The 103,727-nt window shown below is 39.2% G+C and overlaps 2 protein-coding genes across 8 annotated transcripts; one reads left to right on the forward strand and one right to left on the reverse strand.

Moving 5' to 3' along the window:
• The first annotated feature begins 1,248 nt into the window (after positions 1 to 1,248).
• Positions 1,249 to 10,580, forward strand: PRKAB1 (protein kinase AMP-activated non-catalytic subunit beta 1). Of its 2 annotated transcripts, none has more exons than XM_049806174.1 (8): positions 1,249 to 1,301; positions 2,598 to 2,772; positions 3,663 to 3,829; positions 5,598 to 5,691; positions 6,716 to 6,830; positions 8,119 to 8,252; positions 8,765 to 8,833; positions 8,916 to 10,580. In XM_049806174.1, exons 2-8 carry the CDS (start codon positions 2,608 to 2,610, stop codon positions 8,991 to 8,993), a joined length of 822 nt encoding a protein of 273 aa, XP_049662131.1. In that variant the 5' UTR covers positions 1,249 to 1,301; positions 2,598 to 2,607; the 3' UTR covers positions 8,994 to 10,580. The 2 variants fall into 2 exon arrangements, with proteins under 2 accessions (XP_049662131.1, XP_049662130.1); XM_049806173.1 differs by having other exon boundaries at positions 1,252 to 1,294.
• Positions 10,581 to 12,890: 2,310 nt separating this feature from the next.
• On the reverse strand, positions 12,891 to 87,916 carry CIT (citron rho-interacting serine/threonine kinase). Of its 6 annotated transcripts, none has more exons than XM_049805643.1 (48): positions 87,878 to 87,916; positions 87,375 to 87,500; positions 86,460 to 86,601; positions 85,004 to 85,179; positions 83,551 to 83,652; positions 83,194 to 83,336; positions 82,165 to 82,258; positions 80,601 to 80,804; positions 79,225 to 79,378; positions 71,694 to 71,874; positions 64,286 to 64,391; positions 63,275 to 63,418; positions 61,811 to 61,930; positions 58,085 to 58,255; positions 57,752 to 57,805; positions 57,132 to 57,185; positions 55,821 to 55,961; positions 55,321 to 55,446; positions 52,326 to 52,421; positions 50,452 to 50,568; positions 49,901 to 50,010; positions 46,781 to 46,955; positions 45,159 to 45,356; positions 42,880 to 42,933; positions 34,801 to 34,998; positions 34,137 to 34,330; positions 33,493 to 33,628; positions 32,972 to 33,076; positions 31,421 to 31,561; positions 31,116 to 31,223; positions 30,252 to 30,369; positions 29,840 to 30,004; positions 28,413 to 28,550; positions 27,953 to 28,133; positions 27,653 to 27,744; positions 27,251 to 27,355; positions 26,204 to 26,373; positions 25,121 to 25,201; positions 24,781 to 24,916; positions 23,359 to 23,498; positions 22,390 to 22,482; positions 20,317 to 20,425; positions 20,062 to 20,190; positions 19,139 to 19,219; positions 18,395 to 18,473; positions 18,092 to 18,274; positions 16,879 to 17,182; positions 12,891 to 16,359 (listed from the first exon to the last, which is right to left on the reverse strand). In XM_049805643.1, exons 2-48 carry the CDS (start codon positions 87,468 to 87,470, stop codon positions 16,336 to 16,338), a joined length of 6,168 nt encoding a protein of 2,055 aa, XP_049661600.1. In that variant the 5' UTR covers positions 87,471 to 87,500; positions 87,878 to 87,916; the 3' UTR covers positions 12,891 to 16,335. The 6 variants fall into 6 exon arrangements, with proteins under 6 accessions (XP_049661600.1, XP_049661598.1, XP_049661596.1 ...); XM_049805641.1 differs by having other exon boundaries at positions 30,252 to 30,414; XM_049805639.1 differs by having other exon boundaries at positions 16,879 to 17,212; positions 30,252 to 30,414.
• Positions 87,917 to 103,727: the final 15,811 nt, after the last annotated feature.

Genomic DNA, 103,727 nt, shown 5'->3' on the forward strand with positions numbered 1-103,727 from the left:
TCTGGCTGGCTGTTGTGCAGATCATCACAATGGTCCTACTAGGCAAGTGGTGGACACGACACGGTAGCATGTGTCTCCAGCCTACGCCGCAGACAGTTCTGCAGACATAACCAGCACACACAGAGGCATGTGCATTGGTGCTGGCCAAAAAAGAACTGGGGAGAAGAAAACAATCGGGTTTGGAGACAAAGAATTTAGGAGCGCTAAGCTGTGTGAAATATCAAAATAACAGCAGCTGCATTTTATAGCAGGGTAACTGTTCTGCAGGGGCTGGGGGAAGAGCTGCCCACACACATTCCCCTCACACCCCCTCTGGCAGGCTGTCCTGTGCCAAGGTATTCTACCCATGAAAGACAAACTAGGAGCAGCTGTTCTTCAAAACATACTGTGGGAGCCAGCCGTGCACTCGCGATTAGGCACGGTGAATCTGTCTACCCTGGCAGAATTCTTCCCACAACATGACAGCACGCCACAAGGATACGCTTCGATTTGGTAGGAATCCTTTTGTCTGTTTGCAGGTTGCTTTGACTGGTTAAGGAAAACCCAACAATTTCCTTGTAAAGAGAACTGCCAACCCAGGAACCTGCAATCCTCCCAACTTCATGCCTGTTAGAAAAAGTGGAAGAAAGACAGCAACAGCTGATGAAGAGCAAAGGGTAAAATGAGATAGTGTAATTGGAAATGCTTAGAGAAATATGTTAGAGAAATACACGAGTGTAATTTAATTTGGGAAACACTTATCAGTTGAGGACTTAGATTTCCACCTCTGCTTCCTCAGAGCAAAGAGAGCCACGTGCTGGTGGCTTCACAGCCTGCTTCGACCACCCAACGGTCAGCGTCCGCTCAGCTGGCTCTTGCTCCCGTTTCGCGAAGAGGGGAAATGCATTTATTGCCTAGCTCCCGCGCCCCCGTGCTCGCTCGTCTGCAACCCTCCTGCAGATCCAAAACCTCCTTGCGGTGATGATTTGGAGAGAGGCAGCTAAAGAGCCACCACGCTTCCCCCCCGGCCTCACACCTAAGGCACCAGTTGAGCACTCCTATTCAGCGGGTATGGGATAGCCCTGGCGGGACAGCCAGCATCGAGCCTGGCCTCAGCGGCCCGGCGGACCCGGGAGCGGCCGCTGACGGCTGCGGGCTGCTGCAGGCCCCGCGGGCCGCCCGCCTGGGGCCGGGGTCGGCGCCGGAACCTGCGCGCCGGGCTCGGGTTCTTCCCCGGGGCGGCAGCGCGGGCACACGGCCGGACGGAAGCGGAAGCGCCGGGGCGGCGGTGGAGGGACGGCGGTGGGCTCGGAAGGTGGGAGGTGGGTTCCCTCGGCCGGGCACGGCCGGCGGGCCCAGCCCCGGCGGCCTTTGTAACCGCCCTGCTGGGCGCTTGCGGGGTGAACCGGGCCGGGGAGAGGTGGGTGGCGGAGGCGGTGACCGCCCGCCTCGGGGCCTGAGGCGGCCCGGCAGGTACGAGCACGGAGGTGTGTCTGCTGATGAGACCCGGAGGGGCTGTGGGATTTCACCGGGGCCTTCTCAACAGTCCGCCTCGCAGAATCAGCGAGTCGCTGTTTAAAGCAGATACGGAATGGATGCGCAAAGCCGTTGAAATTTCACGTAGATGTTTAACGTTTGCATTTATGCTTAATTCTTGTCGTTGAATTGTCTGTTTAGTTGTTTATTTACTTCAGCCACGCGTGCCGAGACTGGTTTCGGGTTGTAGCTGAGATCTGTACAGTTGAATGTTGGGCAGTGTCCATAATCTGAGCTTACAGGGGACAGAACGATATCCCATACGTGTACTTGTATCCTGCGGGGTGCTCTGCAACGGTCTGTTTGTACGGTTCCAAGGGCCTGTTTGTATGGGTCCAGGCGGTGCCCTTGGCTGCCCCTAAGTTGCTGCTCTTCGCCTGTAAGTAGTCTTTCAGATAAGATATGGCATGTGCATCCAGTCTCATCCCTTCTGCCTCTGGATGTGGCCACATGGGCTGTGGAGCGGGAAGAAGTGTTGCGTTTCTTGCGTAGCAGGCCCCTGCCTCTCCCAGAGAAAAGCAGAGACCGAAGGAAGTCTCCAGCGGAGCACCAGCAGGACTATGCTGTTTGCGCTTCAGAGCCGCAGCCGGCCCCTATAAGGATCCTCAGCAGGCTGCCTCCTCAGCTAACTTTTTATTTCCTAGTGAAGTCACATTTCTAGTAGGCTGTTTTTGAAGCATCCTGACAGAAAGTTCTGCTGATGTTTCTGTTGATGTGGTAGAACATTCTATGTGTAGGTATTCAGAAGAGAGAAGAACAAGCACTTAGCTTGGGAAGACAGGATACCAGTGTGCTGCAGTGACAGATATCAGCTTGGTCAACTTTTAGAGTGGCTGAGTCTTGCAGAGATGCTAGGATATTGAACTGTAGCAGATTATCAAGAGTAGCTAAAAGTTGTCATTTAGTGTCTTTGTTCTGAGAATGTTATAATTTTAAGATGCTAGCATTTGGGGTTACTCAAGTTTCTTAGACTCTTCAACTCAGAAACGGAGCCCAGGTCTACTGATAAGCCTGCTTTCCTGCCTACTGGCATTCTGGCTTCAAAAGTATGTGTGCTAATCTGTCTTTTCCTGCTCTTTTAGGCCATTAAAAATGGGGAACACAAGCAGCGAGCGAGCTGGACTAGAGCGTCATGGCCATAAGGCATCCCGAGGTGACAGCTCAGGAGGAGCCATCAGTACAAAAGAGGGTGATAGACCAAAAATTCTAATGGACAGTCCTGAAGATGCAGACTTGTTCCATTCAGAGGAAATGAAGGTATTGCTGGTTTGTTCTTGTCTTCTAACTTTTCTAGCTTGGGAATGCTGTCCAGTTGTGGTGCTCTTAACATTCTTTAGTAGTTCTGTCACTGAGTTTACACACAAAACTGAGTATCATCTCCCTTGTTTCCCACGCTAAGGAGAGGTATTGCATTGGTGTTCAGGCAGATATAATGAGCATAATGTCATGGTTTGCAGCAAGAATTAACTGTAGAAAAACTAAAACGTAGCTGGCTCAAAGCTCTTCCCCAGTTCTAGGTACAGTGCCCCAGCTTCCCTCAGATCCTTAATGCTCTTGCGGTCATCCAGTGATGTTTTACCTGTCTGTTATTTTCCTTATTAAAAGATCAGTTACCTGGATTTTTGCGCAGTATTAGATGGATTGTTAGAAATGCCTTGCTGTGTATCGTGTTTCCTAAGAATATCTAACAGAACATTACGCTTAGATTTTGACTGCTGGACAGAGCTGTTTCCTACAGACAATTCATAATCTTTCTGCCAACTACAAATTTTGTGCCTATGGTATTTGTGCTTAAGTGTATTTCTTCTTAATTATTTTTCTCCCTCTTCTTTTATCTGTGTATTTTTGAAAACTCTTGTGAGCTCAAGTAATTTCTTTTTAGCCTAATTTAGGCTGGAGGGCAGGGGATTATTTTGCCTTCCACTCTTTCTGCAAATTTGGAAGGCTTTGACATCTTTGCAGAATTTGTGCAAATGAATTTGTGAACAGTATCTAGAAATGCTGTTTCTAATCTCCATCTGACAAAAACTTCTTGTAGACTTGTACCTTAGAGAATCGTGCCTGAGCGCAAAAATGCTGTCAGTAAAATACAGGTTGTCTAAGTCTGCCAGAAAAGAATCCTTTTGATTAAGACATTGTGCTTGTAGGCTCCATTGGAGAAAGAAGAATTCCTAGCTTGGCAACAAGATCTGGAAGTGAATGATAAAACTCCCACTCAAGCTCGACCAACAGTCTTTCGCTGGACTGGAGGAGGGAAAGAAGTTTATTTATCTGGGTCCTTCAACAACTGGAGTAAAATTCCTCTGACAAGGAGGTAATAAACTGCTGCTGCTGTATTGGTGATATTCCCCATGGGCTGGGAATGCTTAGTGCAGTGAGAAAGGTGGTCAGTTGATAGATTGGTATTGTGCTTGGATTTACTACTGTCTGCTTCTCAGGCTTTTGATGAGAGTCTGACTTTTTGATTCTTGGATGGCACAGGATGAAAGTTGAGGTGGGTGTCAATTTTGGAGTGATTTGTTCACTAGGCACCATGCGTGAATGACTTGAAACAATCCTTGTTGTGCAGTCTGCTACCTGGGGTGGAGCTGGAGTATGTAAGATGAAGTTGGTTTCAAGCATAGTGTCTTTGATGGCACATGTACTTTCTTGCCATATCATTGGCTTTTGCCCAGCTCAAAGGGTCCAGATTCTGCTTAGGAAACTGAACCTGCGATACCTGCTGGTAAACTACATGAACGAGAGAACAAATCTGTGTTAAAGTACCAAGTGCTTTTTCCTCCCAGAGAGCTCTGGAGCTCTGCTTAATTCAGTACCTGAGTAAGTATTTTATTTAAACCAGTGTTTTCTCAAAAATTTAAAACTTAATGGGTGGTGGGGAGTCCGAATTTAGCTGTTGATCTGAGACCTGTTGTCTGTCAACGATGACATATTCATGAAAGATTCATCTCCTGCTAATTTCTGGTGTTTCTTATCTCAGTGAGTGACTACCTGCATTGTCATTGTTGCAGAAGTGTCTTAATTTCTTAGGAGACTTGAGGGAGGAGCATAGTGGCCTGATAAAATGGTATGGGAGGATTGTTCTGTGCGTGAACAATGTGAAATAAATTATCAAGACAGGAGCTGGAAAAAAGGCCAGTGGAACATCAGTATTACCGTCATACGCTTAAGTAGAAAGCCTGGGAGACGGGAAATGGTGAAATGAATCTGGAAGAAGGACAAAAATATCTCTTTACAAAAAAAAAAAAAACCCAGACAGGTTTACCTCTTGTCAGATTAGGTATTCTGGGAAAGGAGATATTTGGACCTCCTTAGAGGCTAGATAAAATCATGTTACTGAATCAGATATGCTCAGGCAGAAGAGTTTGTTATTCCAAACTGAAATTTCAAATCCAGCTTTGTGGCGGTATGCTTGTGCTCCTTATCTGAGAAGAAGAAGTAAAGAGAGGTACTGGCATTGTGTGGCCTGTTTGAATTGTTCACATAGCATCAACTGTTTCTCAGCTTCTTTGAGATGCTGGTAAAGACTTCTGAAGAATCAGGAAGTTCACAGCACAGGAGTATCAAAATTACAAAGCAGCAGCTATTCAGACCCAAAGTAACTCAGAAGTATTGAGTTGCTGCTTTCATCTTCTAGTCATTGTTCATTTATTTCATAGGTATTTGTGAAATGCAATTTATGATGGTAAATACTGAAAGGCAAGGAAATACAAGTAAGCTGATCTTGTTCCATCAACAGGAGTATCGCAGATAAAATAAGGTCTCGTGTACTAACAAGTAATGTGAAGATGTGCAGATGACTTTACAAAAGCTCAGTGCCAATTACTTGATGCCAGGAATGTGGATACTAATTTTGAATGTGTAGGGGCTTACTGTCACAGAGGAAATTATCATTAACATTAACCTTAATTTGATTCTTTACCTTTAGATTGCATCAGAGATTCTCTTAAATGTGGCACTGCCTTTTTAAGTTTTTGCACGCTAAGGAGGCTTGTATTCTGTGTTACAGTGTTTGTCACAGTTTATAGATTGATGTACTTTTCAGAATATTTCAGGGCTGATTTGTTTGTCTTAAATTCCAGCCACAATAACTTTGTGGCAATTCTGGACCTGCCAGAAGGAGAGCACCAATACAAGTTCTTTGTGGATGGGCAGTGGACGCATGATCCTTCAGAGGTATTGTTTTCTTTGATTCTCTGTATTTATTCATTGAGGCATTGGAAGATGAGAAACTGGCTGGTTTTTCTACCAATAGCTGGCTTTTTCAGAGAGAAGGTATTGGTTAACAACAGAAATTGACTGTTTAAGCTGGTGATAAAGATATTTCTGCTCCCAGCTGGCCTAGGTGGCAGCATCAGACTGACAGTCTCAAAGGACAGGAGATTTTTGTAACAAATGGGTCACAAGATCTCTTGGGTATTGGTTTATAAGATACGGTAAGCTTTTCTTGTCTAGTGCCAAACTGTCTTTTAAAGCACTGTAGCATTGCTGACAGCCCAAATCTCTCTGTGCTGTACTTGCTATTTGTGCCAGAATGTTCTTATTGCTGCTCTGGATCTTTTCATAGTCCAGTAATTGTGCCAAAATCTACCAGGCCTTTTCGTCCTCCTCTGCTATAAAATGAGCTTTAACCTTGGCCTGCCTAACCATCCCTACCTGCCTCAGAACTAATCATTCACAGCTGCTGGTTCCAGTCGTCTTCTTGTCGTGGCAAACCTTGCAGAACCTCACGGAATTCACCTTGCAGTAAATTTAGCTCTTTGAAACCTCTGCTTCGGTCTCCAGTCTTAGCTTTGGTAGTAACCAGCAATACCAAGCGTACTCGTGTGCTACATCAGGCCATGCAGATCTCAGCCTGGCTCTGAAGCCTCTGTAGAAGCTAGAAGTAAAGGTTAGCTTCTTGTGTTGTCACTGTTAACTTTAGCCCAAACCTGATCCTAGCCTTACGTATAGCTCAAGAATTTATCGAGTGCTGTGGACCTAGCAGGTTCAACTGACATGCATCCCCCTCAGTCCTAAATCCTGTACTTGCTCTTAAACTAACACTAACTAGAGCAATAGTGAGCTCTTTTCATATGTGGTACTAGCATATTTTAAAAGCAATATATCTCATTCTTGGTAATGCTGATTGTGTAGTTTTGAGAATCTGATAGTCCTGCAAGCTTTTTTATTCTGACTTTTGTATCTTGTTTCTTCCCAGCCAGTAGTAACCAGCCAGCTAGGTACCGTCAACAATATCATACAGGTGAAGAAAACTGACTTTGAAGTATTTGATGCTTTGATGGTGGACTCCCAGAAATGTTCAGACATGTCTGGTATGAGCTTACTGGTAATTTTATATTACACTTTATAGAGCTGTTAAAAATTCCATCTTCCTTTTCATCTGGAGTTAAAGCTCCAGTATACATTAATCTACACGTTTGTCAGGCCCTGTGGACGTGTGCAGGAGTCACAAGTGCACAAGGGAATAATGTGGAACGCATAAAGGAGGAAGCCTCTGACAGAGCAACGCAGGTTACCGTAGATCTGATTAGGAGGAAGTCTTGGGTGCTTAATAGCTGTTTGTTTGCCTGTGCGATGTCAAATGGCTGGTTTGGGTGCACTCAGTGGTGGATCAGTCTCTACCTTGCAATATCAAGCCAATGTTGACAGCCTACGCTGCTCCTAATACAGTCTTTCTCTGCTAAGGAGATGGGTTGAGGAGGTCAGAAATTGCATATTAAGAGGTAGAATTTAGATGCATCTTAGTGCTAATACAGGTTCAGGAATATGTCGTATCCTCTCAGCTTAGTATAAATTATCTGAATCTTAGAATAGTATAAAAATTATATTTTTGCCTCAAGTTTCATATTCTAGTGTAACAGAAGAGAGGGAAGATTTAGCTTGAGTCATCTCTGAGGTCAGCCTTGCCACCTGTTCTTTATAGACCTTTGTAGGGATGGGGACCATGGTTGAAATAGTACCTTAAATCCTCCTTCAAAAGACCTGTCCTTTGAATCTGAGGCAGAAGGTGCGTTTGGTTGGTTTTTGCTCTATGCTACTTTCCCCTGGAGAAAGCCTTTTTGGAGAAAGGGTGTGATTTGTGAGACTTGGATGCTGCAAGAAGCCAGGAGGAGATTCTAGTAAATGCTTCCCCGCCACAAGATGTAACAACTTTTCATTATATTGCTTTACACTCTGACGAGCCCTTTCTATTACCCTCTCCCTGTACAGGATTAATACATGCTTTTTACATGTGTGTACCATGTTTTTAGCGCTTCCCTTGGAGGTAACATTGTAGAGCAATGTTTACCATTAAGTGTTTACTGGAGAAGTGCTGGGCAGTGAAGTTCTGGAGTGCAGTAGGGCCCTTGGCCTCCCACATCTTCACAGCTAGTCTCAAGTCAGACAGACTTTGGACATCTTAAATCACTTCTTGGGCAGTGACTGATCCTCTGGCACTGCATCAGCTGCTGCAGTTGTTGTACTACATGCTATTGATTTCTTTTGGCCACATGTTTTTGGATGTGAAAAGCGACTTAGAGTAGTGGTAAAAAGGTGCCTATAAAGAGCAGATACTCTTACAGACTATTTAAGAATAAATATTTAACATCTCTCTGGCAGAGTTGTCAAGTTCACCTCCAGGACCGTACCACCAGGAGCCCTATGTTTGTAAGGCAGAGGAGCGCTTTAAATCGCCACCTATTCTTCCCCCCCACCTGTTGCAGGTCATCCTGAATAAGGACACAGGCATTTCTGTGAGTACATTATTTTGTTTTGCTGAATAATGGCTTTGAGGTTGTGAACAGGTGGGGAAAAACCTGGGTACAGACAGGGGACAGGCAAGGAAAAACGTTAGAATAGTTGCCATGTTCATAAATTCCTTATTGTATACGTCCAGGTGGATCCATCTGAAGTAAATTTATTTTTCTACTTGACTCTCTTCAAAATTGAAAAGAGGACTAGATTGCTGTTTTACTCCCAGAAACCCTAATCTTCCCGCTGCAACACTATTAAAATGTCAGAAGCACATAAGAAATAATTGAGGTCTGTTTTATGGTTGCAGTGAGGATGCAGAGGGTTTCACCCTGGAGGGATCTTGGATTGTTCTGAAACTTTGTCTACGTTTGTTGATGAACTCGGTGTAAGAAGCGGTGTGATGTATTTGAGGATATGGCTAGTTACAGACGGTGTTTATCACTCAACAGCCGTGATGAGTAAACTGTGAGTTCTGTTATTTTCACACTGTCTCGCTTTCTCTTTTTTCCAGTGTGATCCTGCTCTGCTCCCTGAACCCAACCATGTCATGTTGAACCACCTCTACGCACTTTCTATCAAGGTGAGAGACCAGTGCACGTTCTTCACACTTGCAGCTTTTAGACAACCATGTAATATGCTCACTTGTTTTCCATCTCCTGTAGGATGGAGTGATGGTGCTTAGTGCTACACATCGTTACAAGAAGAAATATGTGACTACTTTGCTGTACAAGCCAATATGAGCATCACAGTAGTTTGTGACCAATTGTTCTGGGCTAGTGCAGTCTCGGGGGAAAAAAATTCTTCTCTTAACCAAATTTATTCCTGCTCTGTGCTGTAGCAAATGAACTCTGATTTCATATTGTTTCTGAGACTTCCAAGTTCTCCTATATTTGCCTTATTTTCCCAGTCCCACCTTGGAAGTTCTTGGAGATGGCAGCTTCATGACAACTGGACAGATGGCAAAGGTGTCAGTGCCCGTTGTCAGCTCAGTTAAAAACCCAGCAATTTAATTAGGCTGAAAAGTGTGAGGGCAGCAACAGATTAAAGACCTTTAGCAGTGAGGCAGACTGTAAGTAATAAACAAGCCAGCCCAAAGTCTAGAAAGTTCAGGATTCTTGTGGAATCTTACTTGAGCTCAACACTCAGCAAAAGCAAGCCCATTACTGCTTTCATAACTCATCAAACACGCAATTATTTCAGTAGCAAGTTCCAAACTTGTATGGCTGAAATAAGTGTGAATATTGATGATCTTTTTGTAGCAGCCTTTGCTAGGCAAAATCAGCGACACAATCACCGACAAGTTCATTTTTATTTTACGGTAGACTGGAGTGCACTGTTTCTGCTGTGAATAGCTCTGTAGTTTTTCTCTTCATGAGAACTGAAATACAAGTTTTCCCCTGTGGAATTTTGGTAAAGACAATTGTTTTTAACGGCTGAATTTTTCTGTAAATCATAAATGTGTCTTGCAGTAATCTGCTTTTTGAAACTAGTTTCTCTTGCTGTCACTGATAAGGACTTCCTTAAGCTGGGATAGGTAGCCGTAAGGAAACCGATGTATTCAGTTTGGGGATTAGTTCTTCAGTAACAGCCTGAAGGGGACTGTGAGTCACCCGTCTCCCAGTGGCCAAACTTGCCCCTTGGTGTAAGCAGTTGCAGCACGCTGGATACAGCAGCACTGCATCCTTCTGTGCCCAGGGCTGGAGCTGGGCCTCTGCTCCAGGTTGCAGCATTGACCACGGGTATAACATCCCTGGTGCTTCTGCAGCCAAGTCTGTGGGGATCTCTGCAACTTTTTATTCTGTTTATATTTTCTAAGAGATTATAGTAACACCAGGTTGCCCGTACTTGGTACTCGCAGCCTGTTTTATCCCAAAACAAATGCAACATTAATGCAAAACTGCCTGCCAGTGTGCCTCGGGCCTGCCCTGGAGGAACCAGCTCAGGAGGTGACCTGCTGGGTCCTTCCCTCTGTTTGTTTTTGGTACCTTCGAGTGCCAGCGACTGTGCCAATGATAACCAGCCCCTGTCCGACTGTGGGGAAGAGCACATTGCACAAATCGGTAAGGACTCTGAGTGGGGACAAAAGCTGCAGCAGCCAGCATTCAGTGGAACCAGCCACAGTGGATGGGTGGTTTGCCATCCTCGGATCTGCTCACTAGTCTTGTTGCAATATCCTGAGTAGCTGAGTAGATCTGGGTCTTAGTGCAATGGTTTTCTCTGAAAACTCTTTCTTCGTTCTGTGCTATGGATAGTATTTGGTATTCTGAAATATGGAATTGCTTTTGGTTTCAGCCTCTTTAGAAACAAATAAAACATTTTCAAGAAAAGTGGGTGACTTGCTTTGTTATTATCCTTCCCATCTTTGGTAACCTCAGCTTCCTTTAGTTGTTACTCTTTTATAACCCATGAGTGCTTGACTGCAGTTTTATGCCTTGGTGGATTGTGCAACTTTTCATAGATGCAGCTTGAAACACCTTGTTCGCTTGCAGTTAATCAGTAAAGAAGATGAGGGAGGTGTTAGTGTGTCTTTGTGATATAAAGCTTACAGGAAGAACAATTGCGGAAAAGCTCCAGCAATCAGTTCTTTAGGGCTGAAAAGCTTGGTATTGGTCTTAACCCTCCCGTTGGCTTCTCTCTGTTCCAGCCAGCCACCCTTCAAGCAGACGTTTTTCCCAAGCCTTTCTTCTTGACAGCGTGCGATTGCAGGTTGGATATGGTTTGTGGTGTCACAGGCAGGTGTATGGCGCTGGAGTAGGCTGTGCACCCTCTGTAATATTTATTGGCACCAGAAAATGCTGACTGACTTGTGAGGAGGTCACGGAAGAGGCTGTGGGATCAGGGCTAGTAGCTGCAGAGCGGTACATGCTGCAGGGAGGCTTGTGGGCTTTGCTGGGGCCTGGGGAAGGTAGAGGTTTCTTTTAGCTTGAGCTGGTTGCGTCAGGGCAGTAAACAAAGGTGCATCAATAGCAGAGAAGGAAGAGCAGGTTAGAACAGTTCCAGTTAACTAATTTAACAGGATTGCCTTTTGTTGAAGTGTAAACTCACTCAGTCAAAACACCTGGATGTTCAAATGTAGAAGTGTGTGCTGGCAGATCAATGGGTGACCACTGCCATTCTTTGTCAGTTCCTTGCCTGATGATGCTGTCATTAAATAATGGCCTCTCCTTCCGTAATGGCGCACTAGCGCCCGATGTCTTGTGTAGCACAAGGGAGCTGTTGCACGGAGGCGGCGTGTTGGGGTCTCTAGTGGCAGGCTCTGCTGTCAGCGTAATCGGAGCGGTCACGGTGCGTTGCCTGGCGAACTGGAGGAGGGCTGGCAGCCTGTGCTCATGCCTTTGCTTGGTGGATACGGCGCAGCCAAGGGGTGGGCGCAGTGGGCTGGGAGCGCTTGGCCGGGCACCGTGGGCCAAGGCACTAGCGGTGAGTGAGTGCTCTGGGATCTCGTGAAGGGGCTGAGCTGGGCGCTGCAGGATGCCAAATGCAGGTGCCATGCTATGGAAGCAAACTCAGTGAAGGCGTTTGTGCAGAACGGAGTCTGTTTGGTAGACTAAGCATCAGCAGCGGAGAGGCAAGTGTTGGAAGGAATTTTTTTCAGCTGCGTTCAAAGAAAAGTAGATGTGAGAGTGTATTGGCAGACAGAAGTCATGCAGTGAGTCCTCTTTAATGCTTTTACTGCCAGCAGGGAAATGATACCACAAATTTCTCATTTGAATGACCTAGAATTAATTTTTTTTTTATTATTATTTTTTTTTGCTAGAAGGAAAGAGGATTCTTAGCTACTTACAGGTAGCTTAGTAAGTTTGGTTTGTGGTTTGTTTGTTTTTTCCTTCAGTTGCAAAACAAATTTTTCACAGGTCAAACACTAAAGCCGAAATGTTGCGAAATGGAGAACAGAAAGGAAGGCGAGACTATGCAAGACTGACTTAACAGTATTTATGGACTCTGTCTCATTAGTTCTCGCTAAGCTTTGTGGATTTTTTTCCAATTACATATATGCATGACTCACTCCAGGCTTTTCATCAGTGCTGGTATGGTGGAACCACAGGACAGAACCAATTATTTTATAGAAAGCTTTTTTTTTTTTTTTTTTTTTTTTTTTTTAAATTTGCAGGCTATAGCCATGTCTCAGATGGTAGAGCACTTGGTACCTGGTCTGTAGCCGGTGCTGCACCATTAGCTTTTGCAGCCCCAAAAAAGCTTTGCTTCTTTGCCTCAGAAACCAGGGCGAAGCGGCCCAGGCTTTGTGACCGGCAAGCAGCCCGGCACACCACCTGAGGGCTTGCAAGAGTAATCCTGCTGTGATCACCTCCACCTTCCTCTGCTCGTTTGGGTGAGTGAGCACAGCTGCCCTCAGGCCCAAGGACCTCTCCCAGACAGGGGCAGGGCAAGGTGATGGAGGTGTGGTGTTCCCCAGCACCTGTGGCCTCAAGGAACATCTCCCGGGAGCCGCAGCCTTCCTCCAGGTAAGCTGCAGCAGCCCCCCAACTCCCTTTCTCTTCAGCAGGAGCATCTGCGGGAGGGCTGGCTCCTGCCAGGGCAGGGGGCTGATGAAGGAAGAGGTAGGCTGGTTGGTTTGGTTTTTTGCTGTGGGGTGGGTTTTGGGGTGTGTCAGGGGGTCTTTGGGGTTTGGGGTTTTTTTGCTAGGTTGTTTTCTGCTTGACAGGTGAATGAATTACATTAATCACAGTGTTCCCTTATTGCAATGGGATGAATCAGATCCCTCCAAAGGCAAAAGCTGGATCAAGAGTTGGATTTATTAGCTCACTTACATTCCCCGCCCACAGCTCCCAGTCTGTGCTGTTACGTTTATTCTTGGCTGTTGCTAGGAGAGCACATTTTTTTAAGGTAGATGCAGAGACTTTTGTTATAGTCATTTTTGGGACTCTTGAGTAAGCCGTTACGTTCTGTGTCTACAGCAGAAATAACAAGAGTTCCCTGCCCTCCCCGACCCCCTGAATTTCAGCACAGTGTGTGGCGGTCATGCTGACCATGGATTTGTGCAGGGTTCTTGGTAATCAAAAGGCTCAATAAATAATTTTTTTTTACTCCACCAGTTTCTGGATTATTTTAGTTTTGTTACAATTCTGATCATGCATCATAGGACTGCAACAATGAGCTTTAAATAAGTATTCTTTGTGCACAGTAAAATAGAAATAAAGGAACATTTAACAAGTTAGCATTTCATCATATACATCAGATAGTAGGCACAATAGATAAATCAAGCAGCTTGGGTTTTATGTAGCGCATTTTCATGAAGAATGTCATGTAGACCAAAATGTAAGAGGAGCTATTAGTAACCCACCCCCACACCCTCCAACAAACCTTTTATTGGGGGTAAGGAGGTGGGTATGTGCACAGAACCAAAAACACTGAACAGTAGGAGGACAAATTAAGTTACTGTAGGCAGCAGTGTGAATATTAAAAACCTCTTCCTGTGAAAGAATACTTCAGACCCTGTAAAAACTGGTTCAGTTAAAAATAGATGTATTTACATTTAAGTCTGATCTAGCAAGTTTTCCCAGCAGGTGTATGTTAAGATGTACAGTAACTCTGCAGGTTGTACTCAATCTGACTTGATTTGTGAATTATTTTTTTTTTTTAAAGTTGCAGCTATTAGGCCTTAAAGCACCAGCATATTACAGCAGTGGGATGAGTAATTGTCTCCGTCTGCTTTGCTACCAGTACACTGCTGGGATAAATCCCAAACCTGTCATTAGATCACACTGTAGTTGATTAAGATGGTTTTTTCCAGCTCAAGATGTGTGGGTCATTTACCAGGGCAAGATTGTTTTCCCAGATACTCACACGTGTCTCACCTCTGCCCGTATCACTAGGGCGGAATTTAGCTGTAGGTGTTTGCAGCTGACTGCTGCTCTAGTAAAATATTTGGACAAATCCACCTGTTTTAGTTCACATGAACATGCTTTGTTTTTGTGAAGCCACTTACTTACGCTACTTGTTCAGGGAATAATGACTATTAAAATGCTAAATATTTGTCAAGGTTAGCTCTTTGGTAAGCTTTGACACCTATAGATTACACAGCCTCTAATGCTGGGTGCAATGGTAGGATGGCTCAGTGTTACTCTATATAGAAGGAAGCGTTCATTTCACCATGCCAGTCAAGATAGTTATTTGTTTTATTTGGTTATTGTTCAACAACAAAGTTCAATACTTTCCAGGTGGAGCTTTGAACTGTCCCTCTGGTTCCCTCCCTTGTCAATAATAAAAAGGTAATGAAGAAAAATCCTGTACTTTTAGAGACCTAAAACCTCATTTATGCTAACAAGCTTCAATTGCAATTTAATGTTACAATATTTCTTCATGGGAGCGAGGAGGACTAAGCTGAGGCCCCTCCAGTGTCTGAAGATGGCTGTCCACAACCACCATTAAAACAAAAAGCTAGTGTTGAAAAACGCACAGTTTACAATAAAAAAGTAGAAACCAATTCAATTCCCTTTTGTTACGAATATAAAGTTTCTTGTAAATATGTACAGTCCTTTGAGCTATTTCTATAGCAGGAAGCATTTCACGAACAAGACAAGATATACACTTTCAGGACTCAACAAGCCCATTTCTGAGGTCTTGAAGATCTTCCATGAGATGCAAAGATTTAAAGACTGATCTCAGTGACCTTTCAAAATATTCAGACCAGGAGACAAAAACTTTCAGCAAGTTTCCTGCCAAATCATCTGACCTAAAATAACCTAACAGACAAGAGAACGGAATACAATATTCATGAAACTCGCCAAAGGACACTGACAAGGCATTTGAAATGTTATGGGTTTCTAGAACAGGTTAGCACAGGCTTGCGAGGGACTAGCAGAAGTTTAAGAGTGTGGCCAAGGGAAGACTGGATGCAGTTTTGCTCTTTCCAGTTGTAAAGAACATGGTTGTTCACTTAGAATGTTGCTATTGCAGATTGAATGGTCAAAACCTGCTTTGAAAATCATTTGCTCTCTGCTTCATGTTCACAGCAAAAGAGAATAGAAAGCAATAAGTGGCTCAAGGTTAGATACGCAGAAGCAAAGGCGAAGGTGTGTTCAGTAACCGCTAAAGCTGTTCATTGTGAGTATCCTCTTGTGCCATGACATTTGGCTCTTATTGTACGACAAGTTACAGATCACGGGAAGAGCCAGGCCTGGGCTGCTCTTCTCTCTGGGGGCTGCGAGACTGTCGGGACTACGGTGTCATTTCCAAAGGGACCGTGTTCAACACTGAGAGGAGAACACAAGCGTGACTGTAATTCTTGTCATAGAATAAGGCTTGTTAACTCTTCGTTGCCAAATTTCCAGAGTAATTAACGGTTCTTTTGCAGCGTAATCTAAAGGTTTCAGTTAATTTACAAGTGAGGTACAATACACTACTCAGCAAAGCAACCTAAAAGGAGAGAGCAGCCAGTGATGGTGCAGCAGCATGCAGTGAACTGTCATGCAGAAGACCTGGATAAAGTCTTACACCCCAGTAGCTTATAGGTAATGCACTTTGTCTCAGGGCCGGGCACATGGGATCGTTTAAAGCAGGGTTCTTCCCTCCCCATCAGAGCTGCTCTAGAGCAATTTTAGTGAGAACAAAGTAACTTTCAGAAGTGGCAGGTGAACAGACTAATCAGAAGTAATTTTTCTTGTGTTCTGTAGAGAATATCCAATCACACCTTCTATTGAAAGACTCACTCACCTTGGCCCTTCTGGTTCCGGGCCATCGGGAATTCCCAGCGTGTCTCAGAACTATCATCAATTATCTGGTAAGGGGTGCTAACCACAGTATAGACCTGGGGTGGGACTCTAGTCCCATTTAATTTCCTTGATGAACTACTAGGGACTAAAGTGAATACAAAAAGTTCATGAACTGCTTGAAAGAGTAACAGTAGTACAAAGTGCAAAAACAGGAGTGCAGGAAAGTGCAGAGAAATTAACTGAGATGCGAACAATCTTCAAAAGCGTCACGTCTCCCGATGCGGAGTGAGCTTTGGCCCAGAAATGCTGTTTTGGTAACTGGGCAGCAGACATATGGAGTGCATATACTCAGTGTATTTCCTCTTTTTTTTCCTGCAGGTCAAGATGAGTAACTTTGTCTAGCTGAGACTTACACTGAAGACTGGTCCCAGACCTGGCAGGGAAAAAAAATGACAGTTACAAGTCGCACATATTTTTTTCTCGCATACGCACAGGTGCCAGCAGCCGTACATCACCTAACTACTGCTGCTACCACTGAGTGCTGTACGCTTGCTTGCTTCTAGGTGGCATAATTCTTAAACCACTGACAAAGGCAAGCACTGCCAGCATCGCTCTGAACACAGCAGGCTCCCACGTTCCTTCCTTCCAGACATTGTCCCCCTTCGAGTTCTCAGCAACTTGACTTCTGTTGGTAAATGCACCTTTGCTTTCAGATCTGGAGGACTTTAGCCTGTTCTGGAGTCAAGCTGCTTTTGCAGTTACAGAACTAGCACAAGGGAAGGTGTTCACAGGGCCAGTGAGTTACACCATACGTGCTCTGTTTCAATAGAAGTTGAGGGGCCAGGAGGAGAGGTTTGATTTGCTCTTGTACTTTACAGTACCACCAGCCCTTCTGCAGTACATGCCTTTTCCTGAGAACAGAAAAGTTCTCCAAGCTCCTGACTTGACTTACCTTATTGACTTGAGCAAGAGGAGTTCTGGCACCACTCACAGGCATTCGTCCTCGGCTGCTCTCTTCGAACAGTCTTCCAGGGGACCTTTCTCTGCGGGTGCTCAGAAGCCGGCCTGGAGATTTCTCCCTCTCCAGCGGTCGCCCAGGTGACTTGTCCCTCCGCAGCTCTGTCCTTCCCTCGCGGTACCGATGTGGTGTGCTTGGTTCTCGAGGGTGGCTTGGACCTTCCGGTGGTCCTGGGCTTGATGCTACCCGCTTGGTTATGTGCTCGTTGTATGTGGGCGGACCTCTCTTGTTAGGGCTGCTGTCATTCAAAAATAATGGACGCGAACAGCTGAGCGACAAAAACCTCACGTTACATTTTCTTTTAGCAAAAATGTAACTTTCCCCAAACACCCAGCAGTGTTTAGGTGAAAAAGCGTCAGACCTCCCTGAGCCAAGATGAAAAGTGCAAAGGTATTTTGATAGCTGAGTATTCATTACATTTGCCACACTAGTAAAGTGCCTTGATAAACTGCTAATGATGCAAGTCACGTCTCTGTAATGGGCCACAGAAGTACACATTTCCATATACTTCAGCAGTATACTTTTCCATATAAAAGAAGTACGCTAGCAGTTGATATATGCCTTTTCATATACAAAATTTTCAGTAGCTCCAGGATGTTCAGGCCAGGCTGGGATGAGCTACAAGCCTCAATTTCTCAGTTTCCAGTGCACAGTGGCACTATCAACCGCAGTATTTATTCACCTGTCTGAAGTATTGCTGTTCTGCTGAACAGAACAAGATTGTATTGCAGCTTCCCAACACCATCTCCCTAAGGCCTACTCATTATTTAAGAGGAAGGGGCTCTAGCTTTAGAGATTGTTACAGTCAATTGATGTTTAGTGTCATATCAATAGCATCTAAGCTCATCAAGCTTTGAAGTCACAGCTATAATGCAACATAAAAGTAAACCAGCTGAAGATCACAAAGCATTTGTGGAGATTACCCACAAATTCCTATGGATTTAATGTTTCTTTGCCGTCTGGATTTTAAAACATCAGTGACTCTACTCCTTGTTTCACTGCAGCATTACAGTAACTGGCTAAGGCCAGCCTCTATCTCTACGTATAGAACAAGGGCATTCCACCACTACTTGGGGGGGAAAAGCCATCTGGAGCAAAGTTTGCGTACGAGATGCACAAGGACCGTAACATACTGACTTCATCATACCTGCGTGTAGCAGAAGATCCTCTGTGGTGCTGCTCGTTGTTGGTCTCCTTCACTAGATTGCCCTTACAGCAAATCACCCTTAATTTGTCTTGGTAGGAGGAGGCCAAGTAGATAGCTCCAGAAGAAATTGCAGGCCCTAGATACCGCGGATTTGGTATCTCCAAGTGGGCTCGTGCAGGGGTTCTGGGTAAAAATTGCAGGAAAAAGTCTTTACAATGATGACACTGTACCTTTTCCTGGCAAGTACACAGATTCTTGCAGCACATGCTGTTCAAAGTAATGGAAAGAGAACAACTAACTTACCCTAGAGAAGCTCGCGCCTGAATCTCAATCACTTCAAGGGAATTGAAGTGGGTCACAAACAGATAGGGCTCCCTGTAGGCTGAAGGAGCACCGCAAAGGCAGGAAAAACATAAAATAAAATTCTCTGTTAAAAACTTCTAAAAAGCATCAGTGAGCACAACAGAGCCTCACAGCCCCTGGGGAAAACTAAGGAAATATATTTTCTGTAATAAGACATAGACACTATTACTAAGCAGGGAGATGGAGCTTAAAGAATTGTTGCTTTGAAGCTATCTGTATCTCAAGAATTTTACTAACCAAAGTATCATGAAAAAGGCATTAAAAACACACTATTAACGGAACAAAATCCCATTAGGTAGTTCAAAAGGCCTGAGGGAACCACACTGACATTATATATTCTTGACTATTTCAGAAACTTGCAAGCATCATCAAAAATTCCACTAGCCAGTTCAATCACTGCCAGACTAAGAACATTAAGGAAATACAACTTTGGTTTAGTTTTCCTCAAATTGTTTATACTTCAGAAGGTTTGACATTTGGATTTATAATAATCTTAGATCATGGGAAAATCTCCACAGTTTCTGGGAGAATTGGGAGGGGGAAGAGGAAACAGAAGCACTGAGTGAAGAATACCTGTCCCACAAGGATGCTTCCTTTATATTTTTCAATATATGAAAATAATTTTCATATTCCATAATGTTTCAATAATTTCCGTAATCCAAGTGAACGTCCCTCAACACCTACCAAAAGCTAAGGGCAAGCGATTCCATTTCAGGTCATCTGTCCTACTGCGTCTTCCATAGGAATCCACAAAGACACCAAACTCTGCCAAGAAAAGTAATGTCATGTCATGAGCACCCGCCTGAATTTTATTCATTTATTTTTGAAGGGACAAAGGCAATTGACCCTCAGCTTTTTAGCAGGGACAGGGTGCTTAACTATCTTGCAAATCCTAGTGTGCCGTGAATTACTCTAATTGACATTGAATTGGCTAGATGTACTTTCAGTACCAAAAGGTACTCTCTATACCAATTAAGGCAAGGTTGTTATTTAATCTACAGTTGGGAAGACTATGAGACTCCCACTGTTTGTTACTCACCCAAAATTACAGCTAGTGGGCTTTTGAAGACTTCCTGTGCATTTCCACGACACTATCCTAGAGGGCCAACAAAAGCAGCTATACAAGAAAATAACACCCTCTTATTTCCTCACAAGAAGACTAAAAAGTCTCATTTGTCTGTATGGAAACCAGACAAGAAAGCCGTAGTTTGAAAACCCCTTAAGGTTTCATCAGGATAATCAAACACCTGTTTGCACTTAACATTGACTACAACCCCTTCCCTTCAGGCACACAAGCCTACGCATGGCAACTGATCCACAGGGACGGAGAACTTATAAGCCAGAAGCAAGCTGACCAAACACACCTCAGCAGACTGGATCAGTGCTATTTTAGTGCCAGTGCCCTGTGCATCTTAGTGTTTAAACCACCAGCCACAACTCTTCCACGGCTTTTAGATTCACAGACTTCAACAACTCTTCATTGCCAGGTACTAGAAAGTCAACTCTGTTCAGCTTTCATTTACAACTGTACTTGGGTACCTACTGACCGTTCACATACCAAAGAGCAGTTGTAGTGCAACAACTGTACAACCATGCCACACACTTACCATGGAAACACAGCAGATACTCCTCCCTCTGCCCTGTTGGGTTCACTTGGATGATACTGACTGGAAAACTGTTGGTAGAAGCAGCAAACACGGCAGAGGCCAAAGTGTGGTCATTTTTATCCAGGAACTCTGCAAAGAGAATGGAGAAAAGCAGCTTGATCACTACCAACTTTTTTTCCTAAACTGCTTTAGAAAAAGTCCTACCAAAAGAATCTGTGGAGCGACTTGGTGCATTCCTCAGGAAATGTCTCCTACCTTCCAGCGTATACTGCTTCATCTCAATTTCATAGAACTTGTTGGTTCCAATGATGATGCTGTAAGTGGTCAAATGGATGCAGCTGCAAGGCTCAGAGGTTTCAATCTCCTGGAAAAGAGGGAAGTATGGACCAATATTAGTTCCCTGTAACAGTTTACAGATTTTGCTTATTCTGGAACATTGTATATTGCCACATTTATCTTTATAAAAGGGAGAGATGGCAACCTCAAAGTTACTAACAGTCTCTCAAAAGCATATGGAAAAGTACTCTTACTAGAAGAAGTAGTTTTGTCTTGTTGGAGGTAACACTTGAATATAGACTTGCATACCAACTCAACTCCAGGTGCTAACCCCAATAATAACCTCTTCCTTTTGGAAGAATATGCTATTCTGGAAGATACTCTTCTGCGCTGTAGCTCAGTTGTCTGGAGCAGTAGGGAGTGGCTCCCTACTTACAATAGGTCACAGCCATGCCAATGACTGCATTTCTGAACAGTGTCTGGAGATGACATAAGACCAGGACTGAGCAGTTAGGGTTGAATGACAGATTTGTCACTAGGAAGTCTATCAGTCAAAAATCACCTCAGCTCCAGAGTAGCTGTGCTAGAACAATCACTTCCAAGCCTGGAAGTCACCAGGAATCAGGGCAGCTGCTAGAAAGGCAGACAGAAGATCCTAAGACAACTGCAGCAGGATTGACCCCAGTCAAGTCCCAAACTCTTTATAACCTACGGAGTAGGCTTATCCATCACTCTGATTCTCCCAACAGAAAGAATCAGCTCGCTAAAGCATCTCTGCTGTTAACACTTAAGAAATTATGTTGATGGCTCCTTAAGCAAAAGGAAGACAAACATACACAATCTCCCATCCTTCTTGGTACAATGTAATACAGATATGTCCACCAAGATTTGCATTGTGATCGAACAGCTAGGATAGCTCTGCAGGTTAGCCTGACACAACACGCAGATTCCCAGATCTTCTGAGGACAAGATTCCTTGCATCATTCCTAGTTTATCTGGAAATTTAGTTGGCAGAACAGAAGAGCATATTCTGGGCTTGCTGCCATCTTGTTAGGATCTAAATTCAGTTGTCTGGATTAGTGAAGATAAGGAAAACCTGCCTTCTAAATCACGCCTTTGCATGTTTTGTACGTGAGCCCTTGTCAAGGCACTTGGGACTATGGAGGTGAATGGCAGCACGAACAGAGGATGGTGACTGTACATCTTTTCAGTGTTTCCTGCCGGCTGCTGCTCCATTCTGAGCAAGAGTTGATATCAGCTGAAATGCTTGTAGATGTTCCAGGTTTGCTGGCATCCACATTGTTTGTGCCAAGATCTTCTCCATCAAACATGTCTTTACTTCCAGGGAGGCTAGCATCTGAATTACTGTGCTGACTCTGCTTCCTCACAGCGGTGCCAGTGTAGCACTCAGTGGGGATAAAAGCCTCAGTCAAGCTGTAAATTGAACTGGTGCCTTCAAAGTAATCTGCAGAAGCTCGCAGGGATATGTAGTTTGACCTGAACATCCCTTAATTTGTGAATTGGAAAGGACATGAGTTTCTGGGTACCAGCCCATTTTAAGGAGGGCAGTGTTTAAACTCTGTTCTGAGGAGAGATCCCTATTATTTGGGTTTTTTTCTGGATCTGTATGATATAAATACCCTTTGGTTTTCACTGGTACAGTAAACAAATTCAGATACCCATTGCTTCCTTAATTGCAAAGAAGAGAGAAGTCATTTGTTATGGATTTCTGCAAAGACAACAGAGGTGAGGGAATACTGCTGGATAATAAAGAAGAAAGCCTTTTTTGGGCAAATAAGTGAGGATATGCTTACAGCTGAGTCCAGTTTCTCAAAAAAATCATAGTTCTGTTCTGCATCTCTCCAGATATGCCAATTCTTATTAAAGGAAATTGCTGCCTACTCCAAGTTTAGTCAGTGCACATTGTTATCATTTTAGCTGGCAAACAAATGTTCTTATGCGTGCAAAAATGTTTAAGATGTTTGCTCCAAAGCAAAGTCTTAGTGCAATACGTGAATTACCTTAGCTACGGACAGGAATTACTAAGCTTACCTTTCTGATACAAAACTTGCTCAAGCTCTCATTGTATCGCAGAACAACCACTTTATTCGGCATGGCTGCACAGATGCAAAGACCATTCTCAACCTGTGAGGAAGATTACAAGCATAGTTCAAGATGCTAATACAGAGTAAATTCTAATGCTGAGCGTGTGAAACGGATCTGAGTACCTCTTGCCACAGAAATAACTTTGCAGAGATAAGCAAGTACATTTCTAATAGGGTAGTTATTGTGAATTAGTGAAATAATGAAAAGCCTCTTCACATTCTCAGAAAAGAATGTGAATTTGAACTGCTTGTATGATTTCTTTTATACTTCAAAGACGTTAATAAAAAAATCAGGTTTTCCACAGAAAAACGTTTCATTGAAAGGGATAAGAAATTCAAATAGGTTAGGTCTAAATTTTAACCCCTGAAATGTTATCTTAAAAATCACTTTGAAATGAATGACGTTCACCTTGTTATCAAAGTAGTCCGTAGAAGTAATTGTTAATGAGAATTTTTGCTGTGGCTAAATGTTCCATACTAAACCTGGGAATTAATGTAAATATCAAGAGTTACCAAGTGACGCAAACACCTAAGTAAATTTGCTAGCCTGGAAACTGTTACATGACATTCAAGAACAAACAGTGGACGGAATTCACTAATTATAAATCTCAAAATGGAAGTCAACTGTGAGGAGGCAGTTACACTATGCTATGCTGTATTTCTTATTATGTACCAGTTTAGGCTATAACATCATGTCATCCTGACTGAATTATTCATATTAGTAGTAGATCTTTGATACTGTCTCCAGCTCAGCCTCCCTTCAGCCCCTATACTCCTCTTCTTTGAAGAAAAAGATTTAAAACAAGAATGTAGACCTTGGATTTGTTGCCAGTGAAATAAAGATGCTGATTTGATTAATATTGAACTCGGTGCAGTCTAAAGGGTGGTCTGGGTGCACAAGGGAGCTGTATCCTACCTTGCCAGCAGCAAAAAGGTGACATCCTTTGACAGCCTCAAAGACGTTTGGTGAGATATCAGGCTGGGCTGGGAGGTGAGACTGGGCTAGAGATTGCTTCACCTTCTTTACATCAACAAGACACAGAGCCCTTTCTTCTCCTGGAAACAAAAATGGTTATGTTTCATCAAAGGAAAACTCCCTATTCTCTACAAAAGTCTGTTCTGTTACCTAAGCAGCAGCTTGTCACTACAGGCTGTTACTGTGGTAACAGTCACAATGTATCACATAGAATTCATTCCATTATTATTCCTATTAAAAGTGAAATGGAAAACTTTATGAAAACCCAACCGTACAACAGGCAGTAAATCAACTGGAAGAACAACCATTCTCTCCATGGATTATTAGTGTTGCTAAATTCTAGTAGATCACAGTAACAGTGGCCTCATTAAGACACTGTTGAAAATTAGCCAGGAAGTTTTATTTTACCCTTCAGAACTTCTTAAAGTAAAAGGTGCTTTAGCCTCTCTGTGCCAACAGAACCGGCAATGGATTTACAAGAAGTGCCCTAATAAATTGCATTATAGACCAAGCCCAATTCCTCTCAGAAGTCTAGCAATACAGTAACATAGCCTTCTCCTCATTTTGTGCGAGATTTCCTTTTTCCAATTGCTTTTTTCTCTACCACCCTGAAACAAATAAAGCATGGACAGCTTAGATATTCACAAGGGGAAAAATGCAGAACAAACAGAACAAGAGAGAGAATGTGTTTTTCATTCCCTACAAATGTCACATAGACACTTGATAATTTGGGCTTTCAGGTGAAGATATGCCCTAACGTTCAGCATGCCTGCATCGGTGTAGGAAAGATTATCTCTGGAAAACCACAGATGAAGAGATTAAAGCTGGTGTTCCTTTCATAAGGGAATCTTAAACAAACCATAAAAGAAGTCCCAATTTTGTTACATGGATTAGCATTTAGAGCAAGAGAGGTTAAGAGTTGTTGGCCCTAGGCCACAGTGATCACATTGTGGTCCTCAAATGGTTAACTACATTAAAAAGAAAGGTTATATAGTGATTAGAAAGAGACGTGCTCACTGATCAGCTCAACACTTTTTAAATTGAACTTAAAATGACGACTAACCCCTAAGCTGGAAATGTTTTGTCTCTGGTTCCTCTCTCCCTCGGCTTTGGAAACTGAGAAATCAATGTCTCTTGAAGGTTTAACTGAGCCTTCGTTCACATATTCATTTACAAGAAAGCCTCAGACAATACTGTGTTAACCACAGTAAATGATTCCTGATAAATATAGGGATAAAAAAAAAAAAAGTCTGTAATGAACCTAAATGAAAACCCAACCCTTTGGCACTGCAGCACTCCTAGCAGTACAAAGCAATTACCATATATTTACTGCAGGACAAATGGTAACATATAGCCCCCTACCTGCTATCATGAGTAGCTTCTCCAGATCCTTGATGAGATGAATTTGGAAGACAGCACCCATTCCTGGGATGTGCGTTAAGGAATTCTTCAGTACATTCAGGGCATAGAGACCTTCTTCTGCACCCACCAGTACTACCTACAGTGACCACAGGAAAAAAAAATAGCACCACAAGGAGAACAAGGAATGCTCTGAGAGCAAACTTGGATGATACTGTTTACCAGTGAAGAGAAAAAACAAAACAACAAACAAGTATATAATTACACATATTGCTGTTAAGATACCATTTCCATGAATAAAACGTCCGATACTCAGAAAGGCCCAACTGAACATGATCATTACCTGGTCACTGAAGGGCATTGTGCAATTTATATCCAAACGGTCTTCACCCTCTAGCTTCAGCAGGGAGTTTCCGAGCAATTTCTGCAAATGACAAAAAGATATTATTTTTTTGTTGTTGAGTTAATCTTTATCTCTTTCTCTACTAGTATTTTAACAATCTAAGGTCATAATTTCAGACAGACAAAAAGATTGGCACAGACTTCTTTTTTCTCAGAAAACTGAAAGCTGCAGGGATACCTCCTACAAAAGAATTAGTAAACTTTTATCTACCTGAAACACAGTTAGGCAAACCAATCACAATTAACCTAAACTCAGACAGAACCTCTTGTTGTCCCTGCCCTTTCCATTTCCCCTATCTCCTGCAATGGAGCAGTGAATTTTCCTAGGGGAAGGATTACAAAAACGTCCAGATGTTGGTGGGAGCATGTATTTTTCTCAGAGACAAACGGAATGCTAGCATGAAAAAAGAGATGATTTCCTGCTAGTCAGATATTCCCTACCTCCAGACCTAACACTCTAATATGCAATGCCATAGAATCAAACCTCCCTTTATCAGAAAATAGTTATCTGTGCAACAACGATGAAAAAGGCTATCCAAAACCAAAACAAATCCATTTAACCTCTTATTCTTATCAGGAATAAAACTTAAACTAAAAACCATACACACACACCCCTCTCCCCCCCCAAGAAACAAAAAAAAACCCCAGCTCTGTAAGAATGGCACAGGAGGGAGCTTTTTGCTTGTTTCTGTCTTTTAAAGTTTGCTCATTCCATGTGGTACATTATGAGGTTGGATTTAAACCATGTCCTAACCGCTCTTTCTTCTTTTCTGTTTGCTGGAATTGCAGAGATATAATTTTGGGATCCTCTTACTTACACTCCCCAAGTCTAAAGGAGGGTTCTGCAACATAAAGCATCAGTCTTGCAATGAACTAGTTCCTGGTACTCATCTTGTACATCACGAGGCAGAAGTAACAACTTACCTTCAGTTAAACCTCAGTATGTCAAATACCGAAAAAATATTTTTCAAAACTCTGCTCCCTCCCAGAATATTTTATGATTAAATGAAACTTTTATACTCACAGCATCAGCCTCAGCTTTTTCTCTGGAAACTCTCCCACCTGCCACTATTGATTCCAGTGCTGTGACCCAGCGCTGTTTGTCAGGGAAGCTGGGTGCTAACAGGTAGAGTGTTCTACCAGGCCAGCAAGTGGTGTGTGGATGAGACTCCAATTTTAGGATATATGGCACATCTGAGATGTTATATAGATAGAATAAGACTTAGATTAGTTTTTGGAATATTGTCAGTGGACTTAAAATCAACACCTTTCAGCCTCATCGGAGAGAAGTTGTATTTATCATGACGTGTTACCATGGCAATTTATACATAGATTTCTCCTTTACAGGTCCTGCACAGGCTAGCTACTTAAAGCTAAATATTAGCTGGATGTATGCAATCCATACATACAATGCTGTCTTTACTAAATAAAAATAATTTCTTGCCTTTTATTCAAAAGAGAAAGGAATTCCATTGTGAAAAAAAGCACAAAAACAGCCACTTGACTAAAGTTTTCCCTGTACTGTTCAAGAAAAATCTGTAAAAATTGGTTATGGAAACCTTTGTTTTTAACAATCTGTATCCTTTAATGTTAAAGTCAACACATACATAATCTTTTCATCAGTTCTATTCAGTACATACAAATCAAAACATCAACATTTTTTTCATAATAAGAGACTGTATACACCCCACAGTATTTCTAAGTTAACGACTTTCTAGTTAGAGCACAATGGTGGCATGAAATATGACACTTCACACTTGAGAGAGCATTGAGAGAAGAAATTTAAATAAACCAAGTGCTTTTAAATATGTTACAAAACTCTTAAAATTTACTTCCATTTGGCTTGATGATTATATTATTCACAGTTCAACTATCACGACAGAAGCAACAGCCTATGTGTTACTAAATCTAGATGACTGACTTATTCATGTAATTCAAATAGAGGTAACCTCCAAATTACACAGTTACAGGATGAAAGTTAAAGGGAGAAAATCCTGCTCAGCCAAACAGAATGCCAACTGATGGCAAGCCAGATGAAATCCATTTGACCTCATCTACATAAGATTCTCACCTGTCTTTGCTGTATTGGTAAGTTCAGTAGCTCCTACAGCTCCATGAACAGTTACATCACCGTCAGGAAGGCAGAGCTCAAATTCCTCCAGAGGCCTCTGTCCAGCTGCAGGGAGAATGAGCAGACAGATTAAGAAAGACCAAACTAGTAAATAGCAAGAAAATAATTGCGATAGCAAAGTGAAGTGGATACACACTGGATGTTTCACAGCTGGGTTGTTATGACATGCCAGCTAATAAAACTGTTAAGGATCTAGAAAAACAACAGTATTGCCTTATTACAGAAAATTTAGCTAAATTAGGTATGGCCACAGCAAACGGTAACAACCTTTAAGCCTCTCAACTCGCCAAACAGTATCTGAAGATTAAAAAAAATAAGTTCTTCCTAGACATGCTAAGTTACCTTCTCTTGCTTCTGCATCATAAATGAGCACTTTCGTTCCTTCCAGGACAATATACTTCCTGTCCCAGCCCTGTTGCCCACGTTTATTATTCCTGAAGAAAATAAGCACAAAGCCATGTTGGATTTTCTGCTTGGATTCTGAATAAAACAAGCATGCAACTCCTAGAAAGACAAATGTCAGTGGTAGTAAGTAATTATAATGGACATGTACCGATTATCACATTGTAAGAGCCAGGATAATATAAGGAACTGTTCCAAATATTTCAGCACCTGATATGGCACCAAGATTCATGTTTATACCTTGGCACTTTCATCCATCCTTCAAGACGTAGACTGCTGCTTGGCTCCTTCAGCTGCAGACCGGGAGAATTCATTTTATCCCGGCAGAATGCCTCAGAGAAGTGCGTGGCATATTCTGCTGGCAGTCCACAAGTAGCTGGCAAGCAAGTTGAGCATTTTGGGTGACACATCACCTGGCATTCTGACAAAAGGACAGAGAAAAACTTCTGTTAAATGACAAAAAAAAAATCATGACACAGCTGCCTCAACTTCTAACGCACAAGCCCCAGCTTCTCCAAGAATCTCCTTCTACTCTAAACCATCAGGTGTTTTCTAATGTAGAATGTTTGCGCCAACTAGTTTCCAAGTCTTCATACTTGGTCCTTTCTTCAGCTTTCACTGAAAATCTGTTCTAGGCGGCTGATGCTTTTTCATTCTACTGTCCAGTTACACTTTGTTTATGTACACACTGTGCTCTTACCAAGACATTTAGATGCTTGCCGTCCAAAGTGCACAGTATCCAGACACACCGCACATTTTGTTGCTCTCATATTTAGCCCCACGTTAAAACGATGTGGGATATTATGATGCATTCGCTCTTTCAGGCGTCGGCTGTACTCTGAAAGGTACAAAATTTATTATCGGGATGAAAACTGATAGGGGTGAAAATTATAGTAGGTTTTGGCATTTTAAGTCCCAGGTAATAAAAAGCGACTACACCTCTATCAAAGCCCTCCTGAATGTAGACACTATTTTCCTTTGCAATCTGCAAATCTTAAACTACATTATCACCTCAGTAATTACCTTATACAGATGCACAGAATGTGCCGCTTCAGAACAGACTGTAGAACTGAAGTGGCTAATGTTTGGTGTAGCAAGATTATGTCAATCAAACCATCTAAATTTCAAGTCTGCACTGAGCTCCAATTCTTACAATGTGCTAAACTAATCTCTCAATTTTGCTTGTAGCTAACAAACCTTTCAACACCTATACTGTTGCAATCAATACACAGCAGGCCTTCTTCATACAGCCTTCATGCTAACCATCAGTGCCAGCATATCTTAAAGCATACCCAAAATCCCTGTCAGTGGATCTATATTGAGCAAAGTTTATCCTTCAAGGCATGGTCTTTTACTGATGAACATGAATCTCTTCCCTGCCCATGATCTGCCTCTGAGGACATCTTCCTATGCCAATGCTACCCATCCTCATAGCATCCCACCTGTAATGGCTGGACCAGTTTGTAGGTTCTGGCTTTTGCCAGCTAAAGGCTGGAGGTTTAACTCAAAGTCTCAGTGTTCAACACTTACCCTGGAATACTGGTCAACTAAGAATAAATGAGCAGAGCCCTCAATCCTTTGATTTTTTCTTTCTGATGATCCTCTCCCCTCCATTCTCAAGGATACGGAAGGGGAGAGGATCACCCACTAGAACTTTTCCAGTTAATAGGATATTAATGTCATCTTTGACCTGGTATCTTCCTTTTATGCCTAACCGAAGTCTCTTCCCTTTACCAAAAGTCTTTATAGAATCTTTCTGCTGAGCAGAACAAATCTGCCGTTTAGACAAGTAAAAACATTAACTCCTAAGGAAACAGCCATAAATCCTTCTGATCAATGCAGAGACTAGTACAGAAAACATACTCCTTTGAAAAAAACCATGCTTTTAAAACAATTCATGTTAATAATTACTTCATTGCTGAAGTTTTCAGAAATAAATGATATAATCCACATAGAGAATTTTAAACCAAAAACAAAAGCAAAACTTACCATCTAATATCCCTATCATGAAAAAAATCTGGTTTTGAAATTTAAAAAAAAAAAAAAAAAAAAAAAAAAAAAAAGAGGGAGATGGCATTGAAATGCTAGACAGAAAAATAGTAACAGAAAAGGTCACCAAGAACCTACCCTCTGGTGTGGAAGACTCCTTCCTGCGACTGGAGGGTGGAGCTAGCAAACTGATCGGAGTCGGCTGATGCTCTGGTGAGCGGACTATGGCAGACATGATGATCTGCTGCCTGGCTGTGGCTGGAGTAGATGGATGAGGGTGGTCTGATATTTTCCGATGAGCAGCTATAGATGAGATAAATGCCACTCATTAACACAACCAATATGAAACACTAGTTCATAGCAGTGGTTCTGTGTAACCACTCAGTGGTTACAACCCGCAGAAAAAAAGTGTAGCCTTATTGCACCTTCACAGCAGTAGGTAAGAATTAAACAACATATGTTACTGCTATAGTGGCACACAATTAAAGGCACGTTTTCAGACCAAAAACGTGTGTCTCCTTCCAGATTCACCTTTTCTGTTAACCCCTACCTTCTTCACGAGCAGATCTGAGTTCAATGCGTGTTTTCTGTAGAGCCTCCTCCAGCTCAGCAGAACGAGCCTTCTCCTTCTCCAGTGCCACTTTCAGCTCATTGTATTGCAGGGGAACCTGTGTGGGTAAAGAAGGGTCCTCTTTCCGCCGACTAAACAGGCCCTAGCAACAGAAACACACAGACAACTCCTAACTCCTAGTAAGAGATGGCTTAAACTAGGCAAAGTGAAACTAGCTAGTGGCAGTCCGGCCAGAGGGCCTAATGGTAATTCTGATATGTGTAAGGATGGATTTTTAGTTCATATTGGCACTGGAGAGAAAATGTTGAGATATGGATTAATTTAAAGAGGGATGTACATTACCTGTTATAGTACTCACACCTTGAGTTTCCGAAAGCATCTAAACAGAGGATCTCAAAATACGTGATTAAAATTAAATTACTTAATTCAAAATGAAAGAATGGCTTATGACAAAGATGTGACAGAAGTCACATCACCTGACTAAGCAATCCTATGCTGTAACTACAAGACGACCACTCTAGATACACAATATGTTCATATACACATACATACTTACCATTAAAAAAAAAAAAGCACGGTTAAAGTTCTGTATTCATACAACCTCACTGAGGTGTAGCTACTGGGTTGTAACCTAAGCATTCTAGGAATAACAAAATAATGGAAAAGCCACAAAGAACACATTCTGACTAGTAAAGTTTGTGTTCAGCAGCTCAGAATGCTCTTAAATGAGGACACATTTGTGTTACACAAAGAAAGATAAAACAGAATATTTAGAATACACAGCACAGAACTAATCACAAAACCATCATTTAATTCCATGCCTCTCAAACCTTTTTCACCCACCTTTTTCTTTTTCGCTGGTTGGTCCATCTTTGCCTGCAGGAAATCAATGAGTTTGGTTTGCTGAGAAATAGTACCCTCCATTTTCACTTTTTCGTGGGAATAGAGAACCTGTGAACCACACACACATATAAGAAATTTCATCTTAATAGAAGAAACAAACAGATAACTCAATAGCAGAACAGAGATAAAAAATAGCATAAGGAAAGTGTCACACAGAAACAGTAGATCGCATCCTAAAACCCCACAGGGAGTGGGGTTTTAGAATGGGGAACACAGAGTCCTGCCTGCTGTTTCCTCACTCTCACCTGAATGTTTTCCAGCTGATATTCCAGGTCACTTCTTTCAGTCTTCAGAAGATCTGCTCGATCTAGAGCCTCTTGCAGACCTTGAGTTAGGCGGAAGATGTGGTTCTTTTGCAGATCCATTTGCTGCTGCAGTTTTGCCTGCTGTTAACAGGAAAACAAAGGCCAGTGTTTTGGTGGTTTTGTTTGCTTGTTTTTAAATAAAAGCTATTAAATGTTATCACTCCTTGTAAAACAAGCATCATTGCAGAATTTAAAAGTAAACAGACAATTCTTTAAGAGCTGGAAAATTACAATATTCTAGAAGTTTTCCTTCCTTTCAGAATGCATCATGACTAAACCATCATTTCTATGTAGTGTATTTATGTTAATCTGTAGCAACACCATTTCTTTCAAATCCATGTTCAAGTTATTTACTATTTTAAGCATTTCAAATCTTGCAATTATTAATAAGACTGCACATACATGAAGACTTTCCAGATGTCATTTTCTCAAGCTCTCTATACAATCACCAGAAGCCACCTCAGTACTTTGTAATTAAAAAAAAAAAAAAGAAAAAAGAAAAAAGTCTTTCTTATACACCAGGATAAACTCCTTCGTCTATAGTCATATGAGATAAAGAAAATTATGTCCAATTGTTTAAATCTTTGTCTCCAACTAACAACAGAAAAGGGCATATAACAAACTAATCCGAATTCTTTCAGGTTTTATACTTCTTGATGAGAAAGTCCCTGAATATGAAAACCATTAATGCTCGTATGTTATGAAGTAAGAGCCAGAAATCTTTCACTGTGATGCATAATGAAATTCTTAACTCTGGGATAACTTGTCAGTACCCCAAGTGCACCAAAAGGCCCTACTTTGCCCTGTCTAATTGCCTGTAACCAGCCCTCCCCTGAAATCCTCTTCCCCCATTACCCAGGTCTGGCTGCCAGCATTCAATGTCTCACTGATACGGTGCAGGTGTGTAACCTTGGGTCAGACTTCTATGAAACAAGCTAAATTATGAAAAAAGAGCTGTGGGAAGCCTCACCTGTGGCGTCCACCCATGCACCCTCAGCACATGGGCTTAGGGCTGGTTTTAAGCTACGGTCCTTGCACTTGGTCTGGTCAAAGCTATGGTGTAAGAATGCTGTGCCTGAGCATGCACTTTGCCTTGCAGCCCCGACCTAGGATGTGCCTCATCACTACAGGCTTCTGTAAATGATCACTGGGCCGCTGGCTGAACTTGATTACCTTCACCAAACCTGCTCTGCTCTTCTTGTTCAGGTACTGTGAGACTCTGCTCACTGGCTGTAAGGTCTCTGTCCTTGCTTGACTTGCTGTCACCCCTGGCTCCCAGCTCACCTCCCCTTGAGGAGCAGTTCACTTTCACTGCTCCCTGACATAGCCGCACACTTTGCAAAGTTTTAAGAAAAACAACCCCCCCAACATTTTTAATCTCCCTAGTTATATAGAAGAAGGATGGATGTGTAACGCTGCTATTCACACAACCACCCCCCCTCAAGATGTGGAACCTTCTTCTGAAGTTATAACGTGAATTTCGAAGGTTACCTCCTCCAGAAGTCTCTGCTTGAGCTCCCTTTCTGTCTCAAGCTTCTGTTGTAAACTGCGTGCATTCATCTCCAACATAGCATGCTTCTTCTCCAGGTCATTGAGCTAGGCAGGTGGGATAGATGGTCAGAATAACATTGAACACTAATAAACACAGCGTTCCACAATCTTAAAATGAAACTTCACCAAGCACACACTAAAGAAAAATGATACAATTATCCTTTACTTACTATAAGGTGGAAACCAACCAAACAACATTTTGGTACGCCATTGCTCAAATGCAGATATCAAGTTATTGAAGGACTTCACTCCAGGCATCAATAGGCTGCTTTCTGCTTTAGTCCATTTCAAAAGGAAATCCAAGGGTTTTGGCTTGAAGATAGAATTCTATTCTATGACCTCCAGTCTTTTTAATTTGCTCTAACACTTTGAAAAAGCTGCTCAAGACCACATTTCTACAAGCAATATCTCTAGAAAGTACCTCATCTAATTATGAAAGTCTAGGGTTGAAAGTTACTTACCTTATCAGAAAGGCTCTCAGCTTTGAGTTTTTGTTCCTTTAGTGCTTGCTGGAGGGCTAGAATCTCTGCCTTGTGTTCTTTGACAGCTAGTTCTACCACCTGGCGAGATTCAGTAATACGCTGATCTGCTCTCACTCTGTATTAAAATGGAAAATAATGTTACCTAACTCCTTTCTGGGCTTGACCTCTTCCTAGCATGCAGTGGCATCAATAACTCTTTCAAGGGGTTGCCTCAAATTCAGGATGTTACTTTATAAAGCCAGACTGTTTGCTGCAACACTTTTATATTATATAATCCTGTTCCTGCCCCTGCTAGAACTACAGCCTGAAAATCTCAAGACCCCACAGGAACAGTTAGGAGCAAAGGCTATTTTTCCATATAATAAAGTAGAAGATAATAAATCAAGACATTTCATAAATTACAATGATAAATACCACTCCCCACGAATTGCTCACTTGCAAAGGAACAAAGGAACAATATCACTAGTGAATGACTATTAACTAATAAACCATTTTTAGAACTACCTCACAAGATTTTATATTTAGTTCCAACTCCCATATCCTATTCTAAATATAGTTTTTGTACTAGCTTCTATAGAGCATTTTCACAAAAGTTAATAAAAGGGGGAGGAGGGGAGAGAGACCTGCTCTGTTTCTCAGTATCCAGCATCCTCTGCAACTCTCTAACTCGACATTCAAACTGGGACTTCTCATCCCCTAGAACACTTCTCCATGCTTCCCACTGACGCTCTTTCTCCAAGAGTTCATCATTCAGGGCCTCCAAGTCCATTACTTGCTCTTCCAGCATTGTACATGTTGTCTTCAAGGCCTCCATAGTCTAAAAATAAATCCTCCTATCAATTCTCACATCCCACATCAAGCGTGCACTTTAAGCTTCAGCCTTACCATTTAAATTACAGTACATGCAATTTGGCAGCAAACATAAGCTGGTAAGTCACAACCCATTTATTTCAAGGCTTCCATCCCTTCACTTGCAATTGCCATTAATGTCAGTTCTATCTCATTATGAAAATTTTGTAATTTCCAGGGTCACAAAATTAAAATGAATAATTCTAAATTACAGTGTCTTCAGAGTGCAAGATTTCTAAATAAAATTGCATAAAAATACAATAGGAAATACAAAAAATTTCTATTCACTCAACTGCTCTGGGAAGGAAGGCTTAAACGCCATTGCCCCAGAAGCATATTTATTTCTTATAGGTTTCCAGATTTAAAAGAATTTTTTGCCTTTCAGATAATTAGGTATCTGTCATGAAGAGATTGTGATCCAGACTAATAAAGCCTTACTTGTTTCTGACTGGTAAGCTGCATCTCTCTCTCAGTGATCTCTCGACGGAGATGATCCACTTCACTTCGCAACTGGACAACCTCATCACTGGCCCCCGAGGCCTCATCAAGTTGTTTGGACAGGAAGAAATTCTGATTGTTCAGTTCTGCATTGTCTTCACTGAGCTGGTTCAGCTGCTCTTCCAAATCCGTAATCACCTAGAAAGAAAAACAAATTAGATTACATGTCAGCGGGTACAGTCTTTTGAAAAAGTGTTCTCCTCTCAAAGAACCATTTATTGCCAAGCAAGGAGAGAACCTGGCTTTTAATTTTTTTTTTTTCAAATGTAAACAAAAGCAGTATTTTAATGGTAGACTTTATGCACTGCAGTGTACTTTGATTAGGAATAGAGTTTTGTTTCTTACAGAAAATAGCTTGAGTTTTTAAAATTTGATTTAGAGTATAAATATGCTGCACAGCAATTTTTATTTGAGAGAGAACTGTCACATCTAAAGCACCAGATTGGGAGTCAGGAGTTGTGGCTGTATTCTCAGATCTGCTGCTGACCTATGGTGTGCCTTTGCCAAAGCACTTTACCTTTTTTTGCCTCCTTTGTTTCCCCTTAAGTGAAATGAGGGTAATACCTCTCAGGGAGGCTTTCGAAGCGTGATATTTAAGAAAACTGAAGAAGAGGTGCAATGGAGGCAGCACAATCTGATGAATCTCCCCAGCAATTGCTTATATTACTATATGTAACACTGCATGTAACCAGGAAAAGCAGAAAAAAATTTAAAAATATATTCTATCAAAGTAACAGCATTACAGATGGCAGCACAGGATATATGAAGAAAGAAAAAAGTGGCAATGCAACAGACTAAGAGAAAAATCAGTGAAAAGCAAAAACTCAGCAAGGACAATAGCCTTGCCTTTAATGAAGTGGAAGTATCCATTTGTTTAATCAGAATAGCATTATACTATACACTTTAAACCACATTCCCCTTCAATTTAAAGAAAAATATGAACAACGGTGGGCCATTTTCACAATCTCGTTTGATTTTTATGAATGAAAGGCCATGAACACTGGATGGATGAATACCTGTAGCTCCTCCTAACTCAAAAGCAATGTCATCACAACAGAAGAGAAAGAAACCTCAGTATAATCTTGAAATCAGCTTAATAAAAAGAATTTCAGAAACTGGTAAACTCTATGCAATTCACATTCAACTCTTACAAATATGTTCTAAAGGCATTTTTTTTGCCTAGATCAAAGAAAAGTGAATAAGATACTTCTTTAAACACAAAGAATTAAAATCCCAGAGCACAGTTGGCCACACGTTCAAATTTAAATGTTCCAATTTCCTACACAAGCCAAGGACTTAAATATCTAAAGCAGTAGAGCATAGAGCATACAGCTCTTCTCAGCTATCTGGAAAGATGACAACCATCTCTTTTTGAAGAATATGTAACGCATATATTGGCAGCCTTTTACCATGCCTCTCCTAGATCTAAATTAACAGTATTTGATTTTTAAACTGTCAGCAGAAAAAGACCAACTGACATTACTCCCTGCTGGGTGAAGGGGAGTTCCTGCTACCCATATGTTCAGGGTCAAATCAAAATGATTCATACTTTAAAACACAACATTTCTAATGAAAATCCGATCATGTGGTTGTTTCCTGAGCACTCTTACTGCCCTGTTCAAAATATAGATTTTATTCTGGATTGCATACATCAAGTTCTCAAAGAACGCAGGCTGTGTCATAAGGATGTGTTAGTGTCTATGTTGCTGTAAGGATAGGAACTTAGAAATGTATTTATACAAACAAAAAGGAACAAAAGAACACTTGTTTTTACAGTGTTTTACCTACCATTCTTACAAGTAACATCTGAGATTTCTATGAACTGCCAGGTAAGATTGTATCTGTTTTTCTTCTACTTGTTCTTATTTTTATGTTTAACCACACCACCTATCTAGGCAGTTTTAAGATATTTTATACATCCATGGTTTATTCCACATGTATTTTATATATTAATACAAGTACTTTCTATAAAAATTATTAAACTAGTTTTGAAATACAAAAAAAGCAGAGATGGGGGAAACACAAAATGGATAAGGTGACATGCAGAGTTAGTGTGCCAAACTACTTAATTTTTTAAAACTGGCTGTATTTCAAGTTGATTTTATCCCTTAAGGGCTGGAAGTTAAGCTCCCATTCACCTTTATTCTATGTTCTGAGATTTTGACTTCTTTCCCTGAATATAACTAAAATGAAACCAGACCATTTTATATCTCACTGTTATATTTTATCTAGGAGGATATTTCCAGAAAACTTAAGACAAGTTACAAAGCAGTTAAGAAAGAAGGGTTCCAGTAGAAGCGACGTGATCTCCTTTCTTGAATGTTTTCCTAACAGTATATTTATTGACCATTTCAAAATGGCTTGGCTAAAATTCCAAATATATTATAACCTATATAATGTAATCTATAGCAATTGATAGATTTTATATTTTTTTAAAAAAGAGAAAATTTGGTCTTGTCAGTACAATTTTCCTTTTTTCATGGGGAAAGGGGAAATCTGTTAACAAATCCAATTTTTAAAAGCTACCTCCAGCTATGTATAACCCAACAGGCTTACAGAGCTTATAAATACTATGAAGCCCAAATAGTCATAGGTAATACTGACACAGGAAAATGGGGCATGGTGTGATATAAATGCCTGTGCTGGAAACCAAGAAGAAAGAAAACACAGATCAAAAAACCACATGTAATAGGAAATGCTGTCTTCGGCATACATACATACAACCTATGCCAGAATCCTGTACCTGAAAAGAGTCAATAGCTTTAGGTATTTTTCTTTTCAGTTAAGGAAATCCCCAGGCAAAAAAACACGAATCAACCAACCAACCAAGCCTGAGCTATTCTGGAGTTAAATCTGAAGTATATTAAAGGAAAGTCTGTAAGAAAACACTATTTTGTCCTTTAGAAACCCATAATACAATTACAAAAATCTTCAAATTTGAAGTTTATAAAACAACCAAACACTTGAAAGCTTGGAAAAGCAATTCTAGACAATCTAGGCAGCCACTGTATCTGTGCCACTGTATCATCACTCGCAGAGCAACTGAAATTTTGTCTTCAATCTATGCACATCTTCATCACAACTAATCCATAAAATAGATATTATCCAACCACACCATGCTAATCTTGGCAGATTGTTCACAACATACCACATCTAAGCGCACAACTTATCTTTATACTGATACAGAAGACTGTATCTCATTTTTAAATATTACAGAGTAACCCAAGCATAACAGCTCTTCAGCAAAAGTGACCACATTCAGCACAATTCCCTCCCCATTGCATGGTTTCAGAAAAGCAAAGTGTTTCCCCATTGTGAGATTGCACAGATTCACAGCTATTATGCCTGGCCCTACAAACTACTCCAGACATGGATCACAAATTAAATATTATAGCAACAAACCACTCAGGGCCATGATGATTAGGTTTGCATATCAGACACAATGTATAAAATTTAATCCATATGCTCCACCTATCAAAACCACAGGCAAAATAATGAGGGAAAGGAGAAAAGGAAGCCGTTTTAGAATACTACTAACTGCAGCTTGCTAGCTTCTCCATAACCTTATTCCTTCATGAAGACGTCTCGGTTCTCAGATGCCACCAACAAACATGCAGGAAAATGCTAGGAGACAGCAAGGTTAACTGTTCCAGGACGCTATCAGCAGCATGTTATTTGGAATTTAATGCAATTTTTTGTACCCCCTTAATTCAGAACTTCCAGACCAGCGCTTAGTTTTACTCTATCCATTTCCACTCCTCCCCACCCCTACTAATCTTTACTGGAAAGCTAGCTGTCAGATGTAAATAGGAAAAAAGAAAAAGGTATCTCTCAGCCCCAAGTTATTGTGAGGAGGAAGCAAGAACAGGCATCAGACTCACTTCGTCTTAACCTATTCACATTTGGATCCGAGAGACAAAGCTTTTCTAGCAGAGAAATACCAAGCATTGTGATGGAGCAGAATACCAAGCCTCTTAATGAACACAGCTGCAGAGAGATACCAGTCTTATATCTCTACCTGTTTGATCAATATATAACAATGAACTCCTCACTTTCTTCCCCTTTCCATAGTCAGGCAACATCTGTGACTTGAAACATACCTTGCACAGAGATCTCAGTCTCCAAAAACTCATCATGGCTTAGCTTGAGGTACATTGCTCTCATTAGTAGCTGCAGAGTAGTAGGACACTGCACAGTCTGCATTCCTCTTCTTCCCACACCAACCCATTATTAAAACATACAGTCTCCTGTACTCCTCTATCCCAGTTCCCAGAAGATGAGCTACCTCTACCAACCATGAAACTCGTCCTCAAATGGTGATGATGCCGTCGTCCACAGTGAAGGTCCCATTAACCTCTTTCACAGCAACACCTCATCAACACCCTAGAAGTCTCCGACTTTTTGTCAGGCTACAAAAACTACAAAGCTCCATTTCTGTCCATAACTGGCATCTGCCATCGCATCTTCTACAAAATGAGAATCGGGGATAATCCCTCCCACTCAACAGCCAATTTTTTTTAAGTTGTTTTTTTGTTGTTGTTGTTTTTTTTGTTTTTTTGTGGTTTTTTTTTTTAACAAATTAAACAAAGCCATATAAAAGTTTTTGCCTGGGTATTAGCCTTGTTACAGTGGGCAAGATCCCTTTACTCTGAAACATGACTTAGCATCAGAGTATATAACATCTTTAGACATAATTTTGGAAGTTCTCAAGAACACAGATTATTCTTGTATGCCAACTCAGTGAGCCAATGTGGAATCAGGATCGTAGACCAAAGTCAGGAGAACTTTATGCATAACTAAAATTATACATGTGCTAACAGGCTTGCAGATTTAATGCCTCAATATCCAATCTCATAGACAAGTGCAGAATCAAGCCTGTTAATACTTAAGATAGGAACACAAGATGATAACAAAAGAACCTCAAGGAGGGAAGATAAACCTTGTTTTATTGGAGAAATCTTGAATAAATGGAAATGCACTATCCAATTAGTATAAAGAAATGCCATTCTCCTTGCTAAAGTAAAAGCAACAGCCTGTACCTGAAAAAAACCTAGAAGATTCAGATGCTGCTTCCCTGGAATAGCAATAGTATTTTACTAAGCTGAGTGTAAATGCTTCATAGGATTCTTTTCTTCTAAATATTTATAGACTTTACGGCCAGCTTACTAAATGTTTTCTTTTTTAAACAATTCTACTACTATTTAGACAATGTGGTTGTATTTTTAACTTAAAATGTGTCAATGATCCAACAACAAGCCATAATTAAGAGGCAGTTGGAAACAATTGACAAATATGTAAATTTTCCTATTTAAGAAAATGCCTTTTATTTCTAGATCTTTTTCTGATTGCCTGGGAAATACTTTTAACACTCAAATGGACCATATTTCTGATAGAATAATTCTTTAAATGAGGGAGAAGGACTAGTTCCCTACAACAGATTCGCTGGATGATCTATCATTGTGAAAAGATTATGCGTGTGCCCACATGCATCTGTGTCTCTGTGTGTGTGTGTACAGCAGGTACTACAGTTTACAATTTTTATTGTAATTATGTATCCTATTATTTCTTGCACAACTGAGAGACAGAGAAAGCAAATGCTAGCATTTTCTTTTTGACCCCCAATAGTGAGAGAGATGTCACAAGATGAAACAACGCAGAGCTATCAGAACAACTAAATAGAGATTCACAAACAAGGCAGAAATTACGACCAACAACATAGCAATGGTCTCTATGTATGCACCCCAAAACACAGCAAATTTAAAATGAACAAATAGAAAAACCTGAAAAACATCTACATGGTCAGAGACCTCAGCAAAAGGAAGAACAAGAGTGCAGCGAGGGTACAAGGAAAGCAGACACACATTTGAGGTGTAAACCTTCTCTACAGTCAGAAGCTGTGACCTTTGTGAAGCTAGAGAAACAGGAGAAATACCATATCTTTTGAATACTATGAAAGTACTGAAGTAATTCAATCTTTCAAAATTTTTTTCCCTGTCTAATCTTATTTTCATAATTCTTGCGCTGTTTCAGGCTTCTCAATAAGATTAAATAAAAAATAATTCCATACCAAAGTTTGCCAGACTAGTTCAAGGAGTTTGTTTCAGCTTAAAAAGGATATCTTTTGAAAACTTGCTAAAAGAATAAACCCACTCATTATCATGCTGCGTAAGTAGCAGCATATTACAACTATTCCCTTGAAGTGTTATTTTAAAAGGAGTATACATTCTAATCGCCTTCAAGTAGAATCACATGGTCACCAAAAAGCAAAGCCTGCGTCATACCGGTCACAATCAGATAAAAATGAGGTTGAAATATCTGGTGAAGGCACTGTAATAAACATTCCCTGCTCCCTCACTGTCAGTAGATTGTCCTGTATTTTCTCTCAGTGCTCCCCAGTAGACAGGATGGACAGCTAGAACTACTCATAACACAGAACAAGAAAGTTTCTATCCATGGTCAATTAAATTATACATGCATTCTCTTGGGCTGGAAAGAGAATGTATGATGAGCATGTATTATTCATTTAGGAACTATTTAATTGATTTCTTATTGATGAGGATGTCTGATCCCACTCATCCCACTGAAGGGCCTTACAATGCACAACACTTTTAGAAATCTTTTTATGCAGAATCTTTGAAGCTCTCAACATTCTTGAAATGTTATGGGTCAGTCTTCACTGCTGGAGATCGTTCACACTTACAGAGCCCAAGTGTTACTAGATAATGAGTTACAACCTCTGAAAGGGAGCCTACCATGCAGTGAAAAGAAGCTACAGATTTTCTACAACTGGTTTTTGCCTGCATCAAGATCACAAAAGCATTTTCATAGAAAGCTGTCGTTCTGTATGAAGGGCAAGACAGAACAAAAGAAGATCAGCTGTGGATGCAAGAGAAATGATAGCACATATGGAGCTAGAGGATCAATCTAAGTAAATGAAGAAGGGAACAAAAAGTAAAGTTTCTTGTGCAGAATTTCTTTTAGACAGAGGTTAACACACTTTGGTAAGTTCTACTTCCTCATTTCTTCGTATCAGTGTATTCTAAGAACAGACTAGAAGAATCCTCTTGCTTAATGCTGAAGAGCAAATGAGGAAAACAGAATAACTCATCCTGAAAAGATATTTTTGAAAGATGAAAACTTGCATGTTAGATACTCAGTCCTACAGCATGAAAAATTAAGTTTGAGGAAATCACTGGAAGTAGGGAAAAAATCAAGATTTAAAACCCAGCAATTAAGCCCTGTTTACAGGGTGGGGTAAAGAGAAAAAGCCTAGAAGGATTGGCAATCAATGCTGACCCAGAGGACTGTGGTCCTTATTCAACACTTTTGTAATTCATGTCATTGGAAGACAGATGCTCTCCGTCAACCATCATAAAGAAGTTTGAAGATAGCGTTACTCTGCAAGAATCCCTATTGACAGACAAACCCTTGGACATCTGTCCTGAACTGATGAAATGAATCTAAAACCGTGTCAAAAGATCTCAAGCAGTAGAAGGTGCAAATTAAGATCCTAGAGTCCTCTCTGCTCTTTGAACAGATGACTACATGTCAGTGTATTACTTGGAACCACAACATTTCTTGCCTCTTCAAACAGTGTTAAAGTCCTCCTTAAAACCCAGAGTAGCATGAAGGCTCTTCCACTCTGGCCTAGATCTACAATGCAGCTCAGGATTTGAACAGGTAGATCTTTTCTTCTTGTGAGCAGAAAAGATCTTCTCCTACAATCATTTTTTGCAGCTGCTACACCATTCTTATTAGCTGCACTGCAATGAGATATTTTAATTTACTTTCTTCTCCAAAAAGAAGAATAGCATCAATTTCATGATCAGACTAAAACCTCAAAGTTGAGGTTTACCTGAAACCTAAAAGAAATCAAATCCAATCGGTCTAGCTCCTGCTAACACCTTGAAGCCAGAAGTCCACATTAGGAACTAGTGTCATCAAGGATTAAATAAGAAAATTGTTTGTTTCCTTATCCTTAATTTCAAAATAATTCAATGATCTGTATTTAATACTCACTGTGCAGCTATTACGAAGGGCTTCAAATTTACGCTGGATTTCATCTCTATGTGCCTAAAGGAGGTAAGAAGTTAATCATCAATTTTTCATACATTAGAATTCGAATCCAACAGCTGTTGCTAAACAAACTGCAGAACAATCTACCAGCAAGCAAAGTTTGGAAGGCAGATGCTGCAGGCTATGAAAGCACTCTGTAGTGGCAAAGAACTGATTAGCAAAAGTCACATCCTACTTAATCAAAATATACTTATGCTCCCAATTCTGAACTACTTTAGAAAAATGTACAAACTCAAGAACTGAATTATGTAAAAGGTTCCATCTGAAATGGTCATCAGAAGACATGTCGATTCCATATTAAGTTTGTACATTCTTGACATTTAAATTTGAGTTGGTTTTACTTCCATATCCAGATTGGTATTTCATATAAAATAAATACTGCATACAATTTAACGCTTGCAAAGAAAAACTATAATGAAGTATTATGCAAGCTATCCCAAACAGCTCTGCCAATCTACCTGAATCCTACCATAAAGTACCGTTTAGTCCTGAGCCTCTCTAAAAAGCAGTGATGAAACATAATAATCAATTCTTTGGAAGACAGCATCCAAAGTATGGAAAAGTGCAAAAACTTATTTTAAAGAGTTCAGTATTGCATGCACCATTTTACCTCCTAATTTACAAGCAAAGCATGACAAAGCAAAAGTTCTTGTTTCAGCCTCATGGCCTCTCTCAAAATTCATCAAACTGATTTAACAAGTGTCTAATGTCATATGCTATCTGAAAACTTAACAAATGAAAGGTTAGTGCACTAGCACATCCAGCCACCTTTCTTCATTCAGAACATTTTCCTTAGAGCCAAGAGACTAAACAGGAAAAACTGTTCAGCAGAAGTCAAATATGAGAGCTAAAAAGCTATCTTACCACAACAGGCAATGTGAAAAACAGAAGTGGTATATTAAAAAAAAAAACCCCACATAACAGAAATACTCCCAAGCCCACCAAACTGGACTATCTTACAACAGCTGGTCCAAAAGCACTACCATTTTGCCAAATTAACTGAAGCAATAACTGAGTAAACACAGGTCGTAAAAATTCATCTGTTTCACCGGTGGTGTAGGGTAAAGATATTAAGCACATCACCATCCCACTGGCAGCAATATTAGTTGTTATGCAAAGCTTTCAGCTGGGAGGGGACCGCCTCAGTTTTGAGCAAAAAAGAAACTGATGCCATGTTCTATTCAGTTTTTCTTAAGTCTTGATGTTGTTACTGTACTTTTCCAGTATGTAGCCACTTTAGAACAACTCTGAGTGAACAGTTCTCCCGTTCATCTACCCAAAGCATCAACATAATACAAACATCTATCTCAGCTGAGCCCACCATCCCTTCCGAAAAATAGCAATGGCAGAAATATTCAGAACAGTTCTTCGATCAAATGCCACTGGAGCAAGAGGATGCCCATTTTCAACACTTCAAAATAACTGGATTTGAAGGTCATTAAAGACTGCTACTCAGTGGGGGTTACCTGATAGCAGGTCATATACTTCTCCACTCTCTCCCCCCACAGCCCTGGGAATCTTTTATGATGGAAATATTTCTTAGAATCAAGCTGTTTGAAAGCATCTTTTTGTATTCAAAGGACAGCAAGCAGCAGCATATAATTTAGAATTCCATTTACTGGGGGGAGAAATTGAACGTTTTTTTTTTCCTTTATATCATTCACACACCTCACCAGAGACTGCAAGACACACGTGACAATTTTTAATGGAGTAAGCACTGGAATAAAATTATGAGCTAACAACACTATTTCCCTAGGAATTTGTTGTTTGGGTTTGGTTTTTTTTCCCCTGCATAAGTATCCTCAAAGCAGGGTAACTGATAGAAAAAAGAAAAAATAATCAAAACATTTATGATCCTGAAATACTTTCAAACTCATGAGGTATTTTTTAAATAAGTAAATCACAGAGTAAAACTCCTAACAATAACAATTTCATATGCAACTTTCATCTCACCACAAAAGTAATAATGCTCTTACAAACAATCAATCAGTTTTGGCAGCAATGAACCACTACTAGGGAGTATTCATATGGTTAAAGATAATAAGACAGACAAAATTTGACATTTTAGCCATTCCTGCCTCTATCAACACAAGGCATAATTCATATCCTCTTCTGAAAATTAAAAATTAAATAGTATAAATTCATTTAAATCTCCTTATGAAACATGCACCTACGTAATTTTATCTGTGTATACAGCTCGTAGTACAAATTTTAGGGCTCACCGTGAGAGCTTGAATCTCTTCCTCTGCCTCAGCTGTAGTCTCCTCTAGTTCAGTTTTGGCTTCGCGGAGCTGATTCTCCAGGGCTGTCCGTGCAGCCTGCAGCCCAGTAATTTGAGATTCCCTCTCCTGGAGTGTCAGCTGCAATTCTGTCAACTGCCTTTTGAGTTCCAGCTTTTGTTCTTCATGCTCTAGACCAACCTGACAAAAGAAAAAGTAGCATCCAAATATAAGTTACTAACAAAGAAAATATGGGCAATGTAATCTCATTTCAGACCTCACTTTAAGATGCCATTGCCATGTCTATCCCAAAAATCACATCTTGACAGATTGCTCAAGTCACTGAGAAGTCAAGGACGCAGCTTTGTCTACTACCTAAAAACTATGGTTTGCTTTGAAAAAGGTTAAAAGCAACCTGACATTTTGAAACAACAAGGGCACAAGAATAGTTCCAGCTGTGACTCAACTATCACATAACAACAAATGTTGATACAAAAAAGTTGAAGTAGTTTGTGATGAACTGTCTTCACTGAAATTGAGAATCTTTAAGAATCTTTATTTGAGAAACTTTAGGCATAAACATCAATACTAATCTTTACGTGTATGTAAATATTACATACATTTTGCAATTGACTTTCATATTTCATTTTCCCTTCAGATTCTTTTTAAAGAAACCAACCAGATCATCGTTTTAGGTTTATTTGAATGGCTTCTGTTGAAGGTTTTCTTGAGGCATACTCAGGGATAAACATGTCATTTCCAGAAATGGATAAGAAATGAACAAGCAGCAGAACAGATCTCAGTGCTCAAAATCAATTCCAAACCTTAGCACCTTCTTCAGGCTGTCTGCTATCCCAAGTGAATCTGTCTGTTGTGCTGTAGATGCGCGACAAGCCTGCCAGAAATCTTACACTGGTCCCAACCAACTTCCGGTCAAACAAGGACATGTGTTGGTCGTCCAACCCTCTTAGCTAAAGGCAAGATTTCAGTCTTAGCTGAAAATTAGTTGAGTGAGACTGGAGAAGGTAAAAGAAGATTTGAAGTGGATCCAAACTAGTTGATACAAAACTAAAAATGAAGCACAGCTCACAAATCTTTAAAAATGCATATTTTCATATTACTGTTAGGTTTCCTTTCCAGAAAACTTCTGACAAATGTGCATGAAGCAACAGGTCTCCTGCTTTCTTACAGCAATTCTGTTGTGTCCTTTTCTTTCTATTCTGTAGACTCTAAGGCTACGGTTAAGCTGGTCATTGTACATAGCTAAGCTTTTATTCTCTACCCCATAACCACCCTAGCTGGACAACATTATAAGGATATTGTACAAAAAAAACATAGATACGATTCTGAGAAAGCAAGATGATCTAAAAGATCAGATTCAGTTCATTCTAAGAATGATAAATCCTTAATACTTACATACTTACTTTTATCTCCTTTTAATAAGCATAATTTTTTTTAATTTTTTTTTTACTCCTAGAGGAAAAAAAGTACTGCTAGACCAAACTAAAATACCATTTTTTATGACACACAAAACTAAAACAACTAAATTCTAGTTCTCACTATAATGCTTAAAATGGGGTATATTCAAGTAAGTTTGTTTGGAGGGATTAAACCCAAGTTTTCACCTCTCGCAGCCTAGTCTCTAACTCCAGCAGGCGGTTCTTGTCAGTGTGATCTTGGTGACTCATCTTTTCCAATTGTTCTTCTAATTTTCGATTCTGGGCCTCTAACTTTCCAGCTTGTGTTTCCAAGTAGAACTTCTGTTGCCTGAGCTCTGAAATCATCTCTTCCTGGGCTTTCCTGACAGGAGAAAAGCACAAGTGACAAACCCAGAATGTCCTTAACATACGTCCTTTCACTGGGGTGAAGTAAGGAAGAATATACTACAAGTTTCCCATTAAGTAGAATAGTTAAGTTCATAGCTTAAATTCTACATCCTAACTGAAAAAAAAAAAGTCAACTCTCTATTCCTGTCTGCAAAAGATCCATGGACTAGTGTATTCATCAACATATGCCCAGAGCACTAAAATTCCATGTTTGCAAGTTGCACAGAAGAATTAGTCTTGTACACGGTAATCTCCAATATTTAACCTACAGTTCATTCTTCTCATTTCATCAGTTCCTTGTAACGTGTTTTTCTATACAGGAAAAATAAATTCTAAGAAAAGTTGCTTTCACACAATATATTTCCATGAGATAAGAGAAATCCTATGGTTTTTGGTTTGGGGGGTTATTGTGTTGTGGGTTGTTTTGTTGCCTTTTTTTTTTTTTTTAAGTTGTAATGGACCTAGAACTTGACCTACATTGAAGTGAAGCTTTGCTGTCTGTGATCAAACTCTTAATCTACAAAGCAAACAAAAATAATTACTTGTGCTCATAAGAATTTTGAGAGCTGGCAACAATTAATTATTACCATAAGAATTTGAAATGGATACCCTCATAAAAAAAAATAAAATAAAGGAAAAAAGATCTTCATACGTTATTTACAACTCCTGGAATCATTTTATCATGCATTGGAAAAGTCTGCCTCATAGTGTGCTTTCTACTTAGAAGTCTCACAAAGCTTTACATATATTAATGAATTAATATTTTAAGAAGTTCACTGTGAGATAAGCTGTTATTAATCCTATCCCAGAGAAATTATGTGGGTTGCCCAAGATCAAATAGGAAGACTTAACAAAACTAAAAATAGAACTTATATTTTCTGACTCGCATTTCTGTGCAATGCATGCAAAACCACCCTTTCAACCCTTCCTCTTTTTTTAATTTACCTCTACAGATTATTGCCAGCCAGAACTGTCAAATGCTGTTCTTTCACATCCTACTGTTTACTGGGCTATCTTCTCAGAAATCTGATAATCATTAGTTTCCTCAGATACTGAAGGAACAAAAGCTAGCAGAGTTGCCCTCTCCTCTGAAGGGTTTAATCACTAGTTCTTCTCTTCGAGCATGCTCAGATTAGCCGTAGCTTTCATGGATTCAAAATACAGTCCAGCAAAAGATTTATACATTTTCACCACCACAATTCACAAAATAAGCACAAATTCATTAGCCATCTGCATGCATAATAAAGCAATTTTCTCTTAAAATGTTAATTCTGTACTATCTTCTACCAATCCTGCAAAAGTACGTTACCTGACAATATGTCTCTCAATAATCTAAGTCATATGTTAAAACATTATTTTTTTGTTTGTTCTCTATGGATCTCCAGTCAAGTGTCCTGCTCTCAGAGGATGCATCTAGCTCAGCTAAATTCTTACACTCAGTTTAGCACCAATGACTGTGACACTAGACCTTGCATATGCTTCCCAGGTACACTTTGAGACAATACTTCTGTTTTATTTCAGACTGAAAGTAAGTTATGGCTTTTGCTGCCTCAACAAACTTCCTGGGTGATTAACTGGAGGTCATCTGGAGCATAAAGCAACACAATTAAATTTCTCATTTATTTCTGTGAATATTTTTGCCTGCTGAGGCTAAAATAACTTGCCAGATATTTGAAATACAACAAAAATTGGAGCCATTACATATCTGGAGGCATAATCACCACTGAAAAGGAAAAAAACCAAAGCAGCTTGTTGCCAAAATTTATCCTTGCTTGATTCCATTCAATGTTATAGGTGAATCTATCCAAGCACTTCCCACAGAGACACTACCTGACATTGCATCCAGCAACTGACAGACACTGAAAACCTTTCTGCAGACAGCCAAAGTTGATGAATCTCTTAACTCAGTAAGAGCATACACTACTTCAGCCCTACCTTGCAGGATATAGCAAATAATCCATGCTTTTTTCTATACTTGAAGTAGAATACCTTTAAATCATTTATGAAGGAAAAACATCATTATAAGGACAAGAAAACTCAGCTAAAATCCAAAGCAAAATAAAGTTCAGGCAGACAAAAAGATTTGACACTGAAGATTTCCTCTGTGTTTAATAAGAATTCACCACAAGAACAATTGCTGATTACACAGTGATTCAAGATAACATTAGATCTTGACCAGTAGTATAGCCCCAAAACACTGAACTGACTATTACACCGGTCATTGATGAGAACTCAAGTGAGGCTGAAGCCGAGAAGGCAACAGAGATATATGCAAGTGCTATCTGGGTTAGGAAGAAAACAAAATTAATTCAGGCAGCATGCTGAAGCTGAAGCTGGGGTATCTCCTACTTTGCATTACTTCTGCCCATTTCAGTAACAAAATATCTCACTCTTGCAATTGGCAATTGAAAAAAAATTAAGAAAAACTCTTGGCTTAAAAATCTAGTTTTCTTACTTGTCTTCTCACCCATCAGGGCAGGATGGAATGTTTGTGAAAGAAAGGTGTTTAATGTTTTCAATTCCAACGTTATGCAACTGTCACAGGAACCAAGGAAAATATAAATGTATTGGCAGTATGTATGTTCAAAAAAAGGAATATATGCTTCTCCAGAGGTATTTTAGACATTAAAATTATTAGTATTCATTTAACATGTTTGGTAACCCTGCACAAAGCACCAGCCTTAGGAAAGGCTCCAAAGTAAACATTGTAATACAAACCAATTTTCCTAGTCATATTTAAGGAAACACACAATACGCAATGAACCACAACTACTTGAAGAACAAGCGTATTTTTGCATCACTGAAAAACAAGCAGGGAGCACAGCAGACCTGAAAAAATAATCACTTTTACATTAAGAGAACAGATCTCACTAAGAATTGTTCAGTAGTGACTAGTATCATAGCAGTTGCTATACTTACATGTTCCTCTGGGTAAAAAGGCTGCTATTTGCTGCCAGTTTATTGGCCTCAGACAATTCCACTATTCTCTGCTCCAGTGACCTAATCTTTGAATCCATTGCATTGATCATCTGAAACAGAGCAATGTGCCTTTGAGACTGCACAATAGAAATAATTATAAAAACAATGTTTAAAAGTCTGAACTTTTTTCCAGAAACAAAAAGAAGTAAAAGAAAACCAACCAAATGGCCAAAAGAGCATCACAGATGCAATTACTGGAGCTATTTATAACTGCTTTCTATTGCTTTAATGTTAGGAGAAAGCAAGCATTATATTATCAATGCACAAAATGATGGGTACACAACAAGCTATGTGGCTACTTTTAAGGAAATATTCTTGAAGATACCTTGAATTAAAAAAACATGCCTTGTAAAATTAGTATTAATCAGTGGATTTCCTTCAAAACGGCTCAGCAACACTACAAAACCTCAAACAAGATTATCTTGCTTGAAATCAGAGTCTCAGAAAGCTACTCTTAAAAACGCTTTGTTCTCCAATTCTACTATACATACCGCCTTCTGTTCAGCCAGGACTTTACATTTCTCACGTGCTTCTTCTTCATGTCTTCTGAGCATATTCTCAAGTGCTTCCTTATCTGCAAGATCTTTCTTCATCTGATTTTCCAACACCTAAATGAAGACATTTCTTTTGTCTAAATTTTATCTGTTTCACTGGGCAAAGGGCAAGCAGAAAGAAAATCATCAAGAAAGATAGAATATTTTTAAAGCAATTGATCATATCTCAAGCAATATTAAAGCCAAGATGCAATTGCATGAAATCCAGGGAAGAGCAAACTCCAAAAAAGAGCACTCCCTCAGTTATCTCCAAAGACTGAATTTAATGATGGAATTCTATGAAGACATGGAGATACTGTACATTTTTTAAAATTATTATTTTAAGTCATACAAATTGTGTTCAAGATCTACTCCAGACTAATGCAACAGAAAACAGAAAAACTCTATACCCCAATATATATGGCAGTGGAAATAAGGAAGTGCACAACCTTTGGCTGCCCTACCAATATGGCTCACAAGCAATTTGTAAGTTCTGTAAGTATGCATGAGAAGACAACCGAGACCCCGTGAATTCTTCAAGTCGGAGACACCAAATGAAACAGCTAAGTAAAAGACTTTTTTGTGGCACGAATACCTGTCATTAGGAACAGGACTGAAGTAACTACATGTTACTTTTTTATAAAAACAAAAGCATGTTATGTATGTTGAGAACTTTAAATCAGTTGTTAAAGTGAAGGTCATTTCCTTCAAAGACAAGTTTTCAAAGGCACAGAGTCGGGACAACCACAGGATATTTTCTACTGTTCCAGTTACAAACGTCCCATGTCCTCTCTCATCCCTTTGAACCTCTTTCACCTGGCTTCCTGATTCTTCCTACTAAATCCTATATCGTATGTCCCTGTAATACATTGGCTCTCTTCCTTTTAATTCTTTTTCCAATCTCTTTCCACTTTTCCGGGTTTTATGTTACCACTTCCTCTTTCCCAACGTCTACCTCTGATTTTCCTGCTTTCTATCACCCTCCTCTCATTAGTGATTACCACATGCTCTGATCTGCCAGGAAACCTTCTTACTTCTCTTTTTTCCTCTATATTTCTCCCATAGAAATTTCTTCTCTCCTCTTAAATACTACATCCTCTCACATTTAAGCTGAAATGTAGAATTAAAGTCCTAGGTAATCGTACTAGATAAAGATTGCTGAAAACAGATTATGCTTAGTAGAAATAAAGATTCTTACAAAAGGCATTTACTGGCTGACGTACTGCAGGTTCTTTAGAAAAATCCTCAGCCAGTGCACACACTCCTATTTCCCAATTTGTTTTTCCTAATTTTAGATGGTGTCTATGATTCTATTTCTATACTGTTTGTTAAAGTCTTATGCTACTCTGAAAAAGACAAAAACAAAGTGGGTGGTTTCTGTGGCTTCTTGGCAGATGTTACAGCTCCAAGAAGATGGAATTTCAGAAACGCTCTAGTATTTGCTGAATTTAAAACTTGCAGGTGGGCTATGTAAATACTCATAGAAAATCACCAGTAGGAACTGAAAGCTTCTTCAGGATGTGAGATCCAATAGCATTAAGTAAGTATTATTGAGTCAGCAATAGTCAAATTACAATCAACAACTGCATTCCTATAGTTCTGACTTCAAATGCCACCTGTTTTAATGCAGTGCTAAAGACAGATGAGGTACAATCGCATGGACTAGAAGAAAAACTTATTCAGATTCCACTCTGCTCTCTGAACATTTCAGTAGTGGTAAGCAAGAAGGCAACTTATAAGACAAAGCAATTGGAGCCTAAAGGCAACTGTTTTTCCCTGAACTCATTCTATCTACAAAAGCTTGTAGGAAGATGATAAGAAGATATTTTTACTTTGAGTTTTTCCTCATAGAATTGTTCCTTCTGTTTCAGCTGCAGTTCCAGATGTTGTGCTGCAATCTGAGCCTCGCGATGCTTTTCTTCCAGCTCCTAAAAGCAGCAGAGATTCATATTCAGACACAAAGAAACAGTAAGCGCTGTGTGTATGCATTACACAGGTATCAAACATTCTATTCATTCTCTTTTTTAGGGCTTCACACCATAAAAATCCCAAAAGCAGGGCTGTCATAGTAAAAAAACATTATGAGAGCTGCACGTAATCAGTTTTAAGCTTTGCATATTGCTGCTGACCCATCTACCGTAGAGCAAATATACTGCTAAAGACAAAGATTTCTACTTCCACGGTAAGAATCTCCATTTCCCAGTAAAACATTTCCGAAGATGGGCCAAGGATGTTTTGTGAAAACAAGCAGTTATAAACACTTTATAGCTGCAGTGGCATCACAGGAAGTTCAGATCTATTTTTAACAAGATCTCTCACTTGTTTTCTCACAGAAGACCTCAATAATGGGGCACTGCTGTCCATGCTTTTCATTCTACATTCATAGACTGGGAATAGTATTTACTTTGCTATATTCCTCAGACAGATGTTGTCAGAATAACTATAAATTGCTTGGAAAATGAAAAGTGCAGGATGCAACATATATGGTAGAACATACCAGAATATTTTTAACCTCTTCACATCAGATAGTTTGAGCCATGTACAATAAGGACTTAAATGATTTTGTATCTCAGAAGTTAGCTATTTCTGCTGTCTGACTATATTATTCAGGTTATATCTATAATCACCTTTCAACAGGACACCTCGCAAGAGTTGAGCTTAGAACTTTATGCTCATTCATTGTCATATTTGCCATTCCAACAGTTTCCTTAGAACAAGAGTCAGATCCAGGTCTGTCATTCACTACCACTGGGTTGACTCTTGCATAGACAAGTTCAGGTTTTGGGATGCATCCAGGTCTCCTGTCTGCCTTCATTACTGCATAGCACAGAAAAATTTCCCGATATTGAAAACATACAAAGACTTTTTGCTCCAGTAATTGCGATAGACCTCTTTTTCCAGAAGTGAGAATCAAAGAGGAGGTTCACCAAAAGTAGGTCATCTACAGTGCCTAGTACCCGACACTTCTGCAAGGAATGGAGATTGCTGCTTTTTGCAATTGAAATATGTCTCCCAGCAACAAGAGGGACAACTCACCTCCCCCAGAAGCCCACACGTTTTGGGTCCTGGCAGAGAATCAGACAACCAGATCAGCAGCAGCTTCAAAGCTATCAGCATCAGACTGCTCATACTGTAGCAGAAGCTTCACCAGTTTCTGCAGTGGCATTTAACAGCCAGTGTGGGCTTAAAAAGGTAATCTCTTACCATTCCAGTTCTCGCTTACTATTCTCTATGTAGTGCTAACTTTGTTATTAGCTTCATGGCAATGATCTACACTTTCAAGCAGTAATAAGTATCTTCTCTAACTTGTTTCTTGCTACTTCTTATTCAATTCTCTACAGGCAGATCAGCAGGTACTTCTCAGGTACTGCTAGATGAGCGTACATGAAACTAATGCTGTTGTTCAACAATTTCCACCTTATTCTATGCAATCCTGTATCTTCAGCTCTCTTCCTACCTTTCTATACTTTCTGTACCAGGAAAAGTCAGAAAGTGTTTGAAGAGATCAACTTGAGAGAAGGAACAGGATGGAAGTAGAGAAAAAAGAAAACTTTACCCCATGGTCCCAGATCAGAGCTGCAAGGGACTAGGAAAGACGCTGTAGTATTATTTCTTCAATGCCTGTTTGACTTATTTTATAAAGTTACTTTCATGTGTCTCCAACATTCTGTCAGAACTACATGGAAACTATCTATAAAAAGAGCTAAACGCATCCCATGGTATAAAACAATTAGTTGGTATTTCTGCCTTCCCTTCCAGTTTTCCCTCCACCAAGAACGTAATCAAAACCAATGAACAATCCCCAAACATACACAAGAGGCTTATGAAACAATTTGAAGTTTTACACTATATCTAAACAGAAAGTTGGCTCTGTGCCCAGCAAAAACCATAGTCTCCCACTTCCCATGCACTCAGGTTATCAAAACAATTTGTAAGAAAAAGCACTACTAAAGACCAGATTCTACCTTTTCTTGAGAGCGCTCAGGCATTCTGATGCTAAAGTCTACATATGCAGCTATTACCCAGAACAAGTATGGGTCATCTGTTGACTCCAAATACTGTTATTTGTACATTTCCATGGCCTTCCTCAGGTGTGTCTATGCTCAGGATTGCTACCAATAAAATGTAATCTTTTTTTCCTTGTCATATTGGCAACACAGAAAGAGAGCTCATGAGAAACACAAAATTAATTTCATTATTCCACTATAAAATTATGCTTCCTGTCCCAGGGAAGTAAAAGTATTAGAAACACCCTCTGCTTGGTTCACTGTAGACATACCAACTTGCTCTAAAGATTTAATAGGTTTCACAAGGAAAGAAATTGCCAGCAGAGAAGGTATGTGGGTGAAAATGGATTCCTGACAAATATTATCTTTGGAGACAAACAGTTTAGATGACTAATTTCTCTCTGCTTCAAAATGTAAGCATTTGAAGTATATCTGACCTCTAAATTCCTTTGCAATTTAGTTTAAAAGCTAGATATCAATGTTTTTATTGCTGCAGTATCCTGTCCTGAGAATGTTTTACTTCTGAAACAATCATTAGGTAATTAATTTAAATATTACTAAGTTGACTTAAAAGTGCTCCCACAGAGATAACTAGAATTTTAAAGCAGTATTAAAGACTAAATGTATAGGGTGAGTTTGTAACTAAAGGTGCAAATAGAATTTGGGTGCTTAAGCTTTCTCCAGTATGACTGGCACAAGAAACAAATCCCTTTACACAACAATTTCCACCTTATTCAATGCAATTCTATGTCTTCCGTTCCTTTCCTACCCCTTTCTTACAAACTCTTACCCTTTATTTTTCATTTTCACCTCTGCTCACCAGAATTTTTTCTGCCATCTGTTGAATCTGTTGAGATTTAGTTTGAATATCTTCCTTTAGACGGTTTTCTCTTCGTTCCACAGTCTCTAACCTCTTCACTTGATTCTCCAGAGAATGGCGCCGTTCCTGTAGAGCAATTATTAACTGCCATTTAGGCTAACCAACTCCGCATTGTCACAAAGCAATGAGTAGTTTCTAGAAAAAGTCAGCTGAAGCAGTCAATATATGGTTGTCTTTTATATTTGAAATCCTCATCAGGCTTCAAATCCCTTATGCAAACCAAATGTCCTTATTGACTCCTCACTGAAAATAAAAGGCCTCTCAGTTTTCTTCAAATAAATATATGCTTTTTAATTAAAAATGGATTAACATGTAACATCACTTTCCCATGACTAGTTTTGGCAGGAATACAGGCTGTTCACAGTCGTCCAGATGAGGGTTCCTAAACTGAGACACATCCCAATAACTAATTAACTCCAGATAAGACATTCTCTACTCACCTCCGCTTCAAGCAATTTCTTCTTCATGCTTTCATTAGAATCTTCCCGATTCTGCAGTTTCTCTAGCTCCTTCTCAGCTCTCTCCTTTGCTTGACGGATATTCTGAAGAAGTTCAGTTGCCTCTGAGCTAGCTTTCACAGCCTAAAGGTCCAAAGGCGGGGGGGGGCAGGTATTATAAGAAAAACACACACACAAAAAAACCTTGGTATGTGAAAAGTTCATAAATTCGAGATGGTCAACATTCTGAATAAAATTGCTACAGAACTTTGGCCTAGCAGTCTAAAATTAAGACCTACAACCATGTGCAGGAACCCAAATTCTAACTTCTGTTACATAATTCTTTTCTGTTTCACAAAAAAATGTAAATCCAGGAGATCTACGTGTTTGTCTTGCTGTACTGCAAGTTTCTAATTGTCTCTGTGTACTGAAAGTAAAGCCTACCCCCAAGTTCAGCTCAAGTTCTTCGAAAGAACCCACAAAATACTCTTACTAAAACACTAAGAGAATAACTTGTTGGCCTACAGATAATTCCTTAGAATTAATGAAAGGAGAAAAGGGGAGGGGGGATTAAAACAGGACTATTTTGAAATATTAGAAGAGCTATTTCTACATAGTTTTGGCCTCCTATTAATATTCTAAAACACTAACCCTTGAAACAGTCCTCTCTTGGCAGGTGCCAAGTTTGAAAAGCTCTCTCAGTGGATTATTATGACAACCACTTTCTTTTCTGCGGAAAGATCCCAATAAAAGAAGTTCTACTGTTCTTATAGCACCTGCTTAAGTGACTGATCACAACTGCAAACATTAGGTATTATGTACTTCCTTCAGCTTACATTGCTAAGGTTTTTTAATTCTGTTGTGAATCCTTATCATTCAACATTTTTACTGTGAATAACTGAATTGGAAAGTGATTTTGTAATTAAAACAGAGTATACTGGGAGACTAAACCAAATCCAACATGTATTTCACTAGTGAACTAAAAACATCTGAATCCTGTCTTCAGAAGCTAGGGACAAATGCACTGCATACAGCATACCCAAACTGGCCTTTTAAATTAGAATTGCTCTACACTACTCCAGTTCTGACTCAGCTTCATTTGTAAAAATAAACACTGCTGACATGTCTCAAGAGCTGAAAGCATATTGAGAACACCAATGATTTCAGATACCAGTTCCCACACCCTTTTCCTTATCATCCCCCATGCTATGACTAATTCTATTTTTGAGGATAAAACAAAGTGCATCCCTCCTCTGCATTAAGGTTTCACTGGAAAATCTTGTGGAAAATTCACTTTGACCACGCAGACATTACCTTTGTCAGCTTTTCCTGCAGCTCCTGGATTTTGGCCTGCTGCTCTGTATTGATCTACAGTTAAATAAAAAGATGGGGAAAAGAGTGTCATAAAACCAAAAAGGAAAAAATACTCTCTGCTTATGATACTGTATTTATTTCAATTCACTTGCCAAAACTCTTTGTTTCTCCCTGTAAATTCCAACACACCAAAATGCTCCTTGGCAAATCTACTCCCATTTTACTAACTTCTTCGATTTCATATTTTGTTCACCAAATAGATTGGTCAGTGTGAGAATACTCAGAATTCTTTCTATTTTTCATTCATTATTCTTTATTTATAAAGAAAACCCTTATGTATCACTAACCTAACTCCAAACTCAGATTACACATAATGGCTTGTCTTTGCCCAGCTTCCAAACACATTCATTAAGAACAGGATACCCAGACACAGCTTTACATCAAATCAGAAAGAACAGTGAATCACACCAAGAAAAAGATTTAAAAAATAAAAATTAAAATTATAAAATAGGGAGGGATGTGAGGCTGTGCATGCCATTGACCAGCCAAAGACACTCTTGGTTTTTGTGCATAATATGAAAGACCCAGGAAGCAAACTCCAGGACACTGAAGTAACATACCTTCTCCAATTTGGAATACAACTCTCCTGCTTCATTTTTTCCTTGATCTTTAACCTGTAACTTAAATATAGAATATATAAAAGTCTCAGCAAAAGTTGTAGTACAGTGGTCTTCTATCCAGTCATCAACTAATGCAATTAAAACACAAGCATTTACACAAAGTGTAAATTACATTATTTCAAGCATAAAATTGAAAGACATTCTGTATTCATTGTATAAACTATGCTAATCTTTAGAGGACACACACACACACACACAACTTCCATGTGTGTCTAAAACAGAACTAGAAATTCAAGCAAGCATCAGCCCCCTCCCCCATGAAGCCTAAACTACCTTTTGCAATTTGTTGTGACATTCAGTAGCTTTACGTTTGAATTCTTCAGCTGCCAGCCGGGACTCTCTCAACTCCGATTCATAAAGATCACTACGCCTGCGAGCTGAAATAAGATCCTCTTCTAATTGATTCATCATCAACCTCATTTCTTCTACTTGAGCTTGATATTCCTGTAGTTGTGGTGGAAGGGAAGGAAAAGGTATTACATTTTAGAGGCAACAGGGGAAATATGTGGAGCAGCAGATCCCAGAATATTGATTGCAGGCAAGAGGTCCATTTAAAAATATGTGGAAGAGAAGTAAAGTACAAAATAAAACAATAAGAGCTAAATAAAATAACATATCTATGGTGTTCTGGTTTAAGTCTTGCCATTTTCAAGTCAATACCTTATAAAGTCAAAACACTGACCTTTTGAGAGTGGCTTCACTGCAGAAATACATACAAACATCTACACACAAATGATAAATATATTTACATTTCTAACTTCTGAAACAGAAACGTGCCTTTGAGTTGATGTCTCTACTAAATGCCAATATGCTCCCTCAACATGCATCCCTGATAACATGACAATTATCACAGATCTGCACAGCTTGGGAAAAGGGAAGAAGGAGAAGCAGAGGGGTAGCATACTGTGGCTTCTAGCTGTCAGTTATTTTCTCTTGACAGAGTTAAAAAGTATCATATTGCTCCATATGGGAGACAACCTAAAATCAAACATTAACTTAGAAAAACTGTCTAAAAATCACATTGCCCATAGAAGATATTTGCCTATGTAGGCAGAAATAACGATTCCCCATGCAGGACACTACACAGCATTTGGATGGGGAAGGTCGGAGAAGAAAAGAACATCTGAATTGACTATCTCAATGAGACTGGGTACTCAAACTGAGATTAGCTTGTGAGATTGCTTCTCGTACCTTCACTGGAAAAAAAGAATTTGATTATGTTTATTTAGCATTTACTAAGTCCCATAAGTATACATTTTATAAAATTACTCTAAACAAGAACAAAAACCCAAACAAAAACCAAAACCAAAGTACTTTTTATGAACCTGAGAACAAGTAGAAAACATGTACATCAAGAGCTAGGCAAAAATATTATGAAGGACTGACAGTGGGGGAGTCTCTCTTTCTTTCCATTTTAATATCTTATAATATGCCTGACTACCTCCATATTCAAAAGAGTAACTGTCTCATGACAAAATCAGGTTTGTCATCACTCCTTCCAGACACCCAGCTGTCTTTACTTAGACAAGTGATTGCATGAACACTGACCCTAATGTCAGCATGTGATTCTCTAGCAACATGGAGAGCTTATGCAGATATTTAAAGAAGCTGGGCCTTTAACAGATCGCTTTACTATCCATTACGAGCAGCATGGCAGAATGGCTCTTTGGTTTGTAATCTCCAGATTGGTTCTTCAGTTTGTAAGGCAGACAGGGGACCTAGTCTTGCCTGTTAGTCCTTCCATGGATGATCTTATTTTCTTGCTGGAAAGAATTAAAGCCTTTTTACGATAACTGAGCATACGTTAACTCAAATATTCATTTCATACGAATACATTTGTGAATAAAAAAGGCAGAATGGTTTCAAGGAATACATGTTCTGCTCAGAAATCATAATTTGTTAAGACTTTCTAAAATACCCAGCTTTTATATAAGCAAACACTTGACCAAAGAATTACAGGTATGACTACAGTTGCCACTGTGAAAATGAGTGTTTGGGAAGGGAGGAGAACAGGGAGGGAGAAAAGGAAGAAGAGGAAGCAATTAGTAATATTTCAGTTTTTCTTGTTTCTTCACGTTTTCAAGACTATCTTCGAATAAATCTCACGGTCAGGGCAGAGGAACAGGCCACATCACTCAAGGCGACACAGAACAATACTTCTTGCATATGCACTGCTCATACTTTAAAAACTATCAAAATGTACTTAAGTGCGTATTAATGGACAGGTAAAGCTCAGGGCATATACCTGAAGCAAATCATATCAGGGTAGCTACATACAAATGAGTGGGCCTTTCAAAAAATATAGATTCTGATTTGTTGCAAGTTCATCCATTCATATGGGTCTCCATCAAGTAATGACCAGAACACGGGTTTATTTAAAAAACACAAAAAACAAAACCAAAAACAAAACCCAACAAGCACACACCCTAAACAAACAAAAAAAACACAAACCCATCACACTCTTCTATTCAAGTACCTGGGGTTAAGTTGAACCTACAGTCTTGCCCTGAAAATACCAAATGCCTAATTATCAGATTTTGAAGATTCTGATTTGCTGTCAATTTCACTTGTTCCTCTCAAGCTTCAGGTTTTCAACAGCAAAGCTCTAAGGGGCTCTTCCATCTCACCTCCCAGTTCCCTCTGACTTAAAAATAATGATCCAAGTGTTTAATAGCTAAAGTCCACCTGCTGGTATGAGTCAGCAAAAACATCTCTGCATATTTTGTTGTGGTGTTCTTGCACATAGGTTTCAGGTGGCTCAGAAGACCACCTCAGATGTGAAAGTCTGCAGGACATTACAGATTCATTTGTTGACCTAAGCAGCATTTTCATGTCATCATGAATCTTCACAAGCCAAATTAAGAGATTCTAGGTCAAAATATTTGATTAAAAATTACCTGCATTATTTTTCCTCTGTTACGTGTATACATACTGCCTAAGAATCTATTGATATTTATCATCACCCAAAATGTTCCACATTTCAGTATTTAAAACAACTTTGCTAACAAAGCACCAGAACACAGAGTAATGAGTTTTAGATCCCCTGTATTACATAAAACAACCATCCAGAAGAAAGCTGTAGAAGTCTATGGAGGCCTGCTACATCCCAAGGGTTGTTTTTGCATTTCATTACTTTTTACGTAAGAGCTGTTTATGTCTGGAGATTTATTACCAAGGTTTCTGGGCCTCCTTGTCTCAAACACTACGGAATTAGTCAATTAATGTTTGTAAAGTGCTTTGAAGATGAAAAACAACAGAAAATTGCAAAGAATTGTTTGAACGTCATAGCAAATTTCAATTTCTTTTTCTTAACACAATATGTTGCTATTAATTCATAAAACTGAATGGGTTCTGTCTTGTAGACCATTTTAAGTCCTAAAAATGTCCACATTTGTCACCATATTTTCATTTAATATTGACTTTTTTTTCCTTATGAACAATTGTGTGGATTAATGAATTTTCAACATTCTTCTAGTGGAAAAAAAATATGAACATCTACTTTGCAAATAGATTAAATTAGCAAAAGAACAGGCAACACAGATTCTATTTTGAAAGACTATTAAGCATTTAAAATAGTCAGATAAGAAAGAAGAAAAAAAAACAACACAAAATTAAGGCTAGCTCAGTTCTCTTTCAAGTGAAGATTCATTAACTTGTTGTGAAATTTGTATAGCTTGACCATTTAAAATGCATAGTTCTTTTCTAATGCAGCATATTGCTGAAGCACTGCCACTTTCTCCTAAGCTGGTTATATAGACAAAGTACTTTCAGGACTAGGAAAAGAAAAACTTGGAAGTTTTGAGTTTGTGCTTACTTGCAATACACACAAAAGTGCAATTTTGTTGCTTACCATTTTGTTTAAGAAACCATGTGAAAACACACAGATTGGGAGTCATCACAGCCTACCAACATAAAACGTAATCCTGGCAACACAGCTAGAATATGCCAAGAATATCTATTTGCAGATAGCCACTCTGCTCCCCGAAGAAGCAGGTATACCTGTTCTTTGATCTCTTGCAGTTTTCTGCTTTGCTCTCTGATATCATGAAGTAGTTGTAGTGCCTTATCATCTTCCTGAGACACCTCCATCCGTGCCTGCTCCAGGCTTCGCTTTAAGCTCTGCAGAAAGCAAAATGTTCAATACATAGTCTTTGGTTTTTCAGATGGCTGTATAATAAAGACCTTTAGCTATACAAATGCCTTCTTGACTGCAGTGAGGCATCAAAAAAATCCAGGCACCAATGATGGAACCCTAAAGAAATTCATGGCCAGTGCTGCTTCTATCTGGATAGAAGCAGCCCATTTTACAAACACTGTTTACTACACTTAAATCTTAGTTCAAATCTCTACTTCCTCACATTAGGTTTAGAGACAAAAAACGAACAGAGATCACAAAAGGCATCCATTATTGACAGCATTTATGTATATTTTATCTAGCACTATTAATTCACAACGTAGATACAATCCTTCAACTTCATGTTACTCACAAGCTTATTCATTTTTCTCATTGCTGTTAAGTGAGTTAAATCCTTTAATCATCATGAAACTTCTACAAAGAACAGAAGAGCTGCTTCTGTATCTCACCACATACCTTACCTGCAAATTTTGACAGACCAGTGGTCCTCCTATCAACTGTGTATTATTCTTCAACAGAAAGATACAAACTGAATTTTATTTATTTACCTAGTAGCATTTGGTATAGGAAAATCACTCAGCCCCATTTTAAGATATGCTTCCCAACAAAAAAACCCATCAGAAATGCTTTTCAATTCTCTGAAACAGAGTATTATTTGGATTTTTTTTCCTGGTACAAGAGAGGAAACAGACTATTATATCCAACTGAAAATACAGAGACTATTAACTAGAATGAAAATATCCTCACTGGAATCTTGCCAGGACAACTGGGCATACATTCCAGCTCCCATGAAAAATGCCAAATGATCTTTGAAGACATGGTTTTACGGCCTCATTTTTATATTCTACCTGAAAAATAGCATCTGTCCTAGCATCATCCCTGTCATTATGCTGGGGAACTGGATCAGTCTGAACTCAGAATACCACAGATGGGGGAAACACCATTGCTTCCTAATCCTCTTATTTGTCCTCGAAGATTTCTGTCTAGGTACTGACTAGGCCCCATCCTCTTATGGCTAAGAAATCTGCAAGAAGTTAAACCCAAGCATGTTCTAGCACAACCAGTAAGACAAGCATCACAAATAGTTTCAGCAAGACCAGGACAGTAGTTATTCCTGTATGTTCTAAGCACATGACCATGAAACAAAGTTTGATTGAAACTATCAAGCAAGCCTCTGCAAAAAATTCAGGGTTCCATGTTCAACAGATATCCTCTCACATATTATTTTCTCTCCATCAAGTACCCCACTGAAACCATGATGGAAGAGAAAGGCAAAGACCACCAGATTTCAGGCCTTCAGAGCTGAAAGGACTGGTCTAAGGGCTCACACTGCATTCTGTGATATAGGTGGCCAGGTCCTGCTCCAGGAGGGATCGCTGGGTCTCAGAGGCTTTCAGTTCCACCTCCTTTTGGCTAAGTACAGCCTCCACCTCTGACACTCTCCGGTGCAACCGCGTCATTTCCTGCTCCATCTGCAATAAATATCAAGAGGTTATAAAGGGTGCTTCAAAAGCTTTGTTAACTGCTACTTTCAGAGCTCTGTAAGGAATTTGTCTCCAAGAGACTTCTAGCTATGTTTCTCCAAATGGTGTTTAAATTCCGATACCATTGTCTCTGCTCCAGGAACGCACAGTTCTTCTTAAGGACAAGTAGTAAGTCTAAGTCACCCCATTCATTCAAGCTGCTTGTTCATATTCAGTCATTCTTCGAACCCCAGTTAGCAAAGAAGATACAATCATTTTTCACCTGACTTGCAGAGATGGGTTACTTTAACCTTATCCCAAATCCATGCTGGACCAGAAGATGGTTTCCCCCCATCTCCTTGTCAGGAGCAAATGGTCAAATCCAGAACAGAGCAGGAAGAAAAGTAATTGAACTCTCATAAAAGTCTCAAACAAGCAGTAAGTTTTAAAAGACTCCACCGGGTTCCCTTTATTGGAGCACAGCAACTGTTACAAGATGTTCACTGTAACCAGTGACGTGACAACAGTTATGTAAGTAGAAGCTGATGAGTTAGGAAGAGAACCTCAGAACAGTACTGCTGTAATTGTGCGTATGATGAAGAGGCACGGCCTGCAGGAAGAAGCAGTCGTCTGTGTCACGCTGAGAAAAGGACTGTTTAAAATCCAGAGCCGCTTCTTGTTAAGATAAAAGTATCTAGAGCAACAGCATGGCCTAAATTCATCTCCCTTTGTATTGGACAGGAAGCCACCTCACTGAAGGAAAAGCACTTTGCCCACCACGAGTCTGGATGATCAGCAGCATCTGACAGATCCCTGGACATACAGTGGTTGCAGATTCCTGGAGCAATGGAGATGGCCAATCGCATAAATAAATACCTTGTGACACTTGTCCTGAGCGTCTTGGAGTTCTTTGCTCTTGAGAAGTAGTTTCTTTTCCATGGAGCTGACCTTGGCTGGAGACTCCACACTTGAAAAAACAGATCTAAAAGAGCAAAGCCAAACAGCACATGAATATAGGAAAAAGATACAGAAATCTGCATTTATGCAGCCTTGGTAAAGTCATTGGGTACTTACTTATACCAGGATAAAAGAAAAGGGCAGCAATCACAGTCTAACAGCCATCATTTCAGATCAAGCATACCATAAAACCTGATGACAGTACATCATTATTAAATAATCCATGTGTAGGTCTAGTTACGGTATTTATATTTTCCATCAGTGACTTCTGTGTCAGAGTGCAAAACAATAAATCACAGCAACACATTCACATAACTTGTACGGATTTATAAATGTAACAAAAACAAAGCATAAAGTCAATATAACCATTTGGAAAGATAACAGATTTTCAGATAATTGCTTTTTATTTTGTACTTCATTTTTAAAAAGGTTTTAAAATTATCATCAAAGTACAAAAGCCCTAAAAACTTTAACATGTCATAATTTGCACCACAGGAAGAAGAATTTAACATCCTTAGCTACCTTCTGTGAATCAAAATTGAACTGAAACTTTCCTAACCCAATTCATATGATCCCTACAAACTCAATCAATATCAATATGATTAGTCACACTGCAGAACTTCAGAGTTCCACTTATAAGTAATTTTTTTCATGAGACACAACTTAACTGTACTATTTCAAACAATTTGACTCCAGAAACCTGAGGGAAATATTTACATGTTCTTAAGCCTTCTGTCTAATTGGGATTCAACATTTAAGAAGTTTACCATTTCTGTTAGTCTAAATTCTTTCTGGAAAAGGATGGGAAGTCACTCAATGTCTTGGAGCATATTTTTAGTGCTTTGCAGTCTTAAATATGTAATTTTCAACCAAAAAATTAAGTACACACATCAAAACATAATTTTAAAAATCACATTCTCCCTCACATAAAATGATTCAAATTAGATATTTAAGCAGTTAGTGATGGAACCAGTGTTAAGTGATAGATGAAAACACAGAAGTACAATGAAGGTGCTAATAAAAGATCATACAGTCTGCCCACACATTGCTTTCTGCTTCTCCTGGCCACAGTTTGGTATGCAGCCAGTTATCCCCATGGAGAGAAATGAGCTTTGAGCAGCTCTCTGCATATAGCCATACACCCACACACAGCAGCACAGTCTCTTCTTAACACCAAGAAAAGTTTGATTCCATCACCACCATTTTCTGAGAAAAATCTACTCTGTAATCCAAATAGATGTGCAGGATAGTCACAAAAAAAGACACATGGATTTTTATGAAAATGCTGCAGCATAACTGTATCAAAACAGATCTTCAGTACCACCACCTTAAGCAGTCATTAAGAAACACTGTTTTGATACTAGCAAACAAACATAGCGAAATTTACCAATTCTGCCTTGAAAGGTCAAATATTAATATTTCTTCAGAAACCTGATGTGGAAAAACTTAGAAGAAAGAATCCTGCACATCAACAATACAGATATGATCAGGACTTAATAAAAAACAAATGTTAAAAGTGAATGCTTTTGTAAAGCATTCCTTTAGTCCTAGTCCAATCCATCCGACCCATCAGATTACCATATTTAAAAATCAATTTATAAAGCATGTCTATACTCCTACAGAGAAAAGGCAACCATCTGAGAAAGATGCATATTAAATCCCATAACAGCTGGGTGTACAAACAAGGCTAAAAATGAATAGTTGAGAAAAGCAGTCTAAAAATACAAATTAAAGCTCACATTAACTAAAAAAGACACTAAGGAATCTGCTTTAAAATCTTAATCAAATTTATGTAAATAGCTGCAAATGTGTACTAAGACAAGTCTGAAAATCTTTTTATAATAAAAATATAGCTTTACAGCTCTGAACTGTACTGGGTAAAGTAATATTTATTTATTTTTTAAATTATAGTTTCAACATTAGCCATCACCTTTTTACTTTTGTTCTTTTCAAATCTGAGACACTACCTAAGAAAACTCTAGCCAGTTTTCACAGACCTGGTTTTATTTTCTACTTCTATTTCACCTCCCTAAAGGGGCTAATTTTATTTGTTATTTCTGCTTATTTATTTTATTTGCTAATAAAAGAATCAGAGCCTAATATTACAGGCACCATTTTGCATTTCAAAAATTTCTCCTAGCAAGCCAGATTAAAGCATCCATATGCACTGCAAACACAGGAAGTAAAAGGACAGATTCAGGCAAGAAGATACAGAACTCTGCAGAGACACGTTGTTCAGCCAGGAGCTATGGGATGGGGTAGAGCACAGGAGACTTGCATTGACCGAAGTTTGAATTTCATTCAAGTGACTGTAGAGGGAGCTGCTCCTCAGGGTTGGTGCCGGTTTTGTGAGGAAAGAGAAGGCTACAAACTAGAACCACAATCTTTCTTCCTCATCCCCGTGCAAAGGGAGGAAGAAATTCCTTAAAATATATGTCCTGGTGACACGACGATTTTCTTGTCAGAGAAACAGTACATCTTATCTCCAAGTGAAGCTGACTTCAGTCAGCACTGGACACACAGTTTTTAACAGACATCCTTTCCCAGTAATTCTTTCCTGGGTACAAATTATATTAGAACAACTTCATGAGCATCCACACAACCTTCAAAGTATCAAAAAGGGGGCAGAGAGAGGAAATCAAGAGAAATGGAATACTGACTAATCTAATAAGCTTTGTCAGGGTGATATAAGCTCTCAACACAGCATGACAAGGTGGAAAATACCCACATTGCTGGGGCACTTAGATTCTTCCTCAGTCAGCATCATCTCAGAAATTAAACACATACAATCCAACATCAAAAGCTATGATACAAAGCTATCATTCAGGTTGGTACCATCTCAGAATATTTCATTTAATTAACTGCTACATCTGGATCAATTCTTTTAGCACAACAGAGCAGTTTCTACTGTTTCCTCTGAAGTGTGAAAAAAAGATTAACAAAAGGTAACCAGCATACATCAACAAGAAAATTGCAATAAAATATTTTTTTAAAAAAAGTCAAGTCTATAGCACCAAGTGCCGATAGCACTAGCTGTGCCAATTTACTTTCAAAAGAAGCACTGCCTGCATGACTAAAAAACAAGTTAACTTACAGCTGACTATCTAGTGATTTCACAGCTAGATCAGCAACAGCCTCAACCAGCAGAACTATCTGGTGCTAGTTGTGTAAAAGCTTCTCTCACCATACTAAGACTGGAGGAAGAAGAAAAAAGTATTAGTACAGGAAAAGCTATAAGATGATTCTGGGGTATCAAACTCATATCTCAACCTCTCTTGCGCATCATACCTCATACCTTCCTTTGTTCTTTTATGCCACTCTCAAACCCCCAACTCACCTGTGCTTCTTCCTTCTCACAATTGACACCATCTGTCCTAATCCTGGCCCCCACACAACATGCCTATAATCTCAACCCCCGTCCCTCATGCTCTATTCTTTTTAGCATTATACTCATCTGTACCTTCCGCCCCCTCGTAAATGCTTGCTCAGGCCTAAAAAAAACCCAACCAAAAACAAACAGTGATACCATCAATCTGTGAATAGAGCTAGCTGAAGCAAAGCATATTTTTGGTATGCTCATCCTGTGCTTCCTCTTTAATCTATCTTTGGTGAAAGAGTTTACCAGAACCTGACAAACTGTTGGAAGAAATCAGTAGTCCTTCTTTTTGGATGAATGGCCCATTTTAACTCTCAGTATTTTATAATGACAATCACGGATCCATATCAAATTTTAAAATTATTTAAAAAAAAAAAATCTTTAAAAATACCACTTCTTAGGAACTTGCAGAAAAGATTTGGACCATCTACTGAAGCCTCACAGACCACAATTCAAGAATTATTAGGATTACATTTATTATAGTCTGATAGATAATTTAAAAAAAAAAACCAAAAAACCTATATCAGCAACTGAGATTAGGTACTAGTCCCACTGTCAGCTTTGCCTATGACTAGATCTCTAGGTTCTGGTTTAGCACGTATTTTGTATTAACATAAGTTTTGTATCGTAAGTAGTCAGGCCCCTTTAGCTCCTTACTCCAGACTAAGAGAGGAAAGAGGCAGGCAGAAATATACAACATGAACTATTTTTTTAATTAGGAATTTATTTTTTTTATTAGGTATTTTGGTATATTTTATTAGGTATTTATTTTTATTAGGTATTTTAGTATATTTGGTTAGCCCTGGATTTATAATTTATTTATCTTATGCTTTAGGGCTTCTGCTAGTCACCTGCAAAGGACAAGAACGATTTTTTTTCACCACTTGATGCATATTTCTGGCCTCCAAGGGTTTTTCTCACTTGTTCTAAGCACTGGAGAACAGCCATAGTTAGGGACAAGATGTAAGGTGGGGCTGGCTTTTAATGGAATTAAACTCTCGGTTGCCTGTTACCTTGTCACAGTCACACACTCGCAGCCAAACCAGCAGCCAGATTTGCAGTCAGACAGGCATTTCTCCCCCCATATCAAGAATGCAGAGGCCGTAACAGGAGAAGGAGTTAGCTGGTCCTTCTCTGTAGCCTGATCCTAGTTCTTAGAATCACATAGGACATTTATTTAACAAACACCTTGCTAGTACAGGAACCTATGACAGAAGCAATGCCCTTGATTTCTCCTGATTGCTTCCTATGATGCATTATTGTCACGCCTTTTGCTCTTTTATTAAATCTTACATTTGTTATAGGGTCACAAATTCTTCTCAATACTCATGGTATGTGGCAACATACAGGACATTTTAATTCAGTGGACCCTTCTAAACCACACACTGACTATATAATTTCCAGCAACAGGTCTAAGTGACTTAGGTGAACCCTTCTAACCCTGAGTGGTTGGGAGAAAGATGAGAATGGAAAAGAGAACTTCCTTCATACTTCTGTCCTTTTATTATTTTTTTTAACTAGCTTTTCTCTGAAGTATTTGAAATTCTTAGCTCAGTTATGGCTTCTTACTGTCCAGTGAACAAGGGCAAGGATATAACCCTAAACTCATATCTTGACAGCCCTCAAATTAAAAGCAATGAAAGTTTCAAGGACCTTGTTAATGGCACTCTGCAGTTGCCTGGCCTAACTGTGAGCAGCACTAGAGGCATTAGAGCTATCATGCTGCAGACACAGGAAAACAGATCTGCATCACTTAGCAACCATAAGGGTTAGACTTTCAGAGAAAAGATTCTAAGAACAAAAATTCTGGACTGATAAACTTGATGACTTAGGACCTTCCAGAGAAGACATACCAAGATTCACAACAGATAAGCCTACCCTCCATTTACCGTTCTCTTCCCCATCTAGAATTTGATATTCAAGGTAGTGTGACAGAAACAGTACTTTATTTCCTCAAGTAAAACATATACCACACAATATTTTATAAGTAAGAAGTTATCTGTATGACCCAGTGTTGCAGTGATATTGAGAATAAACTAGTCACTGCATTACTTAAACACAGATATTTTCAAGTCTCCACATACTCTTTGCCATATTTAAATCACCTTCTTAGAACAAAATGCAAGTATTTAGTGTTAAAAATATCAAAGTGCATTTATCGAGATCCCATTCTAAAAAACAAACCACTAAGATCTACTTATATCAAAATTATTTGGGGGAAAATTAAGTACATGATGTCCTTCTGTTCCAGCTCAGAAAAAACCAGGCCACACCAAGCAGAAATTTTACTTCAGTCAAAATTTCTCCAGAGCACATTAATCTCTATATTCTTTTGCTATACCCCTTCTCATCTATTAACAAAATTCAAATATAACTTCAATATGCATTTTCAGTACTAGCTCCACAAAGAAAGCACGTCAATTAATCTGCTGTATCTATATTACTTTTTAGCCTTCAACCTCCAACACAGTTATACCACTGTTCCTGAGACTACCTCACGCACCTCTTCAGTTCCAGTCCTGGGCCCCGGTTACATATACATTTTTACCATACATATACGGTCACTGTTGAGCCTCTTCTGACTGTTACATGAATGGTCATGTAGCCTTGATAGATGGATTGCAGTTCCCCAGGCAGAAAAGATAACACCTTAAGTTATTTCACTTCTAAAACAAGACAGATTTTAACCCCAGGTATCTACAGATATAACATTCCATTTTTCTAATTCTGCTGACAATATTAGATCATTTCACCAGAAGAATACTTTTTTTGTTGTTATGTCCTCTCCTTTCCTTCCTCTTTTGTCATAAAAGCAACTCTGCTGAGGAGGGATAGTCAGATTCCCTTTTTATTACTGGCATAACCATCACATAACCTTGATTCATGGTGTAGGCAAGATCAAAGATGTCAACAGTATCACCAGATTTGGTTACACACTCACCGCAGAGCAACTATCACAACCAATATGACAAAAAAAATGAAAACTTGATTAAGACAGATTGACAACGAAGCCCCTTAAGGGAACTAACTAGCAGGAATGAACGACAGTTGACAAGAAAACACAGCGCCTTAGTGCATTGAGTCACTAACCCAGCTAAAGCCATTGCATTCCTGAGAGGCCTCATGATACTGAGGTAAGGACTTCTCAACTTAACATACTGCACTAATACTTTTTCAATAGCTCCGTCATCAGAAACTAACCACCCACCACACCAAATGGTTTATACCATACTATTTATATTCTTCTTTTTCTCCGACTCCATTCTCTCAGAAAGCATGTTTTCTTTCAATTGAAAACCATTTTTCTAGATCTGTACCTCCCTCCACAAACACACACCCTTGCATACTTCATCTGAATCTCCAGTCTGTTAACAGACAATACAGCACTGTCCAGTCTTCGTATTTAACTTGACCCAACAGCACACAGCAAGCTGCCATGAAGCTCCTTCTCTCGTTCACTGACCCATCACTGCACATTCCCAGATTAGTGGAGCTCCATTTCTGTGGATCACTGATTCAGCCTTACACATCCCCAGCACTTGGTGCCCACTCTCTGACCCAATAAAATAACACCCCCCGCCTTTTCCATCTCTGAACTCCTCAGTATTCTCCTTCTTTCAGGGATCTGCAATACCAGAAATGAAATCACCTACTTCTCCCTGGCTAACAGCAACAACTAATTCAAAGTATTTGAACAACAATTTTAACGATAACTGGATTAGAATCAATCTTTTCATTCCCTTCCCTCCCCCTCATCCCAGAAATAATCACAGAATGGTAGGACATGCACAAGCCACAGCCAGCAACAGATAAAGCCAGAATCTGGCAGCTTCCCTAAAGCAGAGTACAGGCCAGTTAAAACAGCTTTTCCCCCCACACACCATCCTCACTGTAACAAACCTTCACGTTTTTCCAATGGTCCTATCCACCTAAGCAGTAATTCCTACTTACTCTGATCTGAGGATCCCTAACGCCTTGATGAATGAAAACCCCACAAACGGCAAATCTTCACCAGAGAAGCCTGCTGGGTTCAACTGGCGCGTAGAGGATAAAACCCGCGAATTCTTCTCTGGTTCATCAAAATTTGAGGTGTCATCATCAGACTTGAGAGTAGGAACGAAGGGGGGAGGAGCTGGTGAAAAAAGCAAGAAGAAAAGACAAAATTCAGCTACAGTTCACTCTGCAACAGTCCCACTCATTCAGTGCTTGCAATGGCACTGCAGCTCCTGCTTTTAATCTTGCTAACACAAGCAGACTGAGCTGCTGCTCTCAAATGGTATTACAGCAACAAGAGATTAACCCTTAAGCTACCAACATGGCTACCACTCTGCAGGCAGAATGTCTCCCACACTGATTAAACTGGGTTTTAGGTTGGGGATCTGAGATTGTTGGTTTTGGTGGGGTTTTTTTCCAGGTTAGGGGTTGGTTTTTTTAGACACATACATTGAATCAAATCAAAGCACCTGGCTATAAAAATAATCACTGTAATATAGCTAAAAGTAATTCAATTGTGATTCATCTGGAAAAAGAAAATGTCTCCAACCTATCCAGTTAGTGACACTACATGAGAATGTAGCCTGATCCTTTGCTAGTCAGCTGAGGGATTTATTTACCCTTTAATACTACCAAGAATCTTCCCAGCACAGGCTTCTAATCAACAGCAAACTGATCTTTCTCCTGGAAGATTCTAATAAACTATAGCTACTAGAAGCTAACTAGTCTTCAGGAAGGGAAGAAATATCAGAAAGATTTTATTTCTCTGAAAGAGCTTGCTAGATCTGGAACTCTTGTCGGGACACCACTGCAGTCTGGCTCTGATACAATCATCTCTTGAAGAGAATTATAAATAGCAGGAATGACAATGTATTTCTTACTATAATTTCTAAATTGGTACCACTTAACTTGTTAAGCAGTTGTTTAATTTCAGCTCACTTTCTCATGTTTGCTTCAGTTTAATTAACCGACAGAACAAAAGAACAAGTTCTTCTCAATGATGTGCAGCACCCGAGCTACCTGCTGGCTTGGCTACGTGTGTGAAAGGAATGAATGCAAAAGCCTGCTGTGCAATTCCTACCTCACCAAATCACGTTTTCTAAGATTTTTTTATTATTATTATTTATTTCATCACTCAGGTCCTCACTCACTGCAAATCTACTAATCTCTTTTCTGCTCTATAAAGGAGACAGCTCTTCAGTCAGCAGCTAGAACACAGCCCATTGTCACAAGCTGATCGAAGTGTAGTGTGCTAAAACCGTTACCATGGATCCAGTATAGATCTCCTGTAGCTGAAGGGCTGATGAGAATTGAAGAACCGGGAACAAATATTACAACCCCTGCAGTGCAGGCTCCCTGCTCTCACTCTCTGCATGCTCGGAGTTTAACCCTACCTGCCTGCATTCGTGACAGATGCTGATGCTTATCTGACTGACACAGGCAGAATGAGTCACGGCTGGAGCTTGCTAGCTCCCTCTAGGTTGCCAAAGCCTTTCACAGCCCGCTTTTAACTCTTCATTCTCTAGACAAACATACGCTTAAACTACCCACCAGATCAGCCTTAATAGCCCCCCCCAAAAAATTTTAAAAAAATCTGTCTGTATAAACTGCCAGATCACAACTACACATGCAGGCATTGTTAGCAGGTCCCCAAGGAGCCGTTCTGACGCTGCTTCCAAGCAGGGAAGTGGGAAGCAATTGCATGAAGCAGAGAGGATGCTGCTCACGTAGAGCAGTTCCAAGTACATTAGAATGAGATAAATGGGGGAAATATACAAATTAAATAGGTTCTGTAGTAAGCAGTTTTACTTACTGGCTCCAGAAGATTTAAATTTTCTGTCAATATCATGAATTTATTAATTTCTGCTATTTTATTGCTTATAATATAAATTTAGATCCAATATAATGCTGACATTTCTGTACTGTAAACATAATTTTGAAATACAGATTATCGATTAGGATCTGTATTTTTTTCAAAATTCACTTAATATCAGGATAATGTCCAGCTACTCTTTCATATGCTCTTAATGATTAAAAACAGAGAAGCAACAGAAAACAGTTTGTAAGTATATCATCTTTAACGCAAATATAAGCCCAAAGTTACAGTTAATTCACAGCAGAGGAGGATAAGTTCAGGAATTAATATTTTTTAGTTAAGGACCTCTGCTGATAGAACTTTGCACATCCTCTTACAGGAAGGGGTTGTGGGGTTTTTAACATTGTCTTTGAAGACGGATACTGTCTATGAGGAAAAGTAATAGAGAAAACAGCAAACTATTCACTTCGTCTGGGGAAGTCTAGAACCTTTCTTAAAGAGGTAGCAAAAAACAACATAGCTGCCTTTTTATAATGGTATAACAACCCTGTTATATACTCCTCAGAGTTTGACAGATAACTTCATCTTTGAAAGAGAGATCTAGTGCCTTACTTCTCACCAGAAATTAGCTAAGATCTTAAGAGTCATCTTCAAGCCCTTGCAATTAAAAACAAAGTCTTTCCTCTTACCAACAATAAGAATTCCTAGTCAAACCACATGCATAAAAGAAAATATAATTTAAATATGCCTAAGATCAGCATGAACATAAAATGAAAAGCACTCAGTAAGGGAACAACGGATACAAAAAGAACTGAATGGGAGACAGAGCAAACCTTTGGGGCTTGTGGGAAACAAGTTTAAAGAGCACAATGTTTTACACTAGTTTCCTCTAATGTTTAATAAAAGATGTGAATGAAGAAGAGAAATTGTGAACACTAGATTAAAAAATAATGAAAATATCCTTTGCCCTCTATTTTGCATTCACTAAGTATCCATGGCTAACAGTCCAAAAACTCTGCAAACTTGCAGTATAACCTTGTTACAATATTTGCATCAAGAAATAGTAGCAACTAGAAAGAAAACTTAGAACAGTCATTCAACAAAAACACCTCTAGATGTTAAGTAGTTCTGAACTGTCAACGGTGACTGAAAATGAGAAGCAGAACTTCTTCAAAAGTTTCAGGACACTGGAAAAAAACTCACTCAGGAGTAAGAGGGAGTATCTTTAAGAAAAAAAGAACCCCACTCTGTCTGATTTTGTCAATTATTTGGTAGTTTCTTCACAGTCCTTTATCCCTAAGACTAAGGAGTCCTTTGTCTGATGTCCAAAATATCTACAGAATAAACAGAGTAGTCTTGTAAAAACAAACTAAAACAAATGAGCAATTTTGTTCTCAAATGTCAGTCACATGGTGACATAATCTCTATTTAATTATTTCTTACTTAAAATCAGAGGAGTCGCACAACTATAGTATTTTCAGAACAAGATGAAGATTGGTGAATGCAAATACACTGATGTGCTTATCAGTTTCTTCTTTAAAGGGAAAAATCCTTTAGTAGAGGTCAAGATAAGCCTCTCAGAACTAAATGCTAAAACCATGCCATCACATCTGACAAGGTGAAAAATTTGCACTTCTTTCAGGCTTACCCAAAACGGCGACAAAACTAGTACTCAAAAATACAGTATACCCGATGCTTCTACTCATACAAACTGGTTGGGTATAAAGACCTCTTTTTGTCTCTGATATGTTACAAACGAACGTACATGTTCTGTTTACCATTTAAAGTATCTTGTAGAGAACTGCATGTTTTAAAAAAGCCAATTGCTTGCATAGATACCTCCCCACTTGTGGAAGGATGTAACCCTCTTCCATCTGTTCCAAAGAATGACTTTCAGAGGAAAAGGGGGTGTTGTAGGTTGCTAAGTTTAAAAAGAAAAAAAGAAAAAACCAAACCCACCACACATATACTGCAGTACTTTAACCAGTTTATCATTAAGATTAGATAAAATGTCTCTTATGGAAAGAAGCTTTTTTTTTAAAAAAAAAAAAACAAAAAAAAACCAACTCTGCAATAGTGTGTGTATTTATGACTAAGTCAAGGAATATTGCCTTAATCGGATCTTTCCATTCTTTCAAAATATTTTCATGCAAATTCAGAAAAGAGAAACTGCATTTCCCCTGGGACAGTGAAAGACTTAATTGAAATAGGAAATTTAAAGGAAACACAAAACATTTCTTAAGAATAAAAATGTGTCTTTTCTTGATCTACAAGGTGATCTACATATGCTTTCTCAGGAAAAGCATCCACACAGCCTTTTTAAGTAGATTAGGTGTTACTCTTCCTCAGGCTTTAAGAGGCCTATTTGAGTAAAATCTTATGGAAGAAAAATAGAAAATAGAAAGTCCAAGTGATGTAATTTAAGGATGTCTTCCCTAAGACCACTTTAAAAAAAAAAGCATTATACTAGTTCTAACCATTCTGTACAATATTATCTTAACATCTTTACTGTTCTGTCAAGACAATGATCCAATGCATATATTTCTGCTAATAAGTGTGGTCTTCAAGCTGACATGAACGTGATCTCCACTTAGAAAAACAAGTCAAGACATTTTTCTGAGGGCAAGCATTTAAATGAAACATCACAATGTTTAACTGTTAACATACTGAATGACAACTTTGGGTTCATAAGGATGAGCCTTGGACTTACGAACAATGAGATTTGGGTTCCTTCCTGTTTAAGAGCAGAAGACAGCCTAAAAATCAGTCTTCAACACTCTCTCAAGTTCTTCTGTTTGCACAAGACATTAATTCTTTTCTTCTCATATATATAGTTTCCTCATACAAGTCTGAATATACCATCCCATTTTCAAGACCTCTTGGACTGCAGTTACAAAACAATTCTTAAAATGAAAGATTCTTTATGCTATACATATATATCACTTAGATGACAATAAAAATCTTCTGACCACCTCTCAGTGAGACTTCAATAGGCAGATTTTTGGTTCCAAATTAAACAGCTGATGTAATTTATCAATTTCAAATAACAAAAGGTGATTACCAAAATCCCCAAATTATACAGAATGCAACCTTGTTGCCGATAACTCAAGTATGTCATTCCCCCATTTTCTACCTCTGATTTTAGATACTTATCAAGTACTCAAATAATTCTGTTATCAACTTTCTAGTTACAATCCTGATCATTTAGCTCAAACACAGATACAAATATGCTTATTCTAGGTAAATAAACTCCAAAATATTTTCAAAAAATTCTGTGAAGTAAATCAACACAATCTTTCAAAACTCTTGGTTTGTTTTCTTTTGGTTGGGGAGGTGGTTGTGTCTGTTTTGGGGGGATTTTTTTTAGAAGCTTCAGAAGTCATCAAGTAGCAGAAATCAACAAATAGAGAGAGCAGAATCTATAAATATGTCTCGGTGTAATACTCCAAGGAAGGGGAAAATTACCTGTTGAGACAGATTTAGTTAGACCTGACCTTAGGTTTAATGGTTGGATTCTGTTTCTGTAATTTAAGAGCTGCTTCTACAGACACATGCTACTTGAACCCAAGGAAGTTGGGAGCTTTTTTACAGGCAACTATCTTTTGGGAAAGGGTTTATTAAAAAGTCAAGTGTTTCACAGGTTACCATAACAACAAAATGTAACACTGAAAAACCCTTTAATGACACATTCTTAACTAAAATCAGTGCATTAAGAATGGCTTTCCTGGAGCTCCCAGCATGATAATTTAAATACCTGCAAGGCAAGGGTACCAATTTTTTTCCTACCTTCCTCAGTCTGAAATAGAAATAACATCATTGCTTTTATAGACTACAGAAAGTCTGACTGTGCTGACACAGAATTTATTTGACAACCGTAGAATCATAGAATCATTTAGGTTGGAAAAGACCTTTAAGATCATCAAGTCCAACACTCAAACCCCCAAAATCTTTGACCAGATTAACTTGAGGGAGTGAGATTCTTTAATCTAAATCTAAATCCTGTGACCTCTTCCAGCACTCACTTGTTTCCTAATTTTCTCAGGCTGCCATTGCTCCAGTTAAACACCACTATCACCAGAGGTCAGGATAAGAAAGAAACCTTTAGCTTTTAGATAGCCCGGGTCAAACCCGACAAGGGTTTTGAACAGAATGACAGAAACGCTGCCCTGAATAAACCAGCAAGTGGAGAAACACTGCAGAGAGCAAAGCAATAGGTGATACATTGAATCTGCTACTAAAAGCAAGAAGACTGCTGTGTTTTGTGCTAGTTACAGTAGGGTTTTATGAAGTATGAGACATAACAACGAAGTCAGGGGTCAAAACTGCATGAATCTTCACAGGAGGTAGGTCCGGATATTACAGGGAATGATGCAATCCACTGGCCAGCTGCAGACAGAAATGGGATTTTTTTAAATCCCAAATGATTATTTCAACATCATAACGACATCAGGGCTGCCTACCAGCTTGTCCATCAGCATCACCACTGTCACACGAAATGGCAAAACACTGAATTAACTTCTGTAGTTGTGTGATACTGGACAGACAATTGCCAAGGAAACACCAGAACATATGCTCACATGCCATTTTTTTCCAGATCTGAGATAATATGATACAAACGCATACAAAAAATTCAGAAACAGAAACTGGTGGCTTAGGCAGCGCTCTGGGGAAAGAAGGCAGAGTGAGCTGAAGTCTGGGAAATGTATGCTAAAATGATGAAAAAGACTCAAGGCTCAATGGCTCTCAAAGGGCAGAAACAATGGAATTTAACAGAACAGCAGCTCCACAAGTTCAAAATTAATGAATCAACAGAAAAGTGAGTAAACATTCTGTGGAGCTGACAGCTGAAGTGCCGAGATAGTCATCAAAACTAGAAGCACTGGCTTAGCAATTTATCATGGAAAATGGAGCACAATCATTGCTCTCACAGCATATTTGATAAAGAATATAAGGCAGACATGTTCCTTGCCCAGATAACCTTACAGTCCAAATAATTTAAAATACTATCCATTGCTTCCATAGTATTATAAACAATTTTCTGCATAGAAAATTATCTGCTTCACTGGTTTTATTCTATTCCTAGTAGAATGAGCAGATTTTTGACAAAAAAATTAGTCATATATTAGCCACATTAACTTCAAGGAAAAACTCCAATGCCCCTATGAATGATGATATTTTATCACCTACAGGAGCTTAAAAAAAAAACAAAACAACAAACCACAAAAAAACTTAAATGAACTTGGATCACAAGCAATGAAAGAGAGAAAGCTGAAGATACAACAAAAAAACATGAGATGAAGCCAAAATTAAGCAAATTGAGGTGGAAGAGGCCTCAAAGAACATACTGATACATTTTAATCTGAGGAAGGACATGGAAAGGACCATTTTGATTTTCCAGTCTATTGCCTCCAGTAATATGGCAATTGCAACAGAAATTCATATAGAAGTGTATTAAACTTCATCTTACCTTACAATTTTCACCTGAGATGTTAACATATCCTATCCAAAACCCAAAATTAATTGTCTTCTTAAAAACACTTGCTCCAGGACACAGTCCTGTTTCATTATGAAAAATTATTCAGATCAAACACACTTAAATACTCACATTGTACAAATTTTCATGTTACCCAAACAAACAAGAATTGTTTATAAATACAGTATTATTCTACTTACAGTTATGAATGTTATTCCAGTCAATTTTAGAAAAAAATGGATGGCAGCAGAGTCCCTCATAACCTAGCCTTTCCTTCTGCCCACAAAGCAGGCTCTGGATCAGATCAAGAAATTCACTACTAACTTTCACATCCTCTGGAAACTTCAGAAATCTCTGCATTAGAAGGAAAAGGATATTTGCTCAGTAGGAAAACAGACCCAGAACAGTAAGATTAAAATTCACTATTCTGAGAGATGTCAGGCACAAAGGATAAATATTTATAGCATACAAATAAAAGCATTATACATGTTTTCCAAATAGGTGTTTATATGCATTTAACGCAGTAAAGATAAGAGCATAGGAACAACCATTCCCAATCAGACAAATGGTAGCCCCAGATCACCATCTTATGCTGAACAATGGTCAACAGCATACAAAAATGGAAGAGTAGAACAAGACAATTCTCCAGAAAATTCCCCCAACTTCCAAGGATTTGTGGCTTATAATTTTCTGAACCAGCGATGATGTCTTTGTATTTTCCAGATCTCAATGGATTCTTCTTCTATGAATTTTACAAGACACTCCTTGAACACATATAAACATTCAGTAGCTGCAAACTTAGGGCAAAGAGCTCCCCAGCATGAGAATGTGCTGTATGAAGTATCCTTTTTTGTTTGTAACGTAGTTACTGCTGGCTACTTTCATTTGATGCCCCTAATTCCCATATTAGAAGAGATAATAGGCAACCAATCTTTGTTCACTTCCTCCCAGCTACACGTGATTTTTGTTTTTTTCTTTTTCATCCTACTAACCCCTACCATTCTATATGCTGCTTTTTGGACTGTTACTAAGAACTAAACTTACATTTGCATAGATTATAACATCAAGATATTCTTGACCCCACCACTGGGTAAAGTTGGGATACTTTTCCCTTCGTATGCATTGGTTTAAATTTATTTACACTAAATTTCACATGATGTTTTAATCATGCAGACACTCAATATCCTCAAGTCTTTTGGCAGCTCTTCATAGCTAGCTCTTACCTTTACTATCCAGGAACACTTAGAAAGCTTCAGAAACTTTACCAATCCAAAACTGATCCTTTCAATCCCTTTTCTAGGTTATTTTGGAAATGCTGCAATTATAGTTGCCTAAGATGGACAGCTAAATCTTTTCTAATTCATGGACTGTCGATGATTATTTTTAGACACCTGTTACAAAAAAACCAACTTCATATCTACAATACAGAGACATATAAAAACGATATAAAGCATATATTCTAAATATTTTATGAATATGACAAAGTAGGAAATATCCATAAGCTTCTTTTCTCAACATAAAAACATAGTCTTTAGTTAGTTTTTTTACTCAAGAACACGGAAGGAGTTCTCTCTACCTGGAAGTTCATGATGTTATTGAAAGTTTTTGCTGAAGTCCCTTCAGCAAACGGAGATCTTCCATAAATCATTTCATATGCAATGACTCCTAGAGACCACCAGTCACATTCTGGACCATAAGAAGCTTTGCCATCCCCATTCAACCCTGTTAGCATTTCTGGTGCCATGTAGTCAGGTGTGCCAACAGGTAGCTTGGCATTTACCTAGAAGCAAAGATATACCAAGTGAAATTACAGCACTTTCTGTTCTTTGGGATCTTGGTAATAAAACAAATCTTTTTTCTTTTTTTTTTTTTTTTAAATGAGAGACAATTTTCAGTCCTCCAAGTGAATTTTAAGTAATTGTAAGCAAGGCTGTTAAGCAAAAAGCGCAAGGTTAAAGAAACAAACAGAAAGCAAGCTATTTGGTATAAAAAGAGTCAAATTATCAGAGCTAACTGTTACTAGAAAGTACAAACAGCTACGGTAGAAAAAGCAGCATTCTAAAAAGCACAGGATTACTAAACAGTGATGTTTTAAGCAGTATACATAGTCTAGCACTACTGCTTCAGCTGGTATTAACAGGGACATCATAGCTGAAATTTCAAAAAAAAAAGTCAAATTTAGACATAAATATTCCCTGCCCTCATTCTACTCTGTGTCATCTCTACATTTTTACCTTGTGTATATGATCAGCAAGGTACTAATATTTGAATTTCTGGAGTGCTTAGAGAAGGTAATTCAGGAGCCAAGACTGCAATCATTTTTGCACTGAGTGGCATAAAGAATGAAACAAAACAGCAGGCAGACTAACACAAAAACCTGAAGATGATTGAAAAGATAGTGTGAAGAAAAAATTTAAAAGAAAAATGCACTGCAGAGAAGCACTGAAAAGGATGAACAGGGAAAACAAAATATGAGCAGTCACAATACTAAGAAAATGCTAGAAAAAATAAAAATTGTAAAACAAGACAGGGATCTGGCATAGAACTTCATATTCTCACTTGGATATATTTTAGTTTCAAATTTTCACTTGAAATTGTATGCAGTTACCTAAATTTACATGCAACTTATAAAAAAAACTGAACAGATTCACAGCTTTGAATATAGTGCTTTCTGGTGAGTAAAGCCCAGAACATTGGAATATGACTTATTTCAATCAAGAGCTCTCCGGTCTCCAAAACTATGCCACCTTAGTTACAACAAACACAATTTTCAGTCCAATTATGAACAATTATAAATCCACGTCCTTCTTTAAACACAGCATTGAACAGTTGTAAGAATCTCTGTAAGTACGATTTTGTATTGCAGTGCAGCACCATGAGAAAGTAGACCTGCCTTTACCTTTCTTGTGTATTATAATTTTAATAGCCAAATATATATCTACTGGGAGCTGCAAAAGATACTTGAGCTCATGTTTGAAAAGCCATTCATAAATGGAAAAATATCACTGTGAACAGATTCCATATTGGACAAGAAAGGCAGAAAAACAAAGTGCAATCAAGGAACAGATATAAAGTTAGTTTCTCTTTTTGACTGGACTATCCAAACAAGCCATAGACAAAGTTTAAATCCACATTATTACCATTTTGTTTACTGTCATTTTGGCAGCTGACCCAAAGTCCACCAGTTTAATGTGTCCTGTTCGGTCAATAAGAATATTCTCTGGTTTGATGTCTCTGTAAGCAAGAAAAAAGCAATCAGTAACCTTTCCACACCATTCCCCACAGTCACATCTAGATAACAGGATAACCCTATTCAGCTACACTCAACCACGTACTCAGTTGCACAAAATCTTAACAAGTGGGAGTCCTATTTCCAACTGTTGTTCTGTTTCCAAGCAAACATGAAAGTAGTAAAGTTCCCCTAATTTCATGTAAAGTTAATAATTATTGACAGAAGATGGAAAGAAAAGGTGGTTTTGCACCTTGACTACATTGTAACTGACTTACAGTGAAGTATTATATAGCTTTCTTCCCAAATTTCATCACAGCTTATTCCGTACATCTTTCAAATCCAGGCAGCTACCTTGCATTAGAAAGTCACAGCCTATGCTCTAAGTGCAGCTGCTACAGCTGCTTGGAACATAAAATACTTCATAACATTTCCAAAGGAATAAGTTTATTAAACACCAATATGATTTGAAAATGCATACAGTAACAGCCTTCAAGCCTTGATATGATCTTTAGAAAACATTGTGATATTTAACTATTCCAAAATCCTATACTGCCCTGTTCACCAATCAGCACACAACAAATTTTAACAATTACACAAATTTCCCACACTACTTGGTGCTAAAAGCAACAATCTCTGGAAAAGATTTTAATTTTTTATAGTGCAACATTAAGGCTTCTTTTTACTAAGCCTCCAGAAAATACACATAACAATCCTTTCTTGATACTAGTTTGAACTTTACATCAAAGTTAATGCCTTTAGCTACAATTATAGTTGGAGTCTGATTAATTTTCTAATTTTCTTTTCTGATACAGCATGTGAAATAGTGTCCTGAAAGAGGACGGAATATGAAAAAACCAAGAATGCATCATTCCAGAACGCTTTTTCTGGAATGATACTGATCAAATATTACGTGCAATGCAAAGCAGTCTTTACCTACCGATGTACATAACCCATCTGATGGACACTGTGAATGGCTAAAACCAACTCTGCAAGATAAAACTGCACCATACTCTCATCTAGTTGGTCCTCGTATCGGTTTAAGAGTGATAGTAAGTCCCCTCCAGGCTGATACTCCATAACCTACATAAAATTTTAAAGGAACAGATATAGTTCATATATCCAAAAGATATTGCATTCAACTCCTCTATGTTACGCTGGACACATATCAAACAGTGGTATGTAACAGAGGAAAATTTACAGAAGATGAGCGCATTTCAACCATCACATTGTTCTTCAACATAACAATGGCAATAGTGTTCAATAGAGGAGAAAAGAAACAAAGTCTAGGCATTACCAAGTACAGATTTTTCTTGTCTTGAAATGCATATTGTAACTGTGGAATCCATGGACTGGTGCTTTGAGATAATATACTGCGTTCTTCCTCAAAAAATGACACCTATAAAAAAAAAGGAAGTATTCAGTTACATCATGGTGAAAACGAGATAGAATACATTAAAATCCCCTAGTTTTAGAAAGATTTGAGTCTGTGCCAAAGGCACACATCACACAAAAATTACACAGAAAATATCAAATGCTATTTCCTTGTGATTTGCACCTTTAAAAAAGTAATTTTACTCATTTGTTTTTACCGTTCCCCTCCCACCTTCCATTGTCTAGCTTGCTTTCAACTGAATAGTCCGTGCAGCAAAGGCCAGCTTCCCTTTCAAACTGGTGAAGCATCTACCAGTCTGGAGTGCAATCTTAGTTGACCTCTTCTAGACTGGCCCTAATAAAATAAAACTAATCTCAAAAGAATCAGACAAACAGAAAAGAAGCTAGAGCAATTATGAGGTAGCATCTACAGCTAATTCAGTAATAAATTCATTGTATGGTATTAAAATACAAGGCTTTCTTGAAATCATCTTCTAGCAACTATTTAATTATTCAGATGTGCAGCCAGACAACAAGAAATTAATTACAAAGATACTGCAAGTTCATTTAGATGAACATTTCCTACTTTCACTGATCCACACTCAACAAGACTGAGCAAGTGTCATATTGAAGGTAGTATCACACTTTGCTTTCTCATCAACCTATGCCATAACAAGAGTAATTTTAGTTTATCTTCATTTATGATAGCCACAAACAATGCTAAGGGATCTCAGGAACAACCTAACTGCACCAGATATTGGGAACAACCGATACAGATATTGCTGTATAAATTCACGAGGTCTTTCATGGAGTATCTCTGTCCTACTTGTCATCTCATGTCAGTGAAAGATTAACTTCTGTTTCTCACCAAACTATGGTAACAACCTCCATTATCCCTTTTTTAAGTTTTCAAGTAACACATTTCTCAAGCTAGTGAGAGGCTCTCCATAAAAATCCAGTCACCACAGTTTGCCTTCACACCCACTCTTGACATTCTACGTCGCTCTTTAAAATAAAAAAAAAACCCAACACCTTAATGAATAGATTGCCTGAAAATTCAAGCCATCATCAAGCCAGTCAATACTGATCCAGTATTTTCTTCATCTGTTTCTTCTTGTCTTACAATTAGATGGTAAGCTCTTTGAGACAAGAGACATTTTTTTGTTTTGGATGGCACCTCACCCAACAGATTCATAGTCTGTGACAATGGCTTTTAAACACAGCAGAACTACACACAAATATATTACTTCACTGAAATGTAGGATGATCCTTCTCAAGATACACTTTTAACTTAATTCTAATAGTAGTGACAAAAAGGAAATGTTCAACGAATTGTAATTTATCGTTCTACTGTCATAACAGAAAAATATACATACGTGCTCCTGCGCCAACAAGGACTCCTTGCTCATCACTTTCATAGCATATACATCACCAGTAACTTTCTCTCTTACTACTTTTACATCTGCAAAGTGACCACTGCCAACCACACTCTTTACTTCAAAATCCTTCACACTGGGTTGCAGTTCCTTTAATTCAGCTATAGCCTCTGCATCTATAAAAATAAAATACTTATTTTTACATTAGCCAACTGGCACTTCATAACAAACACAACATCAAAAACGGGGAATAAAACAAAAAACAAACCAAAAAAAATTTAGTTCCAGACTCTCAAGAAATGTTAAATCATTCCAGAAGACGCTTCTTAAAAAAAAACAGTATGCATAAGAAACTAGAGAAAGACTGTATTAATGCATGGTTAAGACTGAAATATGGGACATAAAAAAGAATCAGGAAATGTTAAGACAGTTCCCATAGCAACCATAATTCTGTCCCATTCATAACATCATAGGCTGATAGCCTCTTTTGTTTCTAATTTCTTTCCAACCATCCTTTACCAATACAAAGTGTATTCTCTAAATATGAGGGCTTTACCCAGCTGAGTTCTGAGTCAAGTGGCAGGGTTTTCTCCTCTGCCTGTGGGAGGCACTAGTCTATTGTCTAACAAACAACCGTAGACATTTATTTCAGATATTCAGTTCAAGTTTTCCATTAACTAGTTTCAACCAGCATGCACTGTGATAATCAATTGCTCACGGTAGATTGTTGTAAAAATACTTCAGACTAGCAGAAAATTACTCTCCGCTAGTAATATCTAGAAACTGTTGGATGGAACGATTATAGAGAGCATGATAAGTTACTTTTAATCAAATGGCTTTCTAGTATATCTTAATAGAAAAATTGATGAAACTTTTTGTTTCTTTTCCCCAAAAAGAATCTGAGTACATTTTCAGTAAAATATTTACTCCATCAGAAATTATATTTCTGAAGCACAGAATTACTATTTACGAGTTATACATGCAAAATTTGGATAACATATGGAATCCAAAAGATTACTTCAAGCTGAAAGAGCCAAGGATTACCAAGTTCCTTTCTAGGATTTTTTTTCTCATACCTCTAGTCACTGTCCTGCTCTCATCTTATGACATCCTTCTATTGTGTGTACTTGGACCTTTGCCGTATGCAGTACTCGGACACTTTTAAGAAAAGTGTCTTCTCAACTATAAATACAGTACAGACTAAGAAGGATGGACATTTGAGTCACAGCACTTCAAAAATCTACTTGTGTTTGATCTTTTTGGAACTGAATAAAGCCTTACTAAGATTGCCAAGATCCCCTTTGCAATGTTGGGTCTGCCCACAAAAAGTCAAGTGCTCAAAGTCCTGGGTTACAGTCACTAGTGAATAAAAGCAACTAAAGCATTATCTAAACATTCAGATTCTTAAGGACTGCCTTTTAAAATGACATCTGAAAATCAGTCTAAGCAAACTTACACTTCTTGACAAAGTTGCCAACATGTTTAATTTTCATTAAAGTGGGGTTTCTGCATTCTTCAAAAAGAACGAATAAAGAATCAAGGATGCCTTCCCGGGAGAGAGGAGACATCTGCTGTTGAGTCACAAAGAGTGGCTTCCCCTGGAAAAAAAAAGATGCAACAGCAGATGGAGTCTCAGACAACAATGAAAAGCCTCAAATCAATAACATATGTATAGAGCAGATTATATATTATTCATTTAAAAATCACTACTTCAGAAATTGGACAAACGATACAGAAGTGTGAGGTAAATATATCAACTCACTATGTCCACTCACTATGTCTGTAACAGCTGTTACAGGTATTTTAGTTTTAGACAGAGCAATCCTTTAAAGATTGTTAAAGTTCAAATCACAGCTTTCTTGAAACTATCTACATCCTACTGATGACTCTGATCTTACTGGCTTTTTTTCTTGACATTGTACCATGTGGGTTTTTTCATGGTACAAATAGTTTAAGCCATCAGTACCATTATGAGCTCTAGAAGGAAAAGCTGCTGAACCTCAGATGATCAAATAGCAGCTGGTTAGGGAAATCCACCTCATGACAAACCCTTAGCTAAATCACCCATGAAAAAAACCTGCATTACAGGACACAGAACGCAATACTCCATCTTGATGTGGGAAAATCCACTCAGGCTAAAACATTAACAGATGCACACGAACATACAACCAGCTACTATCCACTGAACTTTGAGCAAACTAGATACACGCTTTGAACGGTAACAAGTCATCCCCTTTTACCTCCTCCTCCAAAGAACCACACAGGCACACTTTTTAGTGTCCACACAAACAAGCAGAACTGTATTTTGATATGCTGGGTATGGACACAGATGAAACTGAGATCAGCCAATCTCAGGCCAGACGTTCTTTACCTGAAAGAGCAGATTTAGCCGAGAAATTCGGCTGCTGATGGGCTCCATTGGTCCTGCCTCTACTGGATTTCGGGCACCGCATTTAAACTTCAACATCTTTACCTATTATCTTGTATAAAAGATGACCTGAAAAACAGAACAGGGACTTTCAAGCAGAGGCATTTGAACGGGCGACTTTAAATAAAAAAGGGGGATAAGGAGTGGGTACGATTTCAGCAGCATTTGTACTTCCTTGGAGACAAAATTTATCAAAGCTAGCGAGTTTGAACGCATCCGGACTGTCACAGCAAGGAACGTGGTGTTGGGACAGGCGGGGAGAGGGAAAGCCTGCCCACGGAAAACAAACCCTGCCGGCGCCGAGCCCCCCAAGCGGCGGCGTCCGCGGTTGGCGGAGCCGGACCCCGCGCTCCCGCAGCAGCAGCGGCGGCTCCCGGCCTCCCCTCAGCGCCGCCGGCGCGATCCCCGGCCTCCCGCCACCCCCCGCACCGCTCTCCCCGCTTTACCGCCATCCAGGTTTGAAAGCGGCGAAGGGCGTGTTCCGGCCACCATCACTTCCGATGACGGGCGCCGAGCGCCCCTCCCCGCCTCAGCCAATCCCGAGGCCGGCCTGGCGGAAGCGCGAGTCGTCACGAGCCGTAGACCTCCCCAGAGGAGCCGCTGGGGCCCCTGGGGACGTCAGCGGTGCGTCACCGCGCCGAGCGAGGCGGGCGGTTAACGGTTTTAACCGTCGAGCTGGCGGTCTGTCAGGTCTGCCTGCCGCCTAGGTGGGGGTCGGTGTCGCAGGAGGGCCGGGAGGCGGGCCGCTTCCCCCGCTCCGCTTCCCCCGCTCCGCTCCGGGCCTGGGGGGGGGGGGAGAGAGGCCGCGAAGGGCCGTTCCCGCTCGGCGGGAAGCGGGGTGAGGTGAAGGGAAAGGCAGGGCAGGGCCCCCGCGGCCTCCAGCCGGGCGAGTGTCGGAGAGCGCCGTGGGCTGCCGCTGAGGAGCTGCTCTGCTCTCCTCTCACGGGTTTGTTCCCGTAAAGCGTACACCACTTGCCCTGTATTTTACCTCTTTTTTTTTTTTTTTCCTTTCCTTCCCCTTTGCCAAATCTTAAAAGGCAAAAATGACTCATTCTTAATAGTTCTGACTGGAGCTAGTTCAACTGTAGACTAGACGTCATAGTTGGCAGCTGCTAACTGCCAGGTAGGGCAGCCAGAGGGGAAATAAAAATGTTTGCAGAAGCGTTAAATTTTTCTTCAGTAAAATGCTTATTTGACTTTTATGTTCCTATTGGGGGGGGGGGGGAGGTTGGGTTTTCTTTGTGATATGTATGGCCATTTTATTCATATATAGGGTAATTAGCTTTCAAGTGAAGCGTTGGTGAAAACGTTCCAGCTCGGCATCCCCTCTAAAGCGCCTACGTGCTATCCATCAAAATGTTAAGTGGAATGCAGCATGACCTTGTTTAACAATGGATCAGTGCAGTGATGTCAGTGGAGAACATCAGCATGAAGCCTTGATGCTATCTGCAAACATCACAGTTATGCAAAACACAGGATGCTATTTCAAAGTACAGTTCATTGTTACAGAGTGTCTTGGCAGGATTTAAGCTGGTAACAGAAATCTAGGTGATGGGGTTCCTTAAAAATAATCGTGTTGCATCATGACATAAAACAAGATGCTTTGCTATCCAGCAATCATTTTAATTATGCTAATACTGGCTTGGCATCTAGCTGATAAAGTAATGCACTGATGGACTTATATTATGACTTATACAAATCATTTTACAGATCTGTGCTTCCTTCCACCTCTTCCAGTCCATCCCAGGAACACTGACATATTTTCAGTGTATTTCTTATCTCAAACTTACATAGCTGGGTTCCTTTCAAGTTATTAAATCTGAAAGAGATTTTTAAATCTAATTTATTGTCCACCACCTGCAATGCCAAATTGCTTTCTGGATTCCACTGGGCACACTGTCATTGTCTTATGTCTCATCCACAACTGCACTGCACAGGAGAGAGCAGCTCTTAAAAAGAAGTGCAATGAAGAGCTTCCTCTTCACAAACTGGTCAGTTTTTATGCGAGTGCATTTTAGTAAAATACCACATCCTGCCTTGATATTTGGAACCCTATCATGTCTAAGGGTACTCTGTCCTAGATTTTGGACAAGTCTCATTGTCTGCCATCGAAACTTAAGAGGAGAACTTCAGGCTCCTCTGCCTTTCCCTTTCTCCAGCTTACCTTCTGCACAAATGCCATTAGCCCCCCTCTTTCAGCTGCCAAATTTACTGTTAAATATCCACACTGTTTCTAATGCCACTTGGGATATTACCGTGTCTGTACATTAGTTTAGATTTTGAAAACAGGGAAAGCAGAAGAGCTCGGTTCTCTCTGATAGCTCATTTCCATGTTGTGTTCAATAACAAGGTGTGGCTGATTCTCTTTCCATCTTCTCTGCAGGATGGTGTAGAACAGCTGATTCACAAACAGGATGAGGAGATGGGCCATTAAAGGTTTCATCTCATCCACATTAGGCTACCCTTTCCCTTCTACAACATGAACGCTAGCTCTGGGTCTCCCACTCAATATCCCAAATTTGACCTGCCAGATGAGCTGCTTGGCTAACAAGTCTGCCTCAGCTGGATAACTGGCCTCTCAACTGCCCAGCAGGTTCAACAATGGTATGAGTTTAGTTGCTACAATTTTCATGTTTAAAACTTAATTTTTTCCAAATAAAGATTTCTTTGTTTGCATATTGTCGAGTGCTTGCAAGCAAAGAAGCTGGCTGTTAAAAGCATTGTTTGGGACACATACAGTTTTTGTCGTAATTTAGGTGGGGGCTCAAGTTAGATTAGTTCCCTTTAAGAAGACCCTTAGATACATATTTTGCCAGGAGCAGCCATGTGGTAGAAGATCACTTGCTGTTTTTTCTTCTTTGTCGCTGTGTAAAAGACTCACATAAACAAAAATGTCTACCAGCAAAATGAAATAGTAGCATAAAAATACAGCTGCACCAGAACTGGTATCAAACATTAAGAAAAGAAGCTGAAGTGGCAGATGGGGGGAGTAGAGGGGAGAGAGAAAAGCTGTGCAGTTTCAGTGATAAAACCTCAGTACCTATTTCTGATGTCTCAGGTAAAAAAAAAGAAAAAAAGAAATACCTTTCAGAAGAACATGTGTTTTGTTTTTCTTTAAATTGGTGATCTGAAGTCTTCAGAGTGAAGGTGATGATTCCTTCATACTTCCGATATTTTTATCAAGAGCAATCATAGTACACTAGTTCTTCGTCTTTGTAACAGTCAAATTATGTATCGCTTCTTGATCTTGACAGCTACTCCTGTGGATAACCTCACTACTTAGCTTGAAGGATCATCAGCAGACCTGCAACTGTACAAAACAAGGGCTTACTCCCTACTATTAAATTAATAGATCATTCAAAAGCATAACAGAATAAATAGCTCTATGATTTTCACTAAACAGGTCCCAATATGGTGCTCAACATGTTTTGACATCTCGCCATGCACTGAATTGGTTACCATCTGTTTGGCATTTTTTGATTATAAGAGCAGGGGTTTCCCTTTATTTCCTTGGCCAAAATTCTCCTCCCTCATGCTGTTGTATAGTGCGCCAAGGTGACCATGTTCCAAAGATTGCTTGTCACTGTAACACCCTTCAGGCTTGCTCAGGGTCTAAGACACTAAGTAAATGTAAAAGTAAAGGATCAGGCATGCAGGTATGCCAACTTTTTGCCAAGAACCTGGCACTCAGATTCTCATCCAAACTAACCGCCATATTTTAATGGGCGGAGAGATGCCAAATCCCCCCTAACACCATCTGGCTGTGAACTTCTGTATTTACAGCAGCATCACTCTTAAATATCTTCATCTTTGGAGCAGCAAGACACTCGCGACTGCTCTCAGGATGCTAACTTCCTAAGATTTACATATAGCTGGAAGGTAATAAAAAAAGGCTTGTGCTATCACAGTTCTAAAAGCTAAGCATGACCAAAAAATCCTATTTTTTGTCCCACCTTGGAAATCTCAGCTCTGTCATTTCCAAATTTTAATGCTAATCTATTCATGCAGACTAGTAGCAGTTTGCAACCTAGGCTTCCAGAGTATGTGGACCCCAGAAATAAATCTTATTCTTCAGTGATTCTTTTGTTGAATGTTATGGCTGGCCTTTACCATAGCTAATCTATATGCATATGAAAACAAAAAAATTAATCATCCCTGATCAGCTCCATGCCTTTCTTTAACTCACCAGTATTTAAAAGACCTTATAATAAACCAAGCTCTTCCTTTTTTTTTTTTCCTAGCCCTATCCCTGATCATAGCTGGGTTACCACTTTCTGTATCAAAATAAAGGGTTAAACTTGGCTGACTTGAATACTATCATAAACCCTTGCTAATAGTAGCTCTCACCATTGCTTAGATCCTAGGCACATTTTTCTGCACTTTCTCTTCCCAAACTATCACAAAACATCCAACTTAGATGTAATAGTCATGCATGCTACAGGTGACAGAAATACTTGCATACTACATCTTCAGGAATACAATTATGGAAGAGGTAAGTAAATTCCTTTTCAGAGAAAGATATGAAGGCAAAGAAATATAATCGCCAGGGAAACAATTATATTGTCTTTCCTTCTGCAGTATTTTTAATTTCCTTCTCAGAATTTTTGGAAGAAGTTCACTCTGCAATCATTCTCCTAGGATAAGCAGAAAGGAAATGAAACTTTAAAAGACCTAAATGGCTGTTAGGTGTTTCTTCCTTAGACTTCCAGTAGAAGTTAGGTACAGAGCTACATCTGATAATATTCTTCAAGGTTATTTTGACTGAAATATTAAAGGCCTTTTTTGTTTGTATTAGCAATATGTTAATAGTATTATATAAGTGCTAATGTTCACTGTGGAGTTTTTTATACATTGCTTTTATTTTCTTTATATTTACAGAAGTAAAATCCATTAAAATAGTGTTTTAAATGCACATGATAGCCTTCCTATTAGATACATAGCCATCATCCATCTTTTTATTTATTTATAAAAATGCAAACAGACACATGGTGCTCTTCAGCCCAAATCCCAGTTCTGAGGATTCCTCCTTCCAGCACATACCGTTCAGTGACTACCCATGTTTTCTTACCAAACTCTCCTAACATACAGCCATATGTTGAATTTCTCTGTAAGCCAAAACATAATCATGCTAAATTTCTGGTGTGACCAAAATGAAATGGTAACTGAATTGGGTCACTATTTTTATGTGTGAACTGAGCATTTAACCACATGAAAGTGAAGCTTTTTTTAATCCAAATTGTCGTCCACTTTAATTTTTTTTATATTTATCCTAAAACAAATACCTCATTACTTTCTGGAGAAATAATTCACTAACTGTTAATTTTCACTAATGCAGTGAAAAGTGAATGATCTTTTATATATCTCAGCTGCAGGCTTCCTTTGTGCTATCACAGGAACACCCTTGATTCCAAAAAAATTATTTTATAGAAAGCAATTTATTAAACCTCACGATCTGTCAAGACACATGAATATTGATGTGTTCACATTAACATCTCCTGAAGCAGCTGAAAACTAAATTTGTCATGACTTAATGGGAATTATATGTTGCAGAGCAACAAGTGACAGGGTTTTAATTAAAGCAAAACTGACAAAGTATGTGAGCAACTATAATAAACGTATTGTTTTGTTTAGAATGTAGCTAAAGAACTACTTGCATGTTTTTATTGTTGTGGAAAGAAAGGCAATGTTGAACTCTGTTTTAGAAGATAAAACCTAGAATAGGACAGGTGCAATTTATCATCTGGAAATTGCATATAACAAAATGCTCGGTTAATGTGGAATTTAGATATGGTAATCACGTAAAAGGTGGCCATATCAAATTATATTTTACCTAGATTCAAAAAGAAGATATGAACTGACATACCTTTATACTGAAGATACCAAATTCTTTTGAGAGCACAATTAAAACTTATTATTAGAATTTAATCTTATATTGGTCTTAGGATGATTGAATTCTAGATGTTCACAGAAGTACTTTTTTCCTTGCCTTAAATCAACAAATCCACAGGAAAGACACCCTTTAGTTTACTACAACAATAATTTGCTTGCTTGTGGGATGGTCATTGCTGCTTCATTGCCACGTGTTGGAATTTCATTTAGAAACTTGGCATTCCTCACCCTCCTGTGGGCTGCAGAACATTGTGTATCCTGATTTGTGGTGAAAGAATGTCTGACTCAAGCCTGTCCATGCACTATATTCAGAAACTGGAAATCTGACCATCATCAAGGGAAAGTGCCCCAAATGATTCATTCTGTCTTAATATAAGTAGTAGGCTCTTAGTTGATCTCTGTCCCTGAGATCAGCCAGAAACAGAGATGTGCCAGACAGACATCTCCCTATCCAATATTGATGAGTAGCAGAGCCATGCATACCCATAAATCTCTTTGGCTGACTTCCAGAAAGGTGTAAGAATGTGAATTAATTTAGGAGTTAGCTAGATGGCGTTGAAAGATACTCCTATGTCACTATACCATTGTGATTTTGGGGACAACAGGTCTAGTTATTGTTTGGAGTTTTCTGGAATAAATACGGTTAGATTGATGTTGAAACTACACTATGTAAGAAAATGGCAGGCAGCCATCTGGGGAGAGAAGCATCACTAAATCAGTTTTCCACTGGAGTGGAAAACATCCCCCTATTTGAAACAAGGACGTTTGTTAGTTTGCGTTTTGGTTTGTTTTTTTTAATAGGTCAGTTCAATGCCAGTTGCAAATTACAATTCACTTGGGAAGAGCCTGTTCGTATCAAATCCACACACTGAGGCAATTGCTCCAGTCATCTCTGCTGTAGAAGTCATTGGGAAGTATAAGGTGCTTTCCTGCAGCCCAGTGTTGGCTGACAGATGTAGCTACAATGTACTATAGAGTTCCATGATTTGTTATCTAAAAGCAAAATAAAACCGTTTGCTCTTACCTACAGTTTAGTAAAACAAATACTGTCAGACTGAAGCATCAAAATTAAGTATTAAAATAGATTAAACAAAATATGTCTGTTAAAATTATGTAAGCTCTCTTTAAAAAAACCACAACTTTTTACTAACTCTGGTGAATTAAGATACAGAGGTAGACTTGGCTTCTTCGTATGACTGAACTTGAAATAAATTCTGTCTTTTTCCTTTTCAAGATTTATTCCAAAAGTTCCAGTAAACAATAATCTGTGCACTGCAGCCTTATAGGCATGGTGGCAAGAATGAATAGGGGAGAAAAGAACAATAGTAGCACTTTGTTCAGAGTATAAATAAAAGAATCAGATGAAGCAATGACAGCTTTAATGTAGAAGGACTCTTCCAGGTAAGACTAAAAGTAATTTAGATATGATTGCCTGTCTATTTTTTAATTTGGAATCACGATTTTGGTACTTTACAGATTTAAGATGTTCTTGCTCTGAGTGGGTGTGTTCATTCCTGTCTTGAAGAACTCAGCAATGGCAGCCTACATGTTACTTTATTTAATTCTTCTAGAATTAGTTCTATACTGTTTGCTTGGAGGCCAAGAAATATTTTACAGTGACTATTGTGGGATTCTGATTTTTAAACAGCCTTTCCGTGTTAAGAATTGTGATGGATAAGTGATTAAGAGATAACACTGACAAACAGTGAAGTAACTTAATGCTCATATAGGAATTGAATGACAATTTCTGGCTGCTCTGGAGGTCCCTACGTGGTCAAATTGCTCTTTCTGGAGTGCTGTTCACCATTCCTGATGGTGATTGGTGGGGCTTACATTGTTTTCTTACACTTTTAAATTTCCTTTCCTACCTGAAAGGAAAAGGCTACAAAACCAGTATATTCTTCCTCAAACAAAAAAAAAGCATGGTGGGAGGTTGTTGCAATGATGCAATGTTCATGGTCTGCCAAGGAATTGCATTTAGCCATTTTTAGCTAAAGGCTGGATACTAAAATACAAGTCTTGAAAGAGGAACGGAAACTCCATGCAAAAGAGTTTCTGTGGAATAAACATTTCCTGCAAAAAAGGGGTTAAGGCTACTTTTCTTTTTTTCCTGTGTTTTTTAAGTACTGCAGATGAACTTAAAGTTTAAAAAATGGCTTTTTAATAAAAGGCGTTTTTATGCTACTGTTGCAAATTCCTCTATAATTGAATGAATTACATAAGTAGTAAGGTAAAATATTTTCTACTGTCTGCTCTTTCCATCACTCAGCTATCCAGTTTTCCTCAGAGCAGTGAGTCTTTTGCATTGATTCTCTGAAATTTTGAAATGGATCAGATGCAGCATTTATGAATTGTGTCAGTGGATGAAAACAGCTCATAGCAATTACTTTCTTGGAAACAAATGGAGAGGTGCAGACTTGTTGGGGCATAGTGCATAGTACAATTCATAAACCTTTTAAACATGAAGCAGAAAGTCAGCTTTTCATATTAAACAATAATCAGAAAAAGCCTAATAGCTGACCTCAAAGTGACGAAAACAAACAAACAAAAAATCTATGCTAAGGAATTGTTATTTGCTAACAACCTTGCTAAAGCAGAACACCAGCTACCACTTAAAGTCCTCCAGAAGACAGCAGTAAAAGCAGCGGAGGAGGCCGAGTTCTGCATCAACTCAATCCACCATGACCAGATATTAGGAAATAAAGATTTTGCATTTTAGAATACAGGATGCTGGAATAAAATAGTATTCGCACACAGGCTGCATAGTTTGTTGCACCTTTGTCTTCTTCATGTTCTCCTGGGTTTCACTCTGATGCCTTTTAGTACCCCAGCACCAAAAGATGATATATTATTTAGTTCCTGTGAATAAGAACAGCTGTTTCTCTCTTGAAAAGGGCTCTTCAAATCCTACTGTTTTTCTGTTTTGCCAAGCTGGGATTCTTCAGCACCAAACTGAGCCAGAGGCACAGACAGGCAATGCTGGCAGTGGTGTTCAACAGCTGTGTACAGTCTGCTAAAGGATGGCTCTTCTGGAACCAGTCTTCCCACCTTATATGTAGCTTCTTGGGACAAAAATGCCATCTCAACATTCAAAAAGATCCAATAAACAGGCTGAGACAAGGTATTTATAAACTATGAAGGTACAGGAACAAGCCTGTCTCATCACTCTGTTGTCAACTGCCCAGCTGTGGTATGAGCAGGACACACAACTCCCACAGCATGAATCAGGAGTACCAACAGATCAGAAAATGGCAACTGCTAAATAACATTTTTCTTTTCATCCCTCTCAAGTCTTTTGTAAGGGGCCATTTCTGCCCAAGCTGCATATAAATTGTACACTGTTAGTAGACTGATGCTCTCTCGCTTTATCTGTACAGTGCTTCATGTCAAAACCAGGAGACTGCAGGACTTCAATCATAAAGAAAAAAATAATCGATAAGCCTAGGCAGCTTGTGACGCTTTGTGACAGATTTTCACTGCCTATATGGCTATATATTAATTTGGACCAAAATAGTTAACACTGCACTTGCATGCAAAAAGAAGTCATCTGCTTCTTATCTAATGTGTAATTCAATAATTCCTATAATTGATCTTCATTGACAGTTTATGCAAGCTCACTCACCCACACTGCACATACTGTGCTTCCTGACATAATTCCCAACATAGACTATGATATTTCAACAGAGGAAGCTTGTTAAATCAGGTCAAACAAAATAAAGAATCAGAATTTCCTGCAATTCCGTGCAGCTGTCTGACTTTTCACCCTCCCCGTGTCATCCATCCCTCCCCTGTCTGTCCCTGCCCCCGCCCCCCCCCCCAAAAAAAGAATCCCAAGTATTGCTATTTTTGTAATGGGCTAAAAATACAAAAACCAGTTTTGTTAAATGTTGATAGGCTTCAGAAGAAAAACACATCATCATTTTTTTCCCTAGATGCTGGACTGTTACTGTTGATCAGACATAACTGCCAGTCTTTATTGTTTCCACGTAGTTTGATTTTCCCTGGAAGTGCCATATATATTCTAATGATCTGCTGAATTAAAAGAATTCTAAACTGGTTCTCAATTGATGAGATGGTATTTCTAAGATAGGCCAATAAAGGACATTTTCTCTCATTGACAAAGCAATATAAAAATTATGGAGGTGATAATGGGTCTTCAGGTGTCTGAAACAGTGATATGTGATTTCTGAGAAACACAAACAATAGATGCATTTTCCATTTACAATTCTTGTAAAGAAAGAGGAACATAATGTTTCTGTTTTATAAACACAATCCCTTGCCTAGCCAGTACTCTCCAACTATTTCAAATTACTCTTATTCTCCAAAGAACTGAGATATAGGAAGAGTTTAACAGACTAACAACTCATAGATACGATTAATGGTAGCAGAAAGCCAGACCAAGTTAAATAGAAGCTTGCTAAAATACTAGACACAAAAGGCTGGAAGATCATTTCCAGAGCATATGCTAGCACTGGGAACTCCAGGTTTAATTTTCTATAAATACAAAGAAAACTCCAGCTTTTTAAACAAAGCATTATTGGAAGCTCAGAGCGAGGCACTTTTCCAAAGATGTAGATTCCTTTATTACAGATTCTCTTTCCAACTGTAAGACCTAATTCTATAGCAGTTGAGCAAATGATTCCCATAAATAACTTCCTTCACCCACAAGCCTTTTCCCCTATCAGCCGGGGGGAGGCTCTTAGGCTAACTACCAACTGTGCTGCTGAATGATTTTCCAATTTCTGATGGCTATAGCACTTCAGGTTAGTTATGCTACACCTTACTGAGCTAGTAAGTCATCAGGAGAAAAAGGAAAGCAACCAAGGGTGACACATGTGCAGACACAATAAAAATCACAGTAGCCCGCACTTACTGTTCATGTCGACAGCAAGTTCCTAGGGAGGCTTCTGCACAGGAGAGGGATTTTGGTGTGCTTTGAGGAGTAAGACAATATTTCATGAGCTCTGCAGACGTCTCATTTCATGTGGAAGCATTTTCTTCTTCCCACAGTGTAACTTCTGAAACACTAAACAAAAACGTGTGAAGGGCAAACCCATAAATATTTCAGTTATTTGTATACAAGTTATTCTTTTGGATTTAAAAAATGGAGTAAAACTGACACAGCATGTGTCTTACCTGTCACTGACACTGAACAGCACAAAACTGACCCAGGGAGTAGCAAGGATTACTAGCTCTGGGCCAGACTGTGTGGCATGGGAAAGCCATATAGCTTCTTTTGGGAGGATATTCAATAATGCTTTAGAAGGTAGTTACTTCCCTCCCTTTTGGCCTTTGTTGAAATTTCTTCACTTAAACATAAATTTAGGGAAGCAATATTCATCTATCTATGCAATGTCTTTGAATGAAAACAGTGAGGGAAAATATAAAAATTAAATTCTTCACACAAGGCTACATCAGACACTAGCCTAAAAGAGGATGATTAAAATAGGCAAAAACTATATTCATTTAAACTAAAGTGTTCTTTTAATAGTAAAGTGTTTCTGAAAGAAACCAGATACCCAAATATGTGGGGAGATAATGCAAGCTAGCCCACAGCACTGAAATAATGAACATAAGACTTTTGATGACTCTTCTCTTCCTGCCCGACAAGGCTGATTTCATGTGGTTTATACGATCTTGTCAGGCAAAGGTCCGGAAGCTTTATAAAACAACCTGATCTCCGAGAGAGAGGAGGATCACAGTCAAAACCACAAAAGGTAAGAAAGGGCAATCAGCCAAACCAAGCTCTGCTGGAGAGCCTGAATTGCTGTAGACTTCTATCATAGTCTCTGCGTCTAAGATGAAAGGCCATCAAATAAGCAAAACATGCACATGATCTCTACATCCTTTTACAACAGCGTGCCAAAGTATTCATCAATCCCAATGAATAATATTTGGCTTCATGTTTGTCACATCTCTTGTTTGTCACATTGCAGGTCATGCTGCTTTCACACACCCCATGGGAGAAGTAGACTGTGAATTCAGACCGAGGTTGAATTAAATGTTCATAAATGACATAAACAATGAGACTGAGCTTGCCTAGCCTCTGCAGGCATGGAATGCTATAAAGCAAAATTTAAAAATGGGAAACCAGAATAGAAGTTACTTTATCAAGGTAATGTTCATATCTGAATTTCACTCCCATATAGATCATGTGTGGGTGAATATTAGGTTTAAGCACTTAACTGAATGCTGAATATGTTAGTGACAAATATGGTCTATGCACTTCCTAAAATGTCTAGAAGTATGCAAAGCAATAATATGGGAAAGGCAAGACAGAAAGACAAAGGAAACTTTTAATCTTAAGGTTTATTTTTAGGTCATATATTGAATGAAGGTTTGGCTTTTCCATAGAACACCCACACCCATGCAGCAGAGCAAAGATTTTGATGAATGTCATACCCAGAGTATCACAACTTTCTCCATGGTTGGTTTTTTTCATATAATGTAGTTAGTTAATTAGATCTCCTCTGATCAATCATTGAATTACCGCTTCAAAAGGCATTATGATATGATGAGAGTGCCTCGCAGCAGTTAAACACTTTGATTTTTCTGTCCTAACACATTTACAGCTAGTGTGAACTAGGTTCTCCCAGCAGGAATAAAGAAATACTTTTTCTTTTTTAAATTACAAGCACAATTTATCTCACAATTTAAAAACTGACCAGTAAAATTACTGTAATATGGATTCATTCTCTCCCCTTCTCCTTTCTGGTATTTAAGACTAATCACTTTCATGTTTTCCATGTGTCTTATGTATTGATTTCAAGCTCTTTGGAGCTGCAACCTTCTCTCTTGCTCATGTTCTATTCGGCTCTTTTAATACCACCACTGTTACACATCTGTGACTTCAGCTCTGTTATAACATCTCCTTCCTTGATACTCAGGAGTCTGTCTCAGAAAAACAAAGTGCAGTCATTACACGAAGATACTAACACAATCTCTTTTGTTTTCCTCTTGTGACATGGCTATTGAGGAGAAATTGAAGATCTAAGGGTTAAGACTGTAGGTCAGAACTTCAGCATGAGATTTGTGCGTGACGTGGCATTGGGGACTGTTGGCTAGTTACTGACTTGGCTTCTCTTCAACCCTGTGTGAAAGAGGAACAGTGATTACAGGACAGTGTTACCCCAAGACTTGCCTCATTATAGTTTCTGTGAAGAGTTTTGGACTCCTTGGAAAGCAACAGTACAGGAAGAGATGGTATGTAGTTTTTGCAAAAGTCTGGGTTTGCTGCCTCTCCAAGAGCAGATGACACTACGTGTGTAATATTCAGGGATCTTTGCATACTGCTGTACAGAGGAGTTCTTATGCTAGCAGTAAAACAGACAAATAAAAAAGTTTTCAAAGTCGTGCTTCTGTGATACAACTTCCCAGCTGGGAAGAAAAGAGGCATTACTTTTCTGAGCAGTATAAATGATGGAAAATAATTTATGTTTTAATCCTAAAGAAAGACATTTGCCAAATGAAAGCAAGCTGAACTGTAGTATAGGAAGTTCTGCAGTTGCCTTTCCAGCAGGATAGTGCAGTCTGCAGGTAATTAAACAACAGAAACCAATACCCATAATTCAACAGTATGTCTTAGCTATTATTTGTCAGTTCTTTTTCTCTTGAACACTCTTATATGTAAATATGAACTTAAAATGGAAATTACTCATAACAAGTTTTATTTCATTGTGAATTGTTCTCATACAGCAATATGCAACCACATTGTAAAAAAAAAATTAAAAAATATCTCTTTTACTGCCAGCTGAAGCTGACCTGCACTCTTACAAAGTCTGTTATTTTGAATTTGAATGTGCTACCTGTTACATGGGCAGCAGACCCCAGAGAGATGATACACCAATCTGGCAACTCCCCATTCTGTGAAGTTGAAAGGTGCTGACAAACTGAAGAGGATTTAGAAACGAGCAACTAGAATGAGAAGACATAAGATTTTCATTTTTTTGGAGAGATTAAGACCTGGGTATTTTTATAGCAAGGTTGATTACAACCCCCAAATTAAACACCAGTACTCAGACAGGGAAATAAAGTATCATCGGGAAGCTATTTTCCTAGTACTTGCAGTGTTCCCTGTGGCCGGGCCAGCAGAGGAAAACAGATTTCTAGGTGTCCTCCAGAGCCAAGAGGAGGAGAGGTTCCTGCTCCGGACCACCCTGCAGAGCCACTTTTCCTGGGGCCTGGCGAGGCTGATGTCCCTGTGCAGGCCCTGTCCTGTGGTATCCACAGACACTACTTCACTTTCCCAAAGCTGTTCAGGAGGAACGCACATTTTGAATAGAAGCCACTTGGACTGCTCCAAGTTAAACATTAAGAAGTTTTGTTACTTCTTTCATTCCTTATTTAGAGTTGGTTTCTTTCTGAACACCTCTTTCAACCCAGAGGACTCTGTTTCTCATGAGCTAGTATTCAGTAAATACTACGAAGCAATTTAGTATTTAGTCAATATTAAGAAGCAATACCTGGCTTTTCCAGCTTGAACTGATATGGCCAAGGTGAAAAACAAGAATGTTTCCAAGTATAATCCTGTTACCAGAACACACACTGGTAGACATCTCACTCCGCCTGCCCCCTGCCTGGCCTCTGCATCCCGATGCCAAAAAGATCAGGCATTTAACTTCAGGCTTCAGATAAATATGCATAAGGTAACAATGCTCTTTTTAGTAACTGAGCTGTTTAAAAGAAACAGAAGTAAAGAAACCACAGTTTGAAAGCATGAAAACGGAGAAGGGTGCTGGGCAATAGCACTGATTAACTCATGTTAATGCAGGGTCCCTCCACCATTTAGAATGACCTTCAGCTAACCAGAAGCAACTTAATTACTTCTGTTCAATGGTTTTCCACCTACATGTTTATCGTTGTTCATGATCTTGAAAAGTACTGAAGAAACAGCTCTGGAGATGAAAGGCTGCTCCTCTCATAGGTAATGGGTGCTGCAAAAGCTCTTTCTGAAAGCTTCTGTGCTGCACATATCCAGGATGCCTTCACCTGGGCAGGACTGTCTGGCTCCTAACGGTGTGACAGTTCAGGCTCTGTGATTTTTTTTCCAGCACTTGGGATTAGTAAATAAGAGGATTCCTTTGCAACAGTTGAAAGGGTAGGGATTGTTTGGACAAAATACCCCAAACCAAAACCCGCTCAAGGCTGCCCATTCCTTTATCTTAAGGCAAGAAACTAGCAGTAGGTGGGAAGGAAGCTCTGTTACACACACAGCCTCTCCAAAATGTTTAAATGATTGAACAGGAGCAAGAGGTTCCTGTATCAGATTATCAATCTCTTGCAGTGTCCAGTCCCCCATAAATCTTCATCTCAAAGACAAAAGGACACATCCTTCCTGCCACAGCCACATGCAGCATTGACCACAGCACAGCTAGGGCAAGGTTTTTGGAGCTCATGAGCCCTGCAGATGGAACACAGAAATGTTCTCCAAATCCAGCAAGGTTGGCAGGGGGGGTCACCTAAACATGGGCAGGAACAAGCTCATCTTCAGTTGTGCATATCCACTGGTCACGCATTCTCTAATGAGGGACAACAACTGACCAGATCCTGCACAGATGAGAAGGTGCTGGTATTTGCACCAAATAGTTAATAGGCCATAAGGATTAGTAATTACATAAATAAATATATAGCTAATTAGACACCTGTTATCCTGTACTTTTTACTTGCAAACTTCTTGTTCCCAAGAAGTGAATCAGGCCTCTCTTCAGATAATTTATAGAATACCAGTTTCCATAACAACATAATTGCTCAATGAAGCAAAAATACCTGGCAGAGTTGCCATTATCATGAAATAACTGACCACAACAGTGAGTGAAGGAGACTGCATTAAAACCAAGATTGCTTCATGTCAACACGGTCAATTACAATCCAATAATGCTAGATCAAAGACCATAATTCCTAACATGAGTTATTACGAATCGCAGCATATCCATGAGAGGCAGAGCAAGATGATAGTGAACAAATACTTTTCCCCACAACAAAGCACAAAGCTATGCCTAGTCATGTAACGGTTGCAGAACTCCACGGCCAACACCATGACAGGTAATTTTAGGACCTAATGGTTCCTGTAAAGAAATACAAGCAAGAACATCTCACTCAGTTTGTGTCTTCATATAAGCAAAGGCACAGGCTACTTTTTCTTTTTTAATAGGAGTGTTTGTTCCACAAAGACTTGTCAAACATTGTCATGTTGTAAGATTCAAGAGGGAGTTACTCCCACCCACTGCTGAAAACACCAACTTCATAAAAAAAACCAGCCCTAGTCTAGATGTAGATCTACATCTACCCATGGAGCCATTGCATCTTTACTACTTCTGTGGACTGCAGAAGCAGCAAGCCCAGGGCCAGGTTTGTGTGGAAGTGCTCAGACCTAACACCTCTCAAGTGGGCATTCAGTGCCCACCCTGC

Source organism: Accipiter gentilis, chromosome 7 (genome assembly GCF_929443795.1).
Source record: "Accipiter gentilis chromosome 7, bAccGen1.1, whole genome shotgun sequence".
NCBI classification, from domain to species: Eukaryota; Metazoa; Chordata; class Aves; order Accipitriformes; family Accipitridae; genus Astur; species Astur gentilis.

Excerpts from the sequence above, each read along its gene's own strand:
- PRKAB1 (XM_049806174.1), top strand. The coding sequence starts at position 2,608 with ATGGGGAACACAAGCAGCGAGCGAGCTGGACTAGAGCGTCATGGCCAT. Across the intron at positions 8,253-8,764 it reads ATAAGGACACAGGCATTTCT|TGTGATCCTGCTCTGCTCCC; the intron begins GTGAGTACATTA and ends TCTTTTTTCCAG. Across the intron at positions 8,834-8,915 it reads TCTACGCACTTTCTATCAAG|GATGGAGTGATGGTGCTTAG; the intron begins GTGAGAGACCAG and ends CATCTCCTGTAG.
- CIT (XM_049805638.1), bottom strand. The coding sequence starts at position 87,470 with ATGTTGAAGTTTAAATGCGGTGCCCGAAATCCAGTAGAGGCAGGACCA. Across the intron at positions 46,956-49,900 it reads CTTTTTACCCAGAGGAACAT|GAAAGCCCAGGAAGAGATGA; the intron begins GTAAGTATAGCA and ends TTCTCCTGTCAG. Across the intron at positions 25,202-26,203 it reads AAAAAGCTGAGGCTGATGCT|AAATTGCTCGGAAACTCCCT; the intron begins GTGAGTATAAAA and ends TGTCATTTGCAG.